The following is a 144,179-nucleotide window of genomic DNA, read 5'->3' as shown; positions in this document are numbered from 1 at the left end:
AGGCTAAAGTAGCAAAGTTTAGGGCTCATTTCCATGTGGGACTTGTCAAGGTTCTTTTGTTCTATGATGCCCTAATGACTAAATTAGGGTTTAGTCAGATGGGCAGGGAGAGGACCCAAAAGTCTTGACCTAGGGCATCGGTTCTGGTTGACCCTATCAAGAGAGGCCTGCCCAGAGCTCAGGACACAAGGGCAATTGACAATGAGGCATTAGGTATTTTCTTTTTTGGGAGTTTCTTGCATATGACTTCCCAAGGAATTGTCCACAGATCTAGGATTCTGGATCTCTAAGAAAACCATCTTCATTTATTAGTATCTTATGTTGAGTCGTAATAGAACCGAAAGAGAAAGAAAAGTTTCTGCCTCGCCCCCAGTTAACCTGAAAATCCAATTAAATATCCTCCTCTGAACACTCCAGGTCATTGAAGTTTAACTATGCACATCCTTGGAAAGGCCAGGCTAGATGAAACTGACATTTTGAGAGGTGTATTTTGCATTGAAATAGAAATTGAAATAAGAATGTATTTTTCCTTGCTTGTTTTGATAGCATTTTACTGATAGCAAGTTTGGGGCAAGTATCTAGCTTTTGGCTTATCATCAGTGAACATTTCCCCCCAACTCTTCCCTGTTGCTTAGTTCATAAATGGTGCTTAGCCAAATTACGTTTTTGCTTTGCAATTTTATTGCTGTTTTCTCTTGCTTTCCTAGAAGATCTTTGGATATGTAAGGGTGGTAGGCACCAAGATCAGTGCTGACTACTGCATTGGAAGGTTTTTCTCTCATTTTATCCTAGAACTAATGACACCAAACAACTGTGCCAATGAACCCATTCTACTTAGTGACACACTCTTACCGATGAGCAGTTGGCAGATGGTCTGTCTTGCAGAGGATGGCCAAGGCCTGGAAAAAATGCTGGGAGAGTGGGTCCTACTAACTTGAAGCCAGGTCCCTCCATTTTTTCTTGTGGTATTTAGCATCTTGCCCCACAATTTCTTCCCCTGTCCCCCACTCTAATTAGGTGGGCAGCCTGCCATTTATAGATTTCCATTTGGTTCTACTTCTCTCTCAATTCCAACATTTTTTATTCCTGGCGCTGGCAACTTTGCCCAAACTACTCTTAGGTGAGTGTCTGGGGGTGTTATTCCATAAGAAGTCTACAGCTTGATTCAATCTCCTGACAAAATTGCAACCGGAAAGCAGCAAAGTGAATAAAAGGAGACAAGAGGCGCTAACAGAGTGACAAAGGCAATCTTGTCACACTAGTGTTATTCAAACCAATGTTCGCCTGGATGCAGAGCACGTGCCTGTTCTGAGATGTGGGTGGTGCCGTTTTGTCTTTGATTTTTATTACCATGCCCTGAATGAAATTACCTGTTTTATATCTTATGTTTCTTTTGGAACATGTTATGTCTAGTCCTTGGATTGTAAGGGCCCTATCTGTGAGTGACAAGAAATCCAGGTACCGTTTTGTTGTTCTTGTTAATTTGTCTTAAAATGTTCTCTAAGGAAATAAAGGGAAGCCCCCATTTGCTTCTAAGAAAAAAAAAAAAAAGTTCCTTTCCCCAAACTGGGAAACTAAGAGCCTTAGAAAGAGGTGTGGGAATGTCTCTATGTGTATTCAATTAGCTCTGAATTTTGTCCTTGAGCTGCTTGGTATTCTTTATTTCAAGATTTTTCGTGGACATTAATTATCGGCCATTGTTTTCGAAGCTGTGGATAGTTTACCCACCCCTAAGAGAAACTTTCTTTTATTTCTTTCTAGCTTTGTGGAGGTATAACTGACAAATCAAATCATATATATTTAAGAGATACAATGTGATATTTTGATACGCATACATATTGTGAAATGATTACCACAATTGAGGTAATTAACATGTCTGTCACCTTCCATAGATATCTCCTTTTTTTTTTTTTTTTTGGTTGTTTTTGTTGTTGTTGTGAGGACACTGAAGATCTACTCTCTTAGGAAATTTCAAGTATCCAATACTACATCATTAACTCTAATCACCATCCTATGTCCCCAGAACTTACCCATCTTATAACTACAAGTTGTACACTTTGACCAACATCTCCCACGTTCCCCCATCCCTAACCCCTGCACCATTCTAATCCCAAGTTCTAGGAGTTCAGCAGTTTTGTTGCACATGTAAGTGAGAATATATTTTTCATTCTGTGTCTGACCTATTTCACTTAGCATCATGTCCTCCAGGTTCATTCATGTTATCACAAATGGCAGGCTTTCCTTTCATTTTATGGTTGAATAATATTTCATTGTATGTATATCTATGTATCTATCAATATCTAATCCATCTATATCACGTTTTCTTTACCCAGTCATCCATCAACAGAACTTAGATTGTTTCAGTATCTTGGCTACTGTGAATAATGCTGCATTGAAAATGAGAGTGCAGCTACCTCTTCAAGATACTGATTTTATTTCCTTAGTACATAGACCCAGAATGGGGGTGCTGAATCAAGAGAGGCTTTCTTCTGTGGAATTGTTTTTGATTGTCTCAAAAACAATTTATGGGTGTTCTAACACCATAAATTCTGTCTACTTGCCAGTAAGGTAGCAAGCCCTAAGGGTGATTATCAGGATTTTCTTATACCCCGTGGACACTTGGGAATACTGACACACAGGCGACTGAGGGTCCCTTACAGTTTTGATATTATCCAAGAATGTGTTGAGTTCCTTCTTCAACAACTTCCCTTTCAGGTGAAGAAGATCTTCAAAGGATAGGAAGGATGATAGGAAACCCACTACTTTAGCGAGGCATTATTTGGGATTTCTATAACTGTGAAGATCATCTTTCCACCCCCAGTACCTCCCACAGATCCTCCCTCCTAGAAAAGGGCCCATCAAATCCCTCCTCAAATGACAGATCTTCAGTGTTTTCTTCTCTAAGTCATCCTTTCTTGGGCTAAACATCTCTAGGGTGTTAACTGCTGTCCAGACGTGTAACCATCTTGACCACTCTTGTCTGTGGAAACTCTAGCTAGTCAGTGTCTATATTAGAAACCAGCACGAAGTACTGACAGTGCTGAGGTGAACGGAATTGTAGTTTCCACACTGAAGGTGGTGTGGCATCCTGGATATGGTCTGACCAAGTACAGAACAGGTGAAGGTTCAGGAATATTCTTCTGGAATGTTCTTATGTTCTTATTTATAGGATAAACATCTGCCTCTGAATACCGAAGTAATCCAGGCTCATAGGCAGTGCCTGTTCTGCTAAGATATCCAAAGTACCACTTAAAATCAAATTTATTCAAAATCCGAACCATGATCTCTAACCAGACAGCACATTCGGCTCCTCCTCTTGACTTTGCTATTTCTGAGAGTGAGACCCAGATTCTTCCATGCATCTTTGAGTCTTCCTTTTTCTCCCTCACCTCCTTCCTGGTAGTTATCATTTCCCCTCCATGGGCCATCATGTTTCTTCTGGGCTTCGTTCCTCTCCCAAGTCAGATCTGCCTTTCGGCTGATACTAGAAGTATGCAAAACGTAGGGCATTCCTATAATACTTTACACAATCAGAACCTCTTTGAAGGTCATGCCGAGGAGGGGCTTCTTCATAGTGGCCTCTTTGGCAGTGCTCTTGTGCATTTTCCCGAAACATACACACAAAAGGGAAAAAGCACACGTGACTAGAAGAAAGTGGGAAATGAAGTTATCATCTTAATGAGCCTAGTGTCGAAAGGGCCACAGGATGGACACATCCTCAGGCTGAGTCATCATCTACAAATAGTTAAAACAAAAGTTCCTCCAGTCATGGCTGCACCCAGAGGAGTGGGGCAAAGGTTCTGATTGAGAACTTTGATTTCCCACAGATTGTTTGAGTCTTAAATGAAATTTGGAAAGGTTCCCTGACATCAAAGGCTGTTCCTTTTGGCTAATCGATTGAGTATGTTGTGCCTGTCCTCCCCTGAGTCCCCCACGACTGGGAACATATGTCAAACTCTCCCTTTGCCAGTAATTTGGAGGCTCATGATAATAAAACATCCTTTTCCTATGTAAAAGAAAGGGTGGTCCTGGGGAATGTTAAAGCAACAGAAAATAGCAATGATTTACTCCTCCCTGAAAAAATATACAAAGTGTGATCAATCCCTATATGAACATCATCTACATAATTTGAAAATGAGACATTGAAGGGAATAGGCCCAAACTCACAATCCTGTTCACATTTACATCTGGAACAGCTGCCAGGGCCTCTCGGAGTTGATTTTGTTCAGTTCTGTGGGGCCGACTTGAAATCCAGGCAGAAAATGAAAGTGAGCAAATTTACCTCTGGCATTCAAAGAAATGCTTTTGGTCAAAGTGAGTATTTCTGACCATGACTCATTTTCAAAAGAAGCATTGAATTCGCTTTGTCATCTTTGCCTGGATCGGGCTCAATCGGCCCTTTTATGATTTTTAAAATATCCTCTATAGCCAGGATGGCATTTATTAGGGCGTCAGCTATTCAATATTGCATTTCAATATATAAAAGTCACTGTTCAATTGAATATTGAGCTTTTTAAGGAAGTAAACCTACAGAAAAGAAATTTGCAAGAATCTGAAAATAAATGAGTTTGAGGAAGATCAAACTGCCCTTTTGGCTGTTTCAAAGATCAAAAGATCTCTTTTATAGAAATCAGGAGCAGTGTGAATAGCCTCTTTCCTCTACCGCAAAGCCCCGTTTTTTTACTCTCATTGATAGCTTGGGACTGCACCATAATGGTATGAAAGGCCCCGGGGAGGAGGGAAGATGGTTTCATTCCCGAAAAGCACCCAGGACTTTTGCGTCTGAAATAGCAGGTTTTTCATTTAATTTAGTCTCGAGCCCAGTAGAGTGAGAAAATGAAAATCTGTCCTCAACTCCTTCAGGAGGAGGGGTGGCCTTGAAGGGCTTGAGAGGGTCTCCTGGTAATTGTTTTTAAAAGCCTGTCTGGTATTTTTGTCTCCGCCTCTCACGGAAGCTGGATTACATGGAAGGAGACTTTGGGCTCCTATTGCCCTAAGTTCTGCATAACCTTAGGGAGTTACCTAATCTTTCTATGTCTCTATTGCTTCCTGTATAAAGTGGAGGTAATAATATGTATTCCCTTGGTTTATGCTCCCTCCAACCTCAGAGCCTTTGCTTGTGCTGTTCCCTCAACCTGACTACGTTGTGCTCAGTCCTTAAAATTCAGCTGGAATGGCTTTTCTTCTGGAAAGTATCCCATGAACCCCAAGACTTATTTATGCCTATGCCCTTTCCCACATCAGGCAGTGTGCTATGGTTTTTCTTTGTAACACTGACCTCAACTGTAATCTAGAAATTTCCATGTGAGTACTGGTGTCACATCAGGATTGGTAAATAGAATTTATTCACCAGTATCTACAATAGCAACAAAAACACAAGTGTTTGTTGAGTGAATGAAATGAATGGAGGGATGTCCGGCACACAGAAAATGATTAAGAAACGGCAATCCCTATTTTCTCCTGTACCATGGGCTCCACAAGTGTTAGGGTAGTGCCTCCACACACTGGCTGCTCCAAAAAGCTCTGCGGCATTGCACACAAACGTCATCAATCATCTCTCCACTCAACAGCCCGTTCTTCACCTGTCTTTATCTTCTCTGAGAGTAATGTGCTTGACTTTCAGGGAGTTTCTTGCTTGTCTCCTTCTGATGCAGGTTTTTTTTATCTCATGGGATTGTCATGACATCACAGAACACCCCCTCTGAGAGTTCTGCAGTGAGGAGTGAGAAGCTGGGTGGTGACCATGGTGTTTCCTGCCCTGGTTAGAGGATTGAGTGAGAGTAGGGGAGCTTGGGGATATCTGCTGAGTGAACCTTACAAGTTTGATTTGCTCTCTCATGCTTTTTGACATCACCACTATAATTATCATCTCTGTCATCATTAACAACTAGCAACAGCTACTTCATAGTTTAAAAAACATATGCCTCCCCACCTAGGAATAAAAATTTCCCATCAACACTGTAAAGGATTCATGTTTGGAAATTCACCATTAGAATCTTTTTGCTTGGGTTAAGGCAAGTACCCCAAATTACTTTAGTAGTTATTAACTACATTATTGTGAATCAATTTATCAACTCATTTCATCTGAGAAGTTGGGGGGGCAAGCATTAAAGCATTCGGTTGTTATGTAGGAAAGAAGTGTCTTTGTTAGAGATTAGTTGCAAGTAACAAAATTCAGTCTAGCTACTTTTAGTGGAAATGGATTTCATACAAGGAATAAGGACTTTACAAAAACCCCTAGAAGAGCAGGGGGAAAAGGTTTTCAGCTGACCTTCCAGGAATCACACTCTAGAACAACACCTCAGAACTGACCCACAGAGGCAGCTGCTGCCATGATCCAGCTGATAAAGAAGAAAGTCACCTCTACAACTGCCGACTTTTGTACCTCACTGTGTCTATCCCAGCCCATAACAACAAAACAAATGTCCTTCTTGGCCTGCCTCTCAGTAGCCATAGTGCTAGGGTCTGGACCCCGGGGCTTCTGTTAGATTGTCTGTATGTTTCCACACTTGCTAGCTAGAGAAAGTAGAAGAGTATAGCCTACATTTTGAAGGCTACTTCCATATTTCCTGGGGGAGTGTCTGCTTGGATGAAGTTAGGTCTTGTGTGGAACCTGAGATGCAGGACACTCTGGGAAATGACACCACTTAGCTTGCCAGCCTCTGCAGGGCCATCCAATGGCCATGAAGACGTTAAGATGAACTAGAGAGAACCAGCCTGTAGATTCTGGCAGAGGAGCCACATGGTGGGAATGTACGGGAGCAATTTTAAAGAGGGGAATGGAGAAGGGGCTGAAAACAGTCATGATTGACCTCACAACTATGCCTAGAGCCAGTCCTGGTTGTCAAAGTGAGGCATTTTAGAAATGCCACAGCAAGGAGGTGGTTTTAAGATCTGCCTATAAACTTTTTTGGAGTAAATAGCCTCCTTCTCCTATGCCCCTGATGTTTATGATGCGGGTGGTGATTTGAAAAACCGGCTCCCACACAGGAAGGGCAAGGAAAGAACCAAGAAGATGGTAGATCACTCCAGCTTGGTAGGTGGAAGATTTAATAAACAAGGGAATTTACATATGAGGCTTGTTTTGGAAAGTTGTAAGATGAGTAGATCTCTGTACCCTCCTGCCAGAATCCTCAACATTTAGAGGTCTTAACCGGGTTCAGTCACATATACTGTCCAGATGGTCTCAACAACACATTGCTCTCTCAAAGCTACTCCTTGAAACTGGTTCCCAGTGTGGGGAAGGTAGGTAGAATGTTCCTTCCAAGGACAGGAAAGGGAATGAGAAACCTTTGATTGTGTGGGTCCAGTTCACAGGTCAATGAGTGGTCATGTTCCCCTTGATGACCTCTTCCAAAATGTTTTAGATCCCTCCTTATCAGAGGAGGCAAGGTGTTCCGACTCACTTGCAACTGAGTGGACTTCCTTCAGGCCAGTGTCTATATGGCTTAGAAAACCATCTTATCACAGCAGCCAAAAAGAGAAGCTTTAGATGTTACCTACCAATGGGAATGTGGCACGTTTACCTACCAGGTACATCTCTATTTCTCTGATGAGGAAACCCCAAATGAAGGCTCCAAGTTGCTTATTTTGGATGCATCATGGAAACCCCTCCGGGTTTTGGAAGCAGGCAGTCAGCATTGCTATCCTGCCATCTTCTTTTTAACATTCAATCCAGCAAACACCTTAAGCTTTAATAAGCATCTTCTCCTTTAATAGTGTTGACTCCAAGCTAATAAGGCAACTAACGAATCAAGTGAAGGTAAATTTCTCATTAACAATTTATTTAACTTTGTTGAAGAGAGCAATTCTAACTTCTGCTAATTGAGTTTGTAACAAAAAGATGGATCCATTTTACGACCACCCTCAGGACCTTAATCAAACTCTGGGAAAGGTAAAGTAACTCTCATTAACAGACTAAGAGGTAAAATCCAGGATGGAATGGAAGGTACCAGAACACTGTTAAATGCCAAAAAACTTCAACAGGATTATAAAGCACAGACTGGCATTTCACAGTATTTTGAATTTTATTTGCCAGAGGAAGAGCCCTTTGACTTGAAGCTAAAGCCGTGTGTTAAGACTTTGAAGATGCTGGCTTTAGGATGTGGGTGATGTGTTCAATTTCTCCCCCTTGATTGAAGATCCCTCTGTGGAATGTGGAAAAGCGTGCTGGGTAGACCTGTAAGAGGACTTACCCTTTGCAGCTGATCCAAAGCCTTTCCCTCTGGCTCCAGGAGGTGGCTGTAATTTGGGAGTTTTATAACGAAGGGCTGAGCAGGACTGCCGAATGTGACAGCCCTGCGGGCAGAGGGACATGCGGTGTGTCTGTGATCGGTCAGTGATTGAATTGGAAGGGATTTAATAATTCTTGAAGTTCTCAGCTTTTCCCCGAGACTTTCCTCTGGAAGCCTGATTAAATGCGTATTATTTCTTCTTAAGTGATTTTACAGGTCGTTTATTTTGGATTTATGAGTATCAACACATTTTAAAAGGTATTAGCGAGCTGTACTGCTGGATACTTGTTCTCTAAATCATTAACTTTACTCTCTATCAGCATCAGATAATAAGAAATCTTTCAAAAATTACTTTGTTTTTTCTTCTTATGTATTCATTCAGGCAACAAATATTTTTTAAACACTTTCTGTGCGCTGGGTCCTAAAAATACTCCAATGAACAAGACAGGCATGGTCTTGCTCTCACTACATTGTAGAGATTTTTAAAAATGTTTAGTAAGGTCCATATTATTGTGAAGTCATGGGGAATGAATTTGAATTTAAATTAGTCTTCCCTTCCCATTCAACACTGCATCCAACAAATCAAGCTCTATATGGAGAAGCACAAACAGGATATGATTCCTCTGTGTTTTCACATACACTAGTGTGTGTTAACATTTAAAGTAGGAAGAGGAGGTGAATTGGGAAAAAAACCATTCTTTTTCTTCTGTCGTCTTCCCCTATAGAATTTGAAACTGTCCAATTGTTCTAAGTCTGTAGTTCCAAAAGAGAAAATGTTTGTAGTGTTGGCAGAAAGCTTTACATGGCCTGTTTGGGGAGGCGCATCTCAATTTTTATACCTGCCAATAAAACCTGCTTTTTGTTTGTGTCCTATTCTTGGCCTGGGGTGTCAGGTGCTGGGCACAAGGGAAAGGGAGTATGAGTAAGTGAATCATTTGAATCATAATGGAGAAGAGACTCAAACCTGATAACTGGAATGATGTGGAAGCAGGAGGGGCAAGGCAAATAATAGTAGAAGGGCTAGTCATGAGGTCAGAAACAAGGTGGTACCAGGTGAGGATTCAGAATGGGAACCACAAGAAATCTTGAGTCAGGGGGGTGTTGGTTCTCTGTATTGATCTGAAGCCATGTTTTTAAGAGTCATGTATGGAGCCCCGTGTGAGCATGAAAGCTCCTGTTGGGACCCAGTATGTGAAGCCCCCAGGAGTGGCCAGCTGTGCTACAGCTGTGAGTCTCCCTGAGAACCAACTGTTCTCTTCACCCTGGCTTTGGAGAAGCCTGGTGAAGAAATATATATGGCAGAACAGCCAAGTATGCCACCATTTACTCAGAAGAAGACAGTAGTTAACCCAAAACAGAGAAATCACCCATGTCCATGAGGCTTGAGACTTGACACAATACTTTCCCACCAATCTCATTCGCTCTCCCAGTGGCCCGGATGCAGGTGGGCAGTGAGAGGGAGGGTGGTTCTCCTTATATGACAGATGATGATATGGAACCTAGAAAAAGCAAGTGGTTTTAAGTTCACAGAACAATGCTAGGTCAAACTTAGGGCTTCAGCCCAAATTTCCTCATTCTAGCCACAATTCTTTTTTCAGTACAATTTGCATAATATTCAAATGATATGCAAAAATAAGCAAATGATGAAACAGAGCATTACAAATGTATTGATTCATCAAAGCGTTAAGTGTAAGATTCCTAGTATTTGTGATTTCTTTCAAAGCTTCAACAATCCTCCCTGGCTGTCTCCTTTTCCACCATTTTGGCCTTGATTGGCACTGGTGGACATGTGTCTCTGAGCATTTACCACACCTTCTTCCAACAACATACAGACCAAGTGTTCCACCTATGGCCACAGCCCTCAGGGTAGTTAAGATCCAGGAATACCTGGAGACATTTTTTTCAGTAAGATTCTACTCATTTGCTGACTCGGTTGCTAAATTATCTTCCAGAAGTAAATCAGAAGGTTTTACCAGTCTATTTGCTTGCTTGAGTTGGGAAATCTGAGGGAAATGATTCTAATTCACTCTTCCCATTTCTAATTAAAACTTCTAACATTTCAAACTTTTTGACAGTAAGAAAAAGGAAAAAAAATAACAACCAAGAAACATTGTGTGGAAGGCAGCTTTGAGAAGACACAATCCATGTGTGCTTGTTTGAGCAGGAAGGGTTAAACAAGGCAACAACAAAAAACCGCTTGTTTTTGCTTGCTTTAAAAAAAAAAAAAAAGAAAGAAAAAAAAACCTCAAACCATCTCCAAATGTAGCTTAATCCATTTTCAGACTCTATACATTATGCATCAAGATTTTGTACAAAAGGAATTTGAGAGGAGTGTTTGCATGAAACCACTTCAGTGGATTAAATTTGCAGTTCAGCATATTAGACTCAAAAAGTTTACAAGACATTTTGAGAGCCCTACCTCCTTCCCTTATGGACATGGTTCCTTCTTCAGGTAAATAACTTTTTAAGAATAGGTAGATTCCATCAGCTATCCTCAAAAAAAAAAAAAAAAAAGAAAAAAAAAAAGGATTTGGTCTTCCTTCTACTTAGCTTAGCAATGACAACAAAAGCTTAACAAAGAGAAAGCACAATTGAGAAGGTTGATCTCAGCGTCTCTGCAGACCCTGAGGTTCTTTCAGGCAAAGCCACCTACCCAAGGTAGGAAAGCTAATGTGAGAAGACATTCCCAATATAAGGAGCTCACAAAGCTCCATAATAACTGCAATTCTTACTCAGTTTCAGTTCAAAGTTGAGTTGTCACTATGGCTAAACATCTGGTTGGAAGGTCAGAATCGATCACCCAGATGTCTTCACCTAGAGGATGCCAAACATCATTGAGACCACATCTGGAAGTTTGGAGAACCAGTTGTATTTTTATTTCCTGTTGTTTTAAGTAATTGTTGGGCCTTTGGAAGCATACTATTCCTCTATCCCTTTCTTCTTACCCAGAGAACATACACCACTCGAGGAACACACTTTATGGTGGGAATCAGGCAAGAGTCTGAGAACCCCCAAAGCAACCTATTCCTGGGCTGTTAATGAAGGGAGGTCCTAAACTGACAGGTGAAGTCTGACCCTGGCATCGTTACTGTTATAAATCATGGGCTGTCCAAACAATCTAAAGAACATCTGAAAGTTTCTATAGTAACTTTAATTTTTTTCAAGTGTTGAAAAGTTCCCAGTGGCATGGTTGGTTGCCTGGGCTACAGTGTTGTGTTGACAGCTCCAGTCCTTTTCCTGGCAGCTGAAGACCCAGGACAGTGACCAATGAGAGGGCAGAATTCTCCTCTGAACTTTTCATTAAGCTGGTGATTCATTTTGAGACCCACATTTTATGAAGGTTGTGAATGCAGTGCAATGTAGCTATTGAGGTGTCTACATTCAAATTGGATTCCATTAAGTTTATGGTGTGATTAAATGTCTGAATCATAAGGAGTCAGGATTGAATTTATGTGCCTTCTGAAAGCACTTTTGAAGACTGGCAGCTTCGATGAGTGTAATTTGATGCATGGAATTGGGAAAATAAACCTAAAGAGACGTCAACTCAAATATAACAAGGATCTGAGAATTGAGGTGGGTATCGTTCTTGTATGTACAGAGGGAGGCTGTTAGTCAGCATGCATTTTTTTTTTTCCTTCAGACTATCCAATTTGGGGGCAATAGAGGGGACTGGGTGGTCTGTCATTATAGTTAAAGTTTACAAACTTGAAAGTCCCTAAGCATTCAGTGGGGTGCTTGTTAAAAATGCCAATTTCCAGGTTCTGATTCTGAAGGGATGAAATAGGGAGCAGGAATTTTAGACCTCATTAGGAGAAACACTGATTTAATAATCATCTTACATTTGAACAAGTAATGACTGTGCTAAGAAAACAAGATCCACAACTAGATCTCTCTACGGTTTCCTCAGGGACCTTTCATCAACTAATTAGTTCTTGCTCATCCATATTGGTTATTTATGATGTGGACATGGTCATATCGGAAAGTTACATGCACCATGTTAGAAAATTAGAGAACAACACAAGGTGGCAGAGCGAGTGAGCAAATGGCATAGTGCAAGTTATCAAAATTGAGTTCCAATATCTCATTAAAATTTTCGAAGTACTCCTTAACACACCAGGGTTAAATGGGAGTTTCACAATGCTTTATATATTTGAGTCAATTTTAGGCAATTTCTGGCATAAATGGTACACAAAATGCTTTCATTTCTGCATTTCCCTTTATGGATTTCTTTGACTCCAAATACATCAAATATATAGCATTTGGAAATTCTAGAACTGATGAAGTTAAACACTTTTTCATTATTTTGACAATTTGCCTTTTTCTTTAGTTCTCTAATTTGTGAATTAGTTGTTCACATCCTTTGCAATTTTTCTACTGAGTTTTAAGTATTCTTTGTATTGATTTTAAAGAGCTGTTTCTTAAGCAAGGTGGTCTTTAGCTTCCAGGTGTTTGAGTTCCTTCGGAACTTTTCCTTGTGATTGAGCTCCAGTTTCAAAGCATTGTGATCTGAGAATAAAGAGCTGTTTCTATATTAAAGTTAACTCCATATTTGTCATATGTCTTGCCTAAAATATTTTTCTCTTTTATTTATTTTTTTCTTCTAATTCTCTTATTTTTTTTTTCTTTTTCTTTTTACTTACAATGACTTTTCTTTTACATGGAGCAGTTCCAAATTTCTCTGTAGTTAAAATGATCCTTTTTGCCTTTTCTTTGTGATATTGTTTAATTTCTTTTGTTTGTTAGAGCCTTCCCCATAACAAGATTAGGAGAAGAATCACTTACACTTTCTGTTAGCTATTCTGTAGTTTTAACATTTTGCATTTAATGCTTTAGCTTGTTGATACTCTGTAAGATGTATGTAAGAACTGAATATGTAAGAACATGAAAATGTAACAAATAAACATTTTTCCTCAGTTTATTTTCTCAGCATCATTTCTTTTTATTTATTTATTTATTTTTTCAACGTAACAGTATTCATTGTTTTTTGCACCACACCCAGTGTAATACCCTCTAATACCCACCACCTGGTTCCCCCAACCTCCCACCCCACCCCCTTCAAAACCCTCAGATTGTTTTTCAGAGTCCATAGTCTCTTATGGTTCACCTCCCCTTCCAATTTCCCTCATCCCCTTGTCCTCCATACTATTTGTTATGCTCCACAAATAAGTGAAACCATATGATAATTGACTCTCTCTGCCTGACTTATTTCACTCAGCATAATCTCTTCTAGTCCCGTCCATGTTGCTACAAAAGTTGGGTATTCATTCTTTCTGATGGAGGCATAGTACTCCATAGTGTATATAGATCACATCTTCCTTATCCACTCGTCCATTGAAGGGCATCTTGGTTCTTTCCACAGTTTGGTGACTGTGGCCGTTGCTGCTATAAACATTCTCAGCATCATTTCTTATAGATTTCTTTATTTTCCCATGGTCCTGTGACTATAGAATTCTTTTTATACCCATTTTAGAGATGAGTGAGCTCACACTACTTTTACAGACAGGGGCAGATCTAAGAATGGATCTCAGGACCCAATTTATAGACTTGGCCACCAGGTAAATTTCACTGTAAAACAAATTCTTAATTTGGTGACTATTTTTTTTTCACTAATATCATACTTGAAAGTATTTTAGTTTTGTCGTGTTTTTAAATTGGAAAGCCTTTGCCCTTTTTTATTCTTTCAGCATTCATGTTGATCGCAGACTGGCATTTGCAATTACAGACCCTGAGATTTTCAGTGGAATTACACTTAAAAAGACATTTTTACTATATTTAAACATTACATCTAGCAAAATGCCCTGTAGGAGAGTTTTATGTTCTTCTTCTGCCAGGCTCTTTACGTTTCCTATTTCCACCTGAAGTATTTAGTACTTGTGTTACTACTATAAGAGGTTTTTTTTTTTTTCATTGTATCTTGGAATCCATTAATTTATAGAAAATCTATTTTTAATATTTATTTTTAGCTTTTTCTTATTTTTTTAAAACAGTTTTTTCATGGGTTTCCAATGTAGATAATCATATGATCTAAAAACAATAAGAATTTTAGCTTTGTGTTAATTATACTTTCAATTTCTATATGTTGTCTTATTGTAGTGTTAGGAAAAGTTCAATACTGGTGGTGAAAACAGCCAGCCAGCCAATGTGTCTGCTTGCTCTCTGCTCTCCCGTCTACAAAATAGTAATGAAGCACCTACTCTGCTAGGCACTGTGCTAGATGTTGGAGACAGAGCCCGGTCGCTGTCCTTCTAGACCTATAGCCTGGACTTGGAGACAGATATTACACAGGTCTTCATATAATTACTTCATTGCTTACTACCCTTGTCTCATTCTTGGCTTAGATGAGAATACATCTGGTCTTTCAATTTTAAGCCAAAATGAGACATTCTTCAACATGCCGTGTTCCTTTAAGACTAGTTTTTTAAAATCAGGGAGTTTTAGGAAAAGGCTTTTCAATGTCACGTCATTTTACCTGTTGTCAGTCATTTTATAAACAGTAAACCCAAAGCCCAGTGGGGTTATGTGACATGCCTGCTAGTAGGTGGTTCCTTCCAACAGAATCCTCTGTGGAATCCAGCTCTAGAAGTCGTCTCACTACCAAATGGGCAATGTGTCCACTTACCCAACACCATGGGCCTGCTAATGTTAAGACCAGGAGCTTTTTTAGAACAGCAGACATTTTGGGCAGCTCTCTGTGCTTGCACTGGTCCAAAAGGTACCTGCTATCTCCTAATGTTTTCTGCTCTAGAGACTCCGGGCCTGTCCTAACTCTGTCCCTCTTCCATGGGGTTGGCCCAGGTGCTGGCAAAAGGGTGATGACAGTGCAGGCTAGGGGATAACTTAAGCCTAGTAAAAGCAGTGCTTATTTCTTATTAGTTAAAAAAAAGTTAATGTAAAATGAATGGAAAATACTGCAAAAAATTTAAGAATCCCCTGTAATCTTATCGCCATGAGATAACCCCCATTTTGTCTGAATGCTTTTTCTTTGCCTATCAGATTTTCTCCACAACACACATTTCATATTAAATGATAGATTTTTCCTTTTTTTTATTCAATATTATATCATAAACAATTTCCCAAGCCTGTAATTGCCTCATCTTTTTGTTTGTTCTGTTTCCTCAGTTTAGCCCTGACACATGAGTTTTGCTTTGCAATGCTTTGGTGATTCATCTGACTATTCATTTTGAAATAGTTCTAACAAATAAAGGAGCCTATGAGGATGCCTTGAATAAAGACACGTAACTGAATCTGAAATGGCCACACTTGGTTGAATGAATGATGACCATGTCATCAAAATTTCAGCAGAAAGGAAATGATAATAATAATTCAATATGAATCCAGCACCTTAAGAGCTGAAAAGGTTTGGTTTCAACAATTTCTTGCTATTTTTCATAGGTATGTTGGAATACATTTAGCTTCTTGGATGGCAAACATTTTAAAAACCACACCCATCCGTAGATGGGTGTAGATATCCGTAGATAATAATCAGCACCAGTAGCATAATCCTTGAAAAGGAGGAAAAGACTTCTCTCTCTCTCTCATCTACCTATCACTCTATCTAAATTTGGAATTGGAAAATGCCAAGCATGGTAGGACATCCTGAAGTATGAAGTGTTGTGGAGAAGGAGTACACATGGAGTTGCTAGCCCAATGACCATTTTTTTTTTTCCCTGACAGAATCTCAATTTTCTATTCCCAACTTTGTCTATGATCTGAGTGTGTTTTTTATTTTAACTTGTAGACTATCCAAACCAGAATAATACTTCAGAAATACACGTTGGTCTTTAGAAATAAATATAGTTAATATTGATAGCACCCAACATATCAATATTTGCTCCAATGTGGGTCTTAGTGAGGTTCCTGTAGAAGTATTTAGTAAACAATTTTCAGTGAATTAGAGTATTTCAACTCAGGAAATAACCTTGGCTGAAAGAAAAAATTATTAGCGAATTAATAATTTAGAGTCTTATTTATACTTTTCTTATTATATTAGAGTAATCCCTAACTAAACACAAACATTTAAAAATTTACTGGCCTTGCTTAAACTAGAAACTATTTAAGGTGTGTCCTCTCATGGGAAATTCCTGGGTGTGCAATTCATCACACTTGTGAGGCTCAGTCAATTATTTCATAGAATGTCAGTCTAGGAGGGGCCGTGGGCTTATATAAACTAAGAAGTAATTACCTTATGTAATAAAACTAAAGCAGGTCCCTAGTTAATGAATTTGCTAGTTGTTTTCCCAGTTTATAGACACTGACCCATATGAGACATAGTGCATATGCATAAACACAGACAGACATATTCACTGAGTTAATTAGGCCGTGCTAAATTGCTGTAGCAGATAGACCCCAGGATGAAGTCACCCTAAGTAGTAGCAGCTCATTTCTCTCTCATAAGACAGTCTGGACACGGGATCTAGGTTGGGAAGTGTTTCTTGCCATGGGGCCATTTAGGAATCTAGGCAGACAGTTGCTCTATTGCCTTCAAAATGTCACTCTCCTCACGGCCATCTAGCAGAAAGGTGGAAGAAAGAACACGGAGAGGTGTTGTCTGGTCTTGGGCAACAGCCTCAGTAGCCCATTTCACTTCTGTTCACATTTCTCTGGCTGGAGCTTCATTACACGTTCACACCCAACTGCCATGTGACCTGGGAAATGGAGTCCTGCCATTCTAGGAGAGCGGATTTTGGTGGATGGCTTCTGAAACATATGTAGTATAACAGAGCACCAGGCTGGCAAAATCTCCTAGGTGGGTAACCCCATCCTCCCTGGTCTCTTCTCCACTCTCCCCACTAGTTAGATTATTATAATTAGAATTAGAATTAGAATTAGAATCATCTTGGCATAGGGCAAATGGGCTTGTCCTTCACCAACCACCTCCAAATCTCTCAAAAAGTTTCAATAACTCCTCACTGTATTTTGGACAAAGACAAAACTCTTTATTCTGACATACAAGGCTCTGCATAATCCAATTTCCATTTACCTAAGCATTTTCAATTTTAGAAAATACTCCTGCTCACTTTTGAGGCTCTGGCCACGCACACCCCTTTTCACAGTCTCTATTTCCTGTGTTCTTCACACTTGGTGTTCCCTTGGCCCGAAAACTCTTTTCTCCCCTTTTTGCTTCATTAGTGCCTTTAAATGTGACTCTCCCAATGGAACCTTCCTTGATTTGCTCATAATTCTCTAAATAAGCTCTCATTGCAAGAGTATATCTTTTTTTTTTTAAATAACACCCATTACAGTTACATTTTTATAATTGCTTGTGTGACTGATTAAAATCTGCCTCTCCCGATAGACTATAAACTCCATGAGGTAAACGGTTCTGTCTGTTTTAGCTTATATGTCCTCAGTGTCAATTCTTATCCCTGGAAGATACTTACTAAACATGTGTTGAACATAAGCATGTTTGAAAGAGTGAATGAATGAATGAATGAATGATTTGTATTCTAACCTGGGCCCTGCTACAAATTAACTATGATCACAAAATCTTCACTTGTCAGGGCTCAGTTTCTTCATTGTGACAGGGTTGAATTAGATGGTGTTCAAGAACTTCATCACCATGGTCCTGTGGTCTGTCTGTTTGAAAACTGAATCCTGTGGGTCATCACATTTGTTTAGTCACTCAGCTACATTTCCTAAGCAGATGTAACAAGTTCTGGGTCTGGCAAGGTAGAGTGAGAACACTCTTATTGTTTCACTTTGAATTTCAGCGTAAACGTTAACTGTATCTTAACCCATGAAGTCCAGTAACAACTGAAAAGGGGATTGGATAGGGTTAATGAAAAATAATAGTATCAGTCATTATATGGAAAAAGATAAGGAAACAAAAGCCACAAGCATTTTGTTGATCATTATAAGATTAACTTCTCTCTGGTGTCTGAAAATGAACACCATGTTACTTTTATTCTGGTTGAATTTAAAACTTGGTTTTAGGAAGGACAGTAGGAATGACAAGGCATTCATATAAAATTTATTGGTACATGAATAGGAGCTTTTTAAAATTTTGAGATTGATAATCAATAAAAAAAGATTTATATCCAGGATATTTAAACATTTTTTTTTGTGGTATAATGGCAGGAGATCATTGCCATGCCAGATTTTAAGTTATTGGATATCACTTATGTATCATCTGTCTGTCTAATCTATCTATCCTCTCTCTATTTAAAGACAGCACTTTCTATATTATATAAATATATATTTATATATTATATATAAATATGCCCATATTATATACGTCAAGAAATGTTCATTGAGAGAAGACTTCATGGGATCTAGAGGAAATTTACTTTGTTGAGAACACCTTTAGAGACTGGGACTATCCTTCAAATGGTTGATGTTTTTATTTAAGGTTAGCTGATAGATCATATTATCATGTTATATTGTAGAGTTGGGTATTTAAAAGAAACCCATATACCGTCTGCTTTTATGAGTTATGCACATTTTTAGAAAGTATCAAAATGTACTATGGAACTGAGAAGGTAGGGTGAGGCCCAAGACTGATGATGTTTGCAGTTTCTCTTAAAAATGGAATTTATCACTTTGACCTTCTTTATTAGCATTTTTTTTTCCTGCCAGTTTGCAAGATGGCTATATCTGGTTTTTCATGTGTCACTGGAAGGGAATGTCACTACAACAGAGTTGAAATCCGACTAGGGATATCTTTCCTCCTAACTAATTTTGTTTTGACTGAGATTCTTTTAAATTGTAATAGATGATTTTTAAAAACAGTTTTAGATATACAGGAAAATTAAATGGATAGTACAGAGATTTCCTGTATATTGCTCCCCTCCCTGTCCACAGTTTCTCCTATTATTGATAGTTGCTATTGTTCTTATTAGTTTTGCATTAGTATGGCACATTTGGTACTATTAATGAACAAATATTGATGTTTTTATTAAGTAGAAGTTCATATTCATATTTCTTTAGATTTCCTTTTTCTGTTCCAGAATCTCATCCAGGATTCCACATTTTATTGTCATGTGTCCTTAAGTTCCCTCTGGCTATGACATTTTCTCATACTTTCCTTGTTTTTGGTGATTTTGATTTTTTTTTTAAAGATTTTAATTATTTGAGAGAGAAAGCAAGAGACACAACGGGAATGAAGGGGGAGGGGCAGAGAGAGGGGAAGAAGCAGACTCCCAGCTGAGCAGGGAGTCTGATGAGATGCAGGGCTTGATCCTAGGACCCTTGGGATAATGAAATGAGCTGAAGGCAGACACATAACCAACTGAGCCCAGGTACCCCTGACCTTGATGGTTTTGAGTACTGATAGGGTATGTTGTAGGATATTCTTCTACTGGAATTTGCCTGATTTTTTCCTCATGGTTAGTCAAGGGTTATTGGTTTTTGGGAGGAAAGTATTATTTTCATCAACTCATATCAAGTGTATATTACATCAACATGATTTTTGACTATTGATGTTGATATTGATTATATGGAGGAAGTAGCATTAGTCAGGTTTCTTAACTCTAAGGTAATCTCTCCTTACTGTATTCTTTGGAAAGAAGTCACTCTGCGCAGCTCGTATGTCATGACGGGAGTTATGCTCCTCCCCGTTTGGAGTAGAATATCTATATAATTTATTTGAAATTCTTTTGCAAGGAAAATTCAGACCAAGATTCTGTTAAGTAGGTGGGTTTATTTGGGTTTCAGGCTATCCCAATAAGCATTTGTGGTTATAATTATGTATGTATTTTTTTAGATATGGCAATATGACCATGGCAACTTGACAGAGTGGAAAGGTACTGGATTCAGATAAGGAGACACGAGAGTCTGAGGTGCAGAGCAGCCAGGTTACTTCCCAGAAGTGAGATGTGGGTAGACCTGTCTCTCCTGAGAGCTGCTTTGTGTGATTGGAGGTTCTACTTGGCAACAGCACTTTACTTGCTATCCTTACTGCCTGGAACAATTGTAGCCCATGGCTGGTTTCTCCTACCCTGATCTCAACTTGAAAGCCACAACTCCAAAGCAGAGTTCAGGGAGCACCCCAGGTAAAGTAGCTTTCCCACATCCCAGAACCTTCTGTCCCATAGCTTTGTGTTAATTATTAACATCATGTATTTTTATCTAAAATCCTCTTATTTCTTTCTTTGTTTATCATCTGTTTCTAGATTATAAACTTTATCAATTCCATGAACTCCAACAAGTCAAGGACCTTATCTGTCTTATTTTGTTCGTCCTAGCTAGAAAGTGCCCTGAGTATATTCAAAAGAAGAAACAAACATCAAATGAGCCTTGGAAATATCAGCACTGAACATTCTCTGAAGCTAAAAATTAAGTAAAAATAATACAAAAGTCTTTGGTGGCTCTAACCAAGAAAAAAGATAAGCCAATCTCCACTGCTGGTACTTCCATGAAAAAAGGAGGGACCCTAAAAACAAAAGAGATTTTTGGTATTCTTTCTTTGTTTTGGAATTTAAATTCCAACAAGATGGTATTATTTTGATTTAGATTCCTTTTTGCTTAGGAAACTTAAATTAATAGATATTTTGGCTGCCACGAAGGAGTACAGCCTTCTCTTATTTAACAAATCAATGTCCAGGGAAAAAAAAACAAAGACTTTGATGTCCAGAAGAGGGACGTCTTCCTGAGGCTCTCTGAAATTTGAGATGTCAAAAGTATTTCTCTTCTACAATTGTTGGGAAAAGGAGCACGTTTATTCTCTAGGGGAACTGAAGCATAATGAAATGCAATCTAAGAACATGCAAACTTATTATCTACCAGGATGGTTGAATGGTTCCAATCAAATGGAGGATAGAAATAGGGGCTTTATATTCGGATTTTGGAAAAATGACTCCATAGCTATATATAGGCGCAACAGTGCCTGCAAATACCTGAAATTGTGGCAGTCTGTGGCTTGTTCATAACATAATGAATATATTTTCTCTTTCAAACTTATCATGGAGGTGAGGAAAAAAGTGCCTCAAATTATTTCTGCAGATGGAAGAAAGATATCTTACTGTGGGTGCTAAGAGAAAGATTGCTGCTTGTCTAAGTAATAGGTTAGTATTGGTTTTTAATTGGCTCTTCAGAAGGCTGCCTTTGTGTCAAAGACTGCTTCAAGTAGGTGAACTCTGTGACTTCAACAAGTCAAAATTTTTCTTTATGTATCTCACTTGTAGGAATTGCTAAGAAGTAGAGCTTAGCATCATTAGCAGTAGGAATCCTTTTATGAAAATACTATTTTCCTTATCTCCATGGATAGAAGTCCTAGCACCAGGGAGATGACCTTTTAAAAAATACGAATCGGATGTCAATTGCTATTTTAAATTTATCAACAAGTTTCCATTGCTATTAGCCGAAAAATGAAATTCTATAATGTGGTCTATGGGACCCTGAGAGAACTTTGACTGTGTCTAAATTGTTCAGCCTCTCCTTGTGTCCCAGGGACTTTGCACATGATTCTCTGTCTGAAATTCTAGTTATTCTAGGTATCCCTCAGTTCCTAGCCCAAATGTCAAAACAAGTGGAACATGTCATGACCTTCCAAACTTCTTTGTTCAATACTCTCATAATTCCCCAAAGCTTAAATAGTTAATCACAGTTAGTATTAACTGTTTCCTCTACTAGATTACTGGGGGAAGAGACCATGTCTGTTTGGCTCACTACTCATTGCCCTGGTACTCAATTGCTATGGACAGGATAATGATTGAATGAATGAATGAACAAACGAACAGAGCTGAGCTATACTTTCCTTTCTTGGGCAACATTTCTAAATACTTAATATGGTAACAACAAAATGAGTGTGTTCCTTTATTATAACTTACTACAAAAAAGAAAGGCCAGTTTTCACTTTGTTTCATATTGACAATGAGATAACTCAATGAAGATAAAGGTGAAGAATGTGGGTTTTATGATCATAGCGACCTAAATTCAAAACCTGTTTCTACCACTTACTGGCTGTGTGATCATGGGAAAGGTACCTAAAATTTTCCTGTGTTCCAGTTTCCTCATCTATAAAATAGGTCAGACCTGGGTTTAAAGCCCTGATCCATCCATTATTAATTGTGCAACTCGGTTCAAGTTAATAATTTCTCTAAGCTTCAGGCTCCACAACAGGTACAACCATACATGAGGCTAATAATACCTATCTTTCTCTGCCTTAGGGTTATCAGGAGGATTTACCACACACACACACACACACACACACACACACACTTGCTTATAAACATATGAGTGTTGCTCAATCTGTGTGGAATAAGAAGATAAAAGCAAATTAACACAACACTGTGACATTATGTTCTACTTAGGAGAGTACCAAAGATAAAAAACTGGCCAATGATTGCTGTTGGTAACAATGTAGTGATAAGTGAAATATATTTGAAAAGCATTAAATTTGACTTAGGAATTTCCCTTTCAAGGAATTCATCCTATAGGTACAATCATACATGTTCATAAAAATGGCAAAGTAGTGTTGTGCTCGTAAGTTACTGGAAGCAATAAAAAGTTCATCAATAGGACTAGTTTAAAAACTTATGGAACTGATAAAATGAAATACTGTATGGTCATTAAAATGTATTGATAGGGAATTATCTCCAAAATATATTATTTGATGAAAGGAGCAATGAAAAGAACAATGCAAATTACTTTTTTTTTAAAGATAGCTCTATGCAAGTATCCAATTATTTAAATGGATAAAAAATACTTCCTCAAGAATTTACTGGGGGGTTCCTGGGTGGCTCAGTCAGTTGAATGCCTGCCTTTGGCTCAGGTCATGACCCCAGGGTCCTGGGATCAAACTCAGCATTATTTAAAAAGATTTTTAAAATCTTAAAAAAAAAAAAAAAGATTTTACTGAAAGCCATGTTCGCTTCATAGGGAGAGAAATGGGGGTACCCAGCTTGGGTGAAATGTATTTTTCATTGTCTATACTTTGTTGTCGTTGTCTTTAACTGAGTGTGTATATTCCTTTATCAACTCAAAATTTATTTTTTAAAGAAGATTTTGTTTATTTATTTGACAGAGAGAGCAAGGGGAGCAGCAGGCAGAAGATGAGGGAGAAGCAGCTAAACGGGGAGCCTGATGTGGAACTCCATCTCAGGAGCCATGAGATCATGACCTGAGTCAAATGCAGACGCTGAACTGACTGAGCCACCCAGACACTCCTAAACTGGAGAGCTCTTGAAGGAACTCTCCCCTTCCCAGTAATGCTCTCCATTCTCAGATACTCTAAAGTCTAAGAAATTTGGAAAGGATCTAGCTAGCTATTATTTTAATTTATCCAACCTGAAACAATCAGTTGGCAAATGGATATTTTTCTTCTAAAATCATATTTTACTAAGCATATTTAAGGGGCTTGAGGTGTTTTCAATCATTCTACTGCAATATAACAGTTAATTTTAAGAGCTCTGTGAGTTTGATTTGTATTTAAGGTTTTTACAATCTATATATAGGTTGGTCTTTAATAACCATTTATACATTGCTTCTTTTTATATAGGTCATGTATTCTCCTGGGAGAGTAACAAGATTAGAAATAACAAATACAGTACAGAATAAATTAAAGTGCTTCAAACTGCATTATATAATTTCAGAAAATTGGCTTCACACTGAAACGTTTAAATAAGAAAACCAAGTGATTTAAGGGGGAGAAAAAAACCCATAGTATATGCATTTTAATTACTATTGTTTAGCATGTTTTATCCTTGGCAGTGTCGTATCTGTTCACAGGGCTCCAGTAATGCGGCAGCTCACTGGGTCAATATGGATAAAATTATTATTATTTTTCCTTATTTAAAAAAGTTGGCTTCATTCTCCCTGAAGATGAATAGCATTTATTAGTCAAAATGTCAAAGGAGTATCGTAAAAGTAATTGTACTTTTATATATAATTCTCCAAACTCTTGTATACAAAATGTCCTTATTACCCTTAGTGCCATAAATTTGGAGGCCGTTATGGGACAGGAGATAGCAAAATGGGGGCCAATACTTTTCTAATTACTTCAGATAATAAAATGTGGACCTTGGTTTTCCTCTCCCAACAAAATGAAGGAGTTCGGCTGCTAAGTAGGGTCTATTATTCTGGCTGGTTGTGTTTGTTTCTGTGAAGCTTAGCATCGCTCTCCTTGTACTGGGTCCTCAGGCCTTTTTCAATTTTTCTATTCGTGCATTAAAGGCCTCTTCCTGTATTTGCAGCTTTTCGTTTATCTCGGTCTGTGAAGACAATCATAAAAAAGTGGTTATGATGGAGCTATCTTTTGCTGCACATTGTCTTTGTGGTTTTGACATACTATAGTGCCTAAAGACAGACATTATCCCTCACACACCTTCCTGTTTTGCAGACAGAGCCGTGTTTCAGCCTGTAGTGATGTGATAAACTTTATCATATTTCTGTGCACATTCCCGACGTATAGCATGGCTGCTGTGAACAGGAAGTGGTATTTGGACAGCCATTTTTCACATAGCCTTGTGTTGGGAGATAGGATAATTTATCTGTATTTTCAGACAGACTTTACCAATAAGCACCGAATCAGAATAACTGCTCTGGGCTCAGTGAGGGCGGCGTCGTGGCTCCCCCCACCCCTGTGCCAAGATGTTTTTGTCTCCTGTGTAATACCTTCTAAATGAGATCTCAGAAAGCTTCTGTTGTGAAATCACAACACAAATAATCTCACAATTAGAACAGTTCTCATAATTAAGAATATTCATCATACATTATAACTCTTGGAATTATGCCACTTTGTGGTACAGTTTGGGTAGAAAAAAGTACGTGATTGCTGACAGGTTTGAGTGTTTGCTGCAGCTGTGATAGCATTTAGCCTCTGGCAGTGATATTCTGTGGGCTGACATTACTACCTGCACAATTCCAGAAATCCTTCCACATTATCTGAACATTAGTAGTCCCGGAAATGTCTTCCCTTTCTCATGACAGATAATAAAATTATGTATCGAGAAGCCAGTGGCGAACGATGTGGCAAAACTGGTGTTTTGTTTAGGTGATTTAAGAAATGTTTACGACCGTACGAGGAGTAGTTCATACACATAACTATTAATAAGCAATTTGAAGTTTAGAATGTTAACATCTATAACATAATTTGATGTCTTTGGGGTTACTGCATTTTGAGAAACTTCTGTTATTTCAATTTATACAGAATACATTAAAAAAATAAAATACTGTTTTGGGCTACATATAAATGTTCATTCTTCTTTATTTATTTATGAGTGTAACTGTAATAGATAGTTTTGAATTGTACACCCTGGTTACCTTATCGGATAAGATTTTGTTTCACTTTCATGGTAAGAATTAAAAAAAAAAAGATATTTCTGAAAAGATCATTGATGTTAACAATTCTAGATCCTTATGTGAGTATCTGTCTTTTTGATTCAAGTTTTTTTTTTCATTGTTATTATTATTATTTTTTAAAAGATTTTATTTATTTATTTGTCAGAGAGAGAGAGTGAGCACAGGCAGACAGAGTGGCAGAGGGAGAAGCAGGCTCCCCATGGAGCAAGGAGCCCGATGCGGGACTCAATCCCAGGACGCTGGGGTCATGACCTGAGCCAAAGGCAGCCGCTTAACCAACTGAGCCACCCCGGCATCCCTCATTGTTATTATTTTTAAAAAAAGATTTATTTACTTTTGAAAGAGAGAGAAAGCATGCATGAGGTGGGGGCAGAGGGAGAGGGAGAGACTCTCAAGCAGACTCCCTGCTGAGTGCAGTCCTGACGTGGGGCTCCATCTCAGCAGCCTGAGATCATGACCTGACCTGAAATCAAGAGTCAGACACCTAACCGACTGAGTCACCGAGGTGCCCTGATTCAAGTTTTATCAAGCCCTACCTGAGGCTCTGGCCTCTGGTTTCTCATTTTTTTCCCTTTTTCCTTTCTTGGTGGTTGGGTGAGGAGGCAAGGAAGAATGAACTTGGGTCTCCAGATTATAAAGGAACTCTGTCATTTTTCAGAAATCACTAATCCCCTCGGTCATGGTTTTAGTAGAGGTGGAAAGAGCACCGGTCTAGGAGATGGATTAATTTAGTTATGTAGCCTTGGATAAGTCACTTAGCCACCTGGGGTATTAGTTCTTACCTGAAAAATTAAGTAGTTAAAAATTAAGTATGTTAACATTACATGCTAACTTTTAAATTCGTAACTCCAACTCCTAATTTTCTGATATATTCACCAATGTTATATTTCAGTAGTATGACTGTGAAATATTTTTAAAATATGTTACTCCTGCTTCTTTCTGGTGTGCAACCTAATAGATGATATAGAAATTGAAATGGTTTGAAGAAATAATCTTGTCACAATTCCAAAGGATTGAGAAACATTATTCTAACTAAGCAGTTAATTAACTCTTCCCACTTTCAATTAATGTGTTCCATGTCCACTTATACTTTCATTTTTTTCAACTAAGGACACCAGCTTCTGTTTTACTGTGTCACCAGTGTTTGCACATTAACCCGGAGACCTCTCTGGTATTTCACCGGAACAAAAATCATTGACACGGGTGTGGGCTTGGGGGAGAAGGTTCGTGAGGATAAGGTCTGTGCCAAATAGCATTGACATCTCAGATCTCTAGACCATGGTGATCAGTACTTCAGTTCAGGTACAACCAGCAGAGTCTGGATGAAAAGCCTCCTGCTCTGGTCAAGAACGAGGTTGTCATTAGTCTACCATATCTCCATGTTATTCTTCAAATGCTGCTGAACAGATGATTAGCTATCCCACAACCACTAGCATAGGGAAAGTTTCTTTTGCCTTTAAGGTAAGAATGGAAAACCTATGACTGGGGTGCCTAGGTGGCTCAGTGGGTTAAAGCCTCTGCCTTCAGCTCGGGTCATGATCCCAGGGTCCTGGTATCAAGCCCCACATTGGGCTCTCTGCTCATAGGGGGACTTACTTCCTCCTCTCTCTCTGTCTGCCTCTCTGCCTACTTGTGATCTCTGTCAAATAAATAAATAAAATCTTAAAAAAATAATAATAGTACAAGACCTAATAAAAAAAAAAAAAAGAAAGAAAACCCATGACCTGGGCTCAGTATCCTCTCACTGACCACTACCTTGAGGTGTTCTCCCATTCAGTTTTTCTAACCTGGAAATTCAAGTTGACCTAAAAATACCTCAAGTCCCAAGATGGCAAACTTCCCTCAAGGTTTTTACATTATTTTGCCCTGTTGCTTGGACAGGGCCAACAGCCAACATTTAATGTAAGAATTTAGTGTTAGTATTCATATTTCTCTGAAACGTAATTCTTTAAATATATTAAAGTTTGTTCCATTGGGTATAATTTTTATTATACAATTCAGGGCCAAAATAATTTCATTTTGAATGTATCTTTAAAATTATAATACCTAAACTATATAAGCTTAAAATGTTTGCTCTATTCAGTATAATTTTAATTAACATCTCAGGGCCAAGATAACTTCATTCTTAATAAATCTCTAGAACTATAAAGTGCGTCAATGGGAAAATAAGTGGATTAACATAAAAATTTAAAGATTCACACTACATTCTCTGAAATTTCTGAATTATAAAAAGTGAAAATGCCTGAAACCACACTGGAGAAGGAGCTCTAAAAAAACTGGATTCAAAACATGAATTCTCTACTGCCGTTTCCTCCAAAAATTATAATAACAACATGGCTCTTAAATAAAGGAGAAAAAAAACCTATTGGAAAATTGAAAACATCTTGCAAATATTAATTCATTAACTGTTCCTACAGTCAGTCAGCATGTTCCTACCCTGACCACTGACATGTGGCTACCTTTGAACAGGAACGTTGCAATTTTAAGAGCCAGCAACATTGGAAGTCAGGGTTTAGAAGGGGAAAATAACCTACCTATCTAAAACAGGGGAAAAATTTTAGGTAGGCAGAGAGTAATTAAACTTGGGACTTGACCAAGACACAAGGGTAAACACTGAAATCGTGCCACACCACTGGAGTATTAAAGTCCAAAGTAGTCTGGTTGTGATATTAGAGGTTGTGTGGTTTTTGTGGATAACACTGGGATTAGAACTAGAATCCAGGTCACAGCTCCCTTTCGGGGCCTTTCAACAGTTTCTGACCCTGGAAATGCTGGATAAATGATTTAGTCTTTCCATGTCTATCATTTTCCAATTTGCTTATCAGGGAAGTGCCTGACTCTTACTCATGTAGTTTACCAGGACTGTTGAGAGAAAAGACATAAAGGGGTTTGCTATATCTTGAGACATTGTATAAATCCACATCACCAAGCCATTTTACTGAAAAATCAGCAGTAATTTGGCCCAGATTAATGTCCACGAGTCCACTTAAAATGGAAAGGATTGTGGCACCTAAAAGATCTGCTCCCACCACCTCTGGTCTAAGTCCTTTCTATGCCCAATTGCATTTAGATGAACCAGCTAATGAACTTCCAGGGCCAGGAAGGTTGGCTTCAGGCCAAAGAGACAATAACACACGCATACAGTAATCATATTCTTTCTGTTATAGAGTAGTGGTATAAGTGTTGCAAACTCTAACAGTTAAAAAAAAATTCAATGAACAGTTAAAAATATACTGCTCACTACATGGAACATGGCCTTGGTAAAGATGTTTTCAATTTTGGGAGCCTGCAAACAATTCTATTACTGTCTAGTAGTTCCTCAGCAATAATTTCAGAGCTGCAGGATGGCAAAGGAGCCCAGGGCCATGATTATACATAAACTATATTTAGATGAAATGTTATCAAATCTAAAAAGGAGATATGTTCTGAACTCGGTTTAATTCAACTGCACTCTGCCCTTCCACACAGTAACCAGTTATTACATTCATGGGATTGTTAACAATAAAGCTTTGTGTAAAACGTGTTCTACCACTATTTCTGGTAAACACTAAACACCCCTTATTAAGCTGAGGACTTTGGCTGATTCTGTTCGTATCAAATCATTAAATGTTCATGTAAATAGTGCATTAACGTTTGATGATTAGACAAGTAACAAGGTATGCTTATGCCAAGCCGATCTTTTGCTCTCTCTAAATTAGTTGTTAATATGATGTGCTTTTCATATATCATCTCATGTTCAGATAACAATTAAATCCCTCCCTGAGATGCATTAATATTTTAACCATGTAGTATGTTGTTCTATTGATTCATGGTCATTTCTACAAGAAATCATAAATCTTCTTAAAATATGCAATTCACTTATTTAACCATTTTGCCTGAAAAATGATGTTAAATCTTTGTGTTTAGGTAAAGATGGGTTTTTGTTTTGTTTGGACAGGAAAAAAAGATTAAACATAAAGTTAAACTGATTGATGCCGTGAGCTACCGGGATAGCTGTCCCATCCCCATTTCCATGCAGCCTTTGGTGAACATGGCTTAGCTACTAATGGTACTGAAAAATGAACAAACTACCTGACAGGGAGTTCAAGGATTTTAAGGCCTCTCCTTACAAATTTGGTGAGAAGACTTACCTAAAAACCGTGGTTGAAATTCCACGTTCATTCTCGGTTTACTCTTGTATGAGCCATGTTTAGAGTGTGACAGGCATGGAGTCTTTACAGTGTGACTTTTTGGGTTCTGATGGTGGGGGATTTTGGAAACTGGCAACACACCCCACCACTAGGTGTTGTTGGTGAATCTGTTTTGTGATCTTATTGAGTCTCCGATGACTCAACTGTGAATTACGTGGAGATGTGAAATTGAAGTCCTCCATCCTAAGGATCACTCTTGCTGGAAGAGTGTGGATAGTGTTTACAGACATTAAAGCTCAGGCTGGCTAATTAACCAGTAATAATAAAGTAAGTGAGCACACTATCAAGGGTGAGTACCTGAATGCCAATTACAATATCATCTGTGACTTGATCCAACACTGCTTTTATATCCTTGATGGTGAAACCCACTAAAGGATCCATGGCCAAAGTGTTGGCTTCTGATTGAGATTCCTCAGGGCCTTGTTCTTGATCCAATCCCTGGAATATTAAAAGGAAAGCACACTTAAGTGACTTCTGGAACATTCAGTGATTTATATGTGCCCTCAGTCCTCTCCTGGGTGCTTTTCTACAAGGAACGATGTCAATCTGGAAGAAGATTTTGATTGGATGTTATCCTGCATTTCTGTTACTCATGAGCATCAGGACAGATCAAGTCATGGGGCTGCTAATCAGTACTTACTTTGAGGAAAGTGAAGGTAGAGAGATTAAAATTGCTGAGCCATCCTCAGCTGGCCCACCAGCTAGTCAACCCTAAAAGAAATGTTTATATTGAGCTGGGAAAAATCAGGGGGAAAGACAACGGAAGAGCATTTTTTTTTTCTCCTGCCCATAGAGAATATAATGCTGAAACCAGGTGAATTAAGAGACAGAAGGAAACCTACCTTCATTTCTGTATCCAGTTTTGGGGGTGTCTCTATGAATGTTGAATAAATATCAAATGAGATTCCTTCTTCTAGAGGATCTGGGAAGAGACCACCTGAAGGTTTGACAACCTCTAACACTTGCTGGAGGGGAAGAAAAGAGCTGTATTATGAAAAAGCCTTTGGTGACTAACCACAATTTCGGCCAATTCATTCATCTCTCTCTATACTGTAATGAATATATAGTATATAATACATAGCACATATTACATAACATACATCATATACCTATTATCAATTAAACTAATTAAAATTATATAATACATAATTATGTATGATTAATATAACATAAAATTTTTACATGAGTATGCATATGTTTATACATAGTTCCAAGTCTATTATCTTTTAAATGCTATCTCCTCTGAATTCTTTTTTTTTTTTTTTTAAAGATTTTATTTATTTATTTGAGAGAGAGAGAGACAGTGAGAGAGAGCACGAGCGAGGAGAAGGTCAGAGAGCGAAGCAGACTCCCCATGGAGCTGGGAGCCTGATGCGGGACTCGATCCCTGGACTCCAGGATCACGCCCTGAGCCGAAGGCAGTCGTCCAACCGACTGAGCCACCCAGGCGTCCCAAACAAGTAAGGCTTTTTTTTTTTTTTTTTTTTTTTTTAAAGATTTTATTTATTTATTTGAGAGAGAGATACAGTGAGAGAGAGAATGAGCGGGGAGAAGGTCAGAGAGCGAAGCAGACTCCCCATGGAGCTGGGAGCCTGATGTGGGACTCGATCCCGGGACTCCAGGATCACGCCCTGAGCCGGAGGCAGTCGTCAAACCAACTGCGCCACCCAGGCGTCCCTCTCCTCTGAATTCTTGACACCACTGCCCTCTTAGTTCTCTGTTGCTTTTTGTTCTCTGTATCTCTGTATCTGATAATTAGCATTTTATTCTTCCCACTGTCTTATTCTCTTTCTATACTATGTGGCTTAGTACTCCATTTTATACTGCCTTGATCTTTAATTTTTTTTTTGATCTTTAATTGTTTTATGCATCAGTGTCCCCTCCTGTTTCCTTCAAGCTCTCTGTAGTTAGAGACCATGCTTTAGATCCTTTGTATACCTTCTCCAGTTCTGGCAGAGGTTGGGCGCTTGAAATATTTACCAACAGACTAATGGTGATCAACGTTACTCAGCAGAGTGTGGCCATTCTTGGGGGCAATGGCAAAGTGACCACCGAGAACTTGGTGATGAAGACAATAAAGGCTCTGAAGGTTAATGCATAAAGTCAGTACACTATGAATCAGAGAAGAGATCTGCAAAACCAACCGAAAACACAGAGGGCAAGGCAAGACCTCACCAGGAGCACTTCAGAATTGCATAGCAAGTGGGCAAAACTGAGGGAGGGCAATGGTAAGTCAAAACTGGAAATGAAGAAATAGGAGTCAAAGAAGTCAACTTAAGTGGTGTCCATCCCACCATGACTTGGAGGTGAGAAAGAGAGGAAGGTACTGATGATGGCAAACATCTAAATCATTTAATTCCTTTTGTTAAAATTATGATTCTAACAATTCAACATTTTGATCGTAATTTGACTTCCCATCTCCATTGATCTATAAAGAAGTGCCGAGCTCAGTGCTTTGATCATCATGCCCTATTAAACTCCTCACTGTACATCAGTACGTTGATGTTCTCGTTTATACAGTGAGCTTGCTTTTGAGGCCTAGAGGTGAAGCTACCCACCACGTGCTGACAAAGACAAACCATGAACATACATGTTTAAAGACAAAAGTCTGGAAATGCATAAAATCACCAGGTAATTACCATCCTCCAGGACCTGAAAAAACTGGAAATCATCATCCATTCATTTCTAAGTTCTCCACAATATTTCTTTTTTTTTAATTGCTATTTTTGATTAATTATTTTTTATTAACATGTAATGTATTATTTGCCCCAAGGGTACAGGTCTGTGAATCGTCAGGCTTACACACTTCACAGCACTCACCATAGCACATACCCTCCCCACTATCCATAACCCAACCTCTTCTCCACATCATTTCAAGTTAACTTTCATGTTAAACATGAAATCATGTATAACTTACAGGTTGTAATGTTTCAAAATGATTGAAACATTTTGAATTTTAATAATTGAATATTTATAATATTTTTTATTTAGATAGGTTTGGGAATGTCCAGAAAACTTAAGCTAATGCTTGGTCATCCCAATGTATTTCATACTGAATTCATATTATTAACTTTAATTCGATTTTATGGGAAGTTGCTGCTTAGTAAATCTAGAGAAAGACTGAAGTGTTAGATAGAAGTTAATAGTCAAGGCAATTTGGAAACCAAGAGATTAAATGGTTGACTTAAGGTCAAATCATCACCGAGGGCCCAGGCTGGGAGTTAAACCCCACTGTGCCAACTTCTCAGCCTGTGCAGTTTTCAGTATCCATGTCATCATGTTGCTGTACTTGGAAATTATTGATTATTATTAATCACTTAATCTCTATTCTGTTAGGTGACATCATTCCAGATTATTTTTCTTAAATTGACGAAACATTAATAGAAATATAAAAAATATAGAACAATCCTTTTCTTTCATCATGTTCACAAGTCATCTTTTCCCCTAAATGAGACATGCAAATGTTTTCTTCTTCCCACAAAATTATTTGTGTCTTTTTTTCATCCTCCCACACCTTATATTGCTCTTTATTTTACCAAGCTTGGAAAATGAAACAGCTAAATATAATTTAGTGTTCTTTGCAACATTATCAGTAAAATAAATAAGCTGCACATGGGAATCCAGAGACAAGGGTGGATGATGAAGCATTTAATGAGTGGTGCACACGCTCACAGAGGGTGAGGAATGGAAATTTGGGGGAAGTGGTGGCGAGTCAGTCATTGGAAAGCAGAGAGCAAGGAACCCAGTAGGGTTTGCTGCTTTTACTGTATGCCCAGAGAAGGAAAGCATGAGCAAACCTTCAAGGTAAAATATTTCTTTTATTGAAGCAGAATTTTATTTTGCTGCTCTTGTCAAATCTGTCTTGCAGCTCTGTTTTTCTACACACAGGCTAGGACTTTCTGCGAATTTTTTCTGACCCTGTCGTGGAAGTTCTCAGCAGATCACCTCTGCATCCTGGTGGTAACAGATCCCCCCCCCTCATGCCTTTTCTTCCATCGGATGGTACACATAAGTGCAAGAGACACATTTGTGGGCAAGTTTCGTCCCTCACACCTCTGTGGTTTGCATTTCTTTACGAGGCTCATCTGAACTACTTGCCAATTACCCAGTTTTCCTGGTCTTTGGCAGTGTGTGTGTGTGTGTGTGTGTGTGTGTGTGTGTAGCAGGCACATACTTGGGAACCTGGGCCACTTCCAGCCCTACGTTTTTATTTAATTAATTAATTAATTATTTTTTTTGGTGGAGTGGAACTCCTGTTTATCTCAAGAACCTCTTTTGCTTGATTTTTATGAATATATCTCATAACTCATACAGCTATTCATTTGATTTAATTCCTGCACAAAAACTTGTGGTGAGAATTTCTTCAGAGTGTTTTGCATACTATCAGTGAACCAAATCATAGCCACATTTTTCTCTTTCACAAAGAGTTACATTTGGCTTTGTTACTAAGATACTACAAAGGAAAGAAATGCCCCAGTTTTAGATGGGGGTAAATATAATGTCACCTCATTAATAAGAAGACATACTGTCAAATATATAAGTTTGAAATAAACCTAGTGCCAGAAGCATCATAGTGATTTTCCCCCATTAAGAAGTCTTTTTAAAAAATAAGTTTAAGGAAAATTAGAATCAATAATTGTGGTGAGAGCAGAGAGCTAGCAAATATGTTTAAATGAAACCGTCTGATGCAATACTTTCTTAAAAAAATACAATTAGGCCTTTGTATTTTTTCTTAACAAAACCTCATGTTTTACAACATCACTGGTTCTGTAATAAAATCTATTTAAAACAGAAAGACATGGTCAGCTTTATTAAGTTATATTTTCTGAAAGAACGTTATAATTTCCTCAAGTCTATGAATAGTCGAGGCAAATTAAATAAAGCTAGTTTTATAACTATTTTTATACATTCCTGTAGCATTGTAATTGTCTCATATTTTTTTCCTCAAAAGTCTAATATGTTACCTCTTAAACCTAGGAAAATAAAAACAGAAAAAGGATCAAGTATGTTTATTAAAAAAACTCTCCTATTTGGTACCCTGATTTAGCAAGCACCCTTTCTTCTTCTCTAAGAGAATAGCACCCATAATCTTCAGAGCAGGAAACAAAGGAAAAGACTTTAAGTGACTTGCCTGAGGCCTGAGGCTGAGATTAAAAATCAGGAGTTTCTGATTATACACATACATCCATTTGGCCAAATGATTGGTTTTGCTTGACTTTCAAATACCCCCTAAATATTACTTTGAATGTAAGGCAATAAATGTGTTTCTCTTGCCATTTTTGAATGCTTGCACACAAATGGATATAATAAAAACAATCATGTTGTTCCATGTGAATGCCATTTATATTTTTTCTGATAATGAGCAGACCATTTGAACCAAGGTGAGTACATTAAAAGTTCTAATAAAGAAGAGAATAGATTTCTAAACAGAATAATGGACTGTTAAGTGAACATACAATAAATAACGTCTACAGATGTGGTCGCTAGAAAATTAGTTTTGCATAACTTACCAATATACATTTCCTCCAGATGTTATCTGTTACATGAAAATTAACTTAAGTTAGCTATATTGTTCATTACGTGCACACTGCATTAGTGTTATTTAAGATGGTCTACAATCTGAGCTTTAGTTGAATTGTGCTATGGTATTTAAAGAATATCAAGTAAATGGCTTTTTGGCATAATTTAATACTCGTAAGTACAAAATTTCATCACTGAAACATTATGTAGGTTTTAAAAAATCCAAGATCTTTACTTTACAAGCCAAATGAAATCACTAGAATACTTTTAAGATTTTACATATTCAATATGAAATGGACATCTATCATGGGAATAAGTGATAGGAATTTTGAGTCCTCCTGGAACTAAGTACAGGGTCAGTGTAGGTTTAAAGAATGCTTATAGGAATTAGAATCTGCTCCAGATTTTATTGTGTCTGAGAAGTATAAAAATTGTATCTGAAAATTGTGTTACTACCTGCTTTCTTTTTCTATTTTATGTGTTCGTGTTAATGATAGTACGAAGTCTGGCTTACTGTTTTTGTTATCCTTTATTTTTTTTAATGTTTTTGTTTATTGTTACTTATTTTTTATTTTTCTTTGAAAAAAAGTGTGGGTGGATTTGTGGATAGTGGTTGTACTGATAAAATCCATGATCAAGGTGGCAATTACTAAATTATTAAATCCAATTATTAAAATATTCAAGATATTAAAAATGCCATTGAAATGACAACTCTCCACTGTTTTGAACAGCAGAAAGCAAGATAAATCTGTTAAACCTTTTTGGAGCGATAGAAATACGTACAAAAAACTGGTATGCTTTAAAAAGACATTTGTTTCAAATTGTCAGATGATGACTTCATATGTAAATCAAAACTTACTACAAAATGTCAAAGTTTCAAAAAGCAAACTTTATTGCAAACATTTCCCAATACTAAGGAAAAAAGGCAAAAAAATTCCTGTAATGTTTTAACTATTTTCTCCCCTTGAAAAAAGGCATTACTCATTTGCAAGTCTAATGAAGAGGTACATGTGTGGTTCTGGAAATTTTTAACAAAAATTGTAACCCATTGCCCACAATATACCACGCAAAAAGTAACAACATATGAGTGCCACCTGCAAAATGCAATAAACTCTGGTAATGTCATACTGAGGCCATAAATTTAAAATCAAAAGAGAGGAAATTCAAAAGCTCAGATTATCAGAGAAACTTCAATTAATCCATTTCTAAAGTGTTTTCTTTTGTGTTCAGGCCATTACAAACTTCTTAATATACCCCATAAACGTAGAATATCAATTCTGCTACAAGAGTCCTCCTCCCCCTTTGCATTTTTGACTTGGAAATAAATTTGCAAATGCAGCACATTAATTTTCTTTCCTGTGCTTAATATGCAGTATTTGCATTTTGAAAAGGTTCAAAATGTTGCCAGGCTTCTGCAGGGTATGAATAGACATCTAATAGCAACTTCTATTTTTATCCACAACACACTGGCAGTTTGAACATCTATAACTTAACAGAGCTTTGAGACCATCAGATCCACACGCTGATCACCTCAACAGTGACCAGTGACCCACGAAAAGTTAGGACAGGAAATGAAGACTCCCCATTCCAGATGAAGTGGCAAGGAGGAATTTAAGTTGGCAGGACCACAGTAAACCAAATTGCAGCCTGGCTAGGACACTCGAGTTAACACCTTGTGCCCATTTTTATTTAGATCTTTTGTTATAACTTGGGCTTGAATTTTTTTTTTAAAGTGAAATAACTAAAGAAACTGATTCCAGGGTATTTTAGACATCTCTAGTATTTCCAAGCGTAGTTCTGCTTAAGGCCAACATTACAATTCGAAAAGAAATGTGAGTACTCCTATCTTAATGACCTCAGACAACAAAATCCTCTCTAATGAATTTGGGTAAAAAAAAAAAAAAAAAAAAAAGTACCTTCTTGTAGTGTAAATGCAATTTAAAAGGAAAAGATGTTTTGATCTGGCTCTGGTGTAAACATTTCCTGAGGGATTGAACAGTTCTTCAGATACCCAGATATTTTCTAAAGATGGCAATAATCTGGAGGATAGACCACTGAATTATAGGCTTTAGACTTGGCTCTATTCCTAATTGTGTGATGCTAAGAAAATCCCTAGGTCTCAGTTTGTTTATCTGTAAGAGTAGGATAATGATAATTGCTACCTGGCTACTTCATTGAATTGTTTCAAGCACAAATTAAATAATGTGGATGAAAATTCTGGGAGTTCTTCAAAGGGAAAGTATTATTAAACCCAAAGGTGTATTATTATTATTATTTATAATTACTGTTATTATTGAAAGGATCATCTTTCTAATGGCAGCACTGGAAGAAAGAGTAGAGTAGCCATATTGAGAATATCGGTCCGTGGTATTTCTGTATGAAATAATTAACATTGCCCCAAGAGTCCAGCTAATGGAGAAGAGTATGTTAATAAGAACATGTTGTCACCCTGTTTCCATATAGTTACAGCCTTTAAATTACCAAATATGTATTCAATGCCACCTTATTTGGAGAGTTCCTCGGACCCAGATAACTTTTCTCTGGAGACCTAGATAGCATAACATAGTTGTTCTGTGACCTGATCGAGACTAAGGCAAACCACCTATTTAGAAAAGGAGATGTTTACATCTAAATTTCAAAATTAGAAAAACGGCCTCTTCACCCTTCCCCATCCAATGTGTCACTCTTTTCACCTTTCGTTTTTCAGCATCCAGTGTGGCCCGTGGTTGTCCAAACTGAGTTCACGCCCAAAAGATTTCCTTTAACAGATGTCATCAAAGGTGAGGACTTAGGGCCTATTGGACACATTTTTTAGAATGTCCTTTTTGTGAAAATTGGAACACCGGACCTCTTCAAACTGCTAAGTTCAACATTGTACTTTTGATTCTTAGATTGACCTTATCTTGCAACTTCCTTAGGGTGAGAGAGGGAATGTATGGTTGGTTCTATTATAAATAATTGGAAAATAACTAACAAAAAGCAACTCAGGGTGTATTTGCTTAGCTAACTAAGTTACACTCTGAAAGGGATATCCCTGAACTCAGTGTAGAGTATTTCAAACAGTTCTCATCATGGATAAATGTGTTTTAGCTTCATCCGGGCATTCTATTTAAAGCTTGATGGTTTTTAATATTTAAAATTGAGGAAATATTCTAAATTATCTCCTGTTTCAAGAATTAAGTATCAGGATCCGTAAATTAGTCAGCATGATAAAGACAAGTTATGCAATTATATTTGCTGCTTTGAGAAGCTGGTTTTGAATTTTCATATATAAATTTAAAAAATTGATTTTATATATGTTTCATTCTAATTATATCTTATGATAGGTTCCATGAAGATGAAATTAGTTCATGGGCTTTATATTTGAGAATACTCTTTTTGAACAAGTACCTGGAATTTGCAGAAAATCATCTGAGACAGAAAGTCATAATGATTAGAAGAGAAACTACAATATATGAAGGAACCCTAAGTCTTTGGTTCTAGTTTTTCTCTTTTCATGGGACTTCCTGTTATTCTCACAGCTTAAATTACCTGAGTAAGAGGAGGCTGAAACTATTTGGATAAAGCTATCCATGTAATTTACTTAACTTCAAAGCATACCAATTGACTTGCACTTCGGTCCTGAAGTCATCATCCGTTGGAAGTTAAAAAAAAAAAAAAAAAAAAAAAAGTAAAACTAAAAACCCCTCCAAAACAAACAAAAAAATTTTTTAAAACTATACTGAAATTAATTTCATTTAGAAATAAAAAGCTTTTTTTTTTTAAGGCTAAACCAGAATGTTTGTAGAGTGCTATGAAGTCTTTAGAAAAGTCAACATAATATTATTATTCCTGACCTCTTAGACCCAAGATGTCTATTTTAAGTAATCTGACATTAAAAATGTGCTGACAAATATAGATTAAAAAACAACACAGGAAGTTGTAAATCAGTTGGTAACCCTTAGCATCAAGGAAATAAGAGACCACGAAAATGTAGTCATTTACTTTAGTCAACCTCAACTTTAATTTTTAAATAAAGAAAATTCGCAGAAGGCATGATGTTTACATTTGGGATATTTTATTCATAGTTTGTGTGTTTCCTTTTTCTCCAGTGGGCTCATAAATTATTACAAGGAAACATGTCACAGTTATAAATATTTCCCCCTCAGCCTAACTCCCTCCACCATCCCTCCCCCAGCCCTCCTTTTAAAAAAATCTCCACTAACTGGTTCTTTAAGTGCAGTAGTCATTCTTCTTTGATCAGCAGGGCAGGATTTTCTTGCTTGGGAGAAAACTGCTGTTGATTACTCTTGTGTGCCTGGCGTTCTGGAAACTGGGCTCTTTCAGAGAGCATCCAGGTCCTTCCTTCTATGCCATGCAGCCCATTATTATATACACGGGGGTGTCATTATTTCTATAACTTAAAAAGAGTCTTGTCTTTCCTTCCCAGGAACAGCTCTAGGTCCTCTAGGTTTCTGAGGCTTTTCATGGAATCTGAATTCTTGGAAATTAATTACAAAACTGGTTTTGTGGACAATGACACACAGCAGTAGACTTCTGCAAAACAAAACAAAACAAAGAAAACCCCTTTCACCTTTCACCTATAATCTGTTAAAAATAAATTGAAATCATGGCAAATCTGAAAAGTTTAGGTGGTATCTGCATTTCAGATTTGAATGTTTTAGAAATCTGGTTCCCCTTCTCCCTCCTTAAATGTGTAGTCAGAGTCCTGGATTGACTCTGCCACTCAGTAGAGAGTATCTCTGGAACATGTTTTCTTTATTTGTAGAATCAGGGGGTTAAGCTAGGTCTTCTCTAGTTCAGTTACAGATGCTATTTCCTACATTACTAAATTTCAAGTGGGCTTTTCTCTATTTTAAACAAGGCTCAAAGTCGCTAGCCTGTGCAGATCCTCAGATTCAGTATTTTCTGTCATGATGTAGAAGAATATTTGGATGACACTCTCAGTACTTAATGGAGTCTTAGACAGGCTGCAGCTTGTCCATTTATTTCTACTTAATTATCCTCTGCAAACCAGTTCTTCTTTCATTTTCTTTCTCTCCCAAGGACATCACCAACTTCTTGGTTTCTGGACTCAAAACATTGAAGTTGTCTTCAGTTGTTCCCTCTCCCTTGGCTCTAACATTAAATCAAGTGTTGGGGGGCACCTCTGAGATGCGTGTCATACCAGCCCCCTTATTTTTCTTAACTGTGCCCACCTGTAGCCTCCAGAGCCAAGATCTTGCCTTCAGAGATCTTAACTCCAGCCATACCACATTACTACTTTCCCACTACGCACAGTGCTACAACACAGTGGGTGCTCTATAAACATTTGCTATGGAAAAAGAGAAAGCCAGTCAGCCAGCCAGCAAGGGTGAATGGAGGTGACTTCCCAGCTGTGAGTCTTGCCCATGCTGCCCTCTTTGCTGGGAGGGCACTTCTTCCTCATCCTGGCTGATCCATATTACATCTGCCCTTCCAGGCTAGCTCATTCACCTCGGTGAAGTTTTCCTTGATCTCCCTTGTGCCAGAGCATTTTGCTTGTTCCCCTTGAAGACTATTTGTTCTGTGTACGTTGAGTCACAGCTATGCAGGGCTGATCTCCCACCACTTTGTGGAAACGACTTGAGAGCAAAGACCGTGTTATTCATCTTGGGACCCTAGCTCAGGTCTTTGTACAAAGGCAGCATTCATTAGGTATTAAATACTCCATTAGGGTAACGATTCATTTAAGAATTTTCAGGGCTGACAACTTGTTTGATCTGCTATGATTCAGTTTTAAAAGTTTAACATGAAAAATCGTACCACTTGAGAAGCAAATCTAATGGTTTATTGTTGCATCAGGGCAATACCTGTATTTCTCAGTTATGAATGAATCCTAGAGTATTCGCTTGATTACCATAATGCCAAACAACAAAACCACCTCTCACTGACTTGACTGCATTGCTTAAATTGACTAAGAATTGTTTTACACAGTATAGTTTAAAATTCTAGAGAATTCCTTAGAGATACCACTTTCTCCCTACACAGCTTCTAATGGAAGTAATATTAACATCAGAAAATGCCTAGATTTTCTGAGTTGCCCAACTCCGGGGTCCATGATTCACATTGCTCTCCACTGACCATCCACCGTCATCCCCAGCCCCCAAAACAAATATGAATGGTACCCATTGGAGTTGTGGCAGTACTGCTCACCATCCAGGAAAATGAACACTGCTGATGAAGAAAAGAAACTCTCATTTATTGAGAATCTACTCTGAGCTTGGCATTGAGCTAGTTAGAAAGCACATTTTAAATATTAGGTCCTTCAAGTCATACTGCCTTGTGAAGAGAGGTTTTATAGACCTCATTTGGATGAAGAACCTAAAGCTCAAGAGTTTGGGCTCAGCCAAGATCACGCAACTAACTAGAGAATGGCAAATTCCGGCAGAACTTGAACTCAGATCTATTTAACGTCAAAATCCATGCACCTAATCCTCGGCAGCAAGTGAACCCCACTGTTTGTTTGTTTGCTTGTTTTTTTGTGGAGTCCTAATAATGTTTCTCTCTGGTTTACAAGTGAAAAAATATAGGATCAGGAAAGTGAAATGATATATGCACACTAGGGATCTGACCATAAATGGTCAGGGAATTTCAGAAAGAATTTATTTACCGGTTCCCCACAGCCCTACTGTGCATAATTCAAAATTAACTCAACAAAAATAAGACATGGAGGTTGTAATTTTTTTTTGAGATGGCAAGATGTAAAAGGCATTCGGTTTAAAAACAAATTTGAGAACATGCTTAATTCATTTGTGTAAGTAGGAATGCACAGGAGCACCAGTTTGCTGTTGGTGACTAAAACTGCATGTTTCCGCTCAAATAGCATTTTGTCTCATTTGTTGTAATTGTAATTACTGTTTTCTTTGGAATCACAGTTTTTTTTTTTTTTTCTAGGAACAGGCACATGCAGAAAAGCAACCAATAACCTAGACAGTTAAAAAACACATTGAGAAATGAGTATGGTTGTGTGAACAAATCTCTTGTGATTATTCTTCCACTGTGTGCTGTAATGTGCTTTAAATCCATTTCCATATTTTTAATTAACACTTAGTCCCAAAAAACTTTCTGGAGCCCATTTAAATCACAAATGGAGAAAAAAACAAATTTGCTTTATCAGAAAATTGACTATAGACTATTTTGGTGGCTTTTATTATTTTTACATTTTAATGATTAAAATTAAATATAGTCTGATTACTCACGACAGAAGACAGTGAAATAATTTTCATGGCTGATATAATTTTAAAGTCAAACCTGGGTGAATGAGATATTCATTCCGTTGTGGACGAGTTTCATTGTCCACCCTGTGGCTCTAATTTCTGATCAGCCCCATCCATTTCATGAAAAGAATTAGACAGCTGTACCAACTTACTCTTTTAGCAGAGACCCAGTGGCGCTTTGGCTTGATCTCAACAGCTGTCCTATAGGGACTATAGTGTTCTGTTTTACAGATTGTAGACACCTGTTTTCATAGTTTGCATCATTCATTTATTTTGAGTGAAAAACAGAATGCACAAATTTTATTTTAAAATTCGTTGCACCAAAATATCACCAGCTATATTGAAACACAGTAAAAGGCATAACTGCAGCTCTCTGAGGAGGCTTATTCATACGTGGTCCTACAACAAAGGTCACTGTTCTCATCTAGAAAATGGGGATAATAGTAGTCACCAACCACTTGGGTTTTGTAAAGATTAAATCAGTATCTGTAAAGCACTTACACAGTGTCAGGCATATAGAGACAGCTTAAAAGTGCGCAGGTTTTTTTTTTTTTTTTAAATATACATTTTCATGTCACTTATTTATGTCTACAATAACGATAAGCAAAGATCTCCTGAGGGTAGGGACTTGGTCTGTTTTGTTCCCCACTTCATTTCCTGGCAGGCAGCAGATAAATAATGGGAAAGTAATAAATATTTATTGAATAATTAAATGTAAGAAATCACTGTGGTCCATAGATCACTCTATCACCATGTCCCCCTGCTATAGAACTCTACTGACATACAAGGTGCCAGATGTTATGATTTTTTTCTGTATCTCCTTCCTGCCACCAGCCCGTGCCCCCAACTTCAGCCATCTACTATGACCTCTAACTCAGACCGCTCCTGATCTGGGTGTCTGGCCTGGCTCCTTGATGTATTCTTCCCTCTATTAATGGTTTAATTCTTCCAAAAGGTGTCCATGTAAGATGGAGTTAGACCAAATGTATAGATTGTGGTGGTAAGACTGGAATATTAGAGTGAGTATAGCCTTTTCCCTGATGAAGAAATTATTCAGGCCGGGAGGAAAGCCTTGAAGGATCGTTCTGGTTTTCACACTTGTATGAACACAGCCCTGGCATGAAGAGTTGCTAATGAAGCCAGAGAATGTGGCCCGGCATGTTAATTTACTTGATGTAGGGAACTTCCTGGTATTTATAAATGAACTCCATACATTAGGCAACTGATATTTAGATAAGAAAATCAGAAAACAGCACATGCTGTAATATAGTGCTTCAACAGATTGTACTATCAATCGATTCCAGCAAAGCTAACATCATTTAAGTGTTCAAAAACAAGCAAGGACAATGAGCTACTGTGAAATCTGGCTAGAAGTAAGAAACTAGGACTAAAACCATTCAGATAATAAAGGTAAATTGCAAAACTAAGCCATAGTTTAGCTGGGTTAATCTAATTATACAATCTACAACTGAGCCTTCACTGATTTTGGACTGGAGTATCACTGTAAACATCAGCCACCTGATTACTTCATTGCCCGGAGAAGATGAAGATTTACTTTGAGGGATCTGGTGTTCAAGGCATGTTTTGAAGAACAGGTAGAAGATCAAAATGTTATGAAAAGGCAAATTCTATTTCTTTAGCATCTAGTTGTTTTTGAAACATTTTGTTCTGTTCATCTCAGCAATGATGGTAAATACTAAGAAATACCTGGGAAGATAATATTTTACAGCCATCCTTTCTTCTAAAAAAAAATAGTGTTTTCCTTACAGTTTATTTTGCTTTAATTGGTTTGCTTACTTGGTTATTGGCAAATAATTTTATTTTTGGTTGTAGACACAGAAGTACAGCCTTATAACTGATTTATTCTTTTATTAGATCGATTTTCCTGCTGGTAGATCATAGGCATTATATTATTTTAGCAAGAATTTTTTAAAGCATTTGCTGCTACATCTCTGAACTTCACCATCTCCCTAGCATCTGTCAGATTTAATCACCTACAGAACTACCTTATAAAGATTACCTTATCAGAAAAAGTGTCAACTTGTGAGCCTCGGTGTGAGAATTGCAAAATAGAGCCGAGCTACACTAACAACTGCGGTGCTAATTTATTGTAAATTATGTTTTTTTGTTTGCAGAGATAAGACACGAGAAGTGTTTCTATTTAAATTCATTTCCTATTATTTCAACATAAATACCAAACAGCTCGACAAAAATGTGAGAAGGTAGAATATTCCTTAAATAGGTTCTAGTGATAGTGACATTTATTTTCTAAGCTATTGGTACCAGTCATGTCACATTGTTCTAGGTGCAGAATCAGATAGCACAATTAACATAAAACATGGATGTTTAGAATATTAGATGGAAATTGCTGATTGTCATGTGAAGAGTGATGATTTATAGGATATGAACTGGAAATAATTGCAGAGCAAGCTGGTCTACAACAAAGCTTTAATTCACTGGGCTGACACTGTAAACTCATAATGTGTCGACCTGGCACCAGCCATGATGGATTATGGCTGTTGGAAACACATAAGCATATCCCTTTCATGAGCATTCTGGGAACCGTAGTTCAGATGACCCCAGTAAAAACAATTGCAATGGTTTGGCCAAGCTGGTTCTCTAAGAAATGTAAAAATCGTGATGAGTCATTATGTTATTAAAATTCAGAACTAGGTGGCAATGAATCACGCGAAGTTATCACTTTCAAATCATCAAAGGGAATATAAATTGGGTCGTATAAAGTACCATGAGTCTCACTGCATTTTTAACTAGAAGAACCTCTTGTATAAATAAGGTTTTATTATATATTTATTGATGTTATTATTAAAACTAGAGTGAAATTTAGTGCACTTAAAAGTGAAGGGCTAACGTTGCTGGTTTAATCCAGAAAGAGGATACGCCCGTATTTGTAGATTGCTTTATGTAGCACTGTCTTTACATTTTGGCCTATTCTTCTCTTTATGAGTCAATGCCAAACGTGGGAATTTGTATACTTCTTAAAAATGCATGAGTGGATGGGGCACATGGTGAGAGGTCCTCAAATCAATTTGTTTTTTAAGCTAAACTAGATTTTGAGCTAGAGAACTTGAGAACCAGCTATAGGTCAACCCACCTCTTCCATTATCCTCTGTCCCCCCTTTTTAATACTTTGAATCTTTCAAAGAAAACAAAGTAGAAATACCACTTAACAGAAAAGTAAAAAGCCACTTTGTTGGCTTTGCTGTGACTTTGCTAGTAAGCTATGTGCTGTACCAGATCCCATATTTAAAAGAAGAGTTTTGTCTCTTGAGTAAGATTTAGATTTCAGTTCCATTCAATTGAGATGGGTGCATTCCATCTGGGTAGGATTTCTGAGCTCACAGGGGTTACAATCTGGAGGTGAAGTTAGAAGGAAGGGATACGAAATCAATTATAACGATGTGTGGAAATGGCTACAAGTGGGCTAGAATAGGGGACTGCTTGTCAGTCATCCTTTACTTAGCTGATGACTGAATGATGTACCAGTTAGGGAATCAGCCAAATGAAGACACTAGCCAGAAAGGGAAGGGCATAGAGGAGTATGTGGGTATTTCCACTGTCAGCTAGCTCCTCTTCATAATAATTATCCAAAGCCAGAGGAATAAGTGGCATTAAACCACTTGACTATAAAAACATTTTAAAATAAACTTGGCTCATGAAGAATTTGAGCATAATTGCTAATTGCTGATAAATATTACTTTGCTTATAAGGAAGAACAGAAGAAATACTATTGTTGGCTAATGGTTATTTTTACTTAAAATGTTTATAGTGGGAGGGATACAAATGGGCCTCTGGTCATAGATTATGGAAAACGTATTGATAGTTAAATATATTTTTAAAAACCCAAATATTAATAACTACTGACATTTGTGTAGTCCTTTTCTCCCAAAGCTCTTGACAAACATTACTGACTATACACACACAGGAATAGCAATGAAATGCTGCTACTCTTTCAAAGGACAAGATGTTGATTCGAGAGAAAAGTAACAAATGGATGATCTACTTAAATACAGGTCTGCAGAATATAGGTGTGCGTTTGGAAATGGAAATTCATTCCACAGTACCTCCCTCCTGAAGCATTTGTCATTTTATTTCAACCTTATTGAATTAGTGGTTTTATTCAACTCCATTTTTTACTAAGACACAGATGGCGTTTGTATTTTTTTGTTTCTTAAATGGAGATTGAGCTGGTTGACGACTGCTGCATGGCAGTGAGTAAGGACCAGGGCCGAACGCATCTCCTTTCTGAGGGTGTCAGCTCTGGCTCTGTAGCGCCTCCTACGGCTGATACACCAGGCAACACGAGAGTGCCACTAGAGGTCTAGTTTTGTTTGATTACAAACCAAGATTATCCTCACTTATCTGAAAGAAACCACCTGGCTCAAACAAGTTTCATTTATGAAATATTAGATCAAATGAATTGTTGCTGGGCTGCTTGGTGACACCGATGAAAAATATGCCACGTTTGTCATACTTACTTGAGCAAAGTGTAAATTACATGGCAATAATCACTTTAAAAAATGAGACAACATAGAATATTTAATCTATACTTTTAGGGCCCTTACTGTAAAATATTAATTATTTTATTGCGTTCTCAAAGTATGACTGGCAGTGACAGAAATATTGTTTCTTTACATTTCCTGTAAAGATATTAATATAAATCCTGTATGTCTTCAAAAGTTCAGCTAAACTCCCAGCTCCTCCTTAAAGTTTTCATAATTTTTTTCTCCCAGAAAACAAGTCAATCTACGTTTCCAAAACTCTCACATATACAACCATTTTTAACATACCTTTACTGAGGGTGTACTAATAAGCCAACTGCTGTCTAGGCCCTGAGAATTCAGACATGACCAACAGACATTCCCCAACTTTCAAGGAGGTCACAAGCCAGTGTGTGGGTGGGGGGCTTGGTAGAAATAGCACAGTAATTGGCAGTGTGCAGTAATTATTATAAGTATATGTAGAGCGTCCTAGAAACTTAGAGGAAAGAGCCACTTCATTGTGGTGGAAGGGAAGAGGGGATCTCCCAGGGAGATGTAAAAGGGACATAGCACGTGAATTAAATCTTAAAGAAGAAATAGGGCTCGCAAGCAGACAGAGTCAGACAGAGAAGGCAAATCCCAGCCAGAAAGATAGACAGGGAAAGTGATATTTACATAAACACAGAGAGTAAGAAGAGCACTTTGACAAGAGATGCACTCAGTGTTGGTGAAGAGAGAGGGTCATAAGGGGCAGGTGTTGGTTAACTACGTAACTTTTGGGCAAGTCATTTAATTTCCAGTATGCCTTAGATTTGCCACCTATCACATGGGACAAGTAACCTGCTGATTGACATTTAATCGATAGAACCCATTTTCTTGGGGATTTTGTGGGAACATATATCAAAAATGCAAAGCACAGAGCAGTGGGAATAAAAATTATGATGTAAAATTCCAACAACAAAATGAAATTTTATTTGAGGAGTGCTAATGTTTTAAATATTTAAATGTTTTAAATTGATTCGTGAGATTAAGAGTCAATTGAAAATGTGATTTATAGCCTTTTAGAGTAAGTTATGTCTAAGAAGTAACTGTGTGTCTTTTCCTAGAGCTACATTGAAACATCGGGAAAAAAATTAACAAGAAATCAAAGGATTTATTGTCCATATGTCTAAATAACATCCAGCAATTTTTAAAACAAATTCAGCAAAAGTTAGAACAATGCAGTTCCCCCATCCTTGGCTGAGAGGAAGCCTGCTTGATTAATGTAATTAAAGGGTTGCTTGTAACTCAAGACTCAATTAAAAAAATAAATTTGGCCTTATTACTTTACTTCCAACTGGTGGTTTTCCTAGTGTGATTTTTGAGCTAAAATCTGTGGCTGCTTTGTTCATGACACATGAATTGTTTTAGCACATCCTTTCCCCTGCTGTGCATATGATTAAGAAAGCAGAGGTTAAATAGTGCAGTAAAGAATTGGGTAAAGTCATTCTATTTTTGCTCACAGCGCCTTTAATTCCCCTCCCCCTTTTCAGGACTGAAAGAATACAGAAGCCTATTATCTTTTCCTGAAATAATTTAAGATATGTTCTTATGCTGAAAGTGTAACTTTTCTCTCTCAACATTTTCTAGTACACTGATTTTGTGATGCTGGTGCTATAGACATTATCTGTATTAGCAAGAAAACCAAATGCGAGTGCATCCTACCATTTATTCAGTGCTCAGGGATGCTGGGCACTGTGATGAGCATTTTGCATATATTGTTTTACTCTTACTTGTGATAATCCTACCAGGTAAGTATAATTGTTCTCATTTCTAGATGAGAAACAAGAAGCTCGGAGAGGTTATGGTATTTTTCCCAGATGCCACAATTGGCAGGAGACTGAAGTAGAGTGCTAAATCTGGTCTACTTCATTCTAAACCTGGGTTCTCGTCCATTTGCATTTTTTTGTAGGACAAGTTTGATTCAAAGACTTTAAAGCTAGTTCTGGTAGAGCATCTTGTATATGTTCACTGTGATGCATGTGAAATTCAACTGAATGGAAATTTTAAGCTCCTAAGGGCAAAGAGCAGTGAGTTCTCTACTCTACTCAGAGTTTATAGTCTGGTGTGGGTGTGACTATAGTATGAAGTACAGTATGATAGACAGCATGAAAGGCAGTGTGGTGTGATGGGGAAAATCATGACAAACTTCTCTTGTCCAGAGGAACTCTTTGTTTTATCCCTTAACCTGTTCCTTTCCCAGTTTTCCAGGTAATGGCGCAGATACGCATCCAGCTATTCAAATCAGAACCCTGGGGCCATTCCTGATTCCTCTCTCTCCCTCAGCCTTTGTATCGAGTTCTTCAGCAAGTCCTGTCAGATCTGCTCTGAAATCTGACATCTACTTCGATCCGCCTTCCCTGCCACCACCAACTTCTCCAAGCTCCCAGGACCACAGCCATCACCTTCTAGCTATGGAAAATAAGTGTCTCTTCTCCTCTACCCAGTAGGAACCATGTACAAGGGGCAGCCAAATATAGGTTTGGGGGAATGTGAAGCTGTTAATGATACAAAATTACATACAAAAGTGAATATATAGAATGGTAATAGTAGTAACGAGAAACTACATATATTAAAGAGCTGACGGGGCACCTGGGTAGCTCAGTAGGTCAAGCGTCTGCCTTCCTCTCAGGTCATGATCCAGCAGTCCCGGAACAGAGCTGGGAAGTGGGCTCTCTGCTCGGCAGGGAGTCTGCTTCTCCCTCTCCCCTTCCCCCAGCTCACACTCCTTCTCTTTCTGGCTCACTCTCTCTCTCCCTCAAATAAATAAAATGTAACAAGCAAGCAAACAAACAAACAAACAAACAAAACCGGACAAATTCTACAAATAGAATAGAAAAATAAAGAATATTAACTGCTTGACCTCACAACTGTAATATATTTAACTTTTTGGATTTTATACTCTCATCTGCTATTCACATGATGACGATTTTGTAATATTATCTTCCATAGAAAGAATGTAAAGCTTAGTGGGTCTTTCTTTTAGCCTGTAAATGGAATTTCAGCCTTGCAACTCATTATCGGCAGTATCATGTAGTATTACGTACATTTGAGGATTGATGTCAGATTTCAGAAAACCTGTACCCAAGTTTCCTTTCGTATACGACTTGCAGAATTTAAGATGCTTTTCAGGTTCTCTTCTGTAGCGAACAATGTAAAATAATCTTTACTTGTTGAACGGACGGCACTCATTAATCAATTTGTGTCGATGTCTTCGTTGTAGAGGAATATTATATGTTTGAGGTTATCTTCACTGTTAGTATTTTTTGTAAAAATGAAAGAAATTAAAATCTTTTTACAATGTGTTCCTATGATTCACTCCTCTTCACTAATTGGACTATCAAGCAATCTAGAAGACTATTCATTGCTTCGATTTAAAATGTATTCCTTCTTTTTAGTGGATTACTACTTTTGTTCTGATCTGAATTTTGGGGGCTTACAATTACTCATTGATGTCAGAATAATTTCTACTGATTTAATTGCTCATCTATATTACCCTTGTTTCATATTCTACTATACTTTAAATTTTTCTCAGTTCTTTAATAAATCAATTTAAAGATGACAAAAGAAGGTACTCTGAATATAAGTCCAAATCACAAGCTGTAATTTCTCACTTGTTGAACTAAAACATTCCAAAAGTCTGCCCAAATTGCAGTTAAAATGGTATATTCAAAATTTATTGAATAAAATGTTTGCATTTCATTTGCACTTGGGTTTTTCTTCCAAGTCTTCAAAAATATATTTTAGAGTTCTTAAAATGTCATTTAACTCTTATTGCAAGACCTGAATAACTTTTTACACTGCTGATAATTATTAGAATTTTCCATAGACTAATGTCTAGCTCAATACATTTCAAACCTGGTTTCTCTTCCACTGCTTACACATGTCTGGGGCCTGGTCCTAAAGGACACACTCACATAGCAATATGACCTTGGACCCTGTACCTTTGTGTCAAGATGTCATAGTGGGTGGTAAAAGCACAAAGCTAGTTAGATATAGATTATTATACAAGAAAGAGTTCCCTCTTCTGATTCAAACAATTGACCTTTCTAATATATCTAGCTGTCTATCTCCAGCTGTCTATAGGAAGTTTATATTTTCTCATTCCATTATCACATCAAATTTAATGCATTTAACATCACAACCCTTACTATCATTATGAAAATGTCTTCTCTAATTATGTCAATGGCACAATTACTTTCAGGTCTTCTTGCTCAAATCTGTACAAGATTTGGTTCACTTTCTTAGTCTTTCAATATCTAAATGGGCATCAACTTGTGTTAACTTTTGCATATGCTCATTCCTTTCCATTTCCATTGCTATATCCCAGGCCTATTTTTTATTATTTCTCAATTTCCTAATTTCTTCATCTATCTTTTTGTCTCTAATGTGTTTTTATTTCAAATGTTGTGTAGAATATTACCAAGTTACTTTGATCAAAATACTACTTCTATCATATCAGTCTCGTGCTTAAAAACTGTAATCTAGAATTTTTTTTTAACATTCCATCTTACCAAAGATGGAATAAAAAAATGAGCTCAAATTTCTGAAGAATTCAAGTTAATATTATTAATTTGGATGACTTGAGTGAAAAGTCAGCCTCAATTTGACAGCTTTATACAATATCTTCTAAATAGAGCTTTACTTTTAAGTGGTAGCATTCTAAGCTTCTCAACAAGGATTCCCAGAGATGACAGCCTTTGTGCTAAGGCATTCATTGTTTATAATAAATTAACTTCTTTCCTATGCATATAGAATCTTACTATATATCATTCTTGAGAAAATCAAGAAAATAGTCACCTAAACAACTTTCTGTAAGACTTAGTGTCTTGAAGAACTATTAAAAAGATTAGCATAACAAACAAATTGTTAATAAAATATTACAAGTAGAGATTCTCTATCTACCTTAATGACTTTAAAAAACCTCACTTCAGGGGCACTTGGGTGGGTCAGTCGTTAAGTCTCTGACTTTGGCTCAGGGTCCTGGTATAGAGCCCTGCATGGAACCTGCAACAAGGCCTGCATTCCATCAAGCCCTGCGAGCTCTACATTAGGCTCCATGCTCAGTGGGAAGTCCGCCCCTCCTTCTCCCTCTGCCTCCACCCCCCATGCTACTCATGCTCTCTCTCTCTCAAATAAATGAACAAAATCTTAAAAAACAAAAAACAAAACTACTTCATTTATAATAACAATGCCCATTTGCATACAAACAGTGAATACTGCCAAATTAGAAACCTTTCCCACTTAAGAAAGCAAGATGCTGTTTATAAACAGACTCCATGTAATATTGTCTACATTCTATATCTCTGTTCTTTTACAGACATATATTTTACTAATATTACTGTAGATCAGGTTGGCATTCTGAAATTTTAAGTTATTTAAGTTTGAATTTATGAAGTATTTACTGTTTATTATTTTCAAAAAGACTTTAACTGTTACAATGTGTATCATTCAATATAATTATTAGCATATAATACAATGTAAACTATAATGTTTATGTTAGAAGTATATGAAAAATACAAATATTTTGAGAGGATAAAATATAACATTTTGACTCTGGGGCTATCATTAAAAACATTTTTAATTTTTAAAATTAAAAGTGGGTAACTTTTTTTGTTAATAATATAAAATAGTGATATTGGTGTATTTAGATAGTATTTAGCTATTAAAGTGACAGAAAATCCAAAATTCAATAGCTTTAACAAGATTCTATTTTATCTTGCCTTCACATAAAAATCTAGAGTTTAGCGATAGAAAGCTATTATTTTAGGGTCTAGGTTCCTTCTGTCTTGCTTCTCCTTCATGTTGGCCTGGCCTCTATTTGCAAGATTACTCCATGGTCCAAAATAATTGCTCGACCTGAAACCATACCGCTCTCTTTTTAAAGATTCCTTTATTGGGGTACCTAGTGGCTCATTCGGTTAAGTGCCTATCTTTGGCTCAGGTCATGAACCTGGAGTCCCTGGACTGATTCCTGCATCATGTTCCCTGCTCAGCAGGGATTCTATTTCTCCCTCTCCCTCTCCTCCTCTCCCTGCTCATGCTCTCTCTCTTGATCTCTCATTTTCACAAATAAATAAATAAATAAATACATCTTTTATTTATAAGTAAATTTTTAATTTATAAGTAAAATTTTTATTTATAAGCAAATTAAAGATGTATTTATTTATTTGAGAGTGAGAAAGACAGAGAGTTTGGGGGTGGGGGTTAGAGAGAGAGATTTTTAAGCAGACTCCATGCCCATTCCAGAGCCTGATGTGAGGCTCGATCTCACAACCCAGACATCATGACTTGAGCTGAAATCAAGAGTCTGATACATAACTGACCAAGCCACCCAGGTGCTTCCCTTTCATATTCTAGCCAGAAAAATAGCACAAAGGGAAAAAGAAAGATATGTTTCTTCCCTTTAAGGACACTTCCATTAAATTCCACACTTTACTTATGCTTACATCCCAACAACCAGAATTGTTTTGGTAAGTTTACTTATTTACTTATTGAAAAAGAGGCTGGAAAATGAAGTCTATTCCAGTCAATGATTTGCACAACTGAAAATTTTCTGTTTTTTAAAGATTTTATTTATTTATTTGACACAGAGAGGGAGCATAGGCAGGAGGAGCAGCAACAGAGGAAGAGGAAGAAGCAGGCTCCCCACTGAGGCCCCGATGTGGGGCTCAATCCCGGGACACTGGTATCATGACCTGAGCCAAAGACAGATGCTTAACTGATTGAGCCATCCAGATGTCCCCCGAAAATCTTCAATTAAGGGGAAAATGAGAGAATAGATTTTGGGAGACAAATCAGAGATTCTGTCACAGATCCACAACTGTCAAATAATAAACCATACATACTTAGGAGATGGTAGGAACTATGCCAGAAAATTAAACTTAGTTGCAGCAGGCAAAGCTTAATCTGCTAGTTTTCAGCCATGCTTGTACATTAAAATCACCATGCAGTGTTTAAGAAGTAGAGATGCCAAGCCCTAACCTAGACCTATTGAACTAGAATTATGGTGGGGGAGGTCAAGAATAAATTTTTGAAAATATGACAAATAATTCAGGTACATGGTCAGGCTTAGATAATAGCACAGATCCCTTGGTGGGATATTATTTAAGAACTAATAAGGGAAGGGAATATAGGAAACATTGGATTAGAATTGTTAGCATCTCTTTATTTCATTTCATTTTATTTTTTTTTAGAGAGAGAGAGAACATGAGCATATTCAGAGGGACACAGAGAGAATCTCAAGTGGGTTCCATGCCCAGTGTGGAACCCCATGTTGGGCTCAATCTTATAACTCTAAGTTCACAACCTGAGGTGAAATCAAGAGTCAGTCGATCAACTGACTGAACCAACCAGGCATCCCTGTGCACATCTCTTTAAATGTTTATTTCTTCCCTCATTTATCTGATCTGGTTACCCATTCTTCTTTCCCATCTGTCATCAAGCCCTCGGAGCAATTTTGCTACAGGAAGTAGGAAAAAAAAAAAAGGAATTTAGGCTTTAAAAAAAGTTTCCTTTTCCAAGAGGACCTCCAGGGCTTATGGCATGGTAGAAGCTCAAAAAATATTAGTGTGAAGGAATACTAAGCTGTATTGGTGTTGGACTGGTTTAGCATATGTAACTGCCTCAGGGGCTTTTGGTGGGAAACTAAGACTCAGTATTGAAGGATTACCATCACCTAGTCTTAGATGTTTTAGCTGGCTGACTTTATCTGATTTTATTGTGACAGAAACCTGCCTGGAGTCTAGAAAGAGAGATGAAGTTCCTCCTGTGCTGAATTAGCTTTCTGAGGTTGTCTTTGGAGCCCCACACGTTCCTTTTTGACTGAGGACCACACGATGCTCTTGCTGTAAACAGTTTTGGGGCTTTGTCCTGGATCCCTGTGAGGGAAATTTTCTGCCTGGGCCCCAATTTTATTCCAGTGGCTTTACTATTCTATAAAGATATTTCATATTACATCACTCCTTATCAATGGAACTTCCTACATTCCTGGCCTTGGGAAATCCCATTTTTCTCCTAGATTTGTTTTAGAATGTAGAAGAAAAGGATATGCAGTACTAAGAATACTTCTAAAACTTTAAGGTTACTTTTAAGTTAGGTTGAGTTTCTGAACTTTGGTTCTAATCTCATTTTATTAAAGAAAATGAATGCCATTCTCTACTCTCTTCCACATTATCTCATCTTATTTTTATTTTAAGATTTTATCCAACACTTCTAGTTTGGATGAGCTTACTTATAATCTCTTTGATCATGGCTATTGCTTCAGAAAGAGCTCCACTTACTTCTCTAGTCATGAATGTTGCCAGTTACCTAATAGTCTGTAATTACAGACATTTAAACTTTGAAAAACCAGTGTTTTTCCCTTCCCATTTGCTGGAGACAGATTTAAAGAGATTTATGTGAAGAGACAAAAATCCATTGTGTTTGTTGTTGACATAAAGTGCTGTAGATAGCTTTCTGGTTTTTGTCTCAACTCTTTTTAATGTTTTTCTCCTCTCCTACTTCTTCAAGAAAGTCCTTATTAGGTTCTACTGATTCTTAACACCTGTACTCTCAGAAGTTAGCAGGTATCTTAGCATTAACAAATAGAAAAGGTTGGGTAGCAAAGCAGTAGGCTACTGGAAAGACTAAATACAAGAGGAATCAGGAGACACCTAAATCCACTGATCTGAGGATTTTGTACACATTGAACTTGAATATTAATATGTGCCAAGAGTGAAAAGGGCTTCGGATATGTATTGAGTATATGTGTGTCCGTGTGTCTGTGTGCCATATGTGGTAATTAATAGCAGTTCCAAACCCTGAAAACTAAGAGTAGGGGAAGGTTTAGGGCTGAGAGGAAAACCAAACAAACCAAATTATTTGAAATAAATACCCAATATGTAACATTAACTTATCCTCAGAAAAAGTTTAAATCTTGAATTGGGGCGGGGGGAGAGCTCAAGTTTGGAAAAAGTCGCCTTTTGCATATTTTTGGGCAAATATAACTAAGTATATATTCTAGACTAAACCTTTATTTAATCATTTTTTCTTTTGTCGTTTAAGAATATTACAGTCTTTATGTTTCTTACAATAAAACTGTTTCTATTACATAAATCTGAAAATGTCTTAGATGAAGAATTTATCTTTCTAATTATAGATTTGAGTCTACTCTTTCTTCTTCATTATTTAATTATTTAAGGGAAAATCAAGGCAAGAAATCTATTTCCATAAAATAATTAAGAAATATAGGTAAAAAGCTGACATGTTTCAGTTTGTATTTTCAACTGCAAATATTCTGAACTGTGAATGTTCTTATATTTTAAAAGTAATTTAACATCTCGTTATAAGTGAAAAAAATGACCAAATTATATCAAACTTCAGTAATTTGAATGTAATGATTTTGTCACTTAGTGTGAAAGTCATTCTCATGGGCATAAAAGTGAAGTTTTAACCAAACCTCCACAGGAGGGCACTATAGTGTGACTCTGGTATAAATTGCAACTATAGCAACCCATTCTGTCATTAGCTGATCCTTGATTAAACATCTAAAATAATGATTCCTTCTTCTTAATTAGAAAAGTCTAGTTTTCAAAACTCAAGATAGGTAGATTTCACATATGGCAAATATTTTTTCTTTGGTTAAAAAAGAATACAGGTAATTTAACCTTTCTTTTGTGGCATATACTCAACATTAAATCTTATCACAAAATATAGCAAACTTGGTAAGATGTGTGGTCTGGATGAAGCGAAATCTAAACAGATTAAAGTTATATAATATTTTAACAAATAACAAGAATATTTTAGAACTATCAGGATAAGCAATCAAAACCAAAAGACATTCAATGAATAAATGCATTACTACTTATAAGCGGTACATTTCTATAAGTAGGATATGTAAATGTTATTACAAATAAATATATTACTTATAATGGTATGCCTAGCTAACCAGACAGTAGATAGATAAATCAATCTCAGTGAATATAGAAATATAATCAAAATATAAATAGCAAAGTCTTTCCAAACTGGTTCACCTCCTCCTAATAGGGCTTTAAAAATATTCACTATAATGATAAAAGTGGGGATTTAGTCCAAATTAAGATGTTTTAAATGCCCCTGGTCCTGACTTTAATTTTACTAGGGTATTTTCAAGTCGTTCCCAGGAGATAAAATATTTTGTTATTTTACCAGAGTTAAATTTATTTGAAAATAATTGTGCTCTTGGCAGTTATCATGTACCTCTTGTGGGTCTTGTCTTGTTATTTTGAGGACTAACAGAATGCCACACAAGTTCAAAACAGCCATACTGAATAGACAGTTTCATAAAATTTGAAGAGTAACAAGATCAGTAGTTAAAGTTACATAGTTCTACAACCGTACATAACAAATCTATTTCCATCAAGTAAATTAGTCATTTCAGTATAGTTTTGCCAAAAAAATGGCATACAATTAGGTAAATCCTAACAATGGAGGGAAAGACTGGTAGAAAGTTAAAGTGGTAAAAATCCCTACATCAATCTGGCTTAACTTTTGGGTGGTACATATCTCTCTTTATGGTCAAATACAAATGGCTTTAATATTCTGGGAATTTGTAGTTGAAGCAAAATAATATAACTGCAGTACAAATCTCATAATTTTCTTAATCTGCATTCTATATTAGAAATTGATGACATCATATTTTCATAAAAATGCAAAGCACTTACTTAAAACAGAGTGCTCTAAAACTTGTGTTGGTTTATACCTGTGTTGAATAATTAAATTTGTTGGTAATTAAAACACTAGTTCATCACTCCCCTGGGGATTCAGGACAGCCTGTTTTAATTTAATTATCTTTTCTTTTAGCTCATAGTTACAGATTCTTAAGCCAATAAAGTACTCAAAAAGTAGATTAAAAAGTAATAAAAAAATAAAGACTTGGATAAACTGTTTCCATACAATAAAAATGACTTTTAAATATTATTCTTATGTAAAATTGGCAAATTACATAATCAGATACTTACCATAAATAATAGAATAATATACCGTTAAGGTTTTCTTTGCTTTTTAATCTGGAATCTAGTTAACCAGAACATTCTATTTACTGGATTTTTTGTTTTTAGGACATCTATGTTCAAAAATCTTTCCCAGTTACTGTTAATACATTTAAAAATTTTACATATTTAATGTATAATGAGCTTGGACATATGCATACACTCATGATACTCTCACTACAATAAGGGTAATAAACATACTCATTACCTCCAAAAGTTTTCTTTTATCTCTTTCTTTAACTATAGGCACTATGTTGTACAGCAGAGCTCTGCAACTTGTCTGAAAGCTTATACCCACTGAATAGCTCCCCGTCTAGCTCCCCCTTCATCCTCTGACAACAATTCTTCTGTTCTTTGCTTCTATGAATTTGACTATTTTATATACCCCATATAAGTGGAATCATGCAGTATTTGTCCTTCTGTGACTGGCTTATTTACTTAGCAGAATGTCTTCCAGATCCATCCATATGTTGTTGCAAATGGTAGGATTTCCTTCTTTTTAAATGCTGAATAATATTCCAATATATATATGTGTGTATATATATATATGTGTGTGTGTGTGTATGTATGTATGTGTGTGTGTGTGTGTATATACATATGTATATGTATATGTATATATATATATATATATCACATTTTCTTTATCCATTCATCCACTGATAGACATTTATGTTACTTCCACATCTTGGCTGTTTTGAGTAGTGTTGCAATGAACATGGAAGTGCTAATATCTTTTCAAAGTGCTGATTTCAATTCTTTTGGCTACCTACCCAGAAGTGGGATTGCTGGATCATATGGTAGTTCTATTTTAATTTTTTTTTTTTTTTTTTTTTTTGAGGAGCATCCTTACTCTTTTTCCATAGTGGCTGTACCACTTAACATTCCTACCAACAGTGCACAAGAGTTGCAATTCCTCCATATCCTCATATTATCTTTTTTCTTTTAAATAATAACCATGAAAACAGGTGTGATGTGATATCTCATTGTGTTTTTGATTTGCAGTTCTCTAATGATTAGTGATATTAGTACCTTTACTATCTATACCTGTTGTTGATTTGCATGACTTCTTTGGAGAAATATCTCTTCAAGTCCTTTGTCCATTTTAAAATCAGTTTTGTTTTGTTTTGCTGTGGAATTGTAGGAGTTTATTGTACGTTTTAGAAATAAACCCTTTATCAGATATATAATTTGCAAATATTTTCTCCCATTCTGTAGGTTGCCTTTTCATCGTGTTTTGTTTCCTTTGTTGTGCAGAAGCATTTAGTTTGATGTACTACTACTTGTCTATTTTTGGTTTTGTCGCCTACGGTTTTGGTGTTCTAGCCATGATATCATTGTCAAGACTAATGTTATGAAGCTTTTCTTCTATGTTTCTTCTAGGAGTTTTACCATTTCAGGTATTGTGTTTAAGTCTTTAATCCATTTTGGGTTGATTTTTGTGTGTTGTGTAAGACAGAGATCCAATTTCATCTTTCTGCATGTGGGTGTCCAGTTTTCCCAACACCATTTGCTGAAGAGACTATCCTTTCCCCATTGTGTATTCCTGGCACACTTGTCGAAGATTATTTCAGTTGTAGTCAAATGACTTGATGTTAGTAACTCAAAAAATGCAACTTCTGGGATCTATATTAGGGATGGACCAGGTTTCCACTGAATTTTATATCACTCTTGGATACTAAAGTGTCTTCCTTAAAAAGAGTTTTATTAAGAAAACTATTTTTCTTCTTTCTTTCCTTCTTTTCTCTCTTTCCTTTCTTTCTTCCTCTATCTCCCTTACCCTCCTTCCTTTCTTCTTCATTTATTATTTTTACCACAATCAGTAAGAAATACTGATAGATTTTTTGCAAGATCTAACATGTCAAAATAAAAGCAACTTTTGGTTAGCCAAAATGTTCCATTTTTAAACATTTAATTTCAAAATTTGACTCCACTAAAAAATCAGTATCTTGAGGAGTGATTATCATTTTGATTTTAAAAACAAGAACAATCAGAAGATGAAATATGAGATTAGCTGAGTTCACACTACAATAGTTAAGAGGATGATAAAGGGAAGTTTACAACCCTGGATTTTATATGGGCTTCATCTTTAGGTAAACAAAATGATACACTGTGCTTCCTTGGGTAGGATTATGTAACAAAATCCAATAGAAACAAGAGTCATAACATGAGGAAGCAACTTATTTGAAGGGCCCATATAAATTCCCAGTGCTCCCATAATTCAGACCTTAAGATTTAAAAAATATTACATAGAGCTTTGATCAAATTTTGTTTTACATTTTTCTTTTCAAACAACTTCTAATTTACACACAAGTTATGGAACTAATACAGAGTTCCTGTATAGCTGCTGAGATTAAATTGCAGACTAATGCTGCATTTCTTATCAGATTTCAGAGTAAATTTAAGTACAATGGCATTTTTTCTATATAGTCACAGAAGAGCTATTAAAATTAAGTTTGATCTAATATTGTCATGTAACCCCGAGATTCCAATAGAATTTTGCCAAGTGTCCTAATAATGTCATTTATATGTCTAGGATCCAATCCTGAAGAAGCGTGTTTGGTTGTTAAATGTTTCTGCAGTTTGTTTCAATTTATAAGATTATTTTTCTTGACCCTGACATTTTTGAAGGGCCTACAGTTAGTTTTTAGGATATTGTTCTTTGGGGTTCATTTGATTTTCATGACTTAAATGCATTTTAAAAAATTTTTTATTTTTTTATTAATATATAACGTATTATTAGCCCCAGAGGTACAGGTCTATGAATCACCAGGTTTACACACTTCACAGCACTCACCATAGCACATACCTTCTTAAACGCATTTTTGACAAGAGTACTCTATGATATTATATTCTTCTCATTGCAGCTTATCAGTAAATAACAATGTCAATTTGCATAATTTCTTATAATATTAATGTGTATTACTTGGATAGGATAGTATTGGCTGGGGTTCTCTGCTGTGAAGTCAATTATTCAACCTAGTAGACTTATTATTTAATAAACAATAACAATTTTTATGGGAAGATACCTTAAGACTAAATATTTATTTCGTCATCAAATTTACACCTTTAGTTTTAACATTCTTTGATCATTCATGCTGAAATCAATTATTATTGTGATGATTACTAAATAGTAATATTCTAATTTCATTATTCTTTTTGGATTTATTAGTTGTCATTCTACTGATGTATCCTATTCCCCACATCTATTTATTTTTTAAAATTCATGTATTTATAAGAGTCATGCTTCATGGATACATATTTTGCTCCAATGACTATGGTTTGTTCATATCGTAATTTATTCTGATGTTCAGATTGGCTAATAGGAGGCCCTTCAAGCTGAATCATGATGTCCTTTGGACAAGATCCCATCACTCTTTGTATACTCCTTTGCTTTCTAGTATGTCAACATATTCTAGATCTATCTAACATTTCCCCCCCAAATCCAAAGCCAATCATTTCTTTTACTGGACAATGGATTTTAGAAACCAAGAGCTGAGCCCTTAGTGTGCTCACTGTTACCAAGGTATCATTGTGCTGGGTCATCTCAGTGGATGATATTAGAAAAAAATTATCATTATATTATGCTCTATCTATTTATCTATCATCTATCAATATTAAAATCCATTAGTTCACACTGATAACTCTAATACCATATGGTTTGTTGTAGTCTTCCCTCTTACCACATATATAATTTCCTTCTCCTAGAGTGAAAAAAACCCATTTTTCTTGACAAACTTATTTGCTCAATTCTACAATTCTACACCCCTCCTCCACCACATGCCACCAGTTTTCAAAGCTGTGCCAATCAAAAGTTTAACTCTAGACATGTGCTATCCTCCCTCTTTCCCCATTGGCCCAAGTCAGGCTCCAAGAGAGGAAAGGGAAATGGATGAAGAGAGGAAGGAGGAAAGACTTAAGAATATTGGCTCTGGCCACATCAATCTCCCATCCTGCTGCCAGTTGTAGTGACTAAACTCTGGACTCTGGATGGATAAACTGTATTTCCCCAGCCTCCTGCCGGGTGTGCTGGCAGAAGCTTAACTTGGTCAAAATTTTTGAAACTCCAAATCCTGACGTAATCTTTTGGAGTCTATTCAATATTAATTGAAACAATCAGGTTAGCTATCTGTTTATAAAAGGAACTAATATTGTTATATTCTCTTTCCCTTATAATCTCAAGAGTTCAATATATTTTTTCATCTTTGAAGGAAGATATAAAATGCATAGAAATATTAGGGATTATTTTTCTTTTTGAATTGGCAAGGGGATATCTAATGAATTTACTTATGAGGCTAGTTCCCCATTGATATGTTTTTGCCCAGAGATCCACAATCACCTGGTGATCTTTGGTGCTAATTTACAAATACTGATAGGTCAACTGCAGTCCTGGCAGATCTCATACTTCCATATTTCAAGAAAGATATGTTTATTGCCAGCATCTGAAAATTGATCTGCCAAGTGGTAAAGGCCCGGATATAAACATGAGTAAGAACTAACTTTGTATATTTAAAAGAAAACAAACAACAACAAAATGGAAAACACAACACATAAGAAGACTTACAGAGGTAAAAGGATTGAAAGAAATTAGATAGAAAGATAAAATACCCATATCTCCAGGTGCCTTCAAAAGCATGTTAAAACAAAGGAAGGTTGAAAAAATGGTTTTAGTCCTATGACATTATAGTTTAAAAACACTGAATGTGTGTGACCCACAGATTTTAAGGCTCTAGAAATAAATTTAAAACCAATTCTGTAACAGATGTTAATGTAAATGATGCTTACAGGCATTGATAAAACACTGTGCCTTCCTTCTACTAACATATTCCATAATTATACTGTGATTTAAATAGTTTATATATAGAGAGATGAATGTGGAACAGGAGAAAAGTATTCATACATTAGCATTCAGAGTACGTAATTCAAACATCTAATTGTTCCAGCTCAAGGAATATTTAAAAATATTACTGGTTAGGTGTTCAAACTTATTTTTTTTTATTGAGTCATGCTGATCATTTACAAAATTAGAAAATATTCTTGATCATTATAGATGCACATTACAGAAAATACAGAAAAGGAACAGAATGACAGACAATTATAAAAAAAATTTCTGCTTTTCTTTTATCTTAGATACATTCAAAAATCATTTTTTTAAACTGAGCTTGTGCTATTTGCAGAGTTATAGATGAAAACAGACATTTCTAGTTATTTTTTTTACTGGAGAGAAATGCTGTGTGTAAGGGGCTTGATTGTACATTCTTTGAACTCTAGAGTTCTTTTGGATGCATTTTAATTAACTTGAAATGGTTTAAATCTCTTTCTTCAATATTCTGAGAACACCAGTAAAAATTTTACTATTGTAAAAATTATTCTTGAGATTTTTGCAATGGCCAATTCTTAAGTCTTTTTGTTTGTAACTAGTGTAGAAAAACACTAAGATGAAGTCACTTATGTTAAGGACAAAATGGAGTCAATGAAGGCACATAAAGGAAAGCTAACCTAATAATAGGAATTTACAGCTTTTTTCAGAACCAGGAGAGGATACTAGCCAATAACCTAAATGCCAGATCTGTTCATTCATCCCATCCCCGCAATTCCTGATTCCTTTGACTCAGCTACCCTGATCCAAATCAGAAAAAGACAACTGGGCAACCCATCAGCCAAAAAGCCAAGGACTTTCACCTTTATTCCATAAAAATCTCTTAGTCTTTGAGCTACTTGTAACTCTTTTTTCCTGTAACCTTGAATTTCCCAACTTGCAGGTCAAAAGCTTTCTGATAAATCTATCTTTCTGCTTTGTTTTATTCAGTATGCAGAGTTTGGTTTTTGACACTAGAATGATTTGAAAATTCCAGTTTTATTAGTATAATAGGTATAAAGATCATGATTTTTTGAAATGGTTGCACAAGTTTAATTGGCTCAACTCAATCACTGCTTACTTAGTACATCCTTATGCTAAAATTTGTAGGAGACTCAATTAAATAAGAAATAGTCATAACTTTAAGAATTTATAATCTGGTGGAAGATGATAGTTTAAAAATCACATTTTGTCTTTCATTAGTATAATTTATACAAGTATAATAAATGAAGTGATGTGGGAGTTCAAAGTAAGTCATCCAATTCTGGGCGATCATATATGATTCCACTAATAATAGTCGTTTCTAACTATTGGAATGAGTAAACATAGCCCCTGTCATAGTATTTTCCCCACCAGTGAAAATGATTTTATTGATTTTTTTAAATAAATTTTTAAATTTTTTATAAACATATATTTTTATCCCCAGGGGTACAGGTCTGTGAATCGCCAGGTTTACACACTTCACAACACTCACCAAAGCACATACCCTCCCCAATGTCCATAACCCCACCCCCCTTCTCCCAACACCCCTCCCCCCAGCAACCCTCAGTTTGTTTTGTGAGATGATTTTTAATTAAAAAAAAAAGAACAGAATCAGTGTTAAAGTAGTCAAGCAATACAAAATAGTAAAATACAAAAGAAAAATAACTAAAAATTGTTTGAATCCCAGAAATCTTTAACATGTAAACATTTCCCAGACATTATTCTATGTACCCAAATATGATAGAAGATAAATCCATATCTTTTATATTGCTATATATTTTAAAGATTTTATTTATTTATTTGACAGAGATCACAAGTAGACAGAGAAGCAGGCAGAGAGAGAGGAGGAAGCAGGCTCTCCACTTAGCAGAGAGCCCGATGCCAGGCTCGATTCCAGGACCCTGAGGATCATGACCCGAGCTGAAGTCAGCGGCTCTAACCCAATGAGCCATCCAGGCGCCCCAGCATATGTATATATTTATTTTAAGAAATTGGGTGATAGGATAGAGGTATTTTGTAATCTTTCCTTGTCAATCTTGAGTGAAAATTCATGAGTTCATTATTTATTGGCTATTATGTACTCTTACTTTAGATAGATGTATTCATACGTGCTTAATCAATTTCTTGTTGAGGAACATTATTTTCCAAATTTTCATGATTGTAAAAAGCATTACTAGGATAAAAGTCCTCATAGATATATCTCTGTACATGTTGAATTCTCTTCTTGGACTAAGACCCTGAGATTGGAATTGCCATTATCAAAGGATATGACTTTTAAAAATTTTGATACATTTTAACAAATTCTACTCTAGCAGAGTACCACTTTAATTTTCCACAGACGATTCAGGAGAGTTTTTCACAAAAGGGCTAACACTCAGGATTGCCAGTCTAATAAAGGAAATAGTGTAACATTACCTTGTTTGTATTTCTGTGATTGTTAGTGAACCTGAATACTTTTTTTCATATATCTAGTTGACACACTTGTTTCTTCTTTCATGAAATGCTGTTCACGTTGTTTGTTTATATTACGGTTGTAGTGTTTTCTTTCTCTCTCTCCTTTTTTAAAAGATTTTATTTATTTATTTGACAGACAGAGATCACAAGTAGGCAGAGAGGCAGGCAGAGAGAGGAGGAAGCAGGCTCCCTGCTGAGCAGAGAGCCCGATGCAGGGCTCGATCCCAGGACCCTGGGATCATGACCTGAGCCGAAGGCAGAAGCTTTAACCCACTGAGCCACTAGGCGTCCCTTTCTTTCTCTTCTTATATATTAGATGCTAAGGATATTAATTCTTTGTTTAACATGTGCTACAAATAATATTTCTCTTTTAAAAATTTTTCAAACTTGTTTTTGTTATCTTTCTATTAAAAATGTAATTATGTTTTTTTTATAATTATTGATCTTTTTCTTACATGCTCAGAAGGGTTCTCTCCATCCAGAATTATAAAGAAATAAAAAATTAATCCACTCGTATTTTCATCTAGTTCTACTATGATTTAATTTCTTAACTATATATTTTATTTATCTGGTGTTTTCTTTGATGTCAAGGGTGACCTGGTAATGGGCATTTTTCCATTTTCCATATTTCATTTTTTGATTTGAATGTCATCTCATATCCCATATATGGGGGTGCCTGGGTGGCTCAGTGGGGTAAAGCCGCTGCCTTCGGCTCATGTCATGGTTCTGGGGTCCTGGGATCGAGTCCCGCATTGGGCTCTCTGCTCAGCAGGGAGCCTGCTTCCCCCTCTCTCTCTGACTGCCTCTCTCCCTACCTGTGATCTCTCTCTGTCAAATACATAAGTAAAATCTTTAAAAAAATAAAAAATAAAAGTAAAAGATCCCATATATATTCACAGCTCTTTCTAAATTCTTCATTGTGCTACAATGATCTGTTGAATCTTTTTCACATGAGAACAGAGGGAATGGGGCCATCTCTAAGCCAGGAGGAGAGCTCTCATCAAGACTGATCATGGTGGCACTGACTTAGGCTTCTAGCTTCCAGAACCAGGAGAAAATAAAAATTTCTATTATTTAAGACCTGTTAGTGGTATTTTGTAATGGCAGCCCAAGGAGATGAATTTGCTTATTTAATTCTCTTATTATACAGGCTGTTAAGTCATTAAAATTGTTAAATAATAGCAGAAACTCTAGGGCACTATTTTTAATGGGAATGCTTGTAGTATTTGTACTTTAGCTTTAAGTTTGGGAAATGCATACCTTAAAAATGTTAAGTATCCTTCTATTACTATTTTAATAAGAGCTCTTATCAGCAGTGTGTGTGACTATTAAATTTTATGAAATGCTTTTTAAATATTTATCAAGGAAATAACATAATTTTTTCTTCTTGTCTATTTTTTCTTCTTGTCTAAGAAATGACTTAGGTCAGAGGACTACCCTTGCATTCCTGCAATAACTCTACTTAATCACAGCATGTTGATCTTTTAAAGTATCAGTAAATTGTACTTGCTAAAATTGTATTTGAGTTATTTGCACCAATATTCATTAGTGAATTGCTTTATAGTTTTCTCTTTTAGATTACTTTTGACAAGCCTTAGAATCATTATTTTGGCTTCCTAAACAACATGAGCAGCCTTTCTTCTTTCTGTAACCCTGTAAGAGTTTAAATACATGTCGACTATCATTTGAAGGTTAAAAAATTCACCTCTGAAGAATTTTTTGTTTTTAGTTTCCATGGTACAGCTATCGGTTGGTTTAGGCTTTCAAAATCATCTTGTGACTATTTTGATAATTTTTTCTTCTCCCTCAACCACATTTTTCCATAGTGATCTATGGTCATTTCTACTTTCTAATTCACATTTAGTTTTGTATCAGTGTTTTCCCTTTATGTTTTTAAAATGTAGACTAGCTAATATTTTACTTACTATACTTTCTTTCTGAAGAAACAATTATTTATTCATTAAGCTGCTTTTCTTTTTAAAAATTCATTAATTTTTTCTTTTTCTTAATTAATGACTTTCTTCTGATTTCCTTGCTATTAACTGTTGTTTATTCCCTAAATTCTTGAATAGGATTCTTTATTAGTTCTTTTTTATTTCATAGTAAATCAACTTTAAGGTCCTGTGTAGAGCTTTGGTTATATTCTGTAGACTTGGCAATTAGTGTTTAAATTTTTTATTTTTCTAGCAATTTTGGTTTGGATTTACTCTTTGGCTATAGTCATTTCAGAGACTTTTAACATTTGCAAGCACCTATTACTGTGTTGTTTCTTTTACAGTTGTTTTTCATTCCTAATTTTAATGAATTATTGCCAGTGTGTTATGTACTATTTCTAAATATAGGAATTTGTGGAGGCTTTCTTTGGGGACTAAAGTATTGCATTTACAATTTTTTGGTGACAGATTAAAGTTAATGTCTTCTCTGTAAACAATAGATGAAATATAAAGAGAGAGTGTGTGTGTATATGTATCACACATTAATGCCTACTCTAGGCCATCCACCATGGAAGACCTAAATGACTGAATAGACAAAATGACTCAGCCAGGTGACATCAACTAGCTTTTGTTACCAGGCTTTCTACTGCTGGCAAGATGGACACATATGGTGGCCATTTTGGTCCTATGTGGGATGCTCTGATGAATAATTCTCACTCCAGAGCTCTACAGTGGGGTGGCTTATGTTTTGCAGCTCATTGTGTAGTTGTTTTATGTCTTTCTCTGTCTGATCCTGTTTCATCCCCCTTCTCTTCACGTGTGTTGATGCCTAGTAAAGATTTTGCATCTAAACTCATCTTAGCATTGATTACAGGAGACCCTTGTGACACTGAATTCTGTGGAGTGGATTACTTCTTAGTCCAGTTGGATTTGGCCCAATGGATCCACAATGAGAATGTAAGGGCAAAGAGAAAGAAAAGTTGGTGTACTTATTTCCCTATTTCCTACTGCTTTAGTATAGTTTTTGCCTATATTATACCTCTTTTTGACTTTTGTTCTAGGCTCCTTTTCAATGATTCCATCACTTTTTATACTCGAGTGACAACTTGCCTTTTCCTTTCCTCTTCAGGCTTAGAGATAGTACACTAGTGAGATGAAGCTAGATTTGCTACTTTGAAAAATTACCCCCAAACCTCAGTGACTTAAAACTATAAAAGCTATTTATTGTTCATTATGGTGCTGCTATCTGATGTCCAGTTTGGGATCCAGAGGATGTCCAGAGGATGTGCTTCTCCAAGCACAATATAACTTAAAAATTTCTGCTCATGGGGCACCTGTGTGGCTCATTTGGTTATGATCAGGTCATGATCTCATGGGTTGTAGGATCAAGCCCTGAAATGGGCTCCCACTCAGTGGGGAATCTGCTTGAAAGATTCTCTCCCTCTGCCCTTCCCCCCCCCATTCTCTTTCACTTTGAAATAAATAATTAATATTTTTAAAAGTCTCTGCCTATCTGTTTTATGACATTTCAGCTCACATTTTCTTAGCTCAGACAAGTAATGGCCAACACTATCTTCAGTGGAGCACAGAGATATAAGCCTCCCCAGGAAGAAGAAGAAATGGAGGAACAGTAATACTCTCTACCAGAAGTATTAATGCCTTTCCTGCTGTTGCTTGTACCTAGGTGCTTACCAGCTTATGGGGGTTCTCATCCCCATGTAAGCAAAGTTTTTTTTTAAAGTTTCTTGAGGATGCTGTTTCATGCCCAGAATCCTGATACTGTGGTGTTCACGAAGTCTTTTTTTTTTTTTTTGTAGATTTTTTTTTTTTTTTGGTGTTTTTTTTTTCCAATTTATTTATTTTCAGAAAAACAGTATTCATTATTTTTTCACCACACCCAGTGCTCCATGCAAGCCGTGCCCTCTATAATACCCACCACCTGGTACCCCAACCTCCCACCCCCCCGCCACTTCAAACCCCTCAGACTGTTTTTCAGAGTCCATAGTCTCTCATGGTTCACCTCCCCTTCCAATTTACCCAAATTCCCTACTCCTCTCTAACGCCCCTTGTCCTCCATGTTATTTGTTATGCTCCACAAATAAGTGAAACCATATGATAATTGACTCTCTCTACTTGACTTATTTCACTCAGCATAATCTCTTCCAGTCCCATCCATGTTGCTACAAAAGTTGGGTATTCATCCTTTCTGATGGAGGCATAATACTCCATAGTGTATATGGACCACATCTTCCTTATCCATTCATCCGTTGAAGGGCATCTTGGTTCTTTCCATAGTTTGGCGACTGTGGCCATTCACGAAGTCTTTTATCACCATTTTCCTTCCACATTATGTAGTTTTCTTTTAGAAATTATAATGATTACATTGTTTTATGCTTCGTTAGTTAGGAATTTGGCCTTGTTTTATGCTCAGCCAACTTCAGTATTCACCAACCATCTCTCATCCTGTGACTTTGCCGTTTCTGTAATTTTTATTTGGATGAATCTCTCTATATTGACTAGATTGTTTTCACTAATGGATTTTTCAAAAATGTTACCTGGATACCTAGGAGATATGCTTCCTCAAACTTTGTATATCTAAGATTATTTCATATTGTCTAGATATTTGAAAACCAATTTGACTGAATTTGCAATTTTAGAGTCAAATCTCTTTTTTCCCCAAATTCCATTGACATTGCTCCACAACATTCTTGCATCTAGCGGCACCTGGATGGCTCAGTCAATTAAGCGGCTGCCTTTGTCAGGTCATAATCCTAGAGTTCTGAATTGAGCCCTGCATCCGTCTTCTTGCTCAAAGAGGAACCCGCTTCTCTCTGCCTGACGCTCCCCTTGTTTGTACTCTCTCTCTCTCTGAGAAATAAGTAAAATCTTTAAAAAATATTCTTAAAAAAAAAGATTTTATTTATTTATTTGACAGAGAGACACAGCAAGAGAGGGAACACAGCAGAGGGAGTGAGACGGAGAAGCAGGCTCCCTTCAGAGCAGGGAGCCCGATGTGGGGCTGGATCCCAGGACTCTGGGATCATGATTTGAGCCGAAGGCAGAGGCTTAAGGACTGAACCACCCAGGTGCCCCTAAAAAAATATTCTTGCATCTAAACCTGCTAAGGAGAATTCTTAAATTTGTGTTTTTGTTTTCCTTCTCCCTTTGTTGGTAGATTATTTTTTTTTTGAAGATTTATTTTGCTAGAGAGAGCAAGAGGGAAAGCATGAACGAGGGGAGCAGAGGAAGAGGGAGAAAGAATCCCAAGCAAACTCCCTGAGTATGGAGCCCAGTATGGGGCTTGATCCCACAACCCTGATATCATGACCAAGCAGGGGACACTCAACTGACTGCCACCCAGGCACCCCAGGTGACTTATGTTTATTGCTTAAATGCTTTAGCCATGAAGTTCAATAGCTTCATAACTCTGGATATGTCTCAGAGTTTGTCATTCTTTACCTTTTTCTTCTAGAACAGTGACTTTTTTTGTTCTTCATATCCTGTCTTTCTTCATTTCAGAAATGTTGCTTCAATTATGTTTTTATTTTTTTTATTCTGTTACTTTTGCTGCTTTCTTCAGAGGTGGCAGTCCTCCATATATTGGGTTTCCACTGAATCTCTTACAATCCTTGTCTCTGTCTTTTTCCACATACTTCTTGTGTGATTTCCATGTCATGGGTCAGTTTTCCTAGGGTCATTTCTATTCTTTATTATTTTTTAAATATTTTAATTTCTTTGATGTCATCATTTTCTCTCTAGAGTATCAGTTCTTTTTTCATTTTACTCTGTTTTATATCTTTATATGTCATACATGTTTCCTTAATTTCTTTGGGGCTATGAAACATTTATAGTTTAAAATCTTTTCTCTAAATCTTTAGTCTTCTAGGCCAGTATGTATTTTTCATTCATTTTCTCCTCTCTCCCTTTCCCTTCCTCTTCTCTTTCTTTTCTTTTTCTCTTTCTTCCCTCTCTTCCTCATCCTCTTTTCCTTCTTTCTCATTTTTGTTGTTGTTAATTACAGATATTTTTTAAAAAACTGTTTACTTATTTTTGATTGAGGGACCCTCTATCTGGTGCCCCTTGACATCATCCCAAATCAGTAATTGAAAGCTAAGGGAGCAAATCACAAAATAGAACAAACTCCTAGCAGAGAGAAGCAGCCTCCAGTCAAAAAATATCAAAAAATCTAGAGAATAACATAGAAAGAAGGCTTTCAGACTCTACCACTTAATGTTTGTCCCAAGATGGCACGACCTTTGATTAAAAGAACAGGTCAGAGATGACTGCGTGCTGTTTGGAGAAACCACTTCCCATCTGTTTAGCAATCTTGCTCATTTGGAGTAGAAAAGTAGACCCTATGCTGTGTATTTTTTGGCTTTCTGAAGCTAACAATAACAAAAAAGCAGGAATCTTTAGATTTTTTTTTTTATCACATGTCACCTGCAGCTCTGTACTGTGTCATAAACTGGAGAGCTAAACTTGACTCTCTGTATCCTCTCTCAATGTGGTCTGAAGCATTTATAGCAGCAGCCTAACTTCTCTTAGTTTCAGTTAGAAATCAAAGAAAAGAGTTTTGTAAACATGCCCATGTCATTACCTTTCCAAGAAGCCCATTATAGTTTTCATAATTTGTTTTAGTAAGACCCAGGAAAGCAATGATCAGTCTTATTGTTTGGTTTAAGATACAGGAAGTCAGGGTTTTATTAATACTTTCTGAAACTCTGAGGCATTTAGAAGTAAATTATATATTGGAATTATTTTACTTCATTAGTAAGTGTATCCAAGTGGTAATTTATTTAACCTAATGACTTTCTGTAAAATTAACAGTGTTTTCAAAGCATATTTGTGAAATGAAAAGTAATTGATGAAAGTTTTTCATTTGGCAGTTTTGCTGGACTTTTTATAATGAATTGAACATCAATTTTAAGTACCTAGAAGATATAGGCACTGGGTAGAAATTAACCATTTTTTTGTGAGAAATATCCCATCAGATTAATCAAATTTATTTCTATTGACAGAATGAGAAGCTGTTAGATCTCAACAAATAATACGTTTATTAATACTTTCATTAGATAAACTTACTGTGGTTTTTCACAATGAATTAGTAAATATATTGTTTTAAAGTTAGTTTTTTTGGAAAATTTTCCAGTAAATTGTCTACTTCATGGACTGAGATGACCAACTTGATTGGTTGGATTGACTAAATGTAGTAATAAACTGTCTTCTGAACCACACTTCGGAAGGTAAACACACATAGACACACACACACACACACACACACACACAAATTCTGACCTTTGCTTCATGTTTAAATAAAAATCTCTTTGTGGAAAAAAATGCTTATTTTTATACTTTTCTTTAAACAAGTTGGGATTGCTTTTCACAAATAATATGTAACTATTTTAATTTAAACCCAGTTGATTATTTTCCAGTAAACTGACTACTTTCTGGACTGAAATGAACAGTCTACTATGACACTTTGAAGCCCTAACCTGCCTCCTGACCCTGACTTTGTAAATTAAAACATCTACACACATCATCATGTTCATGGACACAAATACACACTCAAACTTTGACCTTTGCTTCATGTCAAAAATAATAATCTCTTTATGGAAAATTATATTGAATTAATGGCAAAAAAGTAGAAAGCTTTCATTCCAAATGTACTGTACTTCAGGAAGAATTTTCCTATGTTAAAATTCAGGCAAGTTCCCTTTAGTTCATTAAATGTTCTCACAGTGAAGTATGAAAACGCCTTTGAGTTGTTTATTGTACCAAGCCTGAACCACACACACTGACTAGCATCCATTTATAATAATCTACCCTGCTTAACCATTAAATTATATTTTCCAATACTCTCTAATACATAGCCATGCTCAAGATGAGTAGTCTCTTTCCTGTTATCTAGTTAAAATATAACATACTTGCCTCCGTGGCTTTGCTCATATTGTTACAAATTTCCACCTTCTCAAATCTGGGATGTTCTATGCTGACCTTTTAAAATTCTATAATTCCTTGTAGGTCTACCTCAATTCCCAACTCCTCCACAGAATTTTATTTTTGTGTTATATTCCACAGTAATTACTCCCTTTCCTGACCCTTCATCTTATTTTTTTTAAACAAAACCTTTTTTGTTAAGTCCCTAATTATTTAATTTTATCTTGTCAAACAGACTGCATATTCTCTGATGTTGGATACCATATTACACTCCTTTAAAATTTTCAATAGTCATAAAGCATAGCACTGAGCACATAATACTTTCTGATTGTTAAACAAAAGTAACAGTAATATGTTTAATTTTCTCTAATTATAGTGTGGACTACTATGTCTAGGTAGAGCACAATTTTTAAAAAGTAAGTCATTCTTAGGCTTTGCTTTTCCTGTATGGATGATTAAAGGATTTAATATTATATTAAAAATTACACTAAGGTAATTTGAAGCCTTTGAAATTCTAGGAAGGAAGAATTGATAATTTTGTTTTCAAAAATAAGAATTCATGAGATAGACTGTATTCCATATAAATATGGGAAATGTAGACTCTAATTCAGAGGAAAGATGCCTTTTTGTCCCTGAAAGTCATTTCCTGAGTATGTTTTTAGAGTCTGGTTTCCCTCATCAAGTAAGCCAACTTATGTCAGAATTTCAGAAGTCTTGGAACTGCTCAGGAGTCTATAGGATACATTTTCTCCTGACTCTTTTGTTTCCTTTGTTCTTCATTCTTTGGTTATTTCTTCTTTTTCTTTAAAAGCTTTGTAGGGCTGTGAAGATGGAAGTTCTCAGAGCTGTTCCTGGCACATAGCTAAGAGCTCAGTTTTAGCACTGTGTCATTTTCTTTTGATTCTTTATTATGGTACCCTGCCCCTCATATGAGCCTGATAGAATATACACAAAGATTATTTATCTATTTATATTTTTAAAATATGATTAAGGATAAAGAAAAAAGTAGCAAGTCAAATACTCTCAGAAACCTCTAGTATTGGCCTATTAGAAATTTGGATTTTATTCCAACATTCTTCAATAAATGTTTATTAATCATCTCATATTTGTAAATCAATGTGGGGGAAGCACATATAATTCAGACATATATCCTGATAATTTTCTACAATATGATTTTCTTATTTCAGCAACTAGAAATAATGTTATTTGAAATGTAGAGGAGATAAGACTTATATAAATAATTCAAGGTTGAGAGTTAAAAGTGCCCCGAGAAAGGTACAGATAAAATGAGAGTTCACAGGGGGAAATGGAAGAGCTATTTTCAGTTTAGGGGGTTAATAATTCATAAAAGAGAAAGGGTTTGAAGTGAACTTTGATGATAGAGCTAGTTTTGGAAAAGCATAATTTTGAGGGAGGTGGGAAGATGTGATGGATTATGGATGGCTGCAAATTCTGTCACTTCCTGCATTGAGAGGTTGAATTAATTTCCCCTCCTCTGGAATCCTAGCTGGTTCTGTGACGAGTTTTACCAATGCAACGTGGTCACAAGGATACTGTCCAGTTCTAAAACTACCCTTAAAAAGGACTGGCAGCTTCCCCTTCCTCCCTTTTACAAACTTCACTTGTGGGATCCATGTAACGAGTGCCGTCCGTGCAATGAGCCCAGCTAGCCACATGGAGAAACTATGCTGAGAGAGCATATAGAGAGAGGTCAGCTTCCAACAGTTTACATTTTCTTGATGACTAACAAAGTTGGACACACCTTTTCATTTGGATATCTTTTGTGAAGCGTGTGTTCAAGTATGTCATTTTTTCCCCATTGGCTTCTCTGTCTTATATCTTACTGCTTTGTAGCTTTTTATCTATTGCAGATAAGTCTTTCTCTCCTAACATTCTCCCAATCTGCTTGAAATTTTGTCCTTTTAATTGTGTCTTCAGTTAGGAAGAAGTCTGTAATGTTATTACAGTACAGTTGATCTAGGTTTTTCTTAAATAGCCTAAATGCTTAACTTTCATATTTATTTATTTATTTTCTCATTATTTATTTATTTATATATTTATGAGTGGGGAGGGGCAGAGCGAGAGCGAGAAAATCTTAAGCAGGCTCCATGCCCAGCAGGGAGCCCAATATGGGGTTCAATCTTACAACCTTGAGATTGTGACCTTAGATGAAATCAAAAGCCAACTGAGTGACCCAGGCCTCCCTACCCTTCATATTGAGATGTACACCTCATTTGAAATTGATCTTTGTTTATACTGTGAGTTGAGAGTCCAGATTCATTATTTTCCTTATGGAATTATACATTTGATCCAACATCACTCAATGAAGAGACCATGTTTTCCTCTCTGTACTACTTTGCCACCTTTGTCATTAAACTAAATGATCATGTAATTGTGAGTCTCTCTTTTTTTTTTCCAATTTATTTATTTTCAGAAAAACAGTATTCATTATTTTTCCACCACACCCAGTGCTCCATGCAAGCCGTGCCCTCTATAATACCCACCACCTGGTACCCCAACCTCCCACCCCCCCGCCACTTCAAACCCCTCAGACTGTTTTTCAGAGTCCATAGTCTCTCATGGTTCACCTTCCCTTCCAATTTACCCAAATTGTGAGTCTCTTTTTGGAGTCTTTTATTCTCTTCCAGTGGTCTAGATGTCCAAAACTAAGCACATTGTCTTAATTACTGTAGATTTACAAATCTTGAAATATGATAGTATAAACTGTTTAATTTTTTCCTTCTAGATCATTTTAGCCCATTTTTGTCTTTCACTATTCTTTATACATTATAGAATCAGTTTGTCAATGCACAAAATCTGCTGGGATTTTTAATAAGATTATGTTGAATATGTAGATCAATTTGGAGGGAACTGTCAATCTTTACTATATTGAGTCCTCCAGCACATGGCCACTGTGTATTCTTTCATTTGTTTAGGTGTTCTTTAATTTCATTCAGTAACATTTTGTAGTCTTCTGTGTATATATATATACTTTATGCACTTTTCATTTAGATCTCATGCTTTTTTGATGTTATTATAAAGGTTGTCATTTTATTAAATTTTATTTCCTAATTGTTTTTTTGCTAGTACATAGAAAAAATATTTCTGTATATTGGTTATTTGCTCATTGATTTACAAAATTCTTTTGTAAGTTCCAATGATTTTCCTGTAAGTTCTTTTGCATTTTACATATACAATCAGGTCAAATGTGAAAAATGGTAGATTTGATCTTTCCTATTTCTATACCTCCAATTTTTTCCTGCCTTATTTCACTGGCTAAAATTGCCAGTGTGTACTGAATAGAAGTAGTGAGAGCAGATATACTTATTCCCACTTTCAGGGGTAAATTTTTCAATATTTGATCATTAATTATGATACTCATTACACATTTTCTAGCAGACGTTATAATGACTGGGTGTCAGATCTATGAAATGATTGTTCTGCTCCTAATGAGAAGATAGTATGATTGCCCTCCTTTAGTCTAAGGTGATAAATTGTATTGGTATATTCTCAAATATTAAATAAATCTTGCATTCCTGAAATAAACTTAACTTGTTCATGGTGGATTTTCTTTTCATATGCCATTGCATTTGATTTGTTAACATGTTGTTTAGAATTTTTGCATGTATGTTCATAACAGATCAAGACTTTGCCTTTTTTTGTAATGTTCTTGTCAAGTTTTGAAATTAAGGTTATATTTATCTTTTTATAAACTTGAAGGTTTATATAAGATTAGTTTTATTTCTTTCTTAAATATGATGATAACTGGCCTTGGAAATTTCCTTAGGAAAATATTTTAAGCTAATTTCAAAACTAAATTCAAAAATTAAGCTAAATTCAAAAAATTTCTTAATTAAATTCAATTTCTTTGATATAATAGAATTATTAGATTTTACAAATTTTATAATTTTTATGTAGTATAAAAATTTAGATACAATATTGTTTATATTATCTTACTATCTTTTTAATGTCTGTATGATTTTTTTAAAAGATCTCCCTCTTATTACTAACATTGTATTTTGTACTCTCTCTTTTCTTAAATTGCCTTGCTAGGACATTATCGATTTTATTAGTCTTTCTAAAGAATAACCTCAGGGGTTAGTTAATTACCTTTACCGGTTGATATTTTTCATTTTGTTAATTTCTGCTCTTAGCTTTTTAATTTCCTTCCTAATTCTTTCTTTTGGTGTAATTTGGTATTTTACATTTATTTCTCTAACTTGTCTCTGGCTCAGGAGTCTGAGGTCTTCTGCCAGCATCCATGAAATTGATAGCTAAACTGTGAAGTATGTAAAATCTCAGACCCTTCACAGATCTTGACAATAATATTCCCTTATCTTTTTAACATTTGTAGAAATTTTAGTAATGTCACTTCTCTTGTTGATGATATTGGTGATTTTGTCTTTTCTCTTTGTTATCTCTGGTCAGGCTTCACAGAGACATAAATTGTATCAATCTTCTAAGAAATAGCTCTGCTTTTGTATTTTATTGGTTTCTATTCCTACTTCCTGCTTTTCTTCTATTTATTTTGTGTTTAATCTTCTCTTTCTTGCTAATTTCGTAAGGTGGAAGTTGAGGTCAGAGATAAAGACATTTTCTTTAGTGGTATAAATTTCCCAGTAAATACTACTTTAGTTTTATCCCATAAATTTTAATATATTTTGTTTTCATTTTCACCCCATTCAAAATAGTTTTAAAATTCCTTTTTGATTTCTTCTTAATCTATGGATTGTTAAGAACTGTGTTATTTAGCTTATACAAATACAGAGTTTTCTGTTACTGATTTCTAATTTAATTTGATTGATCAGAAAACATCTTGCATGGTTTTAAGTTTTTGAAATTAATTCATACTTGTTTTATGGCCCAAAATAGGACAAGATTATAAATATTCTTTGTTCATTTTAGAGAAATTCAACTATGTCAAGTTATTTAGTAGTATTGTTTTATTTAGTAGTATTGTTCAAGTCTTCAATATCTTTATTCATTTAGTTTTCTTATTCTATCAGTCATTGAAAGGGGTTGAAATCTCCCACTGTAATTACGGATTTATCATTTCTCTTTATAATTCTATCAGTTTTTGTTTCACACATTTTGAATCTCTGTTTTTAGACATATAAATGTTTAGAATTTTTGTCCTCTTGAATTGACTCCTTTATCACTACGAAATGACCTTCTTTTTCACTGGCCAATTCTTTGTTCTGATATCTACTTTCTCTGATATTTATAAACTTATTCCTCCCTTATTTTTATGACTATTAGAATGATATATATATATATATCATTAAAAGTAAAAAGATGGACTATATATATATATAGATACAATATTGTTTATATATATATAAACTATATATATAGTCCATCTTTTTACTTTTAGCTGATTTGTGGCCTTATATTCTAAGTGTGTTTAACATAAGCATCATATAGCTGGGTCATACAGTTGGCAATTTGACGATCTCCTTTTATTTATGATGTTACATTTAATGTGATAATTGATATCGTTAGTTTTACATTTCCATTGAATGTGATAACTGATATAGTTGAGTTTAAACTAACAACTTGCAAGTTATTTCTATTTGTCCTATATGTCCTTTGTTCTATTTTTCTGTCTACTTTTGAATTAATTGAGCATATTTTTATTTCATTTCAATTCTTTTTAACTGTATCTCTTGGTGTATTTTTAGTGATTGATTTAAAGTTTATAGTATACATCTTTAATCCAGTCTACCCTAAGTAATATTCTGTATCGCTTCATGTATAGAAACTTATGATGATGTACTCCTGTTTCTCTCCTCTTGGCCTTTGTACTACTGTTGCATCTAGAGCGGCCTCGTCCAGAGTGGCCTTCTTGGAAGTGACCTTGTTGGGATCATCGTCACCGCCTTTTCGTAAGAGGTAGCTCTGACCGGTCGTTTGATTCCTGATGCTTGGCGCAAAATAAAGTTTTGCTTGACCTTCGCTTTGTATCAGTCTCGTTCCTTTGATCACGGACCCTAACAATTTTAGGTTCTTTTTATGTTATAAATCCAATAATATAGTTTTTATTTTTGCTTCAAATAGTCAAATGTTTAAACATTTTTCATTATTTTATATTGTCTCACATATTAACCATTTCCAGTGCTTTCATGCTTTTGTATAGCTCCAGATTTCCCTCTAGTATCATTTTATTCTGCCTGAAGGACTCACCTACACATTTCTGGTAATGCAGGTCTGCTGACGATATATTTTTAAGCGATATATTTGATATATTTGTATATACGATATATACGATATATTTGTACCTCTGGAAAATTATTTATTTCACCTACAGTTTTGAAAGGTAACTTCACTGGATATAGAATTCTAGGGTGACAGTTTATTTTCTTTTAGTGCTTCATCATCTTCTGGCTTGCATGTTTTCAAGGAGAGCTTTGTTCTCATCCAGTGAGAACTGTGTTCTCATTCTTATCTTTTTTCCTCCATGTGAAAAAAAAAAAAAGATGATGTATTTTTATTCTCTGGTTGCTTTTAAGATTTCTCTTGAGTTTTATGGGTCTCATGTTTGGGGTTTCTTGAGCTTCTTGCTTAGATCTGTGAGTTTACAGTTTTCATGAAATTCAAATAAAAATTTGTCACTGTTTCTTCAAATATTTTTTTCTCCTCCCTTTCTCTTTCTAGGAGTCCATTACACATATATTTGGTCAGTTGAAGTTGTCCGTCAGGTCATTGACTTGTTTTATCTTCCTCCAGACAGGCATAAGTAGGAGCAGAGTAATTTTAATCCAATTACGGACTAAAAAATAATGGAGCTAGTTTCCAAACACTGTAAGGCTAAGTATGCCTCAGTTCACCTCCATTCTTAGGATATATCACTCTAAGATCCCAACTGGCCAGTGGATTTTTGAACTTTATTATTTTTTTTTTTTATGCCCCTCATACCATAAGACTGCTTAAAGATCTGCTTGCTGAAGAGGTGCATCTGCATAACATTTGAATCATTTGCGTGCCAAATCTTAAAAATCAGCATATGTGTGGAGTGGATAGCTGACTTAGAGTATAAGGTTCACTGCTCTACATCTACCTTCTACCCGTGATCTCTATTTCTTAATCCTGACAGCCTTGGAATAGTCATACTCTAACCTTTGTTTTCCTAGCCTTATAAAATTGCCAAAAGTTCCGTTGGCTTTTCTGCTTCTTAAAGGCTGTCCTCTACCTGTTTCTCAACTTCTTGCCTTGTACTTTCTAAAATAAATGCCCCTAGGGGAAAAGCAGAACAAAAATATTAGGTTCATTTCTTTCTGGATTTGTGCCTTAAGTCCCAACTGCCTTGTGAGATCTCCAAAGCCTTCAAGTGGATTTCTAAAAATGTATCCACTTTTCTTTTGTTCTTGATTACTGCATGATCCATTACAAGATAATCAATCAGAGCTGGGATATGTGCCAGAATAATTATTTTTTGAATGAAGAACTTTTCACATTGAAGAAATCTGTAATTATCTGTAAAATTTATGCTTCATTGTTTAATGCCCCCAAAGAACATATTTCTACTATTTTGAAAAGTAAGAATATATTTCTTTCATTTTACCCTTTGAAACTCTTCACCAATTTCTCCTGCTATTTGCTGCACTTTTCTGGCAATCACCAATTAGTTCTATCTTGGTTTTGTTTTTGTTTTTTAGTTTTCTGTCTCTTTTTTCTTCCTTTCTTTCTTTTCCCTCCATCTCTCTCTCTCTCTTTCTTTCTTTCTCTTTTTTATTCCACATATAAGAGACATCATAAAGTATTTGTTTTTCTTTGCCTTATTTCACTTAACACAATGCCCTTGAGGTCCATCCATGTTGTTGCAAAATCTTCATTTTTTTCTCTTAATAGTTGAATAACACACCCCCCCCCCCACATTTTCTTTATCCATTTGTGATAGACACTTAGGTTCTTTCCATGTATTGGCTATTGTAAATAATGCTGCAATAAATATCTATTTAAGTTAGTATTTTCTTTGTTTGGACAGATACTCAAGTTGAATTGCAGGATCACATGCTAGTTCTATTTTGAAGTTTTTGAGGAACTTCATACTCTTTTCCATAGTGGCTACACCAATTTACATTCCTACCAACAGTGCACAAGTGTTTCTTTCTTTTACTCCACATCTTTGCCAATACTTATCTCTTGTCTTTTTGATAATAACCATTTTAACAGGTATGAAACAATATCTTATTGTGATTTTGTTTTGTATTTCTCAGATGACTAATGGTGTTGAACATACTTTCATGTACCTCTTGGCTATCTGTAGGTCTTTGGAAAAATATTTATTCAGATTTTCTACCCATTTTCCTATAAGAATGTTTGTGTTTTTTATTTGCTATTAAATTATGTGAGTTCTTTATATATTTTTAATATAAGCTCCTTGTCTGATCCATGCTTTGCAAATATTTTCTCCCATTCCATAGCTTGCTTTTTCACTTTATGGTTTTCTTTGCTGTTCAGAAGCTTTTTAGTTTGACTTGGTCCCGCTTGTTTATTTATTTATTTTTTAAATTAAATTTAAAATTTTTTCAGTGTTCCAAGATTCGCTGTTTATGCACCACACTGAGTGCTCCATGCAGTATGTGCCCTCCTTAATACCCACCACCAGGCTCACTCAACCCCCATCCTCCTCCCCTCCAAAACCCTCAGTTCATTTGTCAGAGTCCACAGTCTCTATTTTTGCTTATGTTGCTTTTGCTTTTATAGGGTCCAGATTAAAAAAATCATCACAAAGACCTGTATCAAGGTACTTACTGCTTATGCTTTTTCTAGGAGTTTTATGATTTCAGGTCTTATATCTTTTTTTTAATAAAGATTTTATTAAAAAAAAATAAAAGATTTTATTTATTTATTTGAGAGAGAGAGAGAGAGAGAGAGACAACCAGAGAGGGACGTCAAATAGGGGGAGGGAGAGAGGGAGAAGCAGACTCCCTGCTGAGCAGGGAGCAAGATGTGGGGTTTGATCCCAGGACCTTGGGATCATGACTTGAGCTGAAGGCAGATGCTTAACAACTGAGCCACCCAGATGCCCCAGGTCTTATATTCAAATTTTTAATCCATTTTGAGTTCATGTTTGTGTATGCTGTAAGATAGTGGTTGACTTTCATTCTTTTGTATGTGGCTGCTCCGTTTTTCCAACACCATTTACTGAAGAGAATGTTCCCCATTGCATATTCTTGGTTTTATCATAAATAAATTGACCATATATGTGTGGGTTTATTTCTGAGCTCTTTATTCTATTCCATTGATCTATATGCCTGTTTTTATATCAATAGCATAATGTTTTAATTACTATGGTTTTTAATATATTTTGAAATATGGGAGTGTGATGCCTCCAGCTTTGTTCTTTTTCAATATTGCTTTGGCTATTTGGGGTCTTTTGTGGTTCTATACAAATTTTAGGAATATTCGTTATATTTCTATGAAATTTTTCACTGGAATTTTGATAGGGATTGCACTGAATCTGTAGGATCACATTGGGTAGTATGGACATTTTAACAACATTGATAATTTCAAACCTTGAGCATGGACTATCATTCCATTTATCTGTGTCTTCCTTTTTTTCTCATTAATATCCTGTGGTTTTCAATATACAGGTCTTTCACCTTCTTGGTTAAATTTATTCCTACTCATTTTATTCTTTTCCATGCAATTATAAACTGGAGAGTTTCATTATTTTTTCTTTCTGATGGTTTGTTATTAGTATATAGAAACAACAGATTTTTGTATATTTGACATTTTATCCTGCAAGTTTGTTGAATTTTTTAGTTCTTACAGTTTTTTGATGGACTACTTAGGATCTTCTTTATATAATATCATGTCTACCTTTACTATATTTTTACCTTTCCAGTGAGATGTATTCTTTTCTATGTTTTCTTATTACTAATTAGTGTCCTTTCCTTTCTGCTTGTAGAAGTCCATTTAACATTTCTTTTAAGGCCAGTTTAGTACTGAGGAACTCCTTAGCTTTTGCTTGTCTGGAATACTCTTTATCTTTCTTTCAATTCTGAATGATAAGTTTGCCACATGGAATATTCTTGATTGGAAGTTTTTCCTTTCAGTAAGTTGAATATATCATGCCATTCTATTCTGGCCTACAAAATTTCTGGTCAAAATCTGATTATCTTATAGAGGTTGCCTTATAGGTAACAAATTGCTTTATTCTCTACTTGTCTTTAACATTTTAATTATAACATGTGTTGGTGTTGGTCTTTTTTGGGTTCATCTTATTTGGAACTTTCTGGGCTTCCTGGGATGGATATCTGATTCCTTCTCTAGGTTGGGAAGGTTTTTAGTAATTATTTCTCCAAATGAGATTTCTATTCCTTTCTCTCTTCTCCTGGGAACTCTGAAGTGAATGTTAGTATTCTGATGTTTTGTAAGTCCCTTAGGTGATCTTTACCATTTTTTTTTTTCATTCTTTTGCTGCTCTGACTGGATGAGTTCCACTGTCTTCTCTTCCATCTGATTGATCTTTTCTTCTGTTTCATCTAGTCCACAGTTGAACCTCTCTAGTGTATTTCTATTTTCACTTTGGCTATCATGATTTTCAGCTCCGTGACTTCTATTTGGTACTTTCTTATATTGTCCATCTCTTTGTTAAGATTCTCATTGTGTTCATTCATTCTTTTCCCCACCTCAGTGAGCATCTTTAGGCCACTCTTTATGAGGTAAATTTCTTATCTCTATTTCATTAAGGATTTTTCCCAAGGTTTTACATTTTTCTTTCATTTGAAACATACTCCTCTATTTCTTCCTTTTGCTTGATTCTGTGTTGGCTTCTGGATGAAATAACCATGTTTCCCAGTCTTGAAGGAGTGCGCTTATGTAGGAGATGATCCTTGTCACTCAATTCTGCCTCAGTTCTTCATTGTGTCTCTAACATTTGTGCTTGTCCACACAACCTGTTACATTTTTAATATTTCCCAGTAGTTGAGGATGTATGTACCAAGATCTGTCACTGTCCTAAGGGGAGAATCTCAGTGTATGTATATTCAGGTAGTATCAGCAACATCACAACTGCTTTTAGGATCCAAACTGTTCAACAGAAACTTAGGATTTCTCTAGTTCACTCTAAGAGCTCCTTAAGGAGGCTATTATAATGAAATCTTTATCATTCTCTCTCTATATATCTATGTTTACACACACACACACACGGACACAGATTCAGTATCTAAAGCCTCCTGTCACAATGCTGTATTAGGAGCTGGAAATCTATGGCATAGAACAAAAGTTTTCCATTGACTACATACAAAAATATCACTGGAAATATTTTAAAATACTAAGTAGGTAATTTTCTCCTTTTTCTTTGGCAAATTAATACATTACATTTTTAAATCATTCTGTCTTCAAGTTAACAAAAATTTAAATTTACAAGTTATGTAAAATGCTTATTTTATGAAGTCACTCATACTTTAACATGTCCTTCATCCTTTAATTCATTATAATTTTGAAATGGCAAGTGCAGCTTATATTACCACAAACATTCCATTTAATCTGAAAAATGTGATTTCTGAAAAGTCACTCAACAAAAATAAGGCTCCAAGTAAAGCTTCCTTTTCTAAATCAGTTCAAATTACTTATATTTTAGATAGTGATACAGTACTAGAGCCCTAAAAAAATCAGTGAAATAGCACTGAGTTTTGTCAATTACACATATATGTTTTTCTATTTGAAGGGAAGAAAGAAAGGCAGGCCAGTAGAGATTTAAATGACTTTTTTAAAAGTCTTCTTTTTTTGTCTTTTGTCGTTAGTGGTTTAGTAATTTTTGGAGTCCCTTGCAGTATTTAAATGAATTTGTGTAAAGACACTGATTTTTTGTGTTTGTGAATTTGTGTAAAGGCACTATGAACTTACTGTTAAAATTTAACTGAGTTTTTATGGTTATGACATAAAGTTAATAAAATAATCCAAACATTGTAGCTATGTTTTAATCAAAGGTGACTATCTTAAACTGACTTAATTCCAAATGTCTGGACTTATTTTAACTTAATGGTTTTATGTCTAAGCAATAATTTAATTTTAAGCTTTTTGTTTATTCCAAGTAAAGTCAAACAATATGTACATTTGTTAGGAATAATCTTCGGGCAACATTTGAGTTGATGTATCCCATTAGAAATGATGTGAGGAGCTTCTTTTGAATAATAACCTATCTAAACTGTCTCCTGTGATTTGTATAAATAAAAAGGAAAAAATTAACTATATATCCTTTCTATTCAAAATTAACTATTGAATGTTAAATATTTTCCACAACTATCCATTTTGGATTTATTGAAATAGTTTTCAGAAGTGGGGCCTCTTCCAAATTCTTAGAACACTTGAACTATAAAAGACTTAAAAATATTTTGAAATCCCATGGACAGTAATCTGATACTTAGGAGTTGTTGTTTTTTTAAAGAATAAATGGTGTATAAACTTTAAAATTAGGAATGCATGTATGATCCATCACAGATAACAATATTTCAGTGCTTATAATGTGCTAGGCACTTGAGATACAAAGGAGGAAGAGAAAGGGAAATAAAATTTATGAAGGGGGCGCCTGGGTGGCTCAGTGGGTTAGGCCACTGCCTTTGGCTCAGGTCATGATCTCAGGGTCCTGGGATCGAGTCCTGCATCGGGCTTTCTGCTCAGCAGGGAGCCTGCTTCCTCCTCTCTCTCTCTCTGCCTGCCTCTCTGCCTACTTGTGATCTCTCTCTGTCAAATAAATAAATAAAATCTTTAAAAAAAATTTATGAAGTATTCCCTATTTTCCAGATACCTTAAATGTTATATAGCTTGTTTTATTTTATTTTTAGGTTTATTTATTTATTTGAGAGAGACAGAGAGAGTGAGCATGGGGTGGAGATGGGCAGAAGGAAAGGGGAGAGAACCTCAAGCAGACTTCCTGCTGAGCATGAAGCCAGATCCTGGGCTCTATCTCATGACCCTGAGATCATGACCTGAGCTGAAATGAAGTCAGACACTCAACCAACTGAGCCACCCAGGTGCCCCTATAATTTATTTTTTATAACACTTCAAAGTTTTTTATAACTTCACTATTTTTATATATTTTATATTATATTTATAAATATATGTATATATTTATTATATATTTATTTATATTATATATTATATATGTATTTTTTATAACACTTCAAAGTTCAATGATACAAATCTTTCTCAGTTTCAAAGATGAGGAAACTACAGCTCAGTAAGGCTAAGTAATTTGTTTATGGTTATAAAGGGAGCAGATGGCAATGAAATTTAAACACACAAAGGAATAGAAAAGAAGGTAAATCACAAGCTGACCACTTTCATTTCATTATAATGAAATAACGCATTTATTCTTCATTCAACTGCTCACACAGTTGGCCTCTGATGATGTGTTGAGGTATTGACCCTGGGGATATAAAATGATATAAAGAGACATGGATCCCAAACTTAAGAGGTTTGCAGTATAGCATATGGTACTAGGTTGCAAGGGCTATGAGAGAGAAATGCCCAAGGTGTTGGAGCCCAGAAGATGGCAAACTTAATTAATTGAGTTGCTGCCCTCTATTTTGCTTATCCTCACAACTATGAGAGACAGGTATTATTCCCTTCATTTTGTGGATGAAGAAACTGGGCTTCATAGAGATTAAGAGTATTGTCAATGAAAACCCAACTTGTAAGTGATTTACTTTGGACCAATCTCATGTATCAGTTTCCGTTTTCACCTTGTGCCAAACCTGAAATAGGACTCAGTGGTTTTTTGCATCAATTACGCAAAGTATATTCATTAAAGTGTTAGTGACCAGTGTAGATTTTATGGGAGATTTTTTTAAGAGGGGGATTTCATTGTAGCATTCTTTTCTCACTAATATTATTAAAAATTCATTTAGTGGTTAAAGTATAGGCATGTCATAGGAATGGCAAATGTGATCTATATTCCAAACATGGTTCCCATGCTCAAAGTCAGCCTACAGAGAACAGCCACCAGTGATCTTACTGACTCCTTCACCAATGCATTTCTTAATGCCTTGATAAAAGAAGTGTGTCCTTCGGACCCACCTAGGGACAATGGTTAGCAAGCGGCTAAATAGGTTATACATTATTTCCTCTTCCTGAGCTATCTGAATCCTTTCCTTACATTATAGCACAGAAATTCTGGCACATCATCCTAATTGACTGTAGTCCACCATTGAGTTCAATCTTTAGTTAACCAGTCAAGCAGACTAATAAAGCCACTTCTGGGTACTCGAGCCACACTTTAAAGTCCTGAATCCTGAGTAAGTGCACCCACATCAATACATTCATTCTCCTCAACCTCTATTTTCTCATCTTTTGTTTTGCCCTCTTTGTCTAATACCATATTCTTTGGTGTTGCCTTTCCACTTCACCCTACTCCTGTCCAGTAAATTTTCTGAATACCCCATTCATATGTGATCAGCCCAGTTCAGAATTCTATGAAGGCAAATTTTGGAGGCCAATCCTATTGTCAATTATATTATGGTCAGGCTTCTACAAATAACTATATTACTGGCCCTGGGTAATTGAGGAGGGCTTAATAAAGGGATTATTTACAAAGATGGAGGCTGGTTTGGGAGAAAGTAACAAGGATGGTTCAGCACTCTATTTTTATTCTTGGGCCTTATGGGGAAAGGGATGGTACAGTTTCCAGAATACAGATGGAAGGGCTGTATAGACATGACAGGAACCTTATCCTTCTGTAGAGGACACACCCAATATGCACTGACCCAGTAGAGAGGGAGCTAAGAGGAAAACCAGTTCAGTTTCTCTCCTCCCACTCATTCCCCCTGCCATCCCACTGGCTCAGCTAGAGGTCAAAGGCTAAAGGAGCCTACTGATAATTTCTAGAAATGCTGGCCTTCTGAGGCACAGAGTAGGGTAGAAAAAGGGAGAGTGGATCTTGGAGTGGCAAACAAAATCTATCCAAACAATAGACCAAGTATTTATGAGACTGACGCGCTACCTACTGCGCTAACGAGGCACCTTAGACCAAGTATTTAATGTAGGCTTATCTATGGTATGTAAAACGTATTTAGGAATTAGCTATGTTCAATTATAATTGTTTTCATCTAGATAACTAATTATGTTGAATAGACGACTGCATTCATTTTGTAAAAATGGAACAATTAAATATTCAGGACTTCAGTCAAAGAGTTTATCTTAAGGAACATCTCAAGATTTAAAAATTTACATTTATATCAAAGTTATGCTCATTTGTGTTTAAGGATTACATTACTCCAAAATATTCATTTCTTAACAAAGAATAATAAAGTACTTTCCCTTCTCTTTTCTCAATGTTGGCTGTAACTTAATATACAGTAACAGTGTCCATTTTCATAAAGTGTATATAAGCCGAGTATATGTATTTGTTTAGCAGTATTTATTATATAAAAAAGGATAGCCTGGGGTGGTGTGTAGAAAGCATAAAGAAATCAAGAAAATTATAAAAGTGCTTAATAATTTAAAACAAAATTTTTTATAATATGATTTATATCTTATTTTTTTAGAAAACATGTTTGGAAGGTAATAAAGTTATACCATGTTCTATTTGTTGGTGTTTCAATTGTTAAAACTTCCATAGGTAATTAATATGACATGCTGCTTAGCTAGAAAGTGGTCTGAACAATCACTTTCATTCACAGTTTTCTTTGGTCTTTGCAGAAAGTCTGGAACAGCAGTAAGTATGTGGACATTAGTCCTTAGGTTTCATATCTTTAAATTGTGATTAGGTTGGAGCCCACATCCTATGGTGAAGATTACCTATGTTGATACCTGAAGTGCTTAGACAGTTCCTGGTATATTGTAAATGCTCAGCTAACTTAGCTTCCTGTCAGCCCTACACTTTTACCAAGTTACATATTATCCTAGATCTCTACCCAAAGGTAATTAGCTCAGAGGAACTTTCTGTGATTCTCTGTCCCAGATTAGAGAAAGCTTTCTAATACAGGTCTTTATAGTAATCTGTATTTTTCCTTTACAGTACATGGCTTATAATTACATGCCCGTGGGCTCATCAATTCACTGTCCATTTCTTTTGCCTATCTGGCATTACAAGTAACTGTGTTTGTTTTGCTAACCCATATCACACACTGATAGTGAAAAAAGTATTTGTAAACAAACTGACTCAGAGAACTTAGTATGGCAGGCATACCACAATTGTTTAATAATTATCTTGATTATTAAAGGTAGCAATAGACACAAATCTGAAAATTACTGGCAATACCTAGTACTGGAAATGCATTTATAAGACAGAGATCTTGAACCTACAATTTTTCCTCAGGGCGAAATACTTGTTGAGCTTTGCCCATGTGGAACTTAAATGCACACTATCTCTGGTTTCTGAAGCCAAAGAAGGCACTGAGTCCAATATCTGCTTGGCTCAGGTACCAGGTGAGGTTTTATCGTTACTAGTAAGCCTTGCTTATGAAAGGCTTAGTTTCAAACACTTGAACACTTCTCTTTATAATTCTTGGCTGACTTAATAAGAAAATACTGTTTTTCAAATGAATGATTTTTATTTGCACAAATAAGAAGAAGTTGAAATTTGGTTATACAATGAAGAGATATTTATTAAGCACCTATTATGTGCAATCTCATTTGGGATATGAGCCATTCACAGTGGAGAATTTGATTTTTTTTCAACTCCAGGAGGCCTCCTAAGAGTGAAGAGCCATCAGAGTAGGACAAGTGTGCTGTGCAAGAGCAGCCTGACACAGGGGAGGAGACAACGAAAGAAGATGAAGATGTGAGAACTGGAGGGTGACTGAAATTGGAGGAAAAAGAGATTTCAGCTATTGCTATAAAAGGGAAAAATGTTATTTATCTGCTGCTATGTAAATTATCCCAAATGTGGCAGCTCAAAATCACTTAAACACTTAAAGTCAACCATTCTGTGGGTCAGGATCTGAAGCTGGCTCAGCTGGGTGGTTTTGGCTCGGGGGCTCTCATCAGTCAGGCTGTTGGTCAAGGCTGTAATCATTTCACCTTGGGATGAGGATCCTCTTCCTACATCACTCGTGTGGTCGATGGCAGGCTTCAGATCCCAGACAAGTGGGCCTCTCCAAAAGCTTCCCGAGTGTCCTTATGACACAGCGGATGGCTTATGCCAGTGCAAATGATTCAAGAGGCAGATATCGAGAGAGTGAAAGCAAGCCTTATGGTAACTACAACATGGAAGCCACAGTTCTCTTATAGCTTAATTTTAGGAGTGACATCCCGTCAGTTCTGCCATATTCTGTTTTCTAAAAGAGAGTCATTAAATCCAGCCTGCATCAAAGAAAGAGAAATTAAGCTTCAGCTCTTGAATGAAGAAGTGTTAAGGAACTTGTGTACATATATTTAAGAATGTTAGAAGAAACACGAAGGGGCAGGGAAATATCCAGATATATCCAGATGCATAATGTCTGGGCTGACCTTGTAATGAAAGCTTACAATATAAAGATGAACTATCTCCCTCTAGATCCTAGGGATCAACTGTGTTTGTGTTTTTGTACATGTGTATTTGTGTGTGTGTGCATGTATATGTGTGTGTGTGTGTGTGTGTGTGTGTGTGTGTTTCAAAAGGCAAGGGCAGGCCTGAGAGGAACCCCCTCCATAGTCAGGTGACATACAAACTAACACTGTAAAGTGCAATGCCTTAATGTCAAATCCCAACAGTGGTCAGTAGGAGGGGAGGATTCAGCATGGCTTATGGAAGTCAGGAATGGCTTCATAGAAGAGTTGCTTCAAACTGTAAATATTAATATGTGATGTTTATATATTTTGCTTTTTATTGAAAAAAAGATAATTTGAGTTTGATTCGAGTTTGATTTCTTGCTGTTTAAATGGAGAAAACATATCTGTTCACTTAACTGTTAGTTCTATGTGTCTCTTCCCATCTAAAATTCTTGATCTCTTTAGTTAAAATGTCCTAATTCTTTAAGTTACTGAGTATCGAATAAGAACCGTAAAACATTCTCTGAATAATGGGTTGTTGTACCAATTTGGTTGTTCTTTTGAAAGAAATAGAGGCAGAAAGACAGACAGACAGAGATAGAGCCTGGGAGAGAGAGAGAGAGAGAGAGAGACTCCACCCATAAACATTGGCAGAATTCTGTCTGTACCAGCAGGCATGCTAATCCTGAAATAAGGGAAAGTAGGTTGCTGTTCCCATCTAAATTTCTATTAGTCCAAAAGCCATGCTCTGGGAGCTATGAAACTCTATATTCATCAGTTAAACTTGCCACGTTTGCTATGGTCATTAGTGCTTCAAGCAAACAAAAGAAATAAGCAATTAAAAAAAAAAAAAACTAAACCAACCAACAAAAAACACTCTACCTCACCTACCCTTATATTATTTCCTTGATAAAGCAGAGAGCTAGTTTGCCACAGAAAACTTTGGGATTTTTATCCTCTTTACTCCTATAGTGTCAATGGTGCTGATGCAGCTGCATAATTTGCATAGAAAGTTGCTTGATTCTGTAGTCAGAATACCAATAAGGTGGCCTCTTTCTAAGCATGTTTATTCTCTCTTGATTGACTCTTCACTTGCATGCTTTTCTGCACAATGCACACTTACTTGCATATTCCCAACCATCTGTCAAACACGAAGACTTAAGTCTGGCCTCGTAATCAAACTTGAATGCTATGGAAACACTGGTATATGTATGGCCGAATAGTATAGAACTGTGACCAAAATCATCTTCTTAAAGAAAATAATCAATAAAAACATGTTACTCTACATACAATTTTGATTGGCTTTGTTTGATTACAGAAATGTGTAACAGTTAAGTCTGCATTCACCAAGATAGAGCTAGCTCTACATTTATAGCGAATGACTTCCCAGTTATAAACAACTGTAGTTCTCTATCCACACCAACTATAGCAGTCCAACATGATTTCCAGCCTGTAGAAAGGAATCTACTTTGTCATTCTATTAGTTATGCTACCTAGAGTAAGACCGGCTCATCATAAATTTTATTAACTTTACTAACAAGAACAACATTTGGAAGTATACTCAAGGGAAGAACAGGACAAAATAGTTTAAATTGGAATTATACTAGAAAATCCTAGAAAAATTTGGGATGGATAGCCACACACTTATAGATGATCTGACTCAATCTCCTATCTAATGCTGTAAACTATTTTACAAAATATCTTTCCAAAATAATCATATAGCTGAATCAGAGTACACTCAATGAAGATAAAATTTATTACCTCTCAATTCACTCAATAAAATTTTGTAAGTGCCTTTTGTTTGCCAGGATCTATGCTAGGAGTTGCTAGTATCAGAGTGTGGAAGGCATAAGCCCCTGCCTTTCCACAGCTTATTCTTTCCATTTCTGTATATGTCTATTTTTTAGAAAGTGATTGCATATACCTAGTCAAAATCTTCCTTCAGAGTAGCCAGTCACTGGTCTTTGGTCTGCCAGCTGGGAGTCAAACAGACAAGACAAATCTCTTTTTTTATCTTGCCAGATCTTTAGATCTGAAGATAGTTATTATATCTTCTCTGAACTTTTTCTTCTTCAGAGTCAGTCCTCTGGTCATGGAAAATCCAGGTTATTTTTTTCTGAACACATTGTGATTTGAATATGCTCCTTTTCACATGCGGGCTCTGAACATTATATAATCTATTTTAGACATGTCCAGACATCTTAGAGAAGAATGAAAAGAGTAATTTTTCTTTAAACCAGAAGCTTGGATTATTAATGGATTCTGCTGAGTATGTAATCACAAAATAGGGACATTGATTTTTCTTAGACTCCATTCATCCTGCCACTTCTTGCCATCTATTGGCTGGATAATATCTTAAGTAATAAAGTAACTCCCTGTAGCTAGCATCCTTGTTTTCCAAGTCTTGTTGTGATCACTGTGGACATTTTGGTGATTTATATAACTCATGAATAATAAGATGCTCATCCTCGAGTAACAATTAAATCATTTGCAATAGAACCTTTTGCTTTAGGGAAAAAGAACACTGCCTAATCACATAAACATGAAATGCATCTCTTCAAAATAAAGCAGACATTTTCATAATGTTATGCAATCTTTTAAAGTTAAATAAGCAAGAAAAAGAAAAAATAATGCTGAATAAGAAAAATAAAAGGAAATGAGATAAAACTTATATAGTCTTCACTCTGGGAAAAAGCTACATGTGTAATACATGCTGACTACAAAAAATTTGAGGACATACAGACAAACGTAAAGGGAAAGCAGATACTATGAGATATATACTATTACTATCAAATGACTGTAGCTAATGATTTGATGTCTGTCCTTCAGGGAGTATTCTCTCTATATATATACATACATATGGATATAAAATTATAAACTGCAATCACAATAAACACATTCAGTAGTCTTTTTTTTTACTTAACATAATGTGAATAATTTTCCATCATAAACACAGTCCTGCAATATATTATATGAAGTCACCACATATTTTTATAAAACTGCTTTCTAATGATGGCACTTAGGTAATTCACAGTTCGGGTGTTATATTTTTTTTCTACTGTATACAAATAAACAATTCTGCCTATAGTCTGATTTCCTCTTTGGGATAAACTCAAACTCAAATTGTTGACTCAAAAGGTAAACACATTTTAAAGTTTGATATAGCTTGTCAAACTGTTCTCTGGAGAGTTTACCATTTTATATTCCTCCCATCAGTATATGAGAATGTCAGTTCACCACACTCTCACAAGACAGTATGTTACCATTGTAATTTTGGGGAATATGATTATTTTAGCTCAATTTGCATTCCTTTCAGTCCTAGTGTGAAAATCTTTATATACATTTATTGACTTTTTATATATCTTCTCTTCTAAATATGCTTTGTTAATTTTTTATTAGTGGTCACCTTTTTCTCATTGATTTATAAGAAATTGTGTAAAACATTAAGTCTGTTTATGCCTTTCTGTCATTTGTAGTATAAATTTTATTTTTTGGGTTTGTTTGATTTCTGTGGTGTGTTCCCATCCCCTAAAACAGCTATACTTTTTGATGTGGTCAATGCATTAGTGGCCTCTGGTGTCTTAATACTACTATATTAGTAGCCTCAATTTATAATGGACATTCCCATTATTCAATAAACATTCCCTAGGTGGTCCATATAAAGTAGAATCTTCATAATTAAAAATGAGTAATGTAAACATATTTCTTCTATATCAACTTTCAGTTTTCTGGTAATGGGTTGAATGACTGATATTTAAAAGGGGTGATTCAGATTTTTAAAATTACACACTGAAATAATAGCCCCAACTATAATGTTCTGGCTTTGGTCAATGAAAAAAATGTCCCTTCTTTTATGTTAATTGGTTCAGTAAACAATTACCAAAACATTAGGTAAATAAAAATAGTTCCTATACTGAGAAAAACAAGAGAAAAAACAAATCCGTTTCTCTGATCTCTCAGAGCTGTGTAATTAGTTCCCAATATATAGTGCTATATTTGGAAGGCATTTAATAATGAGGAAATAAAAATGTAATGATTGAAAGTACTCTTTCCTCCTTCCCTTCCTTCCACCCATTCTAGTTTCCCTTCCTGCCTTTCTCTTCTCTTCTCTTCTTTTTCTATCTTTGATTCCTTAAAAGAAGTGTGCCTCAAATTGAGCTGTAAGGGAATAATAGCTTTGGGTTGGCAGAAGAGAGGTTGGGGAGCATTTCAAGCGGTAGGAAGAGTTTACTTCATGGCAGCAGTAAGCAGGAAACCTGTAATTATGAAAAGACCAATCAGAAAACTGGTCACAGAGGAGCTGAGATTAATGGTAGTGGGCCAACTGATGAAAAGACTTGAGTGACAGGTTCAAGAGTTTAGGCGCCATGTGATCTGTGATGGAAACTATCTTTAAATTATGCTCTGCTATTTATCAGTTATTTTACTGAAGACAGATCTCTGAATTTCTCTTAAAAGATTTATATTTAGGGAGGGATGATTATTTTCCTGTGCTTTGGAGAAAAAGGACTAGAGTGAAATTTGATAAATTGTATACCCAAACGTCAACCATTTTCTTTAAATGATAGATTCTAAAGTCAGTCACAGATGCCAGCCAGAGCAGATAGAGTTATTTTAACACAACAATTTCTGATTGATTTTCTTTAGCAGCACCCAATGTGAGTAGGTCAAACTACAAATTATGTCCTGTATGATTTTCCCTTCCAGCAGTTTGCTAATAGGATCATCCAACAAGAAAAAAAAAGTCTTTTTTCAAGATTAAAAATATCATCTGGATAAGTTTAGATTATTTTGAGAGGTACATTACATCTCAAGGGTAAACTGAATAGAAAAAAGGTATCTTTACAGATACGCTTCAGTTGCCTTTCCCCTTTTCAAAATATGACCAGACATGCAATGTTGTTCTTGCTGCTTTTTTTTTTCCTTAAAAGAGTGAGTGTTTACATAAGTCTCATATTTTGTCTATTCAGGACACTGTAACTTTATAGTTTAAAGAAAGAAAATAAAATTTATGTTCCTATCTGGTTACTTTCCCCCCCCCAAAGCTAACAATTTTTAAGTGCAGTGTCATTAACACCCATAATCTATGTTGGGTTTTGAAATAAGAAAGAAAAATGTGTTTTCTTTATTTTGTTTTTGCTTTAGGAATAAGTGCTCAGAAAATGAAATTATATACAATTGACATTCACTGATTTTAGAAAGGTCTGAATTTTCTATATTTGCTGACTTTAAGTAGTATTATTTTGGGTTATGAAAGACTGCCAAAACATGACTCTAGGCAAGGTAACCACTTAGGTATATTTATCACTCTCTTTAAATACTTTCTGAGTATACCATATTTATAATAATCAGATTCTGCCACAGTACCACTTGTGAGAACAGGGCCTCCATAGCAGCTGCAGTTTGTACAATGCACAGCTCCATTAATCATATAGATTACAATGGAATGGTGCCTCCTGGAGTTGTGCAGAGGGAGTCTATGTGAAGAAGTCCATGTTATAAAGTAAAATTCTGAAACATATCAAGTATGCAGACTTAAACAGTCAAAAATGAAACTATATCTATTACATTTTGTAAATTAGAGAAACTATCAAAGCAATCATGTAAGGTTTTTATATTAAAACACAAATATATACGGGTATGTTTAAATATATATATATTTGTATATGTGTGTATATATATATATACATATATATATGTATATATATATACACATATATAACCTTTGAAAGTACAAATGATCCAAGATTTGATATGTTGTCACTTTGGTAAAATTAAAATGAATAAATATTTTTAAAATGTACTATGTATACATAATTCATGATATCAACTTTATTTTCTTAGAAAAAATTTGGGATGCTATAACACAACACCAGATTTTTACTCTATAAATTACTTTTCAGCTAAACCTAATTTATATTTAAAACGTGGCAGCAACACACTTGCAAAGTATTTAGTTTTATGGATTGGGAGTTCACCTATTTTTTTCTATTCTGTCTTTTATTGTGTAAACACCCAGATGATCTCTGTCAATATATTAGTATGGAAACATGTTTATATGCCTGCACTTAATTTATAAAATGTGTCTCAATACTTCTTGGGAATGCACTAGGGAGCTCTACAACCTTATTAGCATTTGCTGTTGTCAGTGTTTCAGTTGGCCATTCTAATAGGTGTGTAGTGGTGTCCCATTATTGTTTTAATTTGCAATTCCCTGATTAAATATGATGTGGAGCATCTTTTCATATGCTTATCTGCCATCTGTATATCTTCTTTGGTGTGGAATCTGTTAAGATCTTTGGACAATTTTATAATCAGATTGTTGGTTTTCTTATTGTTGAGTTTTAAGAGTTCTTTGTATATTCTGGATCAAATGTATTTTTTTGTGAATATTTACTCCCAGTCTGTGGCTTATCTTTACAGTCTCATGATATGGACTTTCTCAGAGAGTTTTTTATTTTAATAAAGTCCAGCTAAATCATTTTTTTCAATGAATTGTGTGTTAATGTATTTTAAAGTCATCACCATACCCAAGATCATCTAGGTTTTCTTCTACATTATCTTCTAGGAGTTTTGTAGTTTGTGTTTTACATTTATATCTGTGATTCATTTGAGTTAATTTTTGTATAGGGTAAGTTCTGTATCTAGACTCATTTCTTTGTTGTGTGGATATCTAGTTGTTTCAGCATGACTTGTTCAAAAAGTCACCTTTGTTCTACTATATTGCTTTTCTTCTTTGTCAAAGATCAATATTTATATTATAGATATTTATATTTATAAAGGTCTATTCCTCAGTTCTCTATTCTGTTCTATTAATCTATTTGTCCATCCTTTACCAGTACCACACTGTCTTGATTATTTTAGCTTTATAGTAAGTCTTGAGTTCAGGTAGTGTCAGTTCTCCAATTTTCTTCTTCTTCTTCAACATTGTATTGGCTATTCAGACCCTTTTGTCTATCCATATAAACTTTAAAATGAATTTTTTGATCTTCATAAGATAACTTTTGAGACTTTAACTGTGATTGCATTTAATCTATGCATCACATTGGGAAGAACTGACAACAATATTGAGTATTCTTATCCATGATCATGGAATATACCTTTCCATTTATTTAGTTCTTGATTTCATTTGTCAGAACTTTATAGTTCTCCTCATGGGGCTCTCGATCCCAGGACCCTGAGATCATGACCTGAGCCGAAGGCAGCGGCTTAAACCACTGAGCCACCCAGGCGCCCCCTCAATTATTATATTTTCTAATTCCAAAATATCCATTTAGTATTTTTAACAGTTTCTAATTTTCTGCTGAAATTCACTATCTTATGTTTTATTTTCCAGAATATTTTTTATTTCTTAAGCATAATTATTTTACAGTGTATGACTAATAACTCCACCACTGGAAACACTTCTGGATCTGTTTCTATTTTTTGTGTCTCATAATTTTACTGAGTGGCAGACTCGTTATAAAAAAAAAAAACTATTGATATTATCTCAAGTGTAGCACGAGTTGGTTTTACTCTACAGAAGAGGTTAATGGAACTACACACTGATACTCTTTAAATCTACAAAAACCTGAGATAATTTGAAGTCGAAGTTCAGTTTATGACAGGGCTGATTTCTTTGAGTGTGGTCCTTTGGAGTTCCAACATGCAACTTGTTGGATTTACTACGTTTCCCTTCCCCTCCAGTTTTTGTTCTCCTAGCACGATTTGTCCACCAAAACATTTCCAAATGTCAGGCTCACTACTTTGCCCTCCCCATTTTTTAAATTAACATATAAAGTATTATTTGATTCAGGGGTACAGGTCTGCAATTCATCAGTCTTTCACAATTCACAGCACTCACCATAGCACATACCCTCCCCAATGTCCATCACCCAGCCACCCCATCCCTCCCACCTCCTTCCCCTCCAGCAACCCTCAGTTTGTTTCCTGAGATTAAGAGTATCTTATGGTTTGTCTCCCTCCCCAGTCCCATATTGTTTCATTTTTCCCTCCCTTCCTCCCATGGCTCCCCACCCTGCCTCTCAAATTCCTCATATCAGAGAAATCATATAATTGTCTTTCTCTGATTGACTTATTTCACTTAGCATAATACCCTCTAGTTCTATCCACGTTGTTGCAAATGGCAAGATTTGGGGTTTTTTGATGGCTGCACAGTATTCCAGTGTGTGTGTGTGTGTGTGTGTGTGTGTGTGTGTGTGTGTAAATGCTATTGTGGGCATTGCTGCTATAAATGTTTGTTTTGGGTGCACATGCCCCTTCGGATCACTACATTTGTATCTTTTGGATAAATACCCAGTAGTGCAATTGCTGGGTCATAGGGTAGCTCTGTTTTTAACTTTTTGAGGAACCTCCATACTACTTTCCAGAGTAGCTGCAACAGCTTGCATTCCCAGCAACAGTGTAGAAGGGCTCCCCTTTCTCTGCATTCTTGCCAACACCTGTCATTTCCTGACTGGTTAATTTTAGCCATTCTGACTGGTGTGAAGTGCTATCTTACTGCGGTTTTGATTTGTATTTCCCTGATGCCAGCTTATGTTGAGCAATTTTTCATGTGTCTGTTTGGCCCCCAATTTTTTTGAACTTGTCTAGCACATATACTTTCAAACACTTAAGATTTTTTTAATGTTTACTTTTTACAGTATTTTTTTATTGAGGTATGTTAATCACCATACAATTCATCAAGTCTTAAAAAAACAAAACAAACAAAACAAAAAAAATACCCTGTTCAGTCTTTCTAGTTGTTATCAGAGAAAGCATGGGGCCAAGTTATAATTTGTCATTATGTCTGTTATTATAGAAAATAAATCTCTTAATAGGTTAGACTCATTTCCAAGTTTGGGGTGAGGTAGAAATCTAACTTTTAAAATCAAACACACAGCCCATTATCTTGACTGGTTTTTGTTTTATTTATTTTTTTTCCATTTTATTTCTTTTCAGTGTTCCAAAATTCATTGTTTATGTACTGCACCCAGTGCTCCATGCAATACATGTCCTCCATAATACCCACCCCATCTCCCCACCCCCTCCTCTCCAAAACCCTCAGTTTGTTTCTCAGAGTCTACAGTCTCTCATGGTTTGTCTTCCCCTCCGATTTCCCCCATCTCACTTCTTCTCTCCATCTCCCTATGTCCTCTGTGTTATTCCTTGTGCTCCACGACTAAGTGAAACCATATGATGCTTGACTCTCTCTCCTTGACTTATTTCACTCAGCATAATCTCTTCTAGTCCCGTCCATGTTGATATAAAAGTTGGGTATTCATCCTTTCTGATGGAGGCACAATACTCCATAGTGTATATGGACCACATCTTCCTTATCCATTCGTCCGTTGAAGGGCATCTTGGTTCTTTTTACAGTTGGCAACTGTGCCCATTGAAGCTATGAACACTGGGGTACATGTGGCCCTTTTTCCCCTTACATCTGTATCTTTCGGGTAACTACCCAGTAGTGCCATTGCAGGGTCATAGGGAAGCTCTATCTTTAATTTCTTAAGAAATCTCCAAACTGTTTTCCAAAGTGGCTGCACCAACTTGCATTCCCACCAACAGGGTAAGAGGGTTCCCCTTTCTCCACATCCCCTTCAACACTTGTTTTTTACAGTCTTGTTAATTTTGGCTATTCTAACTGGTGCAATGTGGTTTTTTTTTTTTTTTTTGGTATTGTGATAATTTCATTTATTTTATTATGTTATGTTAATCACCATACAGTACACCTTTAGTCTTTGATGTAGTGTTCTATAATTCATTGTGTATAAAATTTTTTGCTAAGTGAGAAACCATCAATCCTTTTCCTTTATATTTACCCCCATATTTTTAAAAAGATTTTATTTATTTATTTGACAGGCAGATATCACAAGTAGGCAGAGAGGCAGGCAGAGTGAGAGGGGGAAGCAGGCTCCCTGCTGAGCAGAGAGTCCAATGTGGGGCTCAATCCCAGGACTCTGGGATCATGACCTGAGCTAAAGGCAGAGGCTTTAACCCACTGAGCCACCCAGGTGCCCCTATCCCCATATTTAACCACCTCCAGTGCTCTTAATTCCATTGGTAAATTTGATTTTTCATCCTTTTTCTTTTTTTCTTCAGCCTGAAGAACTTCCTTCAATATTCCTTGCAGTGAAGGTGTGCTGGTAACATTTTTTTTTTTAAAGTACTCTCTATGGGTGCAATGTGGTTTTGATTTGAATCTCTCTGATTGCTGATGATGATGAACATTTTTTCATGTGCCTGTTAGCCATTTGTATGTCTTCATTGGAGAAGTGTCTGTTAATGTCTTCTGCCCATTTTTTGACATTATCTGTTTTGTGTGTATTGAGTTTGTGTTCTTTATAGATCTTGGATATCAGATCTTTGTACTGTCATTTGTGAATATCTTCTCCCATTCCATGGGTTGCCTCTTTGTTTTATTGACTGTTTCCTTTGCTGTGCAGAAGCTTTTGATCTTGATGAAGTCCCAAAAGTTCATTTTCACTTTTGTTTCCTTTGCCTTTGGAGACATATCTTGAAAGAAGTTGCTGTGGCCAATGTTGAAGAGGTTACTGCCCACGTTCTCCTCTAGAATTTTGATAGATTCCTACCTCATGTTGAGGCCTTCTAACCATTTCGAGTTTACCTTTGTGTGTGGTTGTAAGAGAATGGTCGAGTTTCATTCTTCTACATATAGCTGTCCAATTTTCCCAGCACTATTTATTGAAGAGACTGTCTTTTTTTCCACTGTATATTTTTTCCTGCTTTGTTGAAGATTATTTGACCATAGAGTTAAGGGTCCATATCTGGGTTCTCTACTCTGTTCCACTGGTCTATGTGTCTTTTTTTGTGCCAGTACCATGCTGTCTTGGTGATGACTGCTTTGTAGTAAAGCTTCAAGTCAGACAACGTGATGTCCCCAGTTTTTTTTTTTTTCTTTTTCAACATTTCCTTAGCAATTCGGGGTCTCTTCTGGTTCCATACAAGTTTTAGGATTGTTTGTTTCAGCTCTTTGAAAAATGCGAGTGGAATTTTGATCGGGATGGCATTTTAAGTATAGTTCCTCTGAACTGGTTCAGAGGAGGTCATGGGAACTAACTAGAAGTTTTCCTTCTGTTTCTATTTTTTGATACAGCTTCAGGAGTATAGGTATTATTTCTTCTTTGAATGTTTGATAGAATTCTCCAGGGAATCCATCAGGTCCTGGGCTCTTGCTTTTTGGGAGGCTTTTGATCACTGCCTCAATCTCGTTACTAGATATCGGTCTATTCAGGTTGTCAATTTCTTCCTGATTCAGTTTTGGAAATTGATAGATTTCCAGGAATGCATCCATTTAATCTAGGTTGCTTAACTTATTGGCATATAACTGCTGATAATAATTTCCGATGATTGTTTCTATTTCTGTGGTGTTAGTCATGATCTCTTCCTTTTCATTAATAATTTTATTAATTTGAGTCCTCTCTCTTTTCTTTTGGATTAGTTTGACCAATGGTTTATCAATCTTACTGATTCTTTCAAAAAACCAGCTTCTAGTTTCATTGATGTGTTTTATTGTATCCCTAGTTTCCTGACTTGTTTTAAATGTCACTTTTCTAAATACTTGTATATGTTACATACTAGAAATACACACATGTGTTTAATTCCAAATTTCATATTGGTGGAAATATAAACTATCGTATAATGAACTCTATAATCAATCAAATACTGATGAGGACAATGATGATGACGATGATGATGATGATGATGATAATGATGATGATGAAGGAGAAGGAGGAAGTGGACAGGGGAGGAAGATTAAGGGAGGAGGAGGAAGAGGAAAAGGCATTGCCATATCAGATACCAGCACAGTCTATAAAGTGATGGTAGTTAAAACAATACGGTATTCAGACAGGGATTGGCAAACAGATCAATGTGATCATTGATCAAAGATGAGACAACTTGAGCATTAATAAAAATAGTAATTAAAACAGCTCAAAATGCAACAAATGCATGCTATTATATCAAAGTCTATATTAGTTTCCTATTCCTGCTATAGCAAATTACCACAAACTGAGTGGCTTGAAACAGCACAGATCTATCTTACAGTTATGGATGTCAGAAGTTCTCAACTTAACATGTTGACAGGGTTGCATTCATCCTAGAGGCTCTAGAGGAGAATCTGTTTCCTTGCCTCATCCAGAGGCCACCTTAATTCCTTTGCTCCTGGTTTCTTCCTCCATTTTTAAGGCTAGTAATATCATCTTTAAATTTCTCTCCCTGTCCCTGACTCTCCTTTCTCCCTTTTTCTTTTATAAGAAATATTATGATTACATTGAGCTCACTTAGATAATCCAGGATAATTTCCCCATCTCAAATCCTTTAATTTAGTCACAGCTGCAAAGCTCCTTTTGCCATGTAAGGCTACATATGCAGAGGTTTCAGGAATTGGTATCCAAGCATCTTGAGGTGCTTGGGGGGAATCATGCAGTCTACCAGTCAATTTTGGAGGATACTAAAAATCCAACTTACTGTTTTAAAAACTATTGAAGAAAGGAGAAGAACCTAGCACTTACCCTGTCTTTTCTATATGAACTGTACCTCAATTTAATTAAATTATTAAAGAGAGGAAGTTTCTATTCATAGAAGTATCCAGCTCATAAATAGAAAAAGAATGATGAAGTAGAATATCACCAATTTTAACCCTTAATGAAATAATAGATTTAAGTAATAATGATCAGTGGTTGCTAACATCACCAAAAAGAAAACTAAACCTTATTTGCCTCTTAATAAAATTGAACATAGCCACCTGTAAATTCTTCTTTCTAAGCATTTGAACTTTAATTTAGTCAGTCTTCCAATATTTAACTATCCATTTACTAGAAATATGGAAGATAGAGAAATGTTAAGAATAGCACAAGAACACAATTGGTAACCTAGGCTCTGGAAAATTCTATAGGATTGAAGATGTGGACTTTTCAACAAATTATAAGGAAATAAAAAAAATACAAATAGTGAGCCTATAAATTTAAAATGACATAAGAATCTAATTGCAATATGGGTATTTTATTTGGGTGCTACTTCAAAGAAACATACAAACAAACACATGGATACATAAAACACAAATACAGACAAGTTATAAGATAATTTTGAACATTAACTACATATGTGATGATTTTAAAGAGCCACTTTAAATTCATTATATTTTAGAATCACATATTAAAATATTTAACCATTGGCTCAGTGGATTAAGCCTCTGCCCTCGGCTCAGGTTATGATCAGGTCCTGGGATCAAGCCCCACATGGGGCTCTCTGCTCAGCAGGGAGCCTGTCCCCCCCCCTCTCTGTCTGCCTCTCTACCGACTTGTGATCTCTCTGTCAAATAAATAAATAAAATATTAAAAAAAATACTTAGCCATTATGGCCACAAGATCATAACTGTTGAAGCTAGGTAATGGATATATGAGGGTTAATATCCTATTTCTTTATTTTGTATTTGATTGAAATGTTCCACAATAAAAAATTTTTTAAAAAATTACTTGGTAAAGTACTACAATAACCATGGCACTTTTTGATTACACTGAGTTTACAGGCCAATTTGGAATGACATGATGTCTTCATCAATTGAGTGTTCTCAACTGGGAACATGTTTTACTTTCTATTTACTCAGAATCAAAACCAATTAACTTTACTAAAACTACTTATTTTTTTTGTATTATCCTTGCATGTTTTTGTTATGTTCATTTCTTAAAATGTTATGGTTTTCGTTATTATCATTGTGATCCTTTTTTATTTCTATTAGCTGTTATTAATGTATAAGAAAATATTATTTTCTTAATGATGGATTCATATCATACCATCCGCAAATAATAAAAGCTTTGTGTCTTGTTTTAATATTTTTCTTTTTCTTCTACTTTGACTTCTTTTTTGTTTTATTACATTGGCTAGGAACTAAAAAGCAATGTTGGTAATAATAATCAGCTTTGTCTTATTCCTTATGGTATTTTAATGTTGTCATTAAGATGGGTTTTAAAGAGTTTCTTGTGTTGGTATATTCTCAGTTAAAAATTATATATTACTGAATAACTGAAGTTTTTTAAAAGTGAAAAATGGGTGTCTAATTTTATCAAATACTTTACCATATCTATTGAGATGGTCACTTGATTTTTCTCCTCTTAAGCTGATAAGGTACTGAATTGCATTAATAGATATCCCACTGTTAAACCACCCTTGCACATATGGAATAAATCCTATCTGAACATCCAATCTTCTACTATATTTCACTTTCTAATATTTATTTTTATTTATTTATTTTTATTTTTTATTTTTTAATAAACATATAATGTATTTTCAGCCCCAGGGGTACAGGTCTGTGAATCGCCAGGTTTACACACTTCACAGCACTCACCATAGCACATACTCTCCCCAATGTCCATAATCCCACCAACCTAATATTTTACTTAAGATTGTTGTATCTAATATCATACCTGAGAGTGACCATAACTTTGTGTCATTCTTTTTTATTCTTGATTATAATTTATTGTCAACCATAGAATAAGTTGAAAGCATTCTCAGATTTATACTAACTTCAAAGAATGAGTTGAAAGCTCCCTAATGCCTTCTATCCTCTATCATAATTTTTATATAAAAGGGAATTATCTACTTTAGAAATGTTGGTGAAACTAGTTTATAAAATCTTCTAAGGCTGGAGCCATTTTTACATTTTGATTTTTCAATGTCTTATGTAATTATCATTTGGTTAAGATTTTCTACATCCCCTCAAGTAAATATTGGTAATTCACAGTTCTAAGTATTTTTTTTCTATATTTCAACATTATACCTGATACTTTATTAAAAGTTTTCAAATCTTATTTTAAATTTCTGAGATTTCTATTAGTTCGTTTTTCAAGAATACAATAAACTTTCAAACTTTCTTGAGAATCTTTATCAGACTTAAAGTTTTCTACCATTTGCTCTGTCAACTCTGTTCCTTAGCTATTCTTGATTTATTAATAGAGTTTAATGTCTATCTATGATTTTATTTTCCTCAACCGCTTGGTGATTTTGGGCTTCCAGCTTATCTTTACATTAGATGGTCCTGGTTCACTTGCTTGGAGATGTTTGTTTGCCAAAGTTTGCCAGAGACTACAGGAGAAGGAAAATAATTGTGGCAATTATATGTGCCAGTACCTTATACTGAGGGTATATTCATGATTTCTCCTGGAAACTTCAGAACTGAAGTTTTGGTGTCAACGTCCAAACTAGTTTCTTTAGTTTGGGGGCAAATACTATAGAGTCCCTGTCACAAGCAGCAGAGGGTAAAGGAGGTGAACAGTGCAGTTGCTCTGAAAGCTGTCCCCTACATGCTTTTTTCCTTCTAAAGGTTTCTCCCATTTTCGTATCAGTGAGGGATGCTTACAGAAATGTCATTAACTCTGTAGCATCTTCTTTGCATGTATTAGCTGTGGTTTCATCTAAACATAGTTTTACATGTTATAAAATCTTTTACCCATTATTACGGATTTTTGGATTTTTTGGCCTCATGGAATTTTGGATGGAAGAGTCATACATGTCTGCTTAGTTCACTCTTCTGATTAAGTCACTCTTCCCTTTTGCAAAGGCTCTGTTTTTTTGGGGGGAGCTATTCATCCTCTGACACTCATTGAGTATGGCTGCTTGGGTCTTCTAGTAGCATGACGCCACTCCTCTGGCCACGGTGGTTAACTGAGAGTGGACACATGGCACAAGCATCGCCAATAATGTCAACAATGTGAGAAGGAGTGTTCCTTTCTCCTGGAGTTGCTAAACTGGAGCTGCCTCGGACATATCTCCCACCAGTTGGAGGAAAGACTGTGTGCAGCAGAGGGCAATGAGACCAACACAAAAAGAATCAGAGAAAAGTGATGAAAAGGTCTAAGAGAGATGAGAATTGAGATATATGCATGCATACACACATTCACATGTTCACATCGTTTGGCTACTTAGAGTTGGTTGACCTTAGTCCAGCTCATTTTCTATTTACCACTTTGTGATCAAGTAATATATCTGTTTCTTTTTTTTTTTAATTGTATGAACTGTTTTGAGTGGGATTTCTTTCTTGGTGCTGAAAGTACACTGCCTAACTCATTCACAACCTTTAGATTTTCTCTTAGGATTTTACTTATTCTTAGAAACTTCTATAAACCTGTAAAGGTTAGATGTTCCTCTTTGTCTTCTATTTGTTCCCATAGGAGCATAACATTTTGGGTTCCATACTATAATTATTTAATCACCTTTCTCCTCTCATTAGACAGCCAACTCCTTGAGGACAAGAATTGTTGCTTATCATTGTGTATTCCTGGAAGTTAACAAAACCTACAGTGTAATAGTAAATATGTTGAATGAATAAATAAATAATTTTATATTTGTATCATCTCATATTAATAGATGCTGGGTGGCAGATATCTGACTAGAACCATGACTTTGGATATCTGCTATGAGATTTTGATCATCACCATTGTTAATATCTGATAGTGTTCTTTGTGTGCAATTTTTAAATGTTTCATGTAGTTTTTAGGTAACAAAGGCAGAGAACATAACAGTTTCCAGGTTTCTTGCTGGGTGGGGCCTTAGGCTAAAGGAAATACATATCCCCAAAGGAGATTCTGATTCCCTTACAATTCTTGTGTCAGAGTATCTGGGTTAACTGCATTGTCAAAACTAGACTTGGAGAGCTCCTGGCTTACGGGACTAAAAGGGAGTCCTCATCTTTTTATTTATTTAGTTAGTTTCCATCCTTTTTGTTAGTTTATTTATATTTAAATTTTAGTGAACAAACAGTGAAAATTAGTTTCAGGAGTAGAAATCAGTGACTCATCCCTTTAAATAGTGAGAGAATCTCATATACTGCATCCTCTCAGGAGGCCACAACTATGGGAATTTGCTACTTCCATTCTGTCATTATCCTAGCTCAATCAGATTGTTTACTGCCTTCCAACATATATGATCTGTGAACCACCAAATGAACTACAAAACATGCCACTTATAGAACTGTATCTATTAGAAATGTTTTTAGACTATGAAGCATCTCAAGTCAAGGATTATGATTTTACTGAAAATGTGCTTCAATGATCTAAGCATAACATGAAATTTCTTGGAAAAGGTGAGTAGACACAGCCAGAAATGATCACTAAATTCCAAAACAAAAAGATGATTTTTTAAAACTAAAACCCAAGAAAAGTATGAATATAGTTTACTCATGTTCTTTTCATGATGGAAATTAGTATTTAGTAATTATTTTTAGAGGGGATTTGTATGTTTTATCATAACCATCTATCAATAATTAAGAAAGAAACTAAATTTTGCTAGTGTTCTTTAATTTGAACACTAGCCTGAGAGTTAAACTTGAAACATTTATGCAGTTGTTGTGTGGACCTTATTTGGCCCCAGAGCACTGCAGTCAGCGTGAATAATTACATTAGCAGGGCAGACCTCTGTCTCCTCTATGAAAGGTCGTTAATTAAAAAAACATATTTGCACCAAGGGTTATCAGACACTTCTACAATGACATTAAATATTATAGTATAATATCTGCTTTGGTTAATCCTTTAAAGTACCATGAGTGGTCTAATACTTGAAGACCCAATATCCATTCACTAAAGATTTTTTTTATAGTTCTGGTCAGCTTGGAGAAAATACAAAAGACAAAGGAAAATAAAGGCACCAATCCCAGTCTACTTTCTCCATTTTATCTTTCCCTAAGCATAAATGTCACCTAAATATATCCTTACAACAAAGAGGAAAGGCGTGATTGTGTAACTAACAAAGGAAAAGGGAGTTCTTTATGAAATTTTTTCTTGATGATTTTAAATATCTGCTTATGCTGCCGTTAAAACCATTTTCATTTTCCCAAAGTTTTGCTGAATAGATGAGATAGGATTTTATTCCAAACTGATCATTACTGCAACTCTGCTGCACTAATGATGTAATTCTCCAATGGAAATGTTTTCAGTAAAACTCTGTCAAGTGACACATAATTTAAGATACAGTATGAAGAGGGGCACCTGGATGGCTCAGTGGGTTAAAGCCTCTGCCTTGGCTCAGGTCATGATCCCAGGACCCTGGGATTGAGCCTCCACATTGGGCTCTCTACTCAGCAGGGAGCCTGCTTCCCTTCCTCTCTCTGCCTGCCTCTCTATCTACTTGTAATCTCTGTCTGTCAAATAAATAAATAAAATCCTTAAAAAAAAAAGATATATTGTGAGGAGAACACAAAGAAAAAGTACCCACATAGAGGATGAATAACAGTGACTTAGGTGTTAATGATATAAGCACTTTATAAACTTCAGAAAAACAACACTCTGGCAGGAAAAAAGTTCGCACATTCCACCTGGTGCTTAATATCCAGAAAATTAAAAAGATCATGTAAATATACCATATTCACTCTTTACGTGTGACCAGGGCCTCTCCTTTGTCTGGTACTTCTGGGCAACATTACCTTCTCCAGTAGTTGACAACAAAAGGAACACTTTTTATGGCATCTTTAGCCTCCTTAAGATGTTTTCTTACCCAGGATTTATTTATAGCAATTATGAGTTTGTAATTAATATGTAAAGCTGTTCCAAGGTATCTTTAGGTAGATAATTTTTTATAGAAATGTCATTGTATTCAATGTCACTGAATCACTTACATAGTATCAACTGAGGGGCCACTATGCATTATACTTGACGCTTTGGTAGAAAAACAGTGCCTCATCCTTGCCTTCAAGGAAATTACAGTTGAATTGTGTTGACTATTTTAATCCACAAAAAATAATTTTAAGAAGTGTGCAGCATAGTGCATCATTATGTGCTTACTGGTGTAGTAAGAGTACCCAGTATTCAGCAGAAAGAGATAAACTAGAATAAAATAATAGAATGTGATTAAAGACATTGTCTATACCCTTCCTTTGAGATGCGATGCAATTAAGGAAGATTTGCTTCACTGAGGAAGTGGGATTTAAATTAGACCTTAAAAAAATGAGTAGATTGAAAAAAATGTGAAATTAGAAGAGATTTAGCAATTAATTTATCTCACTTCCTTAAATTTTCTTTGTATGAAGACATACATAACCTATTCAATTTTGCTTTGTCAAATAATCCATAAATACATAAAGTATATGTGATTAACAAATGCTTTTAATGCCCAAAGACAGCTTATTTTCTTAATCCAAAGCTCACTTTATGTAATTATTCTTTTTGCAAACTACTGGTTGGTTATATTAACACTTGAGTAATCTTGACAAGAAGTTGCTTTAAGCAGTTAAAGATCCAGATGCTGATCAGCATGCATTAAGTGATTCAGCTTAATTGGTTCCATCTAGATAAATTACTTACCTCAGTTCCTATCACAATTTCTTCCCTGGTAGAGTAGAATAAAAACTCATATAGCTTGTAGTGTTGAAATAAGCTGAAATACAAAAATAAATGTGCAACACTGATAAGCTTATATTGGGAAAGAAAACAAATATGTAAGAGTATTTATTAAAGGAAAGTTGTTCATAATGATCAAACGAAAGACATTAAACACTAATATGGAGTTAGCTACATCTTTTATTCCAAATGAATTGTCCAGAAATGGTGAGAAACTAATGATTTACTCTTTTGAGACATTGACAGTATAACACAGTACATAATATAAGATCAGTAAATTAATCTGTGATGTGTGGAGAGGTTTGGGATAAGGGAGCAATTAGACTACATTTTGACTTTTCTTGGTTGACAATCAAATAATGCACTGCCCCTAAATAACATTAAATTTCACATTATTTTTCATGTTTTGCTTCAAACCGGAGCCAATTTCCTCTGGAATGAATGGCATTGAATTCTATAATCTACTTCCATATCAATTACGTCTCATGTTCTCAAACTGTTTCAAGATTAAATTAATCTCTGATAACACCTGAAAATGATGCAACACGAACTGAAATCCATTTAGAAGGTATCTGGTTTTCTCATAGAATATTTGATCACAGGTCAAAGAGAGGAATTAATTTAAGAAAGATAATTCTTCAGTTTCTACCCAAAGATTAGGTGGTCAGTGTATAAGAACTGTGAAGAGCAAAGGATAGGAGTCTTAAAACAAGTTTTTCTAATAAGTTTAAAGATTTCAGTGAAGTATTATTGAGAGTTAAAAATTTACTGAAGGGCTGATTTCTAATATCCTGTTTGTGATAATATTTGGATTTTTCTAATTCTCTTCCTGCTGGTTGGGAAAATTAATAGACTCATAATACAGCAAAATGCCCAAGAACAAAAAAATTGTCTTAGTGGTTTCTCTTTCACTCTGGTGCCTTTTGCTATTTAAGAAAATTGATTTTAATATAACTGAGAAATTAACATTTGCAAAATGTAGCTACAGAGCATGTATAATAATGGCTTCTTCTGAACGCTGTAATGGATCAAAGTTTCAATTCATTTGAAATCAATGAAGAAATCCTCAGGCAGCTGGGTCTCTCTGAGTTTTATCAGCAGTTGATTTCACTACTAACACAATCCATTAAAAAGTGATGTGCATGCAGACTTCAGTCATGGGTTTTTAAATTTTTTTGGAAAAAAAAAAACCTCATATATTCAAATTAGTCACCAACACTCAGAAAACTAACTTAGCTTTTGACATTAGCTTGATTTGTTGGCTAGAAAATACATCAAGATTAGTGAAGTTTGATGATTCAATGAAGCAAAATAAATTCAAATTCTCCTTCCCTTACATTGCTTACCTAGAGAGAGCTTTAAGGTTAAAAATATTAGACTGGCCATAACTGATTTTGAGTAGAAAAATTGAAGCCTGTAGAGTATTTGGAAATAACTTGACTTCCTTTCAGTGAATTAGTGTAAAATTTTCCTTGCATCTCATGTTACACAAATAAGTTAATTCATAAATCTTCCTTCCTGCAATTTTATAATCTGTGAGCCTTATTCTCCTCATTGCATATAGGAATTAGATTGTCTCATGCCAAAAGGAAAATTCACTTCTTGCAATGAAAATAAAATTCATGACTTGGATGCAATGGTCAAAGATACAAGTTGGGGCAAGGCCAGGACTAGTGTAAGACAGATGGGGGGAGTAGGACACCTACCGAAGAGGCACTTTTCAGGGCTAGGATAAGTTGCCTCCTTTGCCTCACTCTGGTCCCCATATTGGTTGAGGTTCTCTAACTTTATCAAGGAACTATTCAATGACTTCCTATGGGAACAAAGTGACACCTCTGCTATGGGAATACATTTCCTCTCTCTTTCTTTAGAAGGAAGACTTCCAGCTGACTCAAACCCCTAGACTATTTTGTTAAACATCTTGTCTTAGTTCTAAATCAAAGGAAGAAATAAAATGGGTCAAGACATCTGGGCTCCATGCCAGGAAGTAGGATACTCTGTTGTGCACAGAGAGGCAGTGTTGATTTTCTTATATTGAGAAATGCCTGTGCACATTACCTTTACCTGATTCCTAATGAATGGGTAGAATACACAATGACAGAAGTGTACTTGGACCACATATATCTAAATGATGTCTTATATTGACAAGCTGCAGTAGCGTTTATATTTGTATGTATTACATAAAACCTATCAATGTATATATTACATGAGTTGATTGGTCAGTACCTACAATAACATTAGAGAGGAATTTTGGTATTAGTTTTTTTCAAATCACAGGCACATGATGGAGTATACAATTTAGATTCTATTAACAGTATCAAATAAAATTTCAATTTTATTGCCAGTTAAGTTTCATGTTCTATAGGTCATGTTCTAAAAACTACTCTCTTTAAGTTGATGAGAGTTTCACTGGTTGAGTAAATTTAATATCAGATTAAATTGAAACATACTTATACTTTCAATAATTGAGTTAGCTTCATATTTACAAAACTTCTTTGTAGTCATTAAAATGAAAAATATTATATGGTTTAACTGCCATTAAATTTGTATTTGTGGACCTATGAGTCATTCTAAATAGAAATTGTAGAAAATGACATTTGTCTTTACACAACTTCAGTATCGATTCTAGATATCATACTAACTGATATTTTATTTTTTTTGTAACAGATGCATTTAAAATGTACAATTTCTTTAAATCACAATATGAAGATTTAATGGCATCAAAAATAGTTCTGATTTACTTTACATGACTCTCTCTCAAATACTACTTTTTGTTGTTGCTTTTAGAAATGAGGCTAGAAATTTTTGGTAAGTAAAGTTATCCTGGTAAGCATTTAATGGTGACTAACACTGACATCCTTTCCTAACTTAACCATTTTCTGAAATGAAATGTCAAGAAATTCACTGATTAGTGTTTGTCCAGAGAGACAAGACGAAAGAGAAAAGAGGTGCCATCTTTCACCATCTAGAAAGTATCATTAGGACATCTGCATGGGTTTAGCTGTTATGGTTAACTATTAGTCCCAGTGTCCATTATAAACCTCTGGGATTTAGAGCTCAGATGTAATAGTGTGTTCTTCAAAGAGAGATCTGGTGGTCTCAAATAGATAAAGAAGAGAAAGAAGAAAGCTATATAAATGTGCAGAGAATTCCCCTCACCCACTGATTCTGTTGGGCAGAAAGACCTCGGAAAACAGATTTTCCAGTTCTGAATTTCCACTTCCTTCCTTCCTCCCACACAAGGACCTTGCTTTACTCTAATTGATATGAAGAGTACTGTAGCTTTTAGTGAGAGACATACATTAGGAGGTACATGTTTTATGCTAAGAAATCAGGTTATATCAGGTGTTATTATATAAAAAACACATTATATCATATACTATTATTTTTTTCTTTTTTAAAAATTTTTTCAATTTATTTATTTTCAGAAAAACAGTATTCATTATTTTTTCACCACATATCATATACTATTATTAATTCATGCCAGAAACCAGTATATAAGCATTATCAAATAAAACATGTTAATATTTAAAAAGCTTCCAGACAACAGCCAGAATCTTTGCCAAGCAAATGATGAGCATGTCTAGGACATCATGCAGCATGCTTTATTTTGGAATTTTTAAAATTTAAAATTGGAAAACACTGCAGTATATAGTAATGGAGGAAAATAAATATTTTGTAGAAGCTTTTAGTTAGGCAAAAGAAAGATTTTACCAACTCTTATTTAAATATTTGTAAACTCTAAAAATGTCACTTGGGAGAGGTGCATGACTGTAATACAGACCTTGTGACAGATTATATAAAAGGATTTCTTATTTCACCAATGAAGAATCTCTATAATAAAAACACTTTCCCTCCATTCACCGTCATTTTCTAAGCATAAAGAAAAACTTGATGAATTTAATTAGTCAATACTACAAAATATTTCAGGGTACATAATAAACCTAAGGAAACTTGCACATAAATCTCTTTAATTTCTAATACAAAACATCTAAAATAAATGTTTAAATGGAAATGAATGTTATTCTAAAATGTGAAATTTTGATGCCAAGGCCAACTACTAAAATATTGTCTATTGTAATTAAGTCTGAATAATCTAAAAGAATAATTTTGTTAGTAAAGTGATATTAATTAGAGATTCAGAGAAAAAAGAAATTTTTGGATAATCTATTATAATTTCAGATGAAATTATACTTATCAAATACAAACCTTTTTTTAAGAATGGAAGGCTAGCCAAAATCTCAATGTCCTGAAATTTACTTGTTGGATTTTAATTTTCTCTCATTATTTTAATATTATCTCATTATTGGCTGGGTTAATTACAGCATAAATTCTGTAAATATCTAAAAACTGAATTCATTTTTACTTAATAGACATTTTGTAAAAGATAATGAAATGAAAAAATACATGCTACTGAAAGAAAATCCATACCTGATTTTTTATCTGATTTTATACCTGATATTTTTATCTGATTTTATACTTGATTTTAATTTTCTCTCATTATTTTAATATTATCTCATTATTGGCTGGGTTAATTACAGCATAAATTCTGTAAATATCTAAAAACTGAATTCATTTTTATTTAATAGACATTTTGTAAAAGATAATGAAATGAAAAAATACATGCTACTGAAAGAAAATCCATACCTGATTTTTAAGTAATCGATGACAGCATTGGCTTGTTTTATAGTAAAGACATTCCATTCCTCATTTTTCTGTGAATGTGATGGTCCTGTTTCAGCCATAACTTCTCCAAGCCATTTTATGCTGTCTTCCAAAGACATATGCAGTGCTAAAATAAGATCCAGGGAAGTCTTAAGCATTATTTTGATAGATGTTTTGGGAAAAAAATAATCCAAGATGTTCTTAGTGTGCAAATATTTACTTTTTCAATATTTGTGTGGACAATGGTAACAGCAATGTTTTTTTAATGATAGGTTAATAATTACATTTTGTGTAAAAGAATAGCAGCTGATACACCCAACAATATAATGCAACACAATTGTCTAAAGACTTTGTTTCCATTTTAAGATGCAAAGATCATTTAAAATCTACCCAAAAATTACTTTAAAATAGAAAATATGCTTTTTAATGGTCTTAGGATAAGAGTGTATATATGGAAATGAAACAAAAGTTGTTTGGATTAGCTGGTGAGGAAGACCTACATAGTAGGTTCGGTTACTGTAGACAGGAGAGCTGATCAGAACTGAAAATGTAAATGAACAGAGTCAACCAACACTTGGCTTTGACTGATTGTTAACATGTGGGAATTTGGGACTGAAGATTTTCAATAGATGCCAGAAATATGTATCTTTATGTAAAACATCAAGATTTTTTTTTCTTTTCCAAGCTACAGACTTATAACTTATGTAAGCTGTTTCTCAAATGTATGCCTGGTGGAAGTGGTGAGAGCCAGATGACAGTGCCGAGTGACGCTGACACCACTTTGCCACCATTACCAAAAATAAACAAGTCAGTGATTGTGGCCTCTTCTCTTGCAACTAAAAACAAACAAAAAAGCAAAAGTATCTTGTATGGCATGTGTCCAGTTGAAAAAAAAAAAAAGTAGATAAATGTCAAAAACTTTAGACTTAACATTTATAGTGTCTATGATACAAATAGGAACTTCCATCTTTTCCTGTTTAGTTATGCTCATTTTTACTTGTGGCAGGCAAAATACTATTACATCACACACACACACACACACACACACACACACACACACACACTGACAAGTGACTATTACATCACACACACACACACACACACTGACAAGTGACGAGTATAGACATAAAACTGAAGAGTCTGGAGGTGGAGAACTGAAAGTCTCTAGCAAAGGCGAGTTTGGACCAGCTTCCTGGGGGAGGTGTCAGCTGGGGGCTTGGAGGAAGGCTCCAGGGAACAGTGAGCTCCTCCCTCCAGGTCAGTCCCAACCAAACCTCTATGTCTCTCAGGAAACCAGTGCAGTTAGGACCTCTCGCTAACCGAGTGAATTTTTCAGGGCAGCAAGAGGGGGTAATGCGCAGGATTTATGAGAACATAAGCTGATTGTTGGACATAGCCACTTCTGGTTACACAGCTACCCTATCACTTTGGGATGTGTTATGACCCCAGATTACTGATAAAATGATAGTAAAGCAATTAAAAATTTTAGGAAGACACTATAATCACTAACTTGCCATCTGTTTCATCTAGATTCCTATTTGTAGGAATTAGAATGAAACAATGTTGGCAATTAAAAACTGGTTTAATGAATGGCAATTCATCCCTCTCTCATAGCCTCCCTCCAGATCATCCTTTATATATGTCAGATACACAAATTATTGCTGGATAACTGAGCTTTCCTCTATCATTCTAAGGGGAGCTCAATTATTATTGTACACTTTTTTCCCTATGATCCCCTTCTTTTGAAACTTTCTTGGGATAACTTCAGAAATGAAATATCTACTGGATAAAAGCAATTCAAAAATGAATGGATTAAAAATCTGAATCATTTTATTACTAAAATGGTATTAATTAGAGATGCAGAGAAAAAAGAAATTCTTAGATAATTGATTATAATTCCAGATGTAATTATACTTATCAAGCACAAAAATACATTTATATGACTATTTCCTTATGTTGAAATATAATTGACACTTTAAAACTGTTTTTCTATGTCTAATGTCTTTCTATAGATAATGGCTTTAAAAATTAGGAAAGTTATCATTTCACTTATCTAACTGAAATATTTTGCTCTTTTAAAAACCACATTTAGTGATGTGATTAAAATGTGAAAGATTAAACCTTTTAAATACTATGTTCTGTTAGAAATAAAATTTATATTCAAAAATTTACAGTAATGAAAGAGCATGCTAGTCATAATTCGTTGGAAGACTTAAGATGGTACCTACCTTATAACTGCTAACTACCCCTAACTTACTAGCTAGGTGAGCTGAGTTTCATTTTCTATATCTATAAATGTAGAATAAGACCAATTTTCAAAATTATGGTGCTGTTGTGAGGATCAAATAACACATGCATGCCAAATACTTGAGAAACTGAAATGCTATGTACACTAGTATATTACTATGTATAGTGTTTTCTAGAATTAGCATAAAGTTGGCAACATTTGATATAGTAGTAGGAAGGGTGAGTTTCTCACTCACAGTGGCTGATGCTTGTGGCTTCAAGGAGTTATTTAATCTTTCTAAATCTCATTTACTTTTTAAAAAAATTTTTAAATGGAGAGAATAATAGAACTATTTCAAGGCTGTGTGTGAATTAAATGAGATGGAATTTGGAAAGCAAATGCACGGTAACTGGCGCAAGTTAATCCTACCCAAATGTTACCTATTATTATCATTCTTATTTAGAGGAAAGCAATTCAATTTCATAGAACTGAAAGGTATCCTATAGTTATTTGCTAATATTCATGTTATATACAATGGAATAAATCTAAGCCTATGGACCTGGACAGAGGTCAAATAATCTAATACTTGACAGCTTCGTTCTTGGTCAGGCTCTGGAAAAACTAAACCCAGAAATGTATACTGGTTTTTTGTTAGTTAGTTTGTTTGTTTAAAGACTTATTTATATATTTATTTGAGAGAGATGGATTGAGAGAGAGAACAAGAGCAGGAGGGGCAGAGGGAAACAGAAAGAGAATCTTCAAGCAGACTTCATGCTGAGCGCGGAGCCAGACTTGGGGCTTGATCTCAGGATAATGAGATCAGGACCTAAGTGGAAACCAAGAGTCGGTTGCTCAAACGACTATGCCACACAGGCTCCCCAAAATGTGTATTAGTGAGAGAACTGTATATATCCCATGTTGCATAATTTTTTAGCTTGATTCACTCTGATTCCAGGTGGGTTGTCTGCAGTATGCCTTGTAGCACTAGCTTGAGAGACAAGGAACAGATCAGAAACTGAATCAGTAGAAAACGCAGTTCCTCACTGGAGTTTTATTAATGGGCAACCATGCTACAGCTAATAGCCCCAACTATGTTCTCTGTAGCTTTTTCTTTTTTTTTTTTTTCCAATTTATTTATTTTCAGAAAAACATTATTCATTATTTTTTCACCACACCCAGTGCTCCATGCAAGCCGTGCCCTCTATAATACCCACCACCTGGTACCCCAACCTCCCACCCCCCCGCCACTTCAAACCCCTCAGACTGTTTTTCAGAGTCCATAGTCTCTCATGGTTCACCTCCCCTTCCAATTTACCCAAATTCCCTACTCCTCTCTAACGCCCCTTGTCCTCCATGCTATTTGTTATGCTCCACAAATAAGTGAAACCATATGATAATTGACTCTCTCTGCTTGACTTATTTCACTCAGCATAATCTCTTCCAGTCCCGTCCATGTTGCTACAAAAGTTGGGTATTCATCCTTTCTGATGGAGGCATAATACTCCATAGTGTATATGGACCACATCTTCCTTATCCATTCATCCATTGAAGGGCATCTTGGTTCTTTCCATAGTTTGGCGACTGTGGCCATTGCTGCTATAAACATTGGGGTACAGATGGCCCTTCTTTTCACGACATCTGTATCTTTGGGGTAAATACCCAGGAGTGCAATTGCAGGGTCGTAGGGAAGCTCTATTTTTAATTTCTTGAGGAATCTCCACACTGTTCTCCAAAGAGGCTGTACCAACTTGCATCCCCACCAACAGTGTAAGAGGGTTCCCCTTTCTCCACATCCTCTCCAACACATGTTGTTTCCTGTTTTGTTAATTTTGGCCATTCTAACTGGTGTAAGGTGATATCTCAATGTGGTTTTAATTTGAATCTCCCTGAGGGCTAATGATGATGAGCATTTTTTTCATGTGTCTGATAGCCATTTGTATGTCTTGATTGGAGAAGTGTCTGTTCATATCTTCTGCCCATTTTTTGATGTGTTTGTCTGTTTCGTGTGGGTTGAGTTTGAGGAGTTCATTATAGATCCTGGATATCAACCTTTTGTCTGTATGTCATTTGCAAATATCTTCTCCCATTCCGTGGGTTGCCTCTTTGTTTTTTTGACTGTTTCCTTTGCTGTGCAGAAGCTTTTGATTTTGATGAAGTCCCAGAAGTTTATTTTCGCTTTTGTTTCCTTTGCCTTTGGAGACGTATCTTGAAAGAAGTTGCTGTGGCTGATATCAAAGAGATTACTGCCTATGTTCTCCTCTAAGATTCTGATGGATTCCTGTCTCACGTTGAGGTCTTTTATCCATTTTGAGTTGATCTTTGTGTACGGTGTAAGAGAATGGTCGAGTTTCATTCTTCTACATATAGCTGTCCAGTTTTCCCAGCACCATTTATTGAAGAGACTGTCTTTTTTCCACTGTATATTTTTTCCTGTTTTGTCGAAGATTAATTGACCATAGAGTTGAGGGTCCATATCTGGGCTCTCTACTCTGTTCCACTGGTCTATGTGTCTGTTTTTATGCCAGTACCATGCTGTCTTGGTGATCACAGCTTTGTAATTAAAATGTTGCTGGATGGGAATGTTCACTGTGGGCTCAGGACTCTACCACATTTTAGTTTAAGTACAAACAGACTTTTCCTCTTTCTCTGGCATGCTTGGCTAAAATTATATTCTTTCCTCATGATAGTTATAACCTTGTTAGGTTTAAAAGTTTGAGAGGATTTTTTTTTCCCTTCCCAAAGGAAAAACTAGATCCCTGACTTTTTTTTCCTGTTTGAGTTTTATATGTGCACTTTCACTCTCTCCTAGTTTATGAGTAAGTGGATGGATCCTGCTCAAGTTTTTAAAATTCATTTTTGAACTGATATCAACAATATAAAATTTCACCTAAAAGAAATATTTTGGGTCAGTTGTAAGTTAAGGAAAAAATTTAAAATGGAAATATCTTGCCAAATTTGGAATGTGAGATTCATGAAAATGTTTTACTTTTCTTTATTCTGTTTCTAGTTTGTGAACACTCAGTTTAAAGTTTGCAAACCATAGGACTGTTCACATCACATATTCTTTTTTACAATTTAATTTTTGCATACATTCACATGGTTCAAAAACCATATGTGAAATACACTGTAAAAAGGCTTCCTTAACCTTTGTTGCACACATGCTCAGTTCCCACACCCTTCCCTACAAAAAGTTTTCCCCAGTGTTGTTGAGAAATAATTGACATATGTCACTGTGTAAGTTTAAGGCACACAGCATGATTTATCATGAGATGGTGGCTGCAATGGCTTTAGCTAATATACATCTCATATAGATACAATAAAAAGAAAAGAAAGGAAAGAAGGTAGAGGGGAAAAATTTCTTTATGATGAGAACTCTTAGGATTTACTCTCAATAACTTTCTTTTATACCACACAGTGGTGCTAACTGTAGTCATCATGTTCATTACATCCCTAGTACTTATTTTGTAACTGGAAGTCTATAACTTGACCACCTTCCACCTCTGGTAAACACAAGTCTGATCTCCTTTTCTATAGGTTCAGTGTTTTGTTTCTTTCTTTCTTTCTTTGTTTTGTTTTGTCTATGTTTTAAATTCTACATGTATGATTGTACGGTATTTGTCTTTCTTGGTCTGACATTTCATTTTGCATAATGCCTTCAAGTTCCATCCATGTTGTCACAAATGGTAGGAATTTTTTAGTTTTTATGGATGAATATCATTCCATTATTATATATATACCACAACTTCTTTATTTACTCATTCATCAATAGACACTAAGGTTGTTCCCACATCTTGACTATCCTAAATAATGCCAAAATGAGGATGCAGATATCCTTTTGAATTAGTGTTGTTGTTCCCTTTGGATCTATTCCCAGAAGTGGGATTGCCAGGTCATACGGTTGTTCTATTTTTAATTTTTTTGAGGAAACTGTATACTGTTTTCCATAGTGGTTGTACCAGTTTACAATCCCACCAACAATGCACAAGGCTTCCTTTTTGTTCACATTCATGCCAGCATTTGTCATCTCTTGTTTTCTGATGATGGCCATTCTAACAGTCATGGGATGGTATTTCACTGTGGTTTGAATCTGCATTTCTGTAATGACTACTGATACTTTCATAAACCTGTTAGTCTTCTGAATATCTTCTGTGGAGAAATATCTATTCAAGTCTTTTGCCTATTTTTAAGTTGGGTTATTTATTTTTGTTCTATTGAGTTGTAGGTGTTCTTTGTATATTTTAGATACCTATGGAAAGTTTTTATTAGTTTTTTTCCGTATTTTCTTAGTATTCTTTGTATATATAACACATAAATTCTCATGTTTGTCTTTCATACACAAAAGCACACAATTCTACACCTTGTCTTACTCAATAACAATACACAATTCCCCATATCATACCCAGAAAACATCCTCATTCTTTTATTTTTATAGCTGCATAGTATTCCATGTTAGGGAATGAGTTAATCCCTACTGATGAGCTTTTAATTTCAGAGTAGTTTCAGCTTGAGAGAAAAGTTTCAGTAATATCACAGAGAGTTCCCATAGACCCCAGACAGTTTCCCATATTGCTAACGTTGCTGTGGTACATTTGACACAACTAATGAACAAATATTGATAATTTATTATTGTGAGTTCATACTTTCTTTGGATTTCTTTATTTTTTAGTTTTTATTGAAGTCTTTTTTTCTGTCTTAAGATCCCATCCAGGATACCAAATTACATTCAGTCATTATGTCTCCTTAGACCCTACGGTTTCTCGGACTTGCCCGGGTTTTGATAGCTTCGACAGTTTTGAGAGGTACGAGTTGGAAATATTGTAGTAAGTCCTTCAATTTGGGTTTGTCTACATTTTTCTCATGATTAGGCAGGGGTTAAGGATTTGGGGGATAAAGACCACTGTGCCATTCTTATCACATTATATCAAGGGCATATGATATTTGACATGGCTCTTCATTAACAATGTCAGCCTTAGTCACCTGGTTGAACAGTATTTATTTGGCTTCTCTGCTGTAGAGTTCCAGTTTTTTCCACTTTCCATGCTGCACCCTTTGGAAGGAAGTCACTGTATAGCTCATACTGAAAGGGTGAAGAATTGTGCTTTAACTTCTGGAAGGTGAATTATCTACATAAATTATCAGGAATTCTGTATTAGGAATCAGTATGTTACCCAGTTGATTATTTATATAAATCATTAATTTGTATCAGTATGGATTTGTGGATGTTAATTTTATACTTTGGACTATAATTCAATATACTATGTTATTTTGTTCAAATTGTTCCAACTTGGGACACTAGAATCTTTTCAGTTGTCTTCTCTATTCCATTGACATACCACCAGCATTTTGATTTTTTGAGCATTTACTCTTAGTCATTACAATATGCCCCAGGCTCATCTTCTATGTTCCCTGCTCTGGGTCTACAATCAGCCATTTCTCTAAGGAGCCCTGGTTTCTTTTATTGGAGAATTAAATTATAAAGCAAGACCTAGATCCTGAGTATGCTCATTAATATTGGATGTCATTGCTTCTAGGCGTTCTCCATGGACAGAGCTAAGAAGCATATATGTGTAAACTTGACATACAACTATATATCTGTATCTACATTATGTTAAACATGAGTCATGCTAATGTCTCCAGGTGATATTTCTAAGGTTTTGCTTTTACAAACATTACTGCAACTGATGACCTTACATACACGTGTGTAAGTGGATAAATAGGATAAATCCCCAAATGTAGAATTGCTGGGTCAAAGGGGACAGTATATTTGTAAATTTGATAGATAGCTGCTAACCTAAACTTCATGGGGGGGTTATATATATATTTCCTTTAGTAATAGAAGATAGTACCTATTTTCTTATAGCATTGACAGCTCAAAATGCTCCAAAATTTTACAATTTTGTCAATCTGATATATGACACATGACATTTCTGTGTAGTTTTAATTAGGATTTTCCTTATTATCTTTAATATTAAATTTTTCATTTGTTTAAGAATCACTTGTTTTGGGGTACCTGGGTGGCTCAGTCAGTTAAGCTTCAGACTCTTAGTTTCAGGTCAAGTTATGATCTCACAATCCAGCCCAGTGTCAGGCTCTGCACTCAGTGGGGAGTCTGCTTCTGATTCTTTCTCAGTCTCCCTGTGCCTCTCCCCCAATTTACGGGTCTGTGTGTGTGTGTGTGTGTGCACGCACACGTGTGTACACTCTCTCCCTCTCTCTCAAATAAATCCAATCTTTAAAAAAAAAAACACTCTTGTATTTATTTAGTCATATCCTTGGCTTGTTCTTCTATTGCATTATTGGTCTTTTTCTTCTTGCTTCTGCATGCTCTTTTTATATTATAGAACTTAATAGTTTGCTGGTGTCTGAGATGCAACAATTTTCCCAGTTACTTACTCTTCTTTTAATTTTTCTTTTGGTATTTTTTTCTCTGTAGACTTTTACGTTTATATATCAACTTTAATTATCTTTGTCTTTATGTCTTTGGAATTTTGAGGCATATTTATAAAGATTTTCCCCACCCAAGGTTGCAAGAAATTAATTCATATTTTCCTACATTTTTATTGTTCCAATTATTTTATATTTAAGTAAAAATGTGACCCACTTGAAATATATTTTGGTTTATGGACAGAAAGGGGGTTGGATTCAATTTTATTTTTTCTAGATGGACACAATATTATTTATCGAATAGTATATATTTTCATTATAGATTTGAGATGTCATTCAATCAAATACTGAATTCCAATGCTTGGGTCTATTTCTTTTGGTCTGTTTGGTCATTAACCACCGTGTTCAAATATTTGAGATTTTATAACACTACTATTACTAATTCTACTGCTAATAACAAGATATGTTATGGTTTATTACAGTTTTTAAAGACAATCTGTATTTGCTTACTTTCCATATTTTTTTAGAATCATCTTGCCTAGTAAGTCACCCCAGGCAAAAACATCAACAACAAAAAACTGTTGGTATTTTTATTGGAATACTAGTATTATATATTAATTTAGAGAGATTTAGCTTCTTTGTGATTTGGAGTGTTTCCAAGAATGTTCTAAGGTTTTTCCAAATGTAGAAAACTTCCTTGTGACCTTTAAAAGTTCTGGAGTTTTTTCACATAGGATTTGTACATTTCTTTTTAAAGTTTATTCTTAAATAGTTTTTTGTTAGAGTGTATATATATTTTGCTCTCATTAAATCCCTTTCTTTTACTACATATATATTTTTTTAAATTATTATTAGATTTCTTTAATTTTTACTTAACATTCTAGAAAAAGAATAAGAAATTTCAAGCATCCCATCTATGATATCACATTATATTTAGTAGTCTTGTCTCCTGAGGTTACCCTAGAGTGAACATTTCTCAATCTTTTCCAATTTTTGATAACCTTGCCAGATTGGGAGGTACCAGTGAGATAGTTTGTACGATGTTCCTCAGTTTGGGTTTGTCTAATGTTTTCCTCTTGGTTGACATGAGTTATGCCTTTTGATAGCTTTGCCCATTTTTAATAGAACTATTTGTTTTCTTATTGTTTTGAGAGCTCTTTATATGTTACAGAGACAAGTCTTTTGTCAATATGTGATTTACAGATATTTTTCCCCTATCTGTAGCTTGTCCATTCTTTTAACAGTGACTTTTCATAAAACAAAACTATTATAATTTTATGAAGTCTAATTTATCATTTTTTTCCTATATGCATCATGGTATGGGGGTCATGTCTAAGAAATTCTTGTAAAACCCCAGGTCATGAAGATTTTCTCCCAATTTTCTTCTAAAAAATTTATAGCTTTACATTCTAACTTTATGCCTATGATCCATTTAGAGTTAATTGTATCAAATAAAATGCTTAGGCTGAGCTATATATTTTTTCAATATAGACAGAAATCGTTCCAACATTTGTTGAAAAGATTACACTGTTCTGTTGAATTGTTTTTACATATTTATAAAAAAAATCAGATGAACACTTTTGCATCAGTGTATTTCTGAATTCTGTCTTCTGTTTCATTGAGCTATGCTTTTATCCCTTCACTAATTCAACATTGACTTTATTATTGTAACTTTACAGTAAGCCTTAAAATTGGGTGTATGCTTTTTTGGAGCTTTATCCTTATTTTTTGAAGTTGTTTTAGCCATTCTAATTCCTTAGCCATTCCATATAAATTTAGAAATCAGCTTGGGATTCTGGCAGGTTTCTCTGTATTGTTCAGATTGGATAATTACTATCACACTATGTTCAAGTTCACTGATTTTTTTCCTTTGTCTCTTTTCCATTTTGCTATTATTTCTATCTAATGAGATTTTAATTTCGGTTATTGTATAATTTTGTTCCAAAATTTCCATTTATTTCTTCTTTATGCCTTCCTTTTTTTTTCATGATTCTTTTAAAAATTTATTTCAAGGATGTTCATGGTTGTTCATTTAAGCACTTTTGTAATACCAGTTTCAGTCTTTAACATATAATCTCAATATCTATTTCATCTTATAGTTGGCATCTATTTATTATTATTTTCCATGCAAGTTGAGAGTTACATGATTCCTTGTTTGCCAAGTAATTTGGCAATGGTGTTGAAAGATTACTGTTTAGAGACATGTAGTACTCAAAGATTCTATAAATATTTGTCCATTTCCTCATTAGGGAAAAAAACAACCAGTCTGTCTAATCAGTTAATATCATACAAATTAGTTTCATTATCAAGTTTAATTATTTTTTTCTTCTATTGGTACAATTATTTATCTTTTTGCTTTTTAAAGATTTTATTTATTTATTTGAGAGAGAGAGAGAGAGAAAGAAAGAGAGCATGAGCAGGCGAGAGGGACAAGCAGACTCCCCACTGAGCAGGCAGCCTGACACAGGGCCTGATCCTAGGAGACTGGGATCATGACTTGAGCTAAAGGCAGATGCTTAACCTACTGAGGTAGTGGTTATAATTCCTCCCATGCAGGAGTTGCTCTGAGGTTCAATAATGCATGTAAAGATTAGAACCAAACTAATGCCTAGCACACAGAGTTGGCAATATATCAGTGATAGATTTCTTTCCTTTCTTCCAAGAAGCAATTGTATTTATTCTGAAAAAAAAAAAAAATCAACTGAAAAGTGCTCTAAGGAAGAATTTCCAAATTTCCTATAGTAACTCATTCCAAATTATATAAGAAAAAAAGTCACAAAATCTAAGTTATGTGAGTAATGTTTATTTAATGGGGTTTAGATATTGACTTACGTACCTCCTCTCATAGGTCATTTATGAGATATCCCAGTAATACTTGTAGGAAGATGAAATGAAAACAGTTCAAACAATGAAAAAATACCTAAATAAATGTGAACTACATGATGTTTTGGGGACATACAGCATTGATAAGATTTTTAAATGAAGTTAACATATCTTTGGCAAGTTAATTAAGAGAACTTTAGCCTATTAAATACGGTTTGAAATTTCACAACTTAAGGAATTTCACAACTATATATATCTTTGCTCTACCCAGAAAAAAACACTATAATTTTCACTGAAGGAATTGCAAGAAAATTAGGAACTTTTGCTTAAGAACATTAATTTAGATAGTGGCTTAAATTTTCTTTAAAAAAAAAAAAGAAAAAATAATGTACTTACTTCTAAGATTATGAAGTAACATATCTAGTAAAGTCATAAATTTTGAATATTGAATAACAGAAAATTCCATTCCTCTAGCCCACAAAAATCCAGATACATAATAATCTAGTAGAATGGCTTCCTTTAGACAGGTGTGAAGGTTTTTGAAATTCAAAAACTTTTTCAATTTTCTGTAACAAAAAGAAAAAATCCAGACATTAAAACCAGATTAATGCACAGCTCCTTTTCTAAGTTTTGAAAACGCAAAGATTTTTCTTGAATGAAAATTCTATGATGCCCTAAATCCAAAAATATTCATAGTTATATCAAAATTCTAAGTCCACAATGACATTCAAAAGGAAAACAGAGAGAGGGAAGAGGAAGAAGAGATAAAGAGAGCAAGAGTCCGCACTCCTGTTGGTCTTCTCCTTCCATTTGGTCTCTTCTTGTAATTCTCCTTCTCACCTTCCTTTTCTTCCTTCTTCTGTCTTCGAAGTACAACAACTCATTTTGTCTATGCTATAATTTTCTATTAACCTTCAAATGTTTTTTCGAAATAATTTCCTTTTCATTTTTTTTTCTTTTCTCAATACCATCTTCTAGGTCCCTTAGGGTTTTCAGCAGTGTTAATTGCCCCTTGGGCTGTTTACAGAGTTCTCTTTTCTACTCTGCCTTTTTACATGCTTTATTACCTTTTATATCTTGTTATCTCTTCCTTGAGTTTTTATATCTCTATTTTATACTCTTGCTGTGGTTGCTTCATAAGTTGTCTTTTTAAATTCATGATAAATGTTTGACTATTTTTTTTCTGCTCATGACTATATTCATTTGGTTGTATTTTCTTTCTTGCCAGTTTTTTCTCCCTATTCTTTAAGTACTTTTTTTTCATAAAATGGTTTTGTATGCATATTCCTTGTTTTTTTGTGTGTTTGTTTTTTTTTTTTTTTACTCAGACTTGGCCATGTGACAAGCTATTTTCTGTACAGAATCATTTATTCTAGTTTTTTTACTCATTTTTCAATTAGTGGGGTAAAGGAAAAAAAATTAGGATGGGTTCTCATTACCATCACATAAACAATCTATTTCTTGTAAATATGGGAATTATCTGTTCTAAGCCTGTATATCCTTGTCCTGCTATTGCAAACAAGTGTTCTTGAAATAGCACTTCAGGGTTTCTTCTCACCTAGGAGAATAATTATGTTTTTTAACTCATTCTAAGATCTTCAACTATGTGTATCTTTCTCATTCTTTCTCTTTCATTTCTGCTTGAACTATAATGCTTCTGGCAGTCATCCTCTATTTTGTGGTTTGGACATACAGCATTCTCCTTGTCTGGATAAAGAAGTTATTGGTATTTCCTTGTTGCTTATATGTCATTTCTGAAGGACTGTGTGTGGGTGTATCACAACTTTATACTGCCATTTTCAAAAAAGGAAGTCCTTATTATTCATAATATTGAAATAGGTTCTATAATCAGAATAAATACAGCAGGATGAAACAAGTTTGGGAAAAAATTAAGCTGATGTTGTATTTAACCTCTAACATAAATCTCATCTACAATGGTGTCAAGGTAGACCTCAACTGCAAAAGTGAGTTCTAATTCCTCTAAACCAATTAAGATAATCTCCCCCTCTTCCCATAATGCAATATAATGGTATTCAATATATGGCATTCTCTATAGTAACTACTGGTCTGTGGTGGGCACTCTCCTAAACTGTTCTAATTCCTAAGGATGAGGCTTATTTTATTCTGTGGAACAAAAATACAAGAGTAAATAAGTATGTTTGATTGCTACTGGCAGCCATCTTGTAGTCATAAGAAAAATCAATTCTAAAATTATAAATTTCTTGATGATACTATGGAGGACTTGAGTCAATCAATTCTGGAGTCAAATATCTCTGAACATTTTATTCCCAACAGTTAGTCTTCCTTCTCACTGTACATTTCATCTGCCATCTCCATGCTGTTTCTTAAAAAAAATTAAATATTTGGGGGCGCCTGGGTGGCTCAGTGGGTTAAGCCGCTGCCTTCGGCTCAGGTCATGATCTCAGGGTCCTGGTATCGAGTCCCGCATCGGGCTCTCTGCTCAGCAGGGAGCCTGCTTCCCTCTCTCTCTCTCTGCCTGCCTCTTCATCTACTTGTGATTTCTCTCTGTCAAATAAATAAATAAATTCTTAAAAAAAATTAAATATTTGACTTAAATAGTTGATGTGCTCTTTGATTTTAATTTTCATTTTCTCAGTGTCTGATTATATGTAAATGAAGCCAACTATTTGTCTAAGAGTATTTTAGTGAAACTTCTTTGGCCACCTCTATCTTTGCTCTCCCCCATACCCCCTCCACCACCTTCCCTAGTACCATTTGAATCTTAACCTTCGACTTGAATTGCAGGGCTGAATATTCACCATTCTAGTCTCAGCTCACGTTTTCGCCCCAAAGGAAGTTATGTAGGGAAGCATCTGGAGCAAGATGCTGCTGCAATTTGAATGCAAAGGTTCCATGCATTTTACTGGCAAATCTTTAAGTTTTTCGTTTGGGGATAAGGGAAGACAGGACATGGGAGAGGAGAGACGGCTATAGCTGTGGCATTAGAGACTATGGGGAAAGAGAAAGATGCTTAACTGGGATTTAGGAAGTTTTACTATAGTGACAGGTGATGTAACTATCTACTTCATCTTATCAAGAAGCCCAGGAAAGGTATTACATTATTCTTATATGCTCTTGAAATTGGAGCGCATCTTATTTTTTTAAATATGATGACATTCAGAAATAAGCTTTAAGGCAAGAGCTGAACAGCTCATGGAAGCCCAGTTATGTAAGGTTATTAAAAGATCTCTCAGGGTTATTTCTGTGTTTAGTTATTTTCAATTTAGTCCTTAACATTTTTTCAAAAAGGATTTGGGTATATCTGTAAAAAATCAGGGTTACATTAAAAGCATGAATGTTTGATAATAGTTAGGAGATCATGAGAAATGTACTCAGAGGTTTAACTTTACTTGAAGTGTAATCTAGAAATATGTCTTAATGATACTATAATGTTTCATTTGGTTGGCTGCTTTCATGAAACAGTTTTTAATTTTAAAATGTAGGGAAGTGTGATTTCCTATAATTTATTTAAATAGGTTTATAGCTTTATAGACTGCATGATTTTGGCATACTTCTGTTACTTGGTGACAGGGTACCTAAATTATATTTCTGTCATTTTGAAAAGTATATAATCCCCATCTTTAATAATGCTATTTTAAATGGGAAGTGAATGATTGATTGCAAATATTTTAGGATTACTATTATAAAAATCTTATAAAGAACCTCAAAAAATTACTCTTCAAAGAAATACCTCCTGACATAACATTGTCATTTATCCAAAATTGATATAAAAAATCCGAGATTACTTCAGGTGAATTCTATTAATGAAACAGTCTAAAAGGTCAACCCATGTTGAACTGGTTGTTTTTATACAGTTAACTTCTGTATCACCCTCTGTGTTATTTCCTTTATCCTAGACATCACTGCTTAAAGATTAAAAATACTTTTAGAATTTAAATATTTGGCAATAAAGAGAGCCATTAAGTGGGAAAAAAGATCATCACACAAAATATGGTACATAGTACAACCTAAGATGTGGTAAGAATGAAACAAGTATAAAAAATTTGTTTGCATTATCTTTTATTTAATATTAATTGCATTTAGTATAACATCTTTGATATTTAATACAAATAAATTGTAAACTCTAAGAAATATCTGTCACCATATTATTTTGCCTAGTATGAAATACCTATTTTTTGCACTTTAATGATCAATATTTGGAATATCTAGAAATGGAAATACTTATTGAAGCATAAATAATCAGTGATTATTTATTTTTATTTATTTATTTATTTATTTATTATTATTTATTTTTATTTTTACTAATAAAAGAATTTTGCTAATCAATTCTGATACTAAAATTCAGAATTTCCGATGGCCATTCATTTCTATAAAAATCTTAAAATTACCATGATATACTTGTTTAAAAATCTGTGAAATTTTTAATTGCCTTAATACTTATAAAGATATAGATGGTAAGCAATATGGCCAAGTCACAGATACCAGGATTTCTAGCAAGATTTGCAGGCCCTGAAACTGAAGACCATCCTGGGAAAAGGCCTGTCAGTGTCATTTGCCTGCTCTTAATATGTCTTCCCTTCTCAGATTTCTCTTCCAGCCAGTACATCTGTCATATTTCCTTCTTAGTAGTAAATCACCTCTATTCCACAATATTTGAAAGATTTGCAAATGATAGTCACTGACAGAGTCATTTTCTATTTGTCCATTATGGTCCACAATACCTTCCTAACATCCAGATGACTGGCCTGCAGAAGAGACATTACAGTCCAGAACATCACATCATGTGTAAAGTGGGCTCTCTACACATTATAGTCAATCAGTCTTCATATTATTAGAGCAAGATAACTTTTAAGATGACTGATTACTCAAAACACATTTTAGGAACTTGGGTGTTAGATATATCTGACTAGAGTTCTATGTAAATGATTTGCTATAGAGAATGAGATGTACATGTATTAGAATTATTCCCATAAATTCAGTTATATTCACATTTTTAGGAAAAAAACATGAAATTAGAGTATTTAGTATAGCTTTATATCCAATAAAAATCACAAGTGGATTGCTAATACTCAGAATTTCCAAAGTATTAAAATATATTAATTCTTAATATTACAGAAAAACCAACTTATTCTTGTCACGATGAGACAGAAGACCTAAAGGTTACTGTGCATAACTGACAGTTTTACGAATGAAAGAGAAAAGAAGTGGAAGAGAGCATATGTTAAAGATTGCTTTTAACAATAAATCCCTCTTCTCTGTTAACATTTGCATGTTAGTCTGAAATGCATTTCTCACATAAAGACGACAGCTGAGCAGTGTAAAAAGTCAGTTGTTTGAGAATTTTGGTGTTTCAGACTCTGGAGATTATATATATATGGAGATATATCTATATCTATATATCTATATTTGCATGATATAATAACAATTCTTTAGAAAAAATGTTTAAAATATGTAATAGGATATTGTGATCATTTATAGATGCAGAATTAGAACGATTTTATATTTGGTTGTAATATTGAAATACTTACTGTTGAACTCCATCTATGTCCTCTGCCAGCATTTCAGTGATTTGAGCAGCTGAAAGAAAATCTGGAGACAGAATCTTTTCATGTTCCTGGAATTCAGTATCTCTCTACCAAAACAAAAACAAAACAACAGGAATGAGTTATTTCAATAATATTATTAACCCAATAATATCAAAATGTGCTTAGTTTCTAGTTGCTATCAGAAATAAAAGTGAAACACAACAGTCTTCTAGATAATCATTTTTCTCTTCATTTTCAAGAAATGGTACCTCTCAAAAGTTGAATGTCTAGTTAAACTGTCTTTTATGCATATTTAAAACTGGGTGATGGCTTTCAATTAACAAACACATTTTTGGTATTTATTTTTTTCATCATGATAATGTACTCTTTAATCCCACTTCCCCCTCCTCCCCTTCAGTAACCATCAGTTTATTCTCTGTAGTTAAGAGTCTGTCCTTTAGTTTGTCTCTTTTTCAACCTTTGATCATTTGTTTTGTTTCCTAAATTACACATACAAGTGAAATCATATGGTATTTGTCTTTCTCTACTTTATTTCACTTAGCATTACATTCTCTAGCTCTACTCATGTTGTCATGAATGGCAAGATTTTATTCTTTTTTATGGCTGAATAATGTGTATATATTATATATAGTTTATTATATATTATATATAATTTATTATATATTATATTAATTATTGTTACTAATTATAATTATTAATTATATATTCTGTTAAATTATTATATTATATAATATTATATTACATATCCCTCATATTCTTATTATGTATTATATAATATTATATATATAGGATTTAAGGATATTAAGGATTTTTGCATCTTTGTTCATGAGAGATATTGGTCTATAGTTCCTTTATTTGTGGTGTCTTTATCTGGTTTGGGTACTGAGGTGATACTGTCTTCATAGAAGGAATCTGGGAGTTTTCCTTCCTCTTGTATTTTTCTGGTATAGTCTGAGAAAAATAGGTATTAACATTTCTTTAAATGTTTGGTAGAATTTGCCTGTGAAGCCATCTGGTCCCAGGTTTTTGTTTTTTGGGCATTTTTTGGTTACTGAGTACATTTCATTGCTAGTAACTGGTTTGCTCAAATTTTCTTTCTCTCTCTCTTTTTTTTCATTGCTTTAGTTTTGGTAGATTACATGTCTCTAGGAAATCCAACAAGCAGACATCCACCCAGCAGTGACCAGTCTGCCATGTGTCTCACTGAAATATCCACTATGTCTCATTCAAGGACACAACATCTACCTGGCAGTGACCAGCATGCCATATATCTTACCCCTAGAAGCTGAAAATCCAGTGCAACTGGGGGTATAGCAGGACCACTTCTTTATTCTAAGAGTTTTGGTCCTCAACAGGATTGCCACCAATCCTCAATGCAATACCAACATCATACCACTACAATGAGGAGACATCCACCCAGCAATGAGAAAAAAAGACTTAGAAGTCTGTGTTCTATTCTAGGGAAAACATGTGGTGGATCAAACGTGCTGCTTATGGGAAGAGCTTCCCAGAGAATCACCAATAGGCTGATCATCCCCAAATGCGTCTTGGTTACTCCCAGTGACAGTCTTAAATCACTGGGGGCTTGGAGGACTTGGATGATCAGTCTTATGTGTGTGTTCCCGGCAAGCCACAAATAATTATCATGTAGAAGATTTCCTTGATAGGGACTGCTACATAAGAAATAACTTCTGACACTTCCCTGGGTTCTTAGTCACCTAAAAACACTTTCTGATGGGGAGGAACAAGTGTCCCTTTTCTTTGGAGCTGAGTGATTCAGTCTCTTATGCCAGCTAATAGCCTTAAGAAAAACTGTCCAAGAACTGAACCAGAGAGTCTTACAATTAAAGTGAGAGTAAAGTTTCAGAGCCAACTAAAGCAATCCAGAGCACAGGGAATGAACAGGGAGTGAGAATAGGGAATGAGAATAGGTCCCATATCAGTTCTTCCAGTTTTCCTTTTCCCCAGAAAATAGACCAGTTACACAGAGGTGCACAGAGACAGAAATTACAGCAGCATTACGCCAACTCTGTTTCACAGAGGAGGAACTTAGCAATCCCCAAAAGTCAAATTGTGCTGTGCAGACTTAATTTTGGGGTACCATTGTTCCTCTGAGGGTCACTTCATAATTATCAAGATGATGCAGGCAACCCAAGTCCAAGGACCCAGAGTGGGTCCCACAGGACCAGTCAAGTGGGTGCTTGCTTCATGCAGGATGGAAATCAAATGCAAGCCAAGGAGATGAGAGCAAATACAGTAAAAGCATCTAAAGACTCAGAAAGGAAAAGGAGCATGAGCCTCATCTTTGCTTGGGTATCTGGAGCTTTTTTTTTTTTTTTTTTTTAGATTATTTATTTATTTATTTATTTGTCATACAGAGAGAAGTGAGAGCAAGCACAGGCAGACAGAGTGGTAGGCAGAGGCAGAGGGAGAAGCAGGCTCCCCGCCAAGCAAGGAGCCCGATGCGGGACTCGGTCCCACGACGCTGGGATCATGACCTGAGCCGAAGGCAGCCGCTCAACCAACTGAGCCACCCAGGCGTCCCGTATCTGGAGCTTTTAATGGAGGACTGTGGTCTTGTTGTATGTGTCCTCTTAGGCATCCAGGAACTGATCGAATAAGTAAAAAACCTGTTAGCCTCAATAACTTAACATGTAGTGGAAGGAACAAACCAAGGGTGACTTTAAAATGAGAGGATAAAATAAGTGAGTCATAATAAAAGGACAAGGATAGACACAGGACAATGAAAGCCTATAGAGAGGAGGTCCAGAAATGCACTTGGTAAGACTGGACAAGAATGATGGATGAATCAGCAACAGAACACATGTGGACTGGTTCTGTAAATATCAAGTAATTCACACAATGGTGCCTTGGGTACAAGTCAGGGTCTAGTTGGACCTAAGTGGGAAGTGGGCATTGGGAACATGTTGTGGGAGATCTCAAATTTAATACTTGAATAAATATTTACTGAGTGATTACAAAATGCAACATATTGCACAAGAGATCACAAATATTTTAGATCCTTGGCTGGTCAAAGAATGACAAGCTGAAGAGTTTGTTCTTAATAATACAGACAGTAAGGAACCCATGAAGTTTTTTAGCAGTGAAATGATAAGATAAATCTGTCCTTTAAGGCAGGGCAATTTGTAGGGGAATGAAGGAAGGAAAGGAGCAGAGAAAGGACACAGAGGAAAGTTCAATGAAAATGTCTTTGAAACTGGTCAGGAATGAGGCACAGGATTGCACTGGGCTCCTAGCAGTGTGTATGAAAAGAAAGGGGTGAATGCAACATTATCTGGGGGACTAAAAGCGGTACAAATAAATAGTATGTGTATCTGAAATAGATGACTGAAAAAAGAGAAAGGTGGAAATTCTCAGGCCCTCCAGAAGCTGAGTCCTTTTGTTCAGAGTACAGTCTGTAAAAACCATATGTGGCACTTGTGTTACACCAATAAAAATAAAAGCACTGGAAGATGATGCCCGTTTTAAGAGGGCGACATGACAAGTTTGATTTCAGTGGTTGAATTTAAGGTGGAATACACATATCAAGGAAGAAATGTTTAGAAGGTAATTAGAAATGCTAGACTCAGAAAAGTCCAGTTTAAAAATATTGGCTTAAGAGTCACTCCAAGTATGACAATGGATAAAACTGCCCAGAGCCAGAGCATGGGGAGAAGAGCTGTGAATGGGGGATGGAAGAGGAGACTGAGAAGCAGAGGTAAAAAGCAGTAGCTCCATAAAAGTAAAAAACTGTGAGATTTTGGGGGAGGGTGGGGGCAAATGTTTTCAATTCAATAAATATTTATTTATCCTTCTATGTGAATGGGTTCTAGTGAATAAGAACAACAACAAAATGCTTTGCTATAGCTAACAAGATCACGTCCTACATTTTCCTTATTTCTTTCCAAGAGTACTAAAATCCCCAAACTAAAACTTACTGGTAATGGCAAACAACTTAATGTTTGTATTTAATATTAGGTTAATGTATTTTTATTTTTAAAAATCTAATTTAGACATAAAATGTGCTACTTTATTAGCTATCTTTTTGTAACCTAGGGTTAGCAAAGTAAACTGGTTATTCAATTAGTTTATAACCTAAACTATATCATTCAATTAGTTTATAAATTCAATAAGAAAAAAAAAATATTTTAGTACCTAATAGAATACCTTGCACCTCGTGGGCTCTCAGATCTTGTAAATTGAATTGAATGAACTCAGTTTTTAGACAGTATGCTATTTTAGTCAATAACATATGACTACATATTAAATGTTTGTTGGTCATGTTTTTTATTATTAGCTGTAAAGTATAATTATTCTATACTGCCAACTCCTTTAGACGGTAAATTCCTCAGGGACAGTCATTCAATCTTTTACTTCTTTTTACAATTCTGCAGATCCTAGTTATGTCAACATAGGTTGTTAATAGACTGTCTGAATTCATCTCTATCATCTGATGACATTATTAGATGATAGTAAATGATGAATAGTGGGACTTGGATTTGGAGGGCTCAGAGGGTTCGACTACTGATTAATTTTGTGACTTACAGCAAGTCATTTGAATCTAAGTTGAATTCATGGTAAAAAATCATTTTGAAATGTTTTAAAACACAAGATTACTGTCATTATTAACAAAAATATGCATGGAGGGTACACTGTACAGACATTCAGATCAATTTTATTTGATGTGAAAATTTTCTGGACAGAGAAAAATAGGTCACACAAGACCATATGAAAGGGAATACAATAATCTTAAACCTTTTATACAATAATAATTCTAGGTAAAATGCCTAATATTAGTGCTTCATTTTTTACTAAAACTTGATAGTTTAAGATAATCATCTTGTAGGAGGGTTTGCCTCTGGTTTTTGTTTTCTTTTGTCTTAAATTGAATACCTGAACCTATTTTAAACTAGTGCTCTTTCTTGTTTGTTTACATACTGTTTTGCACTTGAAAGGATACAAGGTGGTAAAAGTCTTTAATCTTTCAACACATATATTCTGACTTATTAAAATTAAAGATACAATACAAAATTCATGAATAGGCTAATAAAAATGTGGTATGTAATTTGGTTTTCTCTGTAAAATCCCATCTCTGACTAGAAAAATATGTAAGCTAAACTTCACTGTAACTCATTTTATTCCGCCACCTGGTAATTTTAGCAATTATTCTAGAAGCAATAAAATTGTAAGCCTAATATTATATGCCAGATAATCTTTTCTCTGAATTTCTTCTCTTATTCACCTAAACTTTCCACATTGTATGTCTTCCTTCTAGAATTTAAGCTTTTGAGATATCTTTCTATCAATCACTGGTAGTATCCCAAAAGATTCTTAATAAATGTTCATTAAAAAAAAGATAACATAGTTCATCAAAGATGACTAAGAGGGGTTTCACAGTCATAAAGAATATAGACTAGCCTACAATTTCTATACTTAGAAAGTCTCTCTTCAAGCATGAAAATAAATGAACTAAGGAGCAACACTGTGTTGAGCCATGTCAAAGCCTGAGGCAAAAAGAAAGATCAGTACTACTGATTCTGCTTTTATTTAAAATTTTGATCCATTATGAGTTTTTTGTATTAACTTTTAATTTAAAAAAATGCCCTCGACTGCATTATAATCTCACCTATATCATTGCAGTTAAGTATCTTGACTACTGAATTTCTGGCATCTCTTAAATTTTATGTCCAAGAAGACTGCTCTACTTGCCTCACTACAGTCCAGGCCATGGTAAGGAGCCAATTTAAGAAAAAGAAAGCTATTTAAAAAAAAAAAAAAAACAGATTAAAGAAGGAGAAGTGAAAACAAGAACTAGTTCTTTAAAGTGATGAATAAAATAGGCAAAAATATTTGGCAAACATGATTAAATGAAAAAATAAACATATGACACATTCTATAGACTTATATCTGAAAATTATAAGACAATGTGTAAGTCCTCAAATTTGAATAGGGGTAAGAAAGAGAATGGAATTGACCATATAAACTAAACTGTAAGTCTGCTTTTTAAAAAAGTCACCATGCCCAGATAGTTGTACACTTGAAGTTCTACCTAACAATGAAGAACACATAAATTCTGTGGACTAATAATTACAGACTGTAGACAATTCATTTTTAAGAAGCTGGCAGAGTCTACACACAAAAACCTAAACAAGCACAAAATGGAAATTATAAATCAAAATCATTCATGAATTCAGATGTAAAAATTTTAATTAAAATATTGTCTTAGAAAGTTGAATCCAACAGTGTACTAGGAAAAATAAGCTATCATTATGACCAAGTAAGATTAATTTCAGAAATTCAAGGATGGATCATCATTAACAAGATACTTTTTGTGTCAAATTAAATGATAAAAAATGATATAATAATGAAATATTAAGTGGGCATTTGCTAGAATTTAGGAGCAAAACTCTTAGTAAAACATGAATAGAAAAAAATAGCTGAAATACAAAAAAGATTATTTGTCAAAACATCAGACTGAATGGTAAAAAACTGAAGTCATTCTCATGAAACCAGAAACTCAAAAGGGATTCTGGCTAGTAACATTATTGTAATTTAACACTCTAGAAATTCTAACTAATATAATAAGAAAACTAAACATGTGGCTTAAACATTAAAAATGAAGAAATAAAGAAATCTTTATGTGAAGGTTACATGGTTATATACCTAAGACACCTGACATTGTACTAACATGGTTTCAGTTAATAAGAAATTTGATAAGATGGTAACATAACACGAATATATAAAGGCCAATTGCTTTTCTCTATATTAGAAACGAATTAGAAATGGAAATGGCAGAAATGTGATTAAACTATACTTGGTTATAAATATAATAAGAAAGATATAGGACCTATAGAAATTATAAACTTTATCAAAAATTTAATAAAAAGCTTAATAAAGGAGATTTATTGGAAAACTTCAAAAAAATTAATCCTTCCTACATTATACATGTAACATGATGGCAAATTTAAATCTCAACTATATCATTCTAGAACTTTATAAACAAATTTTTAAAAATTCTTATGGAAGAATAGATATCTTTTTAAAAAGAAAAATAGTGAGAGGAACCTTTCCAAATTAGATATTAAAGTTAAATATAAAATAGTATGACATTGACATAAGAATGGGAAAACTGGTCAGTGGAAAAGAAAAAGACATTCAAAATATGTCTATAACAACATATAGATTTTCAGAAATTCAAAAATACATACACATGTATACATATGTGTGTGGGGTGTGTGTGTGTGTATGTGTGTGTGTGTGTGTGTGAATAAATAAATAAATGTTTGGAGTGTCTATTCAGTTCCACTATTCTGCCCATCCTTGTGTTCATTCACATGTATATACACATAATGTGATAGTGGTAGTCCATTCTCAAGGAGAAGAGAGAGGATGGTTATTCAGTAAATGAAGCTGGCATAACTGATGGTTCATGTCTAGAAGAAAATAAAATTAGGTACTCATTTCAAATATATCAAATGTATCTATCAAAAATTAATTTTAGCCATGTTAAAGGCTAAACCTTAGTAAAACACTACTTTATATATTAGGAAAAGAGTAAAGATCACTTGCATCATCTGAAAGGGAGGATGAAGACAGGAGAAACAGGACTTTGAAAATAAGAAAGGAAACCCAAAGACCACTAATAAAAAGAAGGACAAGCCCAAATATTTGTCAAATTCGCCACACCCACAGCCACTACTCCCAGAAGTTCTAAATGTTTTATAAATACTACTACTGTATATTAACATTTTAAGAAATATTAGTACTGTTTTCTCAACAGTATTTTAAGTAATAATTTTGTTATCCTCCCCCATGGTCCTGCTCAGGTCTTGGGAGATCAATTCTGGAAAGAATCTGACCTAAGAAGAACCTTTCAGTATCTAAGTGAAAGAGGGGTCTCTGCCATATTTTCCATCTAACCCCAAAACATATTGTGGGCACAAATGGGCAGCCAGCAGACCTCATCACTCTAAAGAATGCAGGCTCTACAGATCCACTGGCTTCTCTGTGACCTAGAGGAACCCTGCTATCATTGGAATGGAAACTGGGTTCTACCATGCAGTGTATCAGCCTGTTCATCTCAGTATAGGCTAAGTGAGTACAGCTCAATGAGTCCAAATTCCCTCTTGATTTCTTCAGTTTGTTACCAACTAAAAGACTGAATATTTTCTGAATTGCTTGTCACAGGGAATACCTGCTCCTCCAAGAAGTTAACAAATGTGCCCACCAACAGCGCTAAGATGGCAGACAATCACCTGAGGTCTATAATTAACTCATCTGACCCATCTAAAAAACAAAAGTGATTTTCTTTTCTCTTGGAACATAGCACTTCTTTGCATTTAAAAAAGGGGGGGGGGTATATCTTTTTCTTTTCTTCCTTTATTTATTTTTTTGAAGTGCAGATTCATCAGCCCCAAATTATCAGAAAGGACATATCTATATCTACATGGACAAGTACATACAAACAAGTGTACACTGACAATTGCGCATTTTCTTAGGTAAGTTTTTGTGTATTTTTAAATAACACGACTTAACTGGGAAATTTTCTCTGCCACTTTCGAAATTGTATTACTTACATTAGAGATCACAAGGGAGTAACTAGCTTAGTAACCAGTTTATCACATTAAAATGTATTTTTAATGTATGCTAATTTCAACAGACTCCTAGGACAGTCAGTGTGCTAATTTAGCGGTCTGCAGTATTGGGAAGAATCTGGATTGGGAACGATTTGTATATATCTCCGTGGCAAGGCACCAGATTATTGGCTGTGTGTTGTTTCTACATTTAGAAAACAGCAGCTAATACTTAGCTTCTGCACAAAAAAATCTTATTTAGACTAAGAAGAGAGTTGGGTATAGCCATGTTAATTACAACATTATTATTCACCTTCAGTCTTAAAAAAAAAAAAAAAAAAAACTCAAGAAAAAACTTTCTAGAACATGATGGACTCCGTGTGAAGATTTAAACATTTTCTTTTAGCTGTATCTGGAATGGCAAATATGTTCTTCATTAAAATCTCAGGATACCAAGCTTATGAGCAATTAAAGTTATCTAAAACCCATTTATTATCGAGAGCTGGTGTTGGGAGGGGCCTAAAGATAAATCCTTTTTTCTTCCTTTTTTTTTTCTTTTTTCCACATACAGGAAACCACTGGAGAAAGTTAACCTTCGTAAAGAGACAAGTGGATGATGAGCAACGAAGCCAAAACCAAAAGGTCGATTTTCCAGGGCCCCTCCTTTGTCCTATCATGTATCTCCGTATTTAGAGAAGTGGTAAAATAATCAGGGAGACACCAAGCCCTGACCTTCAAATATTAATCAATCTACTAACAATGAAGAGTTATTATTCCATGACACCTTTGAGCAATAGAACTATGATGACTGCGAAAGAATTAGCAGCACTTTCCAAACGGGACCGGTCCATTTTAGATCCCAAGATCCCGTTTCAAGGGCAGAGAATCCGGGAGAAGCACTGCGTTGTGAGGTCGCGGGGGCCTGGAAACGACCAAGGGAGGAATTTCTACAGTTTCCACTCCAGGGCACCTCTCGCGGCGCTCCGGGGCGGGGCGCGACCCGTGGCAAGGCTCCGGGAGCGCAGGGCGCTTCCCGGACCCTGGCAACACTCGGGTCCGCTCCGGTCCGCTCCGGTCCGTTCCGGTCCGCTCCCTGCCCCGCCGCCACTCGTCGCCGCGCTCCCAATCCCGGAGCCAGGCGCCTCCCTGGGGACGGGCCGCAGCCGCGGGCCGCGTGGGCCTGAGGCGTGAGGTCGAGGGCCGCGGGTGCCGGGAAGGGGCGGCGTACCTCCGACTCGGGTGTGGTTCCCGCCGGGGTCGTCGCCGCGGGGGTCGTCCCCCCGGGAGTGGTCCCCACGGACATCCTCAGGATCTCGCCCCGGAGTTGCGGCCCTTCGTCGCCTAGGCAACCGAGGCGGGGCCGCAGGCGCGAGCCTGGGGAACGAATCCCTCCGCGAAGAGGCTTCCGGGTCGGAACTTGGGCGGCTCAGGGGGAGGGCAGGGGCGGGGCCGGGCCGCGGCCGGGCTGCTCTGCCGGGAAAGACCTGCTCAGGAGAGCTTTGAATCCTCTGCTAGAGACAGACTTGTTCTTTTTAGTAAGAATGAAAGCAAGAAGGGGAAAAAAAGGCAATTTAAATGAGTTAGTATGTGGAGAGGTGTCTAATGCTAGCATAGCAAGTTCTCAATAAATATTAAAGTGAGATAATGGGGCACCTGGGCACCTGGGTGGTCAGAGGTTAAAGCCTCTGCCTTCGGCTCAGGTCATGATCTCAGGGTCGTGGGATCGAGCCCCGCATCAGGCTCTCTGCTGGGCAGGGAGCCTGCTTCCTCCTCTCTCTCTGCCTGCCTCTCTGCCTACTTGTGATCTTTGTCTGTCAAATAAATAAATAAAATATATATATATTTTTTAAAAAGTGAGATACATTTTTGGAACTTGATCACTGATTTTGGATATTAAGGAGTTATTGTAATTTTAAGGCGATATTAAGAAAAAAAGGTTGGGGCGCCTGGGTGGCTCAGTCCTTAAGTGTCTGCCTTTGCCTGAGCCCAGGATCATGGGATGAAGCCCCCAATGGGGCTAGCTGCTCTGGAGGGAAGCCCGCTTCTCCCTCACTCCCCCTGCCTGTGTTCTCTCTCTCTCTCTCTCTCTCTGTCTCTCGCTGGCTCTCTCTGTCAAATAAATAAATAAAATCTTTAAAAAAAAGAAGAAGAAGAAAAGGGGAAAAAAAAGGAGGCTCCTCTTAGAGATGCATACGGACAGATTTAGGGATGATGAAGTGATAAAATGTTTACATTTATCCAAAATAGTGAGGGGAGGGGTTTGGATCATTGAGTGGAGTTATGGTAGGTGAATCAAGATTGAGTATATGGAGGGGGCGGGACATTATACTACTCTATATTTTAGATATGTTTGAGACTTTCCATAATAAAGCATTTACAAATAATATATCTAGTGGCTTTATTAATATTCTTCTCTGATGACAACACCCTCTTTGAAAGTTCACTTTGTATTTACCTGCATGGGGGTTGCTATGCAGAAAGTTTACTGTAAAGATCAGACATTACTTAAGTGCTTTGGTTTCCCCATCTTTAAAAGGAGATGGTAACAGGGCCTTCCTCAAAGCATTGAGGATTTAACATGCTAATACAGGAGGCTTTTACATGTGAGGAGAGAGAGAGAGACAGTGAGAGAGAGCACGAGCGAGGAGAAGGTCAGAGAGCGAAGCAGACTCCCCATGGAGCTGGGAGCCTGATGTGGGACTCGATCCCGGGACTCCAGGATCACGCCCTGAGCCGGAGGCAGTCGTTTAACCAATTGCGCCACCCAGGCGTCCCAGGATTTACCATGTTAATATAGGAAAATGTTTAGAACAATGTCTGGCACCTATAAGTGTTAGATGTTATTAGAATTTGTATTAAGTTGTGTTATGCTTCTTGTCACCTTAATCCACCCAGGACACAGCAGCCAGGATACTATTTCATCATGGACCTCTTATATTTGCCCCTCCATATACTCAATGCCTTTTAGGTCAAATTGAGCACTGTAGCTTTAAATGGCCTCATAATAATTGTGCCCAATTGCCTCACAGTTCAAGTATGCATACAATTCATACTGTCAACTTTTGTTCATGAATTCTCCCATTTTGTGTATGTTTGGTCAATCTTTCACGTGAATTGTAGGGTCCTTTCCTTGATATCTTCATTCTTAAAGAAACTCGTTTAGCTCCTAACACAGAGTAGTCATTCAACAATGTGTTTATGACTTCCAACCCCATTCAAAGAGAACTACATTAGAACTTCCTCAATTAGTGAAAATATAGTCGATTTATAATGACTGCCAGAGTTAATATAAGAGCTACCACCTCACAAACTCATTACAATGCTTAATTATTTGATTGTTTCCTTCTGATAGCTACTTCAAAGAAACTGAAAATAACAAGTCACCTTCTGCTAGGTGACAATTCTCCACGTTCTTTAAATCTAGCATTTGATAAAGTGCTAAAGCATTGATCTCTCCAAACTGCCATTCTAGTCACCTCAAAGGTCTGATTTATTTCTCTGGCCTTTAATTGTACTGCTATTTCTTTGATAGTTTTTAGGTTTTCTGTGCCCCTTTTTTGGACTAGATGGGTACTCCATTAAAGATGGAATCAATTTTCACAGTGATGGGAGTGTTTCCTCAAAAAGGGGAGAATTGTTTTGTAGGAATTCCAGTTTTACTGTATTTAATGGTGTAATTTATTGGAGAAGTCATTTTCGAGGAGGTAATTTAATTTTATGGGACACAAAATTTTTTGCCCAGTAAGGAGTGGTGTTGAAAGCCCATTAGCCTGAAGGTTACTTTTAATTTGCACAAGTTGAAGCTGATTTTAGCCTCCTACTTCTTTTGTAGGGAGGTGCCAACAAGGAAGACAAATCTCAGTAGGTGATGTGCTTTCTTACATGGAAAGGTCAGTTAAGTCTTCCTTCTCAGGTCTCTTTTGAAGATAAAGGCTTCAAACCAAAGCCTGTAAAATTCAATTTTTTATCTTATTGTTGTAGGATGGAAGAGAAAGGGAAACATATGGGTCTTGTAGTTTACAATTATTGTTTGAAAAGACCTTTGACTTTTACCACATCACAGTGAAATATGGGATAGCTCAATACTGTTATTTTGACCAT

The 144,179-nt window shown here is 35.5% G+C and overlaps 1 protein-coding gene across 4 annotated transcripts; it reads right to left on the bottom strand.

Moving 5' to 3' along the window:
• Positions 1-23,984: 23,984 nt before the first annotated feature.
• Positions 23,985-141,474, bottom strand: CABCOCO1 (ciliary associated calcium binding coiled-coil 1). Of its 4 annotated transcripts, XM_044239595.1 has the most exons (8): positions 141,307-141,474; positions 131,488-131,591; positions 126,374-126,543; positions 114,526-114,670; positions 109,843-109,915; positions 30,505-30,627; positions 29,960-30,100; positions 23,985-24,382 (listed from the first exon to the last, which is right to left on the bottom strand). In XM_044239595.1, exons 1-8 carry the CDS (start codon positions 141,379-141,381, stop codon positions 24,308-24,310), a joined length of 906 nt encoding a protein of 301 aa, XP_044095530.1. In that variant the 5' UTR covers positions 141,382-141,474; the 3' UTR covers positions 23,985-24,307. The 4 variants fall into 4 exon arrangements, with proteins under 4 accessions (XP_044095530.1, XP_044095528.1, XP_044095527.1 ...); XM_044239593.1 differs by lacking the exons at positions 23,985-24,382; positions 29,960-30,100; positions 30,505-30,627 and adding an exon at positions 39,243-39,718 and having other exon boundaries at positions 141,307-141,459; XM_044239592.1 differs by lacking the exons at positions 23,985-24,382; positions 29,960-30,100; positions 30,505-30,627 and adding an exon at positions 102,038-102,217 and having other exon boundaries at positions 141,307-141,459.
• Between the last annotated feature and the right edge of the window lie 2,705 nt (positions 141,475-144,179).

The sequence above is a fragment of the Neovison vison genome, chromosome 2, assembly GCF_020171115.1.
Source record: "Neovison vison isolate M4711 chromosome 2, ASM_NN_V1, whole genome shotgun sequence".
Taxonomy (NCBI): Eukaryota; Metazoa; Chordata; class Mammalia; order Carnivora; family Mustelidae; genus Neogale; species Neogale vison.
This window is presented reverse-complemented; position numbering and strand designations above follow the sequence as displayed.

Coding starts and splice junctions, on each gene's coding strand:
- CABCOCO1 (XM_044239595.1), bottom strand. CDS start 141,381: ATGTCCGTGGGGACCACTCCCGGGGGGACGACCCCCGCGGCGACGACC. Junction 131,592..141,306: donor GAACCACACCCGAGTCGGAG/GTACGCCGCCCC, acceptor TTGTTTTGGTAG/AGAGATACTGAATTCCAGGA. Junction 24,383..29,959: donor ATATTGTAATTGGCATTCAG/GTACTCACCCTT, acceptor TTGTCTTCACAG/ACCGAGATAAACGAAAAGCT.